General features: G+C 47.0%; 3 protein-coding genes and 1 pseudogene across 5 annotated transcripts; 2 read left to right on the top strand and 2 right to left on the bottom strand.

Annotated features, from left to right (window-relative positions):
- Positions 1 to 38587: 38587 nt before the first annotated feature.
- On the bottom strand, positions 38588 to 43221 carry LOC112983297 (BTB/POZ domain-containing protein KCTD12). Its single transcript, XM_026100315.2, has 2 exons — positions 43072 to 43221; positions 38588 to 40625 (listed from the first exon to the last, which is right to left on the bottom strand). Exon 2 carries the CDS (start codon positions 40599 to 40601, stop codon positions 39711 to 39713), a length of 891 nt encoding a protein of 296 aa, XP_025956100.2. The 5' UTR covers positions 40602 to 40625; positions 43072 to 43221; the 3' UTR covers positions 38588 to 39710.
- A 25415-nt stretch (positions 43222 to 68636) lies between these two features.
- Positions 68637 to 110685, top strand: LOC112982482 (exocyst complex component 1-like). Of its 2 annotated transcripts, XM_026098913.2 has the most exons (19): positions 68637 to 68702; positions 69207 to 69329; positions 72961 to 73167; positions 74573 to 74700; positions 80231 to 80390; positions 80817 to 81010; positions 86294 to 86521; positions 88351 to 88483; positions 90265 to 90374; positions 92994 to 93143; positions 93762 to 93855; positions 101245 to 101363; positions 101608 to 101718; positions 102133 to 102203; positions 103179 to 103419; positions 104120 to 104303; positions 105894 to 106093; positions 108776 to 108970; positions 109786 to 110685. In XM_026098913.2, the coding sequence occupies exons 3-19, from the start codon at positions 73044 to 73046 to the stop codon at positions 109939 to 109941; spliced, it is 2598 nt and encodes an 865-aa protein (XP_025954698.2). In that variant the 5' UTR covers positions 68637 to 68702; positions 69207 to 69329; positions 72961 to 73043; the 3' UTR covers positions 109942 to 110685. The 2 variants fall into 2 exon arrangements, with proteins under 2 accessions (XP_025954698.2, XP_025954706.2); XM_026098921.2 differs by lacking the exon at positions 69207 to 69329.
- Positions 110686 to 115252: 4567 nt separating this feature from the next.
- GLOD5 (glyoxalase domain containing 5) lies at positions 115253 to 121569 on the top strand. 2 transcript variants are annotated; one of them, XM_064518064.1, is made up of 5 exons: positions 115253 to 115308; positions 115511 to 116299; positions 117355 to 117626; positions 118639 to 118794; positions 119746 to 121569. In XM_064518064.1, exons 3-5 carry the CDS (start codon positions 117486 to 117488, stop codon positions 119905 to 119907), a joined length of 459 nt encoding a protein of 152 aa, XP_064374134.1. In that variant the 5' UTR covers positions 115253 to 115308; positions 115511 to 116299; positions 117355 to 117485; the 3' UTR covers positions 119908 to 121569. The 2 variants fall into 2 exon arrangements, with proteins under 2 accessions (XP_064374134.1, XP_064374133.1); XM_064518063.1 differs by having other exon boundaries at positions 115255 to 115308; positions 115511 to 115577.
- A 4787-nt stretch (positions 121570 to 126356) lies between these two features.
- Positions 126357 to 133409, bottom strand: LOC112983281 (cis-aconitate decarboxylase-like; annotated as a pseudogene).
- Between the last annotated feature and the right edge of the window lie 8795 nt (positions 133410 to 142204).

The raw sequence follows: 142204 nt of genomic DNA, 5'->3' as shown, positions 1-142204 counted from the left end.
AGCAGCACAGAGGAGAAACTATTCCCTCATGGCTGTGCCTCTGCCACCTCTGCCAAGGGAAAGGGAAAACGAAACACCCTTCCACATGTGCTGTGAGCTGGCAGACAGATCTGAGCTCTGGTCCATGTGCTCTGCTGGAAGAATGGCATTATTCCTCATTTTGCTGAAAATTGCAGCTGGGCATTGACTGGCGTTTCCATTTTTGCAAGAACTTTTTGAGATCTGAAGCCTGGATTTGTATTAGGGTGGAACAAATACAAAGAGTTTCAACATTCTCTATAAAGGAAGATGCTAATATCATAATTCATACCAGGATTAGTTCATGAGAATTTCAGCTTTTTTTTAATGCTGTATCTTTTCAAACAACAAAAAAAGAGCCATTTTGTCATTATGTGAACTGCTTCTATGCATGATTTCCTTCTGAATTTTAGCAAAACCAGACCAATTTCAGAATACATATTTCAGTTAAGATTTAATCTATGGCAAAAAAGCTTGTTTCACCCCAGTTTTTCTTTTCATCTCTACTTAATATTTCACTGTCTCTTTTCCCCCTTTAGTTTAATTAATTAATTAAGCTTGTGAAGCACTCAGATCACTTGATGTTGAAGGACAGCGTATAAATAGTTTTGCGTAACCGCTTGGAGGGAAAGGTGAGGTAGCAAACTCTATGCCTTCTTCACAAATAAGTTATTAATTTTAGAAGCTACTTGCATGGAGTCGGCACAGAGCCTACCTGGTTAACCCTCTGCCCAGCGTGCTGGAATCAGCCTCCTTGTCCTTCATGGGATTTCACTACTCTCTGCACCTTTCTCCTGACTTGCAGGATTTCCCGCATTTCTATGGTACACTGCATTCACCTGGAACTGCTACAACTGCTTGTGCAAAGGTGCAGGCACTCTAACAAGAGCGACCCAAGAGCACCCTTTGTATCAGTTCACCAGGGTGAAATTCATCACTATGTTGAACTGGATGGAGAGTTAGCGATGACAGAGCTGCCTGATTTGCAGCACTCAGAATTTCAGCTAGTGAACAGGGGGAAAATCCTAGTAACATGCCAATGGTCACACGGGGAGATGGAAGCAGGTTCAGAATTTAACTTAGATCTCCTCATTCAAAAAACCAAACTTCATAATGACCCCATCCAATTCAGTGTCCTGGGAGTTTTGTGCTGCAGAGTGCACTATGCATGTGAGGGATACCATGTGTTAAAAGCAATGATTTCAACACCATTAGCTCAGCTTTCTCCTTAATCCATGCCATACATGCAACATACAGGCAAGCTGTACATCACATCCAATTTATGGCTTGATTGGAAGTGGTGGCCTCCTATGCTTGGGACATTACAAGCGGCTGGTGCTGTTGAAGTTAGTTCTACGTTAAAGACTTCTTCAGTGATGGGTAAAGCAAGACTAGAGAGGAGAAGAGAGGGCAGGAGAGGAGAGGGAATGGGGAGGAAAGTCAAGAAATGAACTCTCCCTTAAAGTTACCCAGAACAGGGCTTATGGAAATCCAGAGCCTGCTTTGTCCATCTGGCAGGATCAAATCACAAGGGAAGCAGTTGTTAAAGAAATATAGATTTTTATTGGACCCTTGCCAATGTCCTTCCACAGGGAGGCAAAAGACGCTAGAAAATAAAACAGAAGTTCCCTCTATTTGCATTGACTTTGTGTGAGGAACGAGGCCACTAGAGCATGGCCTGCTGTGCCTGCTCTTGCCAAAAGCCTTAGGTGCGTCCATCCTGCAGTACTTATCAATGAGAGGGTCACGACATCTCCCTCCACCGCTGCACAAGCAGGGAAGCAGAGCTCAGGTTGCACCAAGACTCGTTCAGGGTAGAGGGGGAGCCCCTCCTCCAGAGCTAAAGCATTATGTCCTACTTTCCTGGGGTCACACATGACCATTCACTGGGCTGAGTTTTCCCTCATCATGGTACAGTCTCAGCAGCAAGACCTGAAAAGTCTGCTGCAGCGCTGAGGAAAAGGCATAAAGGACAACACCATCTTGGCTCAGCATTTCCAGCTATCTAGGCTCCTCGCTATCTCGGGGGAAAGTTGCTCTGTTTCTTTGGCCTTGTTATTTATTGTCTTCTGCCAACACTTGGCCATTCTTTGTGCTTTAGCATGAAAGAAGTTTCCCCACTACAGCACTTCTTGTTCTTTGGGCTACTTTCCACAGATTTATGGAATTCCATCCCATTCCTAGCCACAAACCCAGCGTGCAAATTGGAAGGTTTCTTCAAGAGCATCAAGGCAGCACTCAGATGGGAGTCAATGAGAAAAGGTTGGGAAGATGTTCCTCATGCCATAATTTCCAGGAGGACTGGGAACATGCTGTTCCCAGTGATCATTCCTTGGCAGTATCTGCTGCATAAAAACAGCTCCAGCTGTCATTCTTGACATGCAAATCTGTTTTTCTCTAAATTTTCCAGGAGTCACCTTTCAGAAAGCAGGCTGCCTGACAGTTTCCACACAGATGTAACTGTGCTCACTTCCTATCTATACATTTTGGCCAAGCAGAAATTCCACAATCTAAAGGCCTCACAGGGGAGATTCCAGCCAGGGTTAGGAGACTGCTCAGTTTGTGGGCCAAGCTGGGGGTGTTAGTGGCAGGAAGGTGAAAGGGAAAGGTGGGAATCATTGCAGCTCTTAGCATTTCTTCATGCCAAATCAAATGTTTTTCTCACTTCCAAAGTGAAGAGTTGCATTTTGCATTTGTTTGAGAAAAGAAAAGGGCTTGAATTCCTCAAAGCAAGGGGGAAACTCTCAGGTCCCCCGAAAGGGCACTGCCTGTCTGTACAGAGCATGGGATGAGAGTGCCGTTCTTCCACTCTGACAGAGTGTCCTGACCATACAGCATGGACTGGCACCCAAGTTTCCTTCATCCAGGCAATGTCTCAACTTCTGGGCTAGAAGAAAGGGGGAGATGCCCTCTCCTCTTTCTCCTCCTTCCAGAAATTCTTTTCTTATTTTGGAAAAACTCTGTGTCCATCTTGACCCAGGTCTTCAAGTACTTGGGGTCAGCCAACATAACAACGTGCCCTGGCATGCTCTGTGCATTGGTGCTCCTGGTGAGCCTCTTCCTCTTTAAGGCTTATACTAGAGTTTCTGGTTTTCCCTTTATTTTGGTGTTGATTTGGGGAGCTGAGGTCTGCAAAAGTCACAGCAATTACATCAGTTACATGAGCTAAAGTCTTCCCAGTACAACGAGATGCACCAGTAGACCCCCACATCCAGGTGAATACCCCATCCCTTATGTTAGTGGTCCAGCCCATGTCTGCAAACACTCCTTCTCCAGCTAGCAGACAGCAGAAGCATTATGTCTTGTTCCACAGATGTGCTATAGGGAGATGAAGAAATTCATGGAGAATCGAACCTGCCTCATGAACGAAGGAGACAAAGTCTACAACCTGGCAAGTCCTCCTCACTCATCACCTTTCTCTCATTCTTTGTGCCTTTTCCTACTCAAAGAGCAGTTAAAGCCAGGGTACCACTCCGTGGAAAATATGCCAGAGTCTAATCCAGCTCTGGAAAGCTTCCCTTCCATATTACATCTGAAATTTGCTCCCTTCCATTTCTATTTTGGAACTTCAGTCCTCTGGCAAATGGCTGTTTATATCCCTGGATCACAGCCTTTGCCGAAGTGCTGAGGAACGTGCAGAAGAAAAGCTCACTGTATAGTGACGGGAGCCAAGCATAAGCTAAGCCATGCAAGAGGGAGACTGTGCTTCCAAGTGAGAGACAAAGCTGCTCAAATCACCCTCTTGGCCAGCATTTCCAGATACTCCCTGGAACATCTTATTAAATGTCCCTGCTCATTTGTTAAAAGCCTTTTGTGACAGACATGTCTCTCCCTCATGCTTCCTCCCTAGCTAGCCTAGCCAGTGACCAGCAAACCCCAGCTCAGCCTGCCTCCTCGTTGACCTTGAAGAGCTTAGACGCTGATAAGCACAGGCCCAGCAGTGGACTCAGTCTCCTCATCCCCTCAACCCCCACAGAGAGACTCCATCGCCCACAGATCCTAGAGCCAGAGGATCCAGATCCGTTCACTACATTCAAAACACTTTGGGTTTGTCCCATCCATCTGGCAGTTTGCAATGATGCTATGTTGTGCACATCCATCGCAAGTTACTCCTTCCAGGAGTGGTGCAGGTTACCTGGGACCTAGCCTCCTCCTCCTCTAAGGGAATTAGTTTCTCACTCCACCTGCACAAGCCATACCTTACTGCATGTTTCTCCCCAGGAACTAACTTACCTTTGCTAAGCAGCCAGGTGAGAAGCAAACAAAACTTGGTGTTCTGTAATATTTTGTCCCTGAGACAAAATTCCTTCTGACCACCTTTCAAAGAAACTTCAGGGCTGGACCAAAACCCAGGATTTGGGAAGATTTCAAAGTCCCCATGGAAATGTGCTGGCTTAACTCCATTTTTGGTTAAACTGTCTCAAATCCAGTTTGTCTGAGAAAGAAAATTGATTAGATCGCATCCTACAGCTGGGTGAAGGGGTTGAAACCACAGGCCTGGTTCTTGTGGCTGGTGAGTTTTGAGAAGTTTTCTGAGACCAAGTGCTGCCACATGCCAGGACCGGCCTCCTTGGCATCAATAGCAAAGCTTTCTCTCATATTTCCTGGTAGATACATAAATAAAAAGGACCTCTGGTCGCACCAGATGGCTCTTATGTTAATGGTTTAATCCATTCATTAATCCTCAGATGAATAGATCTGGATCAGCAGCACTGAACAGCCTCTGTGTGTTGGTAGGAAAAGGTTTTGCCCAGAACAGTTCATGGGGATTTTTTTTTTACCCGTCAATAGGAGTTGCAGAATGAAGGCGGCGTTGTAGGAAGGAAGCTCTTTCAGTCCGCAGAGGGGCCAGGCTGACTTGCTAAAAAGCGTCCTTTTATCCAGTGGCAGCTAGGCCACTTGGTTGGGTCTCTGACCTCTGCAGACCGGGAAAGGTCTCTCCTGAAATGACTCTTCTTGCCTGTGCCCCTCCCTGACTGCAGACTAGAGAAAAGCTGGCGGGGATGTCTGTATTGAGACTCACAGGGCTGTACATGCTGTGGAAAAATGCCTGCAAGTTCTCCAGTTTTGGCACTTGAACCACAAAAAAATGCACGACTGAAGCCCAAATCCTTGAGCCCCTCTAAACACCCCCTCAAATCATGAACCCCCAGCTACACCTGCACCCTCACCCGCTCCGACGCTCTCTCTAGAAATCCTTTGCGGTGGTCTTTACCTGGAAGGCTGAGGTGTCTGGATATCTGCCTGGAGATTCGGCCTTGCACAGCAGGACCTAGAAACAAAGGAAAAGGTGTGGGTCTGGCTCTCCGTTCCACGGTGACAGCTTTCTGGTGACCTCTGCTTACACAAACACACCAGACTGGGAAGGGATACAAAGGAAGCACAGATCACAGTGATCCCATCCGGTGACAAATTATTCCTATGGAATTGCCCTTAGATGTGCAGTGTGAACCACGCGGGGTTTCCCATTGGACATTTATATCGAATTGCATCTGGTAGGCACCCTGTTGCACTGCTCCAGAGCATTTTCTGACATTTTGAAATGGAGAATAAAATGACACCCTTAACTCAAGACAAGTTCAGCAGCTCAGGCCCCTTTTACTACTTCTGTTAAAGAGAGGTCCTTGCGCTAGCGGAAACTGGCAATTTTCTGAAGGGAAGATTTTTGTCAAAGATGCTTATCTGTTGAAAACAAGCTTGTTCAGGAAAAAGACTGATTTTTCCTTATTTCCATTGTTGAAACATTGTTTGAAAAGTGTTTGGAAACTATGAAAGTGAGCTTGTCCAGTATTTCCCAAAACATAAAAGCAGGGCTTTGTGTGGGAAGAGATCTTCTTTCTGAAAACCTCTGTCCTGTAAACTGAAAAAGGTTGGGGGAGATGAGACTGGGCTTTAAAGCTCAAATCACAATGAAATGTTTGAGATTTTTCCCCCCCTTTTATTGTATCACTCCTTCGTTTAATTTTAGGACAGGATAAAAACATGAAATTGCTACTTCTCTGTTAAGTGGTGAAATCTATTCCTCATCCACCTTTCAGCCTTTCTGAGCCCAGATCTCCAAGGCTTTCAGTCTCTGGGGCTGTAGGTCCTGTGGCATATCTATCAGCCACTGTGTGTGACCGTTAAGTTCCTTGTGCTCCATTTATATACATATATATGGTATACATTATAGATATACATACATCCATATATATGCATATATATGTACACACACACATGCACACACACACACACACACATAGATATATAAACATCAGAAAGTGGAGGCTTACAGATAGTTCTGATCTGTTGAAAGGGTACCACTAAGAGAATTCAAAGCTGAAGAAATCCTTTCACTGTCTGCTTGTTTAGCCACTGCAGGCCATCCGGTTCCTAAGCCATGTGTTGCACTATGGTCATGATCCAGCTCTCCGAGCAACTGAGCTGGCCCAGACCAAGTCTCCATTGAGGTCAACAGACACTGCCCTGATCAAACTGAGGACATGGCCCTCTGATCACAAGCCTGTGTTTGACTTCCCTCATCATGTCTCCACAGAGACACCAGCATGTGCTATTTGTGCAGTGCGGTAGGCAGGTCCTGTAGGTGCAGGAACAAGGAAATGAGCTAGTGCATCCCTTCCCCAGAGGTGAGGAAGCTTTCTGAGCAGGCTGGCATGACTTCAGTTGAGTCCTCTAGGGCAAGGAGATCTCCCTTGGTACTCTTGAGGGGGTCACCAGCCTGGGCTTCTCAACATCCGTGACCCTGCTGATGTCTTTTGCACCCGGTATGCAGAGGAGCAAAGGAGCTGCACTCTTGCTCCTCTTGTGAGGTTGTGGAGTGGTTTGAGGTCTTCAGAGCAGGAGAAGACTGGAAATAAGCACTAAAATAGTTGGAATCAGCAGAGCCTGAGAGGCAAATTGACTGCTGGTCACTGCCACCAGGGCTGTGTGGCCAGGGAGCTGTGTGACAGCGTAAGTCACCGAGGAGCTACTCAGGAATACAGAGGTGTTCTCCAAAGATGTTACCCACTGCCTCCAGCAAGGAGCGGTGGGGGCTCTGAAGGATGTGGAGAAGTTTGTTCAAGGAAACAATGAAAGAGAATAAGGAAATTGTAGGGAAACAAAATCACTTTGTATCCCCAGCCAAAGGAAAGGGTAAGGGTGATACTTGAGGCAGCTTGACACAGTAATAAAATGAGACCCTGCCAAAAACCGAGATGGAAAAGAGAAAGCGCTGTAACAGTTGGATTGACTGTCTAGCAGCAAACCTCGCACTGCCCACGTTTTCCCCGGAGAGCCGAGGACAGGAGGGCAGGAAACGACAGAGCTCTTCTTACAAAAAAACACTTCCTCGACAAAACCAGCTGTGAGAATGGAGGCCTCCAGGCCAGCAGCCGCTTTTCATCCCTGAAGAGTTGCTAGGGCTGAACTTTAGAGAGGTATAAACAACTGGCTTCCTGCTTGCTGGGAGGAGGGAAGTGTTTCTGAGAGTGCCCCAAATGGCTGATTAATCCCTTCGGTTTCCTTATGGAAGAATGTTGGCGTGAAGCAAAGCATCTCCCTCTGACTGGTTCTAGCTGGTTGAATTGGAAAGAAATTTTACCCAGCAACATGTTAATGCAATGTGCAGGGGGAGGTTAAAATTAAACTTAAACTTGAAATATCATTCCAAAAGGAGAAATTGAAGTATTTCATTTAGAAACTGCAGAAGGAAACACATCCATTTTTTCACCTGCCAGAAAAGGGTTTTTCAGCACTGTTCCCTCTATATTTTAATGAACCTGCAGCTAGTCTTAATTAACTCCAAAACTGCATTTTTCACCCAATAAATGGTTCACCTGAGCATGTTTGCTATGATCCATTTAGGAATTGTAACTGCTTCTGTACATAGCAAGCGAGTTGAAATAATAATTAAAGGCAGTATTAAAAACCGCCTGCATATTCCTAATACACAGGGAAAAAACCATTCATCTTACATTAAGTCAACAAAATAGTGGATAATGGAGAACAGTTAATACATTTTCCTGAGTGCTTTTTGATAAAGGCCATCAAAGAGGCTTTTAAGGAAACTCAATAGCTGAAAGGGAATTGTCTATGTTCCACAGTGTATTAAAAGCTTGTTAAGACAGAGAAAAGAAGAAATGGAATAGAGAGTTCATTTTCAACATATAAATAATATAATAATAGGACATCCCTGGGAGTCCATCTTAGGATTAAAGTCTTTTTTAATGATGCAGGGCAAAGGGTGAAGAGTCAAGCGGAAAAAGTTTGCAGAGAATAGAAAATAATATCAGCTGTTTGAGTCTAGGAAAGCTGGAAGGGGATATCTGGGAGACCTGGCAAAGGTAAGCTAATGAAAAGCCTCCCAGCAGGTTGAATGAAATGCTGAGCAATGAAAAGCCATGCACATTAGAAGGCATCATTTGAACTTCTCTTACACCTTGGTGGGTTTTAATTAGCCATAGCCACTAAGGAAAGAAAAAAAGGGGGGAAAAAAAAAGAGAAGAAGATCCTGGCATAATTATGAGCAGATCAAGAAATGCTTGCTCAGCCCTTACCTGTGGCCTCAAACACAACACTGACAGTAGACCGCATTGGGCAGGGGGATAAGAAACAGTGCAGAAAATATAAAAATACATTAGGAAACACAGTACTGCTCTAAGTTCAGTGCTCACCACTTCACCTCAAGAGAGACAGAGCAGAATTAGAATCTGCCCAAAGCAGCTCAGCAGAATTATGAAAGGCACGAAGAGGTTTCAGAATGAAATGGGAAAGATCAGGAGAGTCAAGTTTAAAGCATAAAGAAATAAGAAAAAAACCTCGCAGGGGCTATATCGTAAACATAAAAACACATGGTGAAGGGAAGATAATTCATGATCACCTGCTTATCTTCTCTTGGTTCAGCAGGAAAGGGCCATGCAGTAAATGGAAAGACTCTGTATTTGAGAACAGATGACTTCCAGGCTCTGAGCATCTGTGGAACTCACTGCCACAGGGTGTTGGGCACTGAATCCAAACAGGCAGACGCATCCGTACGGATATACTTTTACTGGGAAAAATAATCATTAGGGGGTGTATTATCTCCATGGAACCATGTCAATTTACATCAGCTCGTGATGATGCCCCACTTGTAAAATTAGTTTAGATAAGATTGAACAAGATAAGAGACAGATGTTCAGGGTGCTGGACATCACTCACCAGCTAAGATTAAGAAGAAATTCTCCCAGAGCTGGGCTAATGCAAAACAGAAGGGTATTTCACAGAGGTTTCTTTCACCCTGGTCTGAAATATCTCCACCAGGCACTATCAAAGACAGGATACAGGGCTGGATATAGACTTTGCTCATTCCTGTCTGATAAATCCTATGCTTCTGATCTTGTTTTCTAATGTAATTGTTTGAGATTTTCAGCCTGCCCATGTATCATTTCTGGATGGGCCAGGGCACTTAATCCCCATTTGTTTATTCATTACTGGAAAGCTTTTCAGTTTATCTTTAATATCATTCAGATCTAATTTGATTACAGGATTTGTTTAGTGGTGAGTTCATACTCCGAGAAAGAAGCGTTAATTAGATCACGGCTGTGCAGCCTGGAGGGAGACTCACAGAAGGGGCTGTTTGGGAAAGAGAGAGGGCACGTGGTGTGCAGAAAGGCCACGCGCAGCCGTCGTTTCCAGATCCACGCACGTCAGCGTGTTTTACCCGACGCCGATTTGCGATCCCCCCAGGAGCTGGTGGGCCTGAAGAGTTCCCCGCCCTGCAGACGCACGCGTGTGCCAGGCCGGTGCCGAGGCTGAGGGAGACGCTCCGGCTGCTCCGCCGGTCCGGGCTGTGTGCAGGGGCAGCAAAGCCCCTCCTGTGCGCAGGGAGCTCTGAGCACCTGCAGTATGCAGCTGGGTAACGCAGAAAAGTTGTCTGTGGCTATGGGTGCTGCAATGCTCAGGTCATATGTATAAAAAAAGGATTACTAGGGCTTGCATGTGAGCAGCACGGTGAGCCTGGGGCCAAATGTGCTGTCAGCGGTAGAGCTGGCACAGAGGTGCAGGCTCTCGATAAGCCACTTCCAGGGATTGGGTGGCTCCCGTGAAAAAGCAGGAAACTGCATTAACACCACGTCCGGTGCACAGGGCTCCAGGGTAGTGACAGGCCTGGCATTAATCCAGAGGGCTACACCCATCCCCGGCCTAAAGCATCCTGCTTTCCCTCGCTTAGCAGGGAGGCACCGGCCGGGGAGCTGAGGCCTCATGGGCAGTACTCTCCGGAACAGACATCGTCAGGCGTTAGAGACCCTGAACTTGAACTGCCGTGTTCTTACTTCTCTTTAACTCCAGTGGCAGGATAGCTGTGCGTGGCTGAGTACCCAGGGCCAGCCTCTCCTGCCTCTGCCAGTCATTGCAGGCTCACTTGCTGCGACATGTTATTATCAAGAGCAGGGTCAAGGCCAGGATGTTTTTCCTCCATTGTTTGTGGAAGAATTAATCAGAAAATTGCACTCCCCCAGGCTTTAGAGTTGGAGCTAAATCCCTTCAAATTGGTGCCACCAAGCTCCCAGACACCGATTATTTAAATAATGGCTTTGGCTTTTTTTTATTGTATTTTATTCCACTCTTGCGGGGGGGGGGGGGGGGGGGGGAGGGGGAGAAGCCCCGGGATTTTGTTTCAGTTTAGATTTTAAATGATATAAACTGTAAAGCACAGCTTTGCTGGATTGTATCTCTGTGCCAGCTACACAGGTGGATGAGGGCAGGCAAAAAAGCTGACAGCCCTCACCCTGCACGCAGTGAGAGAGCCAGCCTGGGAAACGCGCCTGGGAAGTGACCAGAAGGCCAGGAAGGCAGGTGGCCAGGAGGAAAGGGAAGGGAGGAAGACAGGCCTGTCACTCTCTCTTCCCTGTGTTAAAATTCAGACCAAGGTTGATTTCAGTCTTGTCCCTGGCAATGTTATGCCCAGTGAAGCTGCTGGAGGTCAGGTCCTGCAGCTCATAACCCTGACTGACAGCTCGCATCCCAGGCAACCTCCTCAGGCTCCAGAATTGCTTTATGTTTCTTAGTCCATGCCAAATTAATCCCAGACCCAGGATGGAACAGTTTAAAATGGGACTGGTCTCACGGACCTGTGCTACAGGTGGATTTCTTCCTCACGTTGTCAGGGCTGTATTCTAGATGAGAGGACAAAAAGATGCTCTCAACCACAACAGCGAAAAGAAGGGAAACTGGCCTTCAAAGGTCTGTTTTTGGTGGGACGCAGAGCTTCTCCCTGTAGCTGTTTGTGGGACCCATAGCTTCTCCATAGAAAATGGGATCTAAGCAGAAAAAACTAATAGTGTCTTGTGAAGGCATGAACGAGAGAGAGCCCGGATCAGAACTGGGACTCAGCCTTCACTGCTCTTTCGAACTGCATCCCGTGCGCAGGAAAGGCTGTTGCTGCAAAATGGTTGGATTGTGGTGCATTCACAGAATACGCAGAGCAAAGGGGAGCTCAGTGCCGTGACACGCAGTTCAGCAATCACGGACCAGGCCACAGCTGTCAAAGGCTGGAAAGCCAGGATGATCTGGGGCTCTCTGAAGGCAGAGCTCATGAGGAGGGGCAGTCACACAACCTACTGTCAGCAACACATCAAAATCACAGAAGAAAGTTTATAAATAGTCACCAAGAGCCTCATTTGGGTGCTTCCAAATGCCTGCTAGAGTCTTCTGCCCCCGTTCTGTTACATGGGCAAGGTGTTTAAGTTTAAGTGTGGTTCACATGTCCCACCACTAACTACCTCACTTCCTGCAGGAATCCAAAGTAGATGTTAGATCAGACAGGACTGTGAGTGGAGGTGCGGGCTGGTGAGAAGACCTGCCCTAGGCAGGAGCAGCACAGAGGTGTCCAGGTGGTCACTGGCAGAGCAGAGGAAGGGAAGGGAATGTAAAACATTGAGGTCAGAGATAAGGCTGAGACAGAAACAAGAGAGCAGCATCGTCTCCTCAGTCACACTCACAGAGCTCCAAAAACAATCTAACCTGGCAAGGTGGCAGATGCATGGAAAGAAATGGGGTTTCACAGCTGTCACTACTGGCTCTGTGAGAGAATATTTACATTTAAATTGATGAACCTATTACTTCTCCTCTGGCAGGGCTTATGTGTGCAAGGACATTTATTGAGGCTAAGGTTGGATGCAATGGCATCCCATGTTAAAATATGGGGGATGCTTTCTCTGCCTTAGGACAGCAAAGATGAGCAGATCTGGCCCCTATTTTTACACTCAATATTTTCAGGGGCCTGTCTGGGGAATGGAAGCTGATGGACGTATTAATCTTCCTTATCTTAGATCATAGACTCTGTAGGGATCCTAGGGAATTGTCTCTGATTCATGTTTGTCTAACCTTAAATCTTCTAGAGGAGCTACCAGCACTGCCCCAGACGCCAGCACCACTGGTGTCGCACACCACTACTGTAGCTGATAGAAAGCTTTTAGTAATATCCAACCTAGACCTATACAATGAAGTAAGCTTCTCTCTTCTTGCTTTCTCCTCCATGGTCTTAGCATACAATTGATTGATTACCATTCTTTTTATAATCAAATTTTGCCTACTTAAGGACTCTTTTCATGTCTTCTCCTTTCTAGACTAAACAAAGCCCTTTTCTTTAACATTTCCTAATAAGTTATGGTTACTAAACCTCATTGTGTTATTCATACTTCTCCTCTGGACTTCCTCCAGTTTGTCAAAATCTTTCTTAACTCAGTGCCCAAAAGTGGACAGGGTGTTCCATTCCCAGGGTTAAGCTGAGAAGAATAATATATCCCACATCTTCTGTACTTCATTTTCTAAATGTAAGGCTCCAGCAAATACATCATCATCTGACAAGTGTCTTTTGCAAAGACTCCACCCTCCTGACTCATATTCCCCTGGAGACCCATATGAGCCCTCAGCCCTTTTCTCAGCTTGGCTGTCTACTCAGTTAGGCCCTATTTTGCACTTGGGTGTCTGGCTTCTCCTTCACAGCATCTTCAGTGACTGCCCATCCTGCTGCTTTTAGACTGATTTTTGAACTTGCTCTCTCCAGTGCTGGCAAGGCCTCCCAGCTTAGAGTCACCCATGTATTTTACATGGGCACTGTCTTTTCCATCAGCAGAGTTGTTAATGAAAATATTGATTACAGCCAGTCTGTGGACAGACTCCTGCAGTGTCCCAATTACTGTGTTTTCCTGCTTCCATAGTGAATTGGTGATAACTACTCTGAGAGCAATTGAAAAGCCGGTTGTGCATCTGCTTTCCTCTGAATTCAGCTAGACCATGTTTTCTCAGCTTACAGCTCCAAAATCCTGCTTAGGAGAAGATCAATGTGCTGTTCCTGTCCCATGGCAGGAAATTCTGCGTTGCTCTCAAAGCCCATATTAGCTACAACTAAACCAACCAGAGACTATTTCAAGCAGGTAAACTCTGAATGGCAGCGAGACTGCTGCTGGTAAGAAGCGAAACCTGAATGGTTAGAGAACATTTGTGTGAATAAAATTGCTGAGCTGGAGTCATAAGCTCATGTTATTTGTTTTGGTTGTTTCCAAGTATTTGCTGAAAGACATGAGACTCCTGAACTCTTCAGAGAACTTTTGCAACGCAGGCAATTACGCAGAGGACGCTTCATTTGCTGTCTGAGAGGCCAGTCTCTGCACTGTGGCAGTCGAGGGGAGAGGAGGAATAGCTCAGGGTGGTGATGATGTGGCCTGCAGGCCCCCCAGGGCCAGACTAACAAGGCCTGAGGGTCTCCAGCAGTGGCCGCGGAGCCTAGGCTTCCCCTTGCAGCATGTGCTCCCTTGCTCAGCAGGTTCCCAGCTCAGTGCTGGGATGTCTCGACTGAAATGGCAGCTATCTCGTTAGCCAGGGAGCAGCCTTGCCACACACCCACACTCCACGGGGACAGTTACGTGTCATCTGTGTCTGAAAAGGATGCATCCAGGCTGGTACACTCGGGAGGCTGACAACCACGGTGAGGAGGGGTAAGGAGCAGCGCAGGAACGAGGCAAAGCCTGTGCCCTGGGCTCACAGAGAGTGCAGCCTGCGCCTGCGCTGGGCATGGCTTGTTGCAACATCCCAGCACAGGACTTCTGCGGAAAAAATCACACTCACATCCAGCGAGAGGCTGAGCCCATGGTTACTTGCAGGGTGTTGCTCTCACCGGAGTTAAAGCAGAGGCCACTCAGGTCTGGTGAACAGGGGACACAACAGAGGACTCGGACAGCGCAGCTTTCAGGCTAGGCTGGTATTAACAAATGCCTTAATTTACTATGCGCTGTTTGTCCTAACTACGGCAGTGGAGGGTTTGATGCCGCATCAGCTGCAATTGGGGGTGGCAGGAGGAAGAAGCACTGGTCTAGGTGTTTACAAATAAAAAGTGCCCAAACTGTATGGCAAGCCATGTATTTAGCTAGTGGCCTCAAGTTTTAAAATACTTCTGCAAAATGGCTATGTGGGTGTCTGAACAGCTGCGAAACCACAGGCTCTGTTTGTTTTAATTTATATGTATAGGTCGGCTGGCTCCAGGCTGCAGGGGCAGGGAAGGCGGGGACGCAGGCGGAGGGGGACGGCGGAGGCTTCTGCCAGGGCTGCCCTGGGGAGCCGACCCTCTCTGACGAGTTCTTTGTGTCGTTTTGTATTTAATGTATAAATTTAGCTCTGCTTTACCGCTTGTGTTTTTCAATTTAGCTGTCAGCAGTCTGGCAGGATGCCCGGGCCTTGTGAACTGCCCGGGGAACACATATGATGTGATAAGAAACACCTTTGGCAGACGGCGAGCCTGGAGCAGTGGCTTGTCCCGGAGCAGCCTGCAGCCTGGCAGCTCCTTGTCGTTCATGGGGAAGAAGGAACTGGAAACGTGAGGGGTCTGCAAAGTTGTTTTTTAAGTGAAGCAAGCAGTGTGCTAGGCCAGGTCCCGAAGGCTGGCAAGGAAGATCACACACTGGGGACACGGGAGAGCAAGACCCTGCTCCTGAAGGGGTCCCAGAGATACTCCCTGTGCCCCCCCATGTCCTGCTGTGCAGGGGGAGGGACAGATGTGGGGACGTGTCCGTGAAGGAGGCTATCCCTGCCCTCTGCTCACCCTGCCCATGGAGGGAAAGCAGGAAAACATCTTCCTCCCAAAGAAAAAGGGCTTGAGAGAGCCTCCAGGTCAGGAGAGGGAAACCTGGGGCCTGACCTTGAGGTGTGCAGGGGTTTGGGCTGCTATGGGCACTGGAGGAGTCCTTCTGACTGGCAGCAAAGAAAACCGCTTCCCACCTCACTCTGGACGCTCGACAGCCTTGTTCCATAGGGTACCCCCAGCCCCAGGCCCAAGTTCCCAAGGGCCTTGTGGGCTGTGGAGGCTGGTCTTTCCTCCCTCTGGTTTGGAGGCTGGTCTTTCCTCTCTCTGGTTTGGAGGCTGGTCTTTCCTCCCTCTGGTTTGAGTACCGGGGCTGATGAGGGGCATGGAGGAAGATGGGGACACTTCTGCTTTCTTCACAACCAAAACTAGGTAAGAAAGCCATGAGGACACAGAAATCACAGATACTCATGTGTATGGGCTAGATCTGAACGCCAGTACTTAAATCCTTGCACACGCCCTGGCATGCAGCCCAGCCGACAGGAGCCCACTGAGGATCCAGCCCCTGGACACTACATGGCTCTAATCTGGGGCTAATCCAGTCCTGCCAGCCCAGACCTCAGCTCAAAAGTTTTAATGTCAATGCCAGTATTTAGAGTCACAGCTCCAGTTCCCCCCTCAGCTGTCTACAATCTTGAATCTAAAATCATTTCTTCTGGATTCTTTTTATTTTCCTTCACCCTCCCTCTCCCCACTCCAGGTCTGTGCTGTGGTTTCAAGGTTTGCTCCTCAGGCAACAAGTCTCAGACTCTTTACTTTTTAGAAGAGCGATTAGAAACAAGCTCCCTGAGCTCCAGTAACGGGGGGTAAGGAAGCAGGCAAAGCTGTCGGTCCCATGTTAAACTGTAAGCATGTGGAGGGGGCAGTGACTCTGGCTCACGATATCTTTCCTACACACTCTCGTGGGATCCACTGACATCACATCTTGCTTGTCTGGAACCAAGGCTGAGTGGGCCCAGAGCACTTCAGGGAGCCAGGACAGGTGCTGTCCAAGGGCCAGGGACCCTTTGGGAATGGGGACAGAGTCAGGAGAGAACAGGAGAGGCCCTAGCAGACCTTCGGATGCTAGAAGGACACTTCAGGTCACACTGCTGAAGTCCAAGAGATGTCTTTCGAACCAAGGGAGCCCAGAGCTTAGTGATTCCTCCAGCAGCAGCCCAAATGCCCAAGGTGTCGTATGAATGGGAATACTCCTTGCACCAGGGAGGCTGCAGTACCGCAGCCCCTTTTCCAGGGAAGGCACCAGCACAACACAGAGGGCAGATACAGGAGAGCTGAGGGCTCCTCCCTCAGCCTGAGAGGATCAGCTAGAGCTGGTCACCCGCTTCTACACTGATGAGATCGTCTCTGTACTGGGGAGGTGACGTTCCAAGCCTGGGAGAGCCAGGCAACCAGCAGGCCAGGGCGTAAGGGGACAGAGGAGATGCAGGAGGGGTCTGAAAGGTCTGCTGAGCCTGGGAGTCAGGACAACTGCATTTCTCGAGTGCCACAGGGATGTGTATCCCTCTGATCTCCATGTTTTTCTACCAGGAGAAGGAGATACTGCCGGGGCAGAAGAGGGCAACATGCATTGTTGCTAAAGGAATGGCCCCCAGCAACCCTCTTGTTTCAAATAGTCTGTTCCCAGAGTCCCCAGCTGTGATCTTTCAGGTCTTGACATCCCACAGCTGGCCTGGTCTTGTCTGTCTTCCCCTTCTTTCAATGCTCTCCCCATCTTTTCCTTTCTCTGTCCTTTCCTCCTAGAACCACCTTCCCTCTGCTGTGAAGGTTCTGATCCCTTCAAGTTTTGCTTTCTCAGCTCTCTTCCTGATAGCCTTCAAGAAGAAAATCTTTCACCTCCTGGATGGTATATGGCCCTGTTTCTCCCCATACTATTCCCCCAGGTTCTTCCTTTTGGTATACACAGTCTGTTTCTTAAATCCACCTGCTGCTTTGGCAGGAACTTCTGGCCCTTCACCTCTTTATCTGGGATCTAAACCATATGATGAGGAAAAGATGGAGCCAAGTGGCAAGAACTGGGGCCAGAGGAAGTGTGTGGTCTCCTCATCCCCCTCATTCTTCCTCACAGCTCTCCTCCCTCATCATGGCCTCTCCCCTGACTCCTTCCACAAGAGACAGATCTTTGCAACTGTGGAAAAGCTGTGGGAATACCACACTGCCAGCTCTTGCAATATGAGCTCAAACCTTGCAGCAAGCAATATTATCCCTCAAGTCCCAGCTGCTGCAGGCAAGTGAATAGAGGGAAGCCTCCCCTCTTATTTAAGTGGCATAGGAAAGCATGGGAAATAGAAGCTCGCAGCAATCCAGCAGCTTGAAACTGGAAGGTTAAAAAAACCCAGAAGCACCAATTAGTAATGAAACCTGGGATTTATAATACCTCCCACCCTCGAGTGTGTTGACTTGTTATTGCTCCAGCTTTGCAACACTGAATGCTGGGTTCATGATGCATGCCCTGCTGTGTTGCTCCACTCTTCTTGCTGCCTTGGTTCTGGCTTGGAAGGTGCTCTTCTCCTAGTTGCACCAAAGCCTGGCTGATCTGCTCAGTATCAATGATGCTGACAAGTGTATTTGGGCAGCTCCAAATTCCTTTTTTCTGTACCTGAACCAGAAGAACCAGTTATCCCTTGACCTGCTGTGCCACCTACTCAAGTCCCACCACACACACTGCTTTCCTGGTGCTATGCTCCCAGGAGAGCCCTTCCCTTGCTGATACCACAGCACTGCAAGGGATTATAGGGTGAAGAAGAGGCACTTAGGAGAGTCTCCTCTAAAAAATTTCCCCACTGAAAGAGACCCGCTGCTCAGATCATGGCATATAAGCCCTGCCCATCTTCCCCACCACAAAAGAGCCGGGAGCACACTTGCGAGGCATGCATGTCTCTGTCCTGCTCTGCAAGCACCTTCCCTAAAGCAGAAATGGCCAGCTGTACTGAAATACTGAGTTTGGAAGGCCTCAGCTTGGCAGCTGGGGGAGGCCCACAAATTCATTTCATAAGTGGTTCACCCTCTGACCTCAGGTTTTCAGATTATCAAGAGCTGAGCTAATGCCAAAAGCTGCCAGACAAGCAGCTTTCTCAGGAAGTGCTGTCCTGGAATATGCAGCTTGACAGAAAATAAACTTTTTAAAGCCACAGAAAATGATCCTAGCCTGTAATTTCTTCTTTGCTGTCTGGAAAAGAGAAGCCAGCAAGACTTGCATTGTGTTTTCCAAAGGTTAAAACACAGGGTAGGGATGTTATTTCAGTGAATGGTTGAGCCCATTCAAACCTCATGATAAATGGATACGTCCCTCAGTCCTGTTTGTGCAGATCCAGTGTCAGGCTGGGCTTCAGGCCACATTCCTCCCACCGCTAAGGACGTGACTGTCTGCCCCCACGGGAATGGCACTGGGCTTTGGAAAAGTTATGCAAAGGGGGAGTGAAAAAGGGGCTGTTTTGCAGATGGTCCTGAGTTATTCCAGACATGAAGTGCAAACACAATTACAAACAAATGAAATCCCCTCCTCCCTCCACAAAAGCTAGTCTGTGCCCATAATTAATCCTAGGGATTACTGGTGGGGGACCAGTGGTAAGGGAAGAGACTTGAAGGGGTTGAGGGTTCCATGTGCATAGCGTAATCTGAGAAACATGTTACAGAGGCCAGCTATGTCTAACCCTTCCATAGCCAAGCTTTGCTGAGGCAGAATAGAACTGCAGGTTTCAAGGTTTACCTCGGAGCTGATGGAGACTGAGAGCAGGAAGGAGACCATATGGCTGAGACGTTTATTCCAGCCATCCAGAGCTCTCATCATATGAGCAATGCAGCAACAGCACAAAGAGACTGCCCAGGGAAGGACAGTCGGAAGGAGCAGGAGCAGGAGCAGGAGCAGGCCCATCCAGCATCAGGCTGATGGAGCACAAGAGCAGCAGAGCAGTGCCCAGCCCTGCTCTGCAAATGTGAGAGCTCTGTCTGGCTGCAAGGGAGCTGGAGATGGTTGTGTGAGTGTCACAACTGGTGCGGGAACTTTGACACCGATTCAGAAGGCTGCTGGAGGTCTTTTGTGACTGTGGATTTTGGCTGAAGTGACAGTGTCATGTGATGGGATGCTCCGTGGCGGATGGTAGCCTCCATTACAGCGGGCAAATTCATGGTGAAGGAGCTGGGCCGAGCTGCCAAGCTTTGTGAAGCCTCAGAAGCTGATGCACAGAAACAAGCCTGCCTCCCCACAGGTCAGCAACGTGCTCAGGCCTCTCACTCTCATCCTGCATCACGTGGCTGCTGTGTGCTGGAACTCCCCATCAGCCTGGTGCTGGCATGGGGAGGTATTTCTGCTGGGGTGGGAAGAGGAAGCCTAGTTAGGGCAGCTGAGCCAGCTCATGCCAAACCCTGCTCACTGGGTGGAGGGGCAACTTGAGAGGAAGAAAGAGAAACGTGAAGTCTTTTGCATGTCTGATGGGATTTTGCTCATGACTGCTAGTGGGATGGCCTTAAAGAGCCCACTTCTCTGGCTTCTCTTGCCTGAGGCATCTTGATTTCATACATCTGGGGAGGCGAGGCAAAAGGAAAGGAAGGAGCAGAGTAGTCTGGGAGAGTCCCAGCTGAGTGCTATCCACAGCAATATACAGCATTTTTATCTGCACGCCTAGTCTGTCCAGGAAGCCATGGGGGGCTGCCCTCCAGAGAGACAAGCAGAGTGAAGAAGGACAGGCAGGGGACCTGCCTACCTCGTGGCAGAGCAGTGCTAGGCAGATTTCAGTTATTTTACAGACCTTGCAATTCAGTCTGAGTTATCAGGCCCTGGAAGGGTGCCCAGGGAGGGGGTCTCACCTGAGTTACTGGTCTTTGTGGCCATGGAGGAGGTTGTGCTGGATGCTAAGACTTTGGTCAGCATCAAACTTCTGCTTGCTGCATCCCATGGTCCTGACATTCATGCATTTTTGATAAAAGCTCTTTAAAAAAGACATCCATTGTGGCTATGGCTGAACTTGTTCTATCAGTCACAGGCCTGAGGGTACAACTAGTGGGTACCAGCCTGGGCTGCCAAAGAGGGAAGAAAGTCAGATTTGGAGATTCCCCCTGCAAATTATTAAATATGCTACTAAATGCTGTAAGCTCTAATTCCATTTCACATTTCTGTATTGGCCTTTCTGCCACGACCATACCCTGTGACTGAGCAACTCCCTTTGCAGGTCAAACACTGGTGGCATCCTCAGGATGCGCAGCTCCACCAAAGAAGGCACCTTGTTTTGAGGACCACAGTGTAGACACAGTCACAGTCACCAGGAACCAGGAGTGCTGTTGAGACTCGTGCTTCTCTAGAAATGTGCCATGATTAATTGCAAATGGCTCAGTCTTTTGAACAAAGGCTTTAAAAAATAAATAATTGCCTGCTCCAGGTCCTAAAGTAGGATAAGGAGATCTCACTGTCAGGCATAGTCATGAAGCATGAGGCACACAGCTTATCTTGTTCAGCTTCTGACAAAGGCATCAATCAGGTCATTAACTTGAATTTCCCAATTAGTTTTTCTACCAGAAAGACTATCTATTATTACTGTTACACAGTAAACCTTGCAAACAGGACACCCCAGCACACCATTCTTTATCATGTGTAATCAGGCCTCCCATCAGAGGCTTTGCTCTTTTGGTTTTGTGCCTCCTGTGTGTGTTTGTTTAATGCTCCTCTTTTGACACCGGATCACTTTTTCTATTGCTTATTCGTTGGCACAGCACTAATGATCAAGGCTTTGTAGTACGTTATTTGAGAGCTGAAGCTTTTCTGAGCAGCCTAGTGCTCCCCTGGTGAGGTGGGAATGTGTCTTTATTATTGAGCACAAGTGGGGAAACTGAGATACTCCACAAACAGCTTCCCCAACCTCACAGAGGAAACTGGTGGCAGCATCTCTAAGGGGACCCTGACTCTGAGCTGGACTGTCTTCCCAGATTCGCAGGTCCTTCCTCAATCAGACAGAGGAAAACCTCAGAGTGCTCTTATCACAGATTCACAGAATAGTTGGGGTTGGAAAAGACCTCTGTAGATCCAGTCCAACACCCTTGCTCAAGCAGGGTCACCTACAGCAGGTTCTCAAGGACCATGTCCAGTTGGGTTTTGAATATCTCCAAGGATGGAGACTCCACAATGTCTCTGGACAACCTGTTCCAGTATTCAACCACCTACACAGTGAAGAAACGTTCTCTCATTTCAGATGGAATTTCCTGTGTTTCAGTTTGTGCCCGTTGCCTCTCATCCTCTCACTGGGCATGGATGGGTAATGTCCAAGAAGACAGAGGTGCTGCAATACCCAGACTATTTCTTAGGCCCATATGAACTTTTTCCTCTGAGGAGACTTTTGGTGACTTTGCTCCAAAACACTTAGATCAATCTACTAGTCAGCTCAGAAAGGTCACAATCACTTCCTCAGAGGGACTATATTTGGATCCTCTTTTGGGCAGGAGCCCGTCTGGTTTCCCCTCATGAATCATGACAGCTCTCTGAAGTCATGTTTCTTTCTGTAGTGTTGGTAGTTTGCACGGAAACACACACAAGGAAGGAGATCCTTCTCCTTTCCTTGTAAAACTTAAGTAGCATGTGAGGGGAGGAGAGAAAAGAGGGAGAAAAAAGAAAAAACCTTCCTCCCTGGGGTTTGAACCTATATGCAGTGAAGTCAAGTCCATGGTTTGTAATCCATCCTGAGATCCCTTGAATCTCTTTGTGGCCACTGTGTGAAACGATCATGTTTGAACTATTTCCCTAGTGTGGCTGGTCTATATTCAAATGTTGTACGCTGACAGAGAGATCCCTTAGGCACAGAAGGGGAGATAACTACTCCAACTCCTTCTCCACTGCTCTGTGCTTCTCATCCACATGGCCACCACCTGACTCCATCACCACAAAAGAGTGGGCTGTTTTGCTGACCTGCACAGCTGATTCTCCAAATCCTTTCTGTTGCCAGCCAGCCTGATTGCCCAGTGACATCCTGTCTCCTGCTAGGCAGAAGAGCAGAAGTTTGTATCTAAAGATACGCAAACAGGACCTCCTCTGGACCCGGGCTGCAGATCTTGAGGGGCTTTGCCTGCAGTGCATAAGAAAGAGTTTGGTTGGGTTACCTGCTGCAGGATGCATGGTGTGTGGGAGGCCCCTTGCTTAGGAAAGAGAAGTGGGTCAGCTCAAGCCATACAGGAGGAGAAGAGAAGAGGCCATGGCATGAGGCTGCAGTACAGCCCTCCGATCAAGGGTCCTTTGGACTCAGAGCCCTTTAAACTGTTCATCATTTGCTAACGAGGCACAGGCTGCCACACTGTGGGCCTCAGCATGCACTGGAAGCCACCCAAGAAGAGGGAAAGGGGCCTGTAACATCTGAGAGTGATACACTCAGAGACTGCTGCAAGAAGTGGGAATATATAAGCACCACCTCCTCCCAGCCCCAAACTGAAAAACTCCCCTGACAGGACTCTGGCACACTTTGGAGCATGGTCACATCCCCTTCGTTGTCTCTCTAGTTCCTTGCACTTGTCTGTCTAGACCAGCCCTCCGTTAGCTGATGGGGACATCAGGACCTCCAGAGGTAACTCACTCCATCTGAAGCAAGTACCCATGACTATCTGGGGGGATATGTCCCCCATAGGTAGTGCCCCTCTCTTCAGCAGGGCTATATAATAAACCATGATTGATGTCTTTCACCTTGCTGAAGTTAAGGCCAGCCTTCATGTCTCTCACTGTGTCTCTTCTCCTTTAGCTTTGGGAGGGCTCAGAGCCAACATGGAGGCTGCGGCCCTCCTCCGGTCTCCCAGGCACCACGACAATACAGTGAATGACCTGTCCTATGGGGAATAATCAATATTGCTGGCTTGAGTATGGGCTTGACATGTCTCTCTCTCTAGATTTTCCCCTCTCCCCCTCCAGCTGGCTTGTCTCCCTGGACTGTCCTTGACTCTCCCTCTCTGCCAGCCCGATGGGGCGCTAATCCTCAGGTCATAAATGTTGCTATGAAAAGCCTCATGGCCTCTCTCATACCTGCGTCCTCATGTAGCTGGGACCAGCACCTTTCAAGAACAGCAGTTCACAGCTTTCCCAGAGGTGTGTTCCTTTCCGCAAATCAGGCTAAGAGAGGTGTTGCCTCTGAAAGAGGCAAAACATTGTAGGTCAGCTGATGTCTGGTAAATTTACCTGTGCATTCAGAGCTCAGGATGCCTGGCACCTGGGTGCTGCTGACTGTCACGCACCGCTCGTTCCCAGCTCTGCTGCCTGATGGCCAATATGGCCTTCATGCCATCTTCAGTATCTGTGCCCCCCACTGCTGACCCCCATCTGAGAAAAGTCACAGCAGACTTTGGTGTCCATGCCCCTCTTCTTTGGCTTTGATTCTCACTTGGTCCCAGCTGACCACCTCTAGCATTGAAAAAAACACTGTCTAAGGAGAACATTTTTCGAGTGAGCTCTAAAGAGAGGGCTGCTAGTGAAGTTTAACACCACCCTCACATCCTGGCTGTCACACGCAGACTCACAAGGAGGACTCATCGATCAGATTGCTCAGATAACAGATATAGAAGCCCAAAGTACAGTATCCAGGACAGTCGAGCAGAGAAGCTGTTGGTGGACTGTCAGAGTGTCTTATTGCACTGCCAGCACCCCTCATGTGGGGATGGGCAGTACAAACACACCAGCAAGCACAGACCGTCTGCAGGTATAACTTGGCTTTAGACCCCTAGAGCTTTGGTGTCTCTGAGGGCTCCTGTTGGAGTCTATGGAGAGAAATCTGCACCTCTAGTGCCAGCTAATCCTCCCTGTGTTGGGTGTCTAGATGTCCTCTCCAAACAGGCATCTGACCCTCCCTGCATGCTTCTTTTGCTTGACTGATAAAGCAGCTGGAGACAATCATCTCAGACTTTGATATCCAAATTTAAGATACTGAACTTAGAGCAGATCAGTCTACCTGATTACATGACCTGCCAGCTTCAGGGAAGTAAATAATCACTTTTCTCAACAGCTCCATTTTGAAGCTGCAACATCAGCTCTAACCAGCTCCCTGTTGATCCTGGCCTAGCATCAATATTCCTCAACCTGTTGGAGTGTTAATGTGCTGAGAAGGTGATTATCTAGCTCCTGGGGGACACTGTCTCCGATTGCCTGACCATCTATGAATCTCACAGCCTGTTGCTTTTCCACCTCTCCACGCCAGTTGTTTAGTTCCAAATAAGTGGTCCATGCTTTGGCACCATAGCACTAGAGTTCAGTCTTAATCAGTGGTTTGTTTTATATGTGTTAAATTACAGTTGTTCTTAGCCCCTTCCAACAGTTTTTCATCCAAGAGCTTGCTAATTATCTGACAGTACAGCAAGCTGCTGATCTTATCCTTGGCTGGATGTACATCTGCACAACAGGTCACAGTGACCACTGCTACCCGGGGGGTGTCATTCAGTGTGTCTGTAATTTCAGCCTTGGGCACATGTGGAAGCTTCCTTCGCCTTAGGTGGGCTGTGAAGCTGTGTGCACATTTCTCCTTTAGCTAGTCTGCAGCCCCTTCTCTGTGACTTGTACAAAAAAATTGCCTTCCATCACATTGTAATGCTCATTCCTGCCTGGCTGTTACACATGGCTGACTTCCCTTAATTTCCACAAGTATTCAATCTAACTACCACTGAGCTGCTAAAGAGAATGGATGAGATGACAAGGGCTTTTTCCCCATCCTTATTGTGCAAGCACGATGGCTGGAGACATTCCTTTCTTTGTGCTTCAACTGTTTGTGATCTACACAAAGACAAGACATGTCAAAGTGTGTGACAGGTGTGACTTATTACTATCCCCCATGGCTAACGCTCTTGAGTCCTTTAATAGTGTCCATCTACTCAGCACTGGGCCTGGGGGAAGAACATTTTGATGAAAAATTTCTGTGAAAAATAGTTTCTTATCAAAAGACATGTTGGGGAGAATTAATTACTTTTGGTGGAAGTATGCTGCATTTTTGATGAAGAATTGCACAATGAAAACCAAAGTTTTGGAATAAAAAAGTGCCTAGTGTTAGGTTTCAAGATCACAGGGGATTCAAAATCAAGAAAATGAATCTCTGATGTTCCTAACGAAATAACAACTTATTCAACCAAAAATAGTTTTTTTGAAAAACAAAAATGTCTCACTTTTTAACAGAGGGAAGGGAAGGAAAAGTAGGGGAAAAAGGGAAAGGAGAAAGGGAAAGGGGAAGGGGAAGAAAAGGACATGCCAGAGGAAATGCAGACACTCTAATTCCTGTAAGAAACAATTCCCAGTATCAATGACTTCTTGTTCCAGCCCATCAGAGAGGCTAGTCCAGATCAAGAGGAGTGGGTATAGGAGAGGGCATCATCAGTCAGAGATTTCTCCTGATACCTCTGTTCCCCAGTCCCTCTGCACCAAGCTGCCCCAAGGCAATTAGCTAAAGCTGCTGACAGGTACATCAAACCTGTGTTTTTCATGGAGACTTCACATGTTCCTGCCTCTTCTGCAGGCTTTGCCTATTTCCTCAGGTCACCTGAAGCCTCCTTGCAGTCTTACTTCTTCCCCTAGACCCAGGTTTACAGGAGGGAAGGAGTGGAGGCTTCTGGATCTTGTGCGTCAGCAGTACTGACTTGCTGTAATATCTAATCCGTGAAATGAGAGAGAAGCTGCTGGCCATAGTGTGCACGTCCATGCCCTACAGGGAGCCTTCTGGGAACCTCCTGAAGCGGCTGAAAGTGGAAGAAAATGCTGTTGCAGGATTCAGTGACCATGGGAACCTTACCAGGAAAAGCAGGTGAGGCTGCGGATCAGCACTTAGGGGCACTGGCAGACCTACACAGTGGGACGAGGAGAACCACAGCCAGAAAACAGGGCTCCCCCCCAGCAGGAACCAGCACCGCAGTGTTACGGCAGTGGCTGGAGTGACTTCCATCCACAGATCCGAGAACAAGGACAGTTGCATGACTGCTGCCAGCTCTCTACTTGACACAAAAAAGGGTGGTCTGTCTTTCATTTAGATAACGCTGAAGTCTGACCTCAGCTCCTGCAAAGGGAGGGATGAAGGAAAACTTGTACTATGAAATTCCCTGGTGCCAAGACCTCACCACTCATGGCAAACATATTATGTTCCATCATATGGAAAATCTTTGCTGTCTGGAGTTTGCAAAAACATAGTTTGCTGGAATGTGGAATTAGCAACAATACTAAATGGTGTGTGTGTGGGGGACATCAGAACAATTCCAGGGATTCTGGTTAAATGAGCCTGGAGGCATTTGACATAAAGCAACAGACTCTTATTGTAACACTGATGTATTTGGTATGTGTTCAGATTTCTGGCGTTTTGCGAAGTACTTTCATGGCCTGTTCTGCTAGTGTGACTTCTAGAAGACTGGGAACTCTTCCAAATTAGGAGTTGGGAACTTAAGCTCCACTGAGGAAAAAGTAATAATTAAAAGGCTGCAGCATGGAGTTTTGTTGATTTTTGTTCCCCTGTGCTTTTGTGTTAAATGCTATCCAGGCATGTAAAGAACAATAATATTTTGGGAACGCCCATTAGGAAACATTAGCCATACCCTCAGTTTCTTCAGGTTTGGAGCTGCTCCATTAAAGTGTCTGAAGTCAGACAAGATGTTTCCACTTACACAAATGAAGGATCAGCTCTGTTGGAGCTGGAACCCCAGCCGCATTGTAGGAAATTTAAAAATGCAAGTTCTACAGAAAAGTTATAAATGTCAGGGCAGTTCTGTCTCTCTGCTTGCTCCCAAATCACTGCTAAACCCAGGAGATCCTGGATCACATGGGAAGCCGTGGGTAGCTCCCCTTCCTGTTGCAGAATACTGGAGAGCAGGTTGACTCCCACTCTTCCCCGTGGCCGTCCCTGCGCGGTGAGTGGTGCGGTGCGCACAGCCTGGATGCCAGCAGAGATATGGTCCTTCCACAGAGCTTTGTGGTGCCACACTAGCTACTGTACTGTCCACGTGAACAGTACACGCAAAACAGATCAAGTTCAGTCTGAAACACAGCCCAGGAGCCAGCAAAAGACATCACATCTCTCGGGAGACTTTGAGGCAGGCAGCGCCCACAGAAGCAGCAGAAAGGCTGCAGTTAACTGAGCATGGAGCAGCTTGGCGACGGGAGCATTGCGAAATAGTTTCCTGTTTACCCGTCTCTTACTTTCTTCTCCATTAACTTCGGCCTCTACCTAGCATACTGTTGCTCTTAGCAGCAGCTGATGGGAAAGGGCCCAGTCCCCTACTGCTGTTACCCCCATCCCTCCCCCCCCTGCCACCAGGCCTGGGGGGGACAACTGCATATAACTGTCCACTTGCAGCTGGAAGAAAAGGGGAAGGGGTTGCTGCCCTCCTCCTGGGTCTTTAATGACACTTAATCCTTTGAGTTGATTAAAGTAATATATTAACCAGAAGACCTGGATGTAATGGGAATAATAGATGCCTGCCGACCCTAATTGCGTGGCAAGCCAGACTTTACTAAATGAGCTCTAATCCATTGTTCTGATGTAGAAGGGAAAGATTAAAGCATTATTCTTTTTTTGGTTGAAAGCCTCAGCTCTGAGGAAGTGATCCTCAGCTGGGGTAAAACAGTCTAACTCAGTGGGTTCCTTATTTATACTGTGGGCATTTGTGCCTATTTTAAAACAAGTTTGCTTACAAAGGAGAAGTGCCCTGTCTTCGCACGCTAGCTTCAGGTTCCTAGGTGAGGAGGAGATGCAAATAGGTCATGCCCTGTGTTGTGCTTGGCCTGACATTTCATGAAGGCTCAGAGATGAGGGAACTGCTCAGCTTTCAGTCTGCAGAGCCTCCACGTGAGGCTCTCCAAGCTTGTGGGACTTGTTTTCCCTATGCTGCAGGTGGAGGAAATGGAGGCAAGGTGAGCTGGGAAAGGCAGCAGTGATGCAGGTTAGGCCTGAACTTGGAGAGCCGGGGCCCAGGCCTGCCCCTGGCAGCATCCCTGTTCCACACTGGGATGAGACCAAGAACTTCCCATGCATCCTCTTCCTGCACTGGAAGGAAACTGAGGCCATGGGGGAGGAGGGAACCATTGCCACCCCAGCAAGGTCCTTAAAGCCCATAGCAGAAGAACCAGGGCCCAGGGGCATCCAGCAAAGCACAGATTCAGGCAAGGTAAGCCAGGGCCAGAGCCAGCAGCTTGGCTGCGTAAGGACATACGGAGAGGATCCTTGCTCCTTTCACTTGCTCCTGTAGCTTTTTCCTCTGCAATGCAGTGAAGAGTCAGCAGAGGCCCAGGCCTGGCCTAGACTCTATGTTTGTCTGGGTGCCTTAGGGTAGTGTAAGCCATCAGCTTTACTGGCTGCGATTATCGTGCTACTCTAGTACTGATAAACAGTGTTTGTCTGGCCAACCCCAAAGCACAAAGCTGGGTTAAAGAAAACTTGAGATCTTGAGAAAAAAAGTTTCCTTTATTTACTTTTTGATCTTTGAGCCTTAAACATTTGTGATTTTGTTTAGTTTTTGGTTCTGAGCCCTCTCAGTCATGGAAAAGGGCTCAGAACTAAAAGCCAAACAAACTGTAATGCTAAGAGTCTAATAAAAATTCAGATTCCAGCAAAGCCAGGCAGGGTTTTCAGTCACACAGCAACTAGAAAAGGCTTCATGAGCAAAACCTCAAGGTTGGGCAGCACTCAGTCTCTAGCACAGAAGTGCATATGTACATGAATGTGAAGTGCGTATGTACATGAGTGTGTGTGAGCGTGTAGGTGTCCAAAGTGTATTGGTGGCACTGTAAGTGTGTGTGCACATCTTCCTTACATGTTATATTGTGTATGACTGCAAGGGCTTGTGAACACAACAGATGTGCATGAGTGCGTCTCTCTGCCTCGTTTGCATTTGTGTGCACAGCCTGCTCAGGCATTCTGCGGTCAGTGGGAGGGGATCATATGCTCGTACCAGCGCAGATGAGTTCCTGAGCTGGTGTGTGCTGTTTGCTGGGAAATATTTTTCGCACACACTTGAAGGTATCGGTCTGTGCAGCTGTAGGTATGGACTAGGCTTTTATTTCTGTGTGTAAAACTCAGAAGCTTGCACAGGCACTTAGTGAGCCTATGTTGCTGAGAAATCATTTCCATGTTTCTGCATGCCTGCGCGCGTGTGTATGTGTGTGTGTTTGCGTGTGCATGCATGTAAGGGGAACAAGAACATGTCTAATTCTGGAGACAATGATGGCCTCCAACCAACCATGACTCTCTGGCCCAGAGTTTAAGTGTGAAAAATGACTTCTGAACTGGCACTTGCTGTACTTGAAGTATCCGAGGACATGCACAGCATGGCACTGTGGAAGTAATTAATGGGTCCTTTTTGCAAAGAGAGACTCTGGTACTGGAAGCAGGTAGGGTGGGGGTCACACAGAAAGCCCAAGTCAATAGAGAGGAAGGTGCTCAGCTGAGTGTGAACTCCCTGCCTCCCACATTTCCAGGGAGGCCTCAGACCTAGAAATAGCTGCAGAGGAGAAGGAAAAAGATCTTTCCATGTTGCAAAGGGAGAAGACAGCATAAAAAAGTGCTTTCCTTCTGTAGTCTGGCCCTGCAACACACACTCCAGTGCTTGGAAGAGCTGAGCCTGGGCACAGTAGGTACGATCACTTGCTGCCACAGAGGTACAGCCCATCTAGGATCAACTCTTGAGGCAAGAAGGCTCTGACCTGTGCTAAGCTGCCCCTTGCTGCCCTTGTCTCGGTGCAGGCCAGTGTTTTCACAGTGCAGGTGGCAGTCAGGTCTGGCCTCAGGAGTGGACTGGGGAAACGTGCCCAGCTGACTTTATGTTCCCACAGGGAAAGGGATGCATGGAGGGAAGCAAACAACAAGCACTCAGTGCCAGGGCCCCCCTCTTTGCCCTCTTGGACACAGCACTGCAAGGAGGGCTATACCAATCCCAGCACCACTTCCAAAGTGTCTGCTTGAGGGAATGGCCCATGCAGAGCACTCGTCACTTACAGATGTTTCTGTATCAACATCTCCTCGGGCTGCACACCCCAGATCCCATATGTCCAAGTGAGCTCACATTTGAGGGAAGGTCAGGTCATTGCGGTAGGTGCTGCCTCTCCATCAATTAAACTGCTCATTGCACACAACTGTGGTGCAGCTGAGCACTCTGTTAGCAAACATGTCTAGGAAGCACGTGCAAGGAATGAATTGCTCCAGAAAGACTCCTCCCTGAAGAGTAACCTACCACCCTCTCACTTGGATGCCGTATGAACCAGGCTCAGCTCCAGCTCAAGCAGGAACACAAAGCCTCTGTGCCCTCATTAGGAGAAGCAAGCCAAAGCCTCCCTTGCAGCTCAGATGCTCTGGTTAACCATCAGTCTTTTCAGGGCTGCTGGGATACTGGAGTTTCTATAAATGAGGCCCAGCCCCTCTCTGAATGTTAAAGAGGATCAGTCAAGATTGCTCAGTGGTTTGGGGAAAAAAATGATGCCCTGTGACATAGACTCTTAATTTTGAATGTCAGCTGGGGTTTCCTACAGTGAAGGAGGATCTGGAGCAGGAGAAATGAAGGTAAAGGCTGCATAGGTGAGGGAAAAACTAGTTGTGAGGGGCCTTTTTAAGAGCTACTAGTTCCCTTTGTCCTCCTGTGCTGGGATATAGGGCATAGCCAGAAGCTGACGCTGGGGAGTGTGGACGGAGAATAGCAAAGCCTCAAACCGGTTGTTTTTATTGCTTCTTTATATGGCAATGTTCCCTTGTCCTCCACTGGGAGCTGCCAGGCCTGCTCCTTCCCTTTTGTGCTTCGTGTCCCACCCTAGTAGGTCTGCAGAGATTTTTGAAACCTCATCCACAGACCACAGAGTACAACAGCCCCTCCAAAAGCCCATCCTGGAGAGTGACCCCAGCTCCCAGGCTCTTGCAGCCCTCACAGCCAGGCCAGGGTCTACATTGCCGCTCTTGTGATCTCCCTGGTGCTGGTGCCTTGCACGCAGCAGACAGACGCTGCTGTGGCGTTGATTCTTGGGAGGTCTGTGTATGAATGTCACAAGCAGAAATCCCCATGGTTGTCTGGGAAACTGCCATGTCCTTCCATTGAGCTTTACTCTGGATTTTATGTTTTCTTTCCTTAAATAAAGAACAAGCATTTGCTTATACAAACCTACTAGTTTGTCTCAGTAATTCTCCTCCTGCCTCTCCTCCCATTAGGGACTTCTTCTGTCAAAAGTATGCCCAGATTCAAGTGAAAGGCAGACAGTTGTTTAGAGTTTAGTGGATGAAGAAGCTCTTCTTGCAGATCCCTAGCTGGTTATTCTCTGTTAGCAACAAAATGCCATTCATGTCTGCGAAACTGTTGCTTGTCTCGAGGTGTCCCTCTGGCTCAGGTGCCTTGCCAGGCTCTGGGGATTACACTTAACCTCTAATCTCAGGGGCTATTTGACCGCAGATCTTGGACAAACTATGCTGGGACGAAGGAAGAGCTGGTACGGGCAAACCACCACTCAAGCAGAGATGTAATGGGTGCTCTAGAGGCTCAAAACTACCTCAGAGCTAAGCTCAAAGCTCATATTTTGTTTGAAACATGACATTACTTTGCAACTGAGAGGAAATCCAGGCCTTTACAAAACACCCAGCAACCTAAACTTACAGTTCTGCCGTCTCAGCTGCTTGATCAAAGGCCTCTGGACCGAGTTTAAAATAAGAAGCTTGTCTGTTGTCCAGGGGCAGAAAACTGCTGTCATTTGACCTAGTAACAGTAGGTCTAAATGTGCTTACAAATCTCTGCTGTTCAACACCTATGGCTCTGATGGGGCAAACCAGCATTACTTACACCAGGTGAAGTCTGGCCTTCCACCTGCAAAATGGTAGATAACTGCATCGTACTGCCTTTGCTTCCTCTCTCCACTTCTACTCCTTCTGAAGACAAACTCACTTCTCATGTACACACAGGGCCGAGCGTTTAGGGGTACGTATCCCCAAAGATGGGGCTTGCGTCCTCAGAGAAACAAACCCACACACTTTTGAGGCTCCACCTCAAGGTGCAAGCCCTAAGCATCTCAATATCATGCTTCCTTGATCTCCCAGCTCTGACTGGTACCTTGCATCCATGAGGAATCTGTGAATTAGACACTAACCCGACCCAGTGCACTCCAAGGCAAGCCCTGACCAGCTCGCCAGCTCCTGGCACACCACGCTGCTAGCCCAAGTTCTTTCCCCTGCTGCAGGCTCTGTAGCTTACAGATGGCTACTTAACAGGCCAAAAAAAAAAAAAAATCTGTTTTCTTGTGTGGTTTTGCTGCTTAAGGGTTGAGTTCGTGATTGGGGCGGGGGGAAGGGCGGGCAGGATTTGAGGAGGTGTACTACATCCCAGAGCCTACTTTCATGAAACTGGCAGGCTCCTAGTAATTTGAAACAGTGCCAGATTGGAGTGAAACTGGTCCACATGTTCAGGTACTTTAAGAAAAGGGAAGGAAAATGCTGTTACATCAGCCCTTCTCCCTAAGAAACAAAGCTAAAAGCACCTAAGCATTTGGGAGGGGCCCTTCCTGAACAATAAAGGCAGCTGAGCAGCCTACAAAATGGGCTCACTGAAGGCTGGAAAACTGAGGCTCTGCATCTTAATTCACATCTGAAACATTTGGCTTCCATTTGAAAAATGGACCTGAAACCTACACCACCCTTCTGAGTGTTTGCTGTGGGAGGAGGCTGTTCTTCTTGGCCACGTTCCCTGGGGGCAGGAAAGAAATGTCCCATATCAAGCTTTCCAAAAGACCCTGGGCAGAGGATCGAGCTGCGCTGCTGTGCCCCAGACAGGCTGTGCCAGTCTCTCTCCCCTACCCGTGGTGCATTTGATATGGTTCCTCCCCTCAGGCATTAACCCTGGATGGTTTTGGACTCGGACACCACATTAGCTTGGGATAATGTGCCAAAGACCGTCGGTCTGGAGAAAGAGGGTGCAATGTGCTCCTCTTGCCTGTCTTCTTGCAAAGATCCTCTAAGCTATCACGGGAGAGGACCACAGCACAGCCAAGCTCCATCTCACTAGTTCCACTGAGAAACATCGGATCATCTCTGCCTGCTAGCCCCTTGATCAGCTTTTGCCAGAGCTCCTAAATTAATCCAGGAAGGCTGGGGTTGTACATCTTCTCCAGTAACACCAACCAGGTGATTTGTGTTTCCATGCGAATGCTCTTCTTTACGCTGCTGGCAGGAGAGGCTTTTCGTGTCCCTGATTAGAATTGCAAGATCGGATGGCACTTGGCAGTATGCAGCAAAGAGCTGTGTTTATCCTGTATAATTGCTGCATGTTCCTGTGCCTCCTGCTGAACCACATCATCCAATTTCAGACTGAGTCTGGGAAACTGCAGGACTGAATTAAGGCTTCTATGCTCCAGACGAGTCTGTGAACATGCAGAAAATTAATTTCTGACTGCAGATTTGTCCTGATGCCCTGGGGCATTAGGGGTTAATGTGCCCTTTTGGCTCACTTTAAGGATATTGTTGGCTATGTGAACTCTGCAGCATGGTGTATCTAGCCTGGAAAAGGGTGAGGAGGGAGAGGGGACAGACATCAGGGATGGATAGGCTGTGATGTAGCCTCAAATAAGATTTAGAAGAAAATCTGAGTTAGACTATTTGCAAGAACATATTTCAGTCAGATACTCTACAGCTATCCCAGAAAGGGCGGGGGGATGACAATTCCCAGCCATTTGCCACCTAGAACCGAGCAAAACTTTTTAACTGCAAGAGCCTTTTAAGAAAACCATCTGCACATCACAAAGTCTAACCTGCTTTAGCTCAAAACAAGCTGTCAGCACAGGTTGAACAAGTTTGATTTGGCAAGTGCATCTGCAGCTGTCAGCTGCCGGAACAGCTTACCCAACACAGAGTGTCTTTCTGACTCTCATGACTAGCAGCAAACACAAACATTGACTTGCTCAGCTAGATTTCCTCTGCTGCTTCTTCTGTGGCCCAGGTCTGTGGCTGGTCGGAGCAAGGCAACACGGCTTAGCCCCAGAGCACATTCCCAAGGACCTGCCGAGGGCGAGGAGGAAGCCATGCCTGAGTGACCTCTGTGCGTGTGGCAGTCATATCCCCGCGAGACCAAAGCGTGCAAGGTCTTTGATGGGATGAGTACTCATGGGCTGAGCGGGGACTGGGATGTACCTGCCCTATCGCAGGTCCAGCAGTACCATTACCCACTCGCTGGAGTGCGTTCATGCCAGGACAGAGGGCCTGTAAAAAGCACCATGAACAAATCTGTATTCTTCTGCCAAAATTCATTTTGTCTCATTTATGAGACAAAACGTGATATGTATGTATAGGATATGCATATATATATATATTCATTTATACTTCCCATATATTGCAGCTGTCTGATGTCACCTGCTAAAATGAGCCTAAAAGCTTGTTTAGTTAAACCACTTCTTCTAAAAAGCATCCAGTCTGCATTTTAAGCACTGAGAGATGGAGAAGCCCCCTTTCTCCAATTGCTTTTCTCAATGGTGAATTACCCATGCTGTTAAAGGTAGTTTGTTTGTTTGTTTTTTCAGTTAATTCAAATTAGAAGAGGTTGGTTTCAGCTTCTAGCTACTGCTGCTTCTATCCTTCATATGCTTCTTGATTAGTAAGTGCTTTGCTATTTCCACATTGCAATCAAGTCACTCTCAATCTTTCTGATACACTGAGCGGCCCGGGCTTCTCAAGTCTCTTCCTGCAGGACAGGATTTCTGGGCTGCCGGGGGTAGTTTCTGTGTCTCTGCTCTAGCTTCTCTAATCTGCCATTTCTTGAAGCAAGGACGCCACAAGGACCCTGCTTATTCTCTTCCTGGCCCCTCAGCATTGATCTGCTTCACCCTTATTGACTCCTGACTACTGGCAGGTTGGCGAGAGCTCAGCTTTTGAAAGGCAGGGCAGGACCTTTTGGGAACAACCAGACATTTCTGCCTACTCTTACAGCATCCATGACCTTTTCTGAGAAAGCATCCTAGCAACCCTCCCAAGCTCCTGGGCGTTGGCTGACTGTCCGGGCACCCCATCTCTGTGCCTCACCACCAGTCAGCCCCTCTCCTGCCAAGGACTGCACTGTTTTCGTCCCCTGGAGCAGAGCCTGGCACCAGCCAGGGGCAGAAGAGGTAGCCAGGCTGGCAGGAGGAAGGATATTTCTCTTTCAAAATATGGGATCTCTGGCAGAAAGTCAGCTCACCAACGTCTCTGACTTCCTGTCCATTAACACCCTCTGGCTCGGTCTGTGAGTGGCAGGAACCTTCCCAGCAAATGTAGGAGCTTCTCTATGCAGTTTGATTTTCTGTGGGGTTAGGGGAAAAGCACTGCTTTTTGGTTTTGCTGCAGGTTATGTGCATGGTTTCCACAGCGTAGCAGTGTGTTGTCACAAGCAAAGCTGTTTGCTTTCCTCATGCTCGGCCAAGGAAGTGACACATCCTGTGAAGGGCTCGGCATGGACTTCTGTATGAGCCCTTCATGCGCTGCTTCAGTAAATTAAGGAGCCATGTGCAATGCTAACATGAACTATTACTATTTTCCTGCCTATCAGCTTTACACTGAATCACTCCTTTGATCTCGGCAGGGCGGGAAGCTGAAGCTTTGTGAGGGGATGACTTGTCTGTGTTCACCCAGGTGGAGGGGAGCAGAGCCCTGGTACAACACAAACATGTTTTTGGAAGGAAGTCCTTTTAAAAAGGGGCTGAGGACAGAGCTAGCAGATAAAAATGCTTTCAGATTTTCTGCACAGGTGGCAGAAGTGTCTAACGGAAACAGACAGGTTTCGGCTCTTTTTTATGGGTAAAGCAGTTCCTGGACTTCTTGCACAGAACAAGAACGAGCCACCCTGGAGTAAGGAGCAATCTTGAGGGCACCGTGCTTGCCTGACCGGGTTCATGTTCTGCCTGGTTTGAATGTGGGATGGACAGTTTTCTGGGGACCTCTAAATGAAAGGGTAAGTTACATTACCTCTCAGAGAGAAAACAAGCTTTGAAAGCTCAAAACCCCTTTATGAAAACAGAATCTTTGGTTTCTGGTGAGCTCAGCAACTGTAGCTGCAGTCCTGGAAAGCTCTACAGTGAAACTAGATGCCTTCCAAACGGACATGCTCACTCACTGTGGTCCGTGCTCTTCCTAAAAATCGTCTTCAAGGACAAGGAGGTAGGTGGTTTGGCATCTGGGGCTGGATCCAACCTGTAGGTATCTAGCTCATTCGGTGCAGGGCTTCCTTTGAGAAAAGCTGATGACCGCTTGGTACAGGTCAGATTAAAATTATCACAGGGATCCCTCCCAGCCCTGGGCTTTTGCAAACGCGTGATTAAACCCGCAGTGCACATGCAACCCATTCTGATTTACTCTGGGCGCACACTGCAGTCTCTGTCCAAGCACAGTACCTGTGCACTTCCTTCGAGGTGCCAGCCTGACTGTGCAGGGGCAAAGCCACCGAGAGCCGAGCTGGGAGCAGCTGGCCTGTTTCCAAAGCACTGGACCTGTTGTGCACGTGGAGTATCGTCGCTTACAGCCTAGATAAGAGCAAGCTGCTGCTGCCGCTGCCTGCGTTTCTAACAGGATCTAGTGCTATGCTTTAGTGCTAGCTGGGAGTCACAGGCAGCACATGCCTTAATCCAGTTCTGCCGTGGCAGAAATCAGAGCCTGAAAAAGAGGGCGATGCCAACTGCTTGGGAAGACAGAGTCACCTCCCAGTCTGACATCCAGGATGAGCTGGGGAGGAGGAAAAGACACTGAACAAGACTTGATTTTTTCACTTGAGCCCCTATGGACATCCTGGAAGGTGCTGAGGGGGGGATCATACAACCAGTAATACAACAACTGAATAGTTCCACATATTTTTGAAACAGCCCAGACCACAGAATATCCACTGTTGTCCAGTAGGCAGCTAGATATTTAGAAACACGCAGAAATGCAGGCACATGCCCTGGAAAAGGAGCAGCCAGTAAAACTAGCAACATCAGGAAAACACCTTCTGTACTCTCTCCTTTAAGGCCTTGAGACTGAGAAATCTTCCCAACTTCAGTCATTCCCTTTTTCTGCCCAGCTGAAGTGACTGAATGGCTTGCCATGACTGTCCAAAAGATGAGACCCTCAGTTACATTTTTTTTCTCTTTTTTCCATTACGGAGAGGAACCCTCATAATTTCTCTGCAGATTCTCTCTCCTAAGGATCAAGTTACCCATGTTCTCCTCCCAGCTATGGGCTGCAGCGAAATCAGTCTATTGTCAGATATGTGCAAAAAAGAAACAAACCCAAACTTGTCAGAACAGCCTTCCACTAGAGAGTGAGATCAACAAAAGTACTTTTTTTACACAAGGCATCAGTTTTGATGAAGACTGATGTATTCTGAAATGGCTCAAAGCAAAACTATTCTGCTCCGATAGTATTTCATTTTGGGTATTAGGTTTAACAGCCCAGATCACATAACCTGACAAGATCAAAACCACCTAAATGTTGACTTTGCCATTATGGTCTCTCCCAAGGGAAAAATGTTTCATCCTGTGAGATCAATTTTTCAGTCCAGCTCCAGAGGGGAAACGCAAACATTAGAACACCAGCATTTCTCACCAGGCAGCAATTTGTTTTTCCAATTAGTCCTAATTTCTAACAAACAGAAAAATCTTTAATTAAAAAAAAAAAAAAAGCACACACACAAGCAAGCAGAGTCCACCCCCCCCCCCTTTTTCTAAAGGATTTTAATTCTGTCCTTCAGCCTCTCTCCCTCCACGCACAGCTCAAGTTCCTTTTTCTTTTTCTTTTTTTTAATCTGGTTGTCATTTCCTCCTCAAAATACTGTTGCAATGAGGAACAGGCCCTTATAAAAATACCATTTCACCTTCCCCTTCCTCAGAGCAGAGGGACTGCCTTGCTGTAAAGCTTTTGCTTTCCTTACATAGCAGGAGACTTCAGCCCTCCCGCCTCTTCAGGAACCAGTTGTAAACCTTCCTCCCAAATCAGCCCCAAGCAGAAATCTCTCTGGCTGGCATCCAGCTGACCAGATGATCCTTAGCTTCCTGCAACAAGAGCTTCGCAGAGGCCGCTTGAGAAGCAGCCAGAGGTGGAGGAACAGGGGGGCTGAGGAGGCTGGGGGTGTAAAGGAGCCGAGAGGCGGCACAGCGGTGCGGAGGGACTGGGCAGCCAGGTGCAGCAGGCGGTAGGGAGCAGCGCGGCTGGCTGCGACCGCTGCTGCAGGCTGACAGCTCGCCAGCTCCTGCTTTAATGCCGAGGGCCTCATCCGGGGCTGACGTGCAGACTGGGGGTACTTTTGGACCAGCCCACTTGCATCCCTGCGGGGATAGGCTGGATTGCAGTTTGACCCAGCTTGAATGGAAGACAGGGTTCAAAGAGGAGCTACCGTCAGAGCAAAAGGGGGTCAGAGCAAGGCAGGAGGGTGCCAAAAAGTTTGTCCACCTTCCCCTTCCTCTTCATTTTAATGCAGATACATCACTGCCTGCCCAAATATCACTATTGCCCACTCAAGAAACACCTCTGTGTGCATGCAGCATAAAAAAGGCACTACCTCCTCTTCACCTCAGCACATGAACACAGAGGCAAGTCTTTTTTGTTCCTTTATTACACATTGCCCAGGCATGGTAAAGCAGCTGCCAGGCCCACAGGCAGACCATGGAGAGCTGTGATTAGAGAGACCTTAGCAAAAGAGTGCCAAAGTGGCAAAGATTTTCATTTTCGGTAAAGACTTCCTTTAATCTATGAAGTCATAGCTGTGGCTGGACCCAAAAGCCACCCACTGGAGCAGTCAAACCCCATCCCTCTGAAGCCCACATCGCTATCATACTCTGAAGGAAAGAGGAAGGTACTTTTTTGACAGACCTTGAACTAGTTTGAGAGATGTACAAGCATTTTACACCCTATAGCATGTAAAGCCTTCTCCCTCCCTGCCCACCCCACCTCCCTCCAAATACATATGAACAGAGTACCCGTCTCAGCCTCTGTCCAGCCCACCCCCGCCCCCCCAAAACCCCAAGGCATCCCAGAGCAGCAGCAATGCTTTAAATCAGAACTGCAAACACAGGGCGCATCTTTGTCTAACCTTCCCAAGCACTGACAGTCTAAATGCTAAGCTGCTTACATGGGCTAATGGCAATATATCTGTGCTGCAAGGCTTCATCTTACCTCCCCATCCCAACTCTCCTCTCTGCTTCCACCTTTCTCCATGTCCTTAAACCAGCATTTCCTCACTTGAACTCCTTGGCACATCAAATACAGTGTATACAGCATGTTCCCCAGGTAGCTGCACGACATAGCGCTCATGGGAGCTGGAGTTCAGTGTAACACAGACAAGTTTATCCGGCTGCCCGAATCCCAGACCCATACACAGTTTGGTGTATCCCCCACACCCTCTCCCTCCCACCCAAACATAGATACAGTAGTGTCCAAGTCCACAAATCCAGGGAGGGTTGGGAGCTACAGTTGGCTACTGCAGAAGTCGGAGAGAGGGAAGAAGGTTGGTGGTTGGTGTTCAGCAACTGCTACAAGGAAGAGCCCAATAGGTTCAACTTGGAAGATGGGGGGGGGGGGGGTGGAGAACAAACTCAAAAGGAGGCAAAGGGGGGGAAACTTGGGGTTCAGGGGTCTGACATCTACTGTCTAAAGGCAACAGCCAGCACAGGAGAGGAAAGGGAGAGTTGGTGTTCGGTGTTTTGGTTTTTTTTTTGGTGTCACTCACGATAGAAAACATATTCGGTGTAAGAGGTCCAGATCTTGTCATCTGTCTGGTCATGGGCGAAGGCACAGGTGCCTGTGGAGTTGCAGGCCACCATGTGGAAGCCAGCATCAGCGAGTTTGTCAAAGGCTTGCTCCAGGAAGGTGAACTTGAGGTAGTACCTGGAGGTGTACCTCTCTGGGGGCCTGTCTGGGTCCCTGCTCTCATTCAAGGTATCCCCAAAGACTTCCTTGGCCAGTGAGGTCTTGCCACAAACCATGATCCGTGCCACCCTGCGGAACTTGGCATCCGTCTGGCTGTCCCTGCCCAGGGTGTAGGAGCCCCGGTAGCCGATGGTGATGAAACCTGACCTGCGGATTTCGGTGCCGGCAGCACCTGTGCTGGCAGTGACTGAGCCCCCAGGGGCACCAGCTCCAGCACTAGTGAGTGTGGCACTGGCAGAAGCTAGGTTGCGAGTGCCATCAGCATTGGGGGACAGCTCCTCCGGGTCACTTTGGCATGGATCGTCTCCAATAGAGTTCTGTTTGCTGAGTTTGGGGGCCAACATCTTCACAAGCTCTGGCAACATGAAGTACTCGGCTTCTCGCTGCAGACGGCTCCTCTCTGGGAAGTGGTCGGGCAGCACTAGCTGCTGGTCCCTCATATAATCCAAGATGTAACGGAAGAGGAAGCCATCCCGATCCACGAAGAACCGTCCCTTGCTGTCACGGGCCAAGGAGCGGATATTCTTCTGTGTGAACATTTCCCAGAGCAGTGAGCCAGGCACACTGACCAGTGTAGGATGGCGAGTGATGTAGACTTGTCCACCCACATTGAGTTCAATGATCTCAGGGAAAGGGAAGTCTTCGTTGGCTTTGGCACAGCTTGCACTGTCTGCCAGAGCCATAGTGATCTACCACTTCCTTCTAACCTGGGGGGGAAAAAAAAGAAAAAAAAAAAAAAGCGGCAATGTGCTGATGTTAAGCCTGCCAGAGAATGCAGCCCATCATCCTACCGATCCCAAGCCCTTTCCGCAAGCAAGCACTGTAGAATCAGGCCCGTGCCTTTCTGCTGTCTCTGGGAATCTGGCAGGCAGCTCTCTTCCCTCCTAATCCCTAGCTGCTGGAGGGGCAGCTGGAACAAACAGCATTATCTAAAGCAGCCTACACTTCCCCGCTCCAAGAAGGGAAAAATACTGCCTGCCAGAGGTGGCTCTTTGGACACAACATCTCCTCCATCTGCAGCCCTCGTGACAGTCTGCTCCAAGGGCTGGGGGTTCACCACGTTTGCCAGTGAAGGACAGATGATGCTGTATTGCTGTTAATAACAGGAAACTAAGGACTGTGATACCTTGGGTCTGAGCAGTGACCTGCCTAACCCAGCGTCCTGCTGGTCAGGATCAGCTGGCCCTGAAGGCTGAGTACTCCAAGGGAGACCTGCACTGTGGTGCAGTCTTTCTGCTGCGCCAGTGAGCAGGAGGGGAGTTTAGAGCCCACGCAGGGAGCACCCACGAGTTTGCCAGAAAAGGAACACTAGATATAGCCATGAAGGACAGAGTGACAGTACTTCTGGCACTCCTACTCCAACCTTCCTCCTGGAAAGTACTCAATAGAGACTCGGGGCCAAGCTGAGACTGGGTAAAAGATGACAGAATATCTCCGAGGGTCCGGGGCCAAGTCAAGTAGTGATATAGCCTTGGGCCAGATGCCATGTATTTATACATTTCCAAAGCCAAGCCAATTGACTCCTAGACATCTCTTGATACCACCAAACACTTATATAAACCTGGCTCAGCAGACTGACTGATGATCCATCCTGGCCAAGCCATGCTCTGTGCAAGTATTTCTTTGGGAGACCACAGGGAGCAGGGGTTTCCCTCCTACATCCCTAACTATCTGGCAGAGTTGGCCTGGAGCTCTGCCCTGTATAGTGCTAGTGCAGCCCTGAGACTGCTCTTGAGCAGAGCTAGCTGCCTGTGCTCCCCATGGGCTGGTCCAGTAGCCAAGGAGTAACAGAAGCCTAACACTGCGCTTATCTCCAGCCACACTGTTTCATAGGAGCAGCATAAAAGGATCCTAATGCAAGATGCAGAGAAACGAAAGAGCAAAGACAAAACTCCCACTCTGTGGGCACTCTTGGGGGGTGAGCCAAGTTTGCGGTTCGTGACCACATGGCTACTCCTAGCTCTTAGGAGGGGGATGTTTAGAGAGAGCAAGTAGCAAGTCAGTCACTGGCTCACCCCCAGTCACACAAGCTAAGTGCTTTGCATGCTTTGACACGCAAGCCCCTGCAAAGGAAGAGAGTGCAAAGATCGGAAAGAGGATCAGTGAGGTCCACCTAACTTCCAGCTTCCCAAATCTGCTTCCTCCATGACTTTTAGTCCCAGGTGCCTTTCTTCAACAATATGCACATACTGCTGCTTCTCTTTGCCCTGGGGAGGCTGTGCAGTTACAGAAGCCCAAGGAGTCTGCCTGTGCCTTGAGCTCTTTTGGGAAGAGCTGGCAGCCAAGCACCACTTACAACCCTTTGTCACGGGTGGCAGTGCCAGAAATTGAAGGACTGCAGCTGTATTTCCCACAGCAGGGCGGGAGTTTGCAGGGTGGCACAAAGAAAGCCAAGTAACTTGCCATTTCATGCACAGAGCATATTTGCTTGCAGACTGCAATCCTTCCCCAGATCAAGCATAGAGGGAGTGGGACACCAGCGAAGGAAGACTATTTTTATATGGCCCCGACTCAGTGCAGAACCTGGCTCAACGTAAGGAAACTACTATCGCGGCTTGAGCCAAAGCCCCTCAAGGAGCTGGAGAGACTACCCTAGCCATCTTCCTGGGCTGAGAGCTGGCACTGCTGTTCCCGTTATCTACACCAGCTAAGAGACCATCCTCCCCCACACCCTGCCCCAGCCCAGCGGACTCTGGAGCGTCCTGGGCGGGGGGAGATGGAAGAGAGTCTGCGTTTGTCTCACAGCAGCGTTTCCAGCCCGGAGGATCCCAGCCGTGCCCTGATGTCCGGAGTGTCGATCCCCAGCTTTCACCGGCTGCGCGCAGCGGCGGCGGGGGCCCTGCTCCCCGCTCCGGGCAGAGGGGACCCCGAGCCACGTGCGGGTGGCAGGGCCGCCGCCAAGGGACCAAGCCCTCCCGCAGGCTGCTGTCACCCAGCGGCGGGGGGGCGGGTGGCGGAACCGCCCCGTGATGCCGCCGCCGCCGCCCGCCCGCAGGGGACCGGGACCGGCCCCCGCCCCCGCCCCGACGGCCGCCGCCGCCCCCGCTCCGAGGCGCCGGGCGGGGGCTGCCCCGACGCCCCGGGCGAGCAGCACCGAGCGCCGCTCCGCTCCCCGCTCCGCCCCGGCCTCCCCGGCAAGCGGCGCCCCGTTACCTCCGCTCCGCTCCCCGCCGCGCCGCGCTGGACGGGCTGGGCAGCCGTGCCGTGCCGTGCCGGTCCGTGCCGTGCCGTGCCGTGCCGTGCCGTGCCGTGCCGTGCCGGGCCGTGCCGTGCCGGGCCGTGCCGCGCCACCGCGCCGATCCGCGCCGCTCCGCTCTGCCCGCCCGGCGCTGGCCGCCCCGTTTTATGGCCGGGAAGGCGGTGAGCGCCTTCCCCCGCCGGCCCGGGCCCGCCTCGCCTCCGCCCTCCCTCCCCGCCTCCCCCCTCTCCCCTCCCTCCTGCCCGCCGTGACGGTCCCCCCCGCCCGCAGGGCTCCGTGCCGGGGCCAGGCGAGGCCAGGGCATTCCGGCGGCCCCCCCCGCCCTCCCCGGCAAAGCAGGATTTGGCTCTAATGCCATTAGCGAGCAGGGGAAAGCATCGCTGCACCTCGTCCTGCCCCCCAGGACGCAGCGGGGAGCGGGGAGCGGGGCGGCTGCCTCCTGACAAACCCCCAGCCCGAGGCTGGGCACGAGAAGGGGAAGGAAGTGAGGGGCTGAGGGAGGTGGCAGCTTTTCCGTTACTGTGTCACGGTGCATTCAATGCTTTGCACACTCGTGGTGACGTGCCGCTTTCACCTGACTGCAGACAGCAGTGGGTTTTTGGCGGGGGAGCATGGCCGGGCGGCAGCCCCAGCCCGGCTGACCTTGCCCAGCAGTGCTGCACCGTGCAGGGCCCGGTGCTGAGCCGCGTTTCAGTTGTTCTGGCCACCAGCTACAGTGCTCAGCACCAAAGGCAGCTGCGCAGGCCACAGGCACCCAAGGCCTTCAGGGCACTGGGAGAACAAAATGCCTGTTGTACAGCTGGAGGAACCGAGCCACGTAGCCCAGCATCACACGTGTCGGATCTCCCACCCTGCCGCAGTGGGGACACTGTAGCAGTGTAAGGCATGGGGTGAGAGAGAGAGCGGTCCCCGAAAGCAGCCCACGGCCAGGGTGCCCCCCTTCTCCGCAGCCTGGCAGTAGCCATGCTCCTGCTGCCTGAGCCCATGCCCCAAATCCCACATCCCCGCTGCCGTGGGGAGAGGCATCTCTGTAGTGCTCAGAGGGGTGAGTGCAGCTCGAAGGAGTGCATGTCAGCTCTCATTTGCCTCGCCCAGGCTGTATTTACTCAGGGCAGGATACACAAACCTGTCTAGGGCTGCAGAATCTTGTCCAAAGGTATGTGTCTTACTGGAGGCCCTTCTTGCTGTGTCTTCACCAACACTGGCACCCAAGCTGGCTATGTCAGGGCCAGCTCAGGCACCCTTTGAGTTCCAGAAGTGCAATGCATGGCCACAGAGCCGTGCAGCTAGCCACGGCTGGCAGAGACAGAGGCAGAAGTGGAAATGGAAACAAGGTCCCTTTTCTGCTCTGGAGAACTCACTCTGGGACTGTTGAGAACTTCCACTTTCCTTATTTGGTCCATGTTGCTGTTACTGGATAATTTTGTTTTCTTGAGTTGTTGGGGCTTGAGTCCAGGTACAAATTACACCTGGTGGGATCATAAAGAGTTTGACCTATTGCAATAGCCTGTTTTGTAGTGCTGGTAAAGCCAGGCATAAAAAGGCATTGCAAAGAAAGACTCCCTCTCTTTTGTTTGTTTGTTCAGAAAGTCCAGGTTTCTGTAAAGACAGGAAAGAATAATAATTTATAGCAACATCATCAATATTTGCCCATGTTTCCTAGAAGTCCTCTGAAGGCAACCCAAAATCTAACCATCTGGGACAGATCAGCTGTCCAGAGCTTATCTATGAGTTTGTTTATTTATGTATATCTGCCAAATTTTGTAAGGGCAGAATATCTATTTCCTCCTCCATCTAAAGATCAGATTCTTCACTGAGTTCAGGAACTCAGGTCCAAGGATTTTTTGTTTGTTTGTTTGGTTTTGTTGCTGTTTTCTTGTATCCCAGCAGCATCTTTACACAGATGTGCAGTCAGGTCACCGAAAGCACAGTTAGAACCAGGATGTCTCTGTGTGTGTGTCTGAATAAACAAGCTGGGATGCTGTTCCCTGGGTCCATCAGCATTTTGAGAAAAGTAAATCAGTACACCATATGAACAGTATTGGTCTTGCTATAGCAAGTCACAGGCTGCTTCTTGCTACCTGAAGAATGTCCTGACATGGAAGAGCAAACACAGCATTTCTATGCAAAGAGCACCCAGCGGAGAGGACAGCATTTGCATGAAAACGAGCTCATGGACTGGCTTTTGCATATATCCTGTCAGCCCTGCTTGCTCCCTTTCTACAAATGGCAGGGATGTCAGTCAGCAGCCTGTCAGCCAGCAGTTTGCAGGTAAACAGGTGAGAGCAGTCCGAGAAAAATCCCACATTAGCAGAAGTTTCTTCAGTTCAGCAGCTACCTCTGAATTTAGGACTGGTCGTTATCCGCTGTGTCAATGAGGGTTTTGAAGGATAAATTTTCACACATTAGCTCTTCAAACAGGAAGGTCTGGATTTGTGCCAAGCCCTTCCCATGTGTATATTTTGTGTAAGACATTTATAGATGGGGGAAGGTTGAAGTGTTTTCAGAGAATAGAAATGAACAGCAGAAAAATGACCCAAACTGAAAAAAAAAGGGGAAGGGGTAATGGGGATTATTTTAAGATGGTAACTATTTGTTAACCTCAAACTTGTGTTCTGTCTGGGAATGCTAAAACTTTAAAGAAAATTATAGTGAGGACTTGGATAGCTGAATTCCTCCCCACCGGATTGTTGTGTAATTTGCTGCTGGATAACAGTAATCTCACGGATATTCAACCTGACGAAAATGCTGTCTGGGATAGATGGTTGGATGGAAGATTGCTTTGCTTGACAGGCAGCTGAAGCATCCTGTATATAAATGGGTAGTAGGCAAATATAATTACCATGAGCCTGTATGATCAGTAGGAGTGGGCTAGAATGAAATCCAGTGTATTTTTGTCTCAGTTTTCTGGAGGCCTGGTCCAATACAACTGCAGGTTCATTGAATGATCCCCAATGATGTTTCAACTCTATCAGGCTACATCTCTACATCTCCAGAAGAGACTGTGACCTCAACCAAATTCATAATTAATGGCTCAGCACTTCAGACCATCCTTTTGGCCATCCTGACCCACTGGGGACTTGCAGAGAAGCAAAGGACACAGAAGAGCTCTCTGTACCAATTTATGTGCTTCCCCTTGACCAAAATCCTGGTGGCAGTCTCACAAAACCTCACCTGATGCCAGCACGGTCAGATGTGGGATAAGGAGTCCTATTAAAGGGGCCTTTGTACCTGTGCAAATGCGAGCAGTGAGATGCAAATAACAGGCAGGCTGTGTGGGGGTACTTTGCATTAAAACTCCATCATGGGCTGTAACTCCATAAGGCACCCTAGTGCTCTAAGAAGAGAGGAAAAGTCTATATCCCTGCAGAAAACGGATGGCAACAAACACAGATGGCCAACTGGCAGTGTGTGGCAGCCATGGCTGTGTGTGTAGGGTATCGAGGCCAGACCAGGCTGTGGACTGGGGGGAATAGTGGGAGGTGTTGCCAACTCAGCATCCCCCAAGACACACGGACTTGAAGCAGTGGGTTTAGGTCAAAGGAGCCCCCATGGTTTGCGTTTCGCTCCTGGCATTGGTGCCATAGGGAACAGTTCAACATGGGCAAAGGCTTTGAACCACATGGGAGTGGAAAGTTGGAGAGAATAGATCTGGCTGTGGGGATGAGGGATGTGACCACTTATGGCAGTGAGGTGGGGAATTTTTCAGTGGAAGAACATATGTGCAATTATATTTTTGGACAGTCTTTCCCACAAATATTGGCAGACAACCACAAGGCCATAGGTCATCCCTGTGTAAGCCCCTGCATCACGACTGTGCCTTACTGAGCAAATGGGTAACTCAGTGAGCAAGAAAATTAATGAAGATGAATTTTCTCTCTCTCTCTCTCTCTCTGTGTGTGTGTGTGTGTGTGTATTGTCTAATGTAGGGTGAGTGTATTAGCCTTTGTTTGCTGGGAATGGTAAATTAAGTCTCTTCTCTGTCTGGTCCACTATTTTTCCTAACTCTGTAAAAAACGGAGCTCTTTGAGATCTTATACTGTTCTATCAAACTTAGTGAAAATTACCCAAATAATTCAAAAAATATGGGGGAGGGCAGATGCAGAGGCACACTATCTCACACGCACGCACGCATGCGTGCATGCACTGTGATCAAACTAATCTTGTTTCCTTAGGAAACGAGCCTAAAAATAACCTGAATTTGGTAGTGCATTTGAAAGGCTACAAAAGCAAGGCTGCCCAGGATGAATTACTTGGAGACTCCTCATGGAAAATGCTCCGCCCAATACCCCCTGGCAAGGTGGCATCCCTGCCCAGAGCTGGAGCAGTGAGCTGGAGAGGAGGACCTTGCATTGGGGTCAACAGAGTTATCCTGGAGGAGAGGGGCAGGCTGTGCACCATCGTACTGACAGAGCTGGGGTGTGAGCCCAGGACAGGCATGGGGAGTCGAGGAGAGCAGGGAAGATGCTGGTACTGAAGTCTGAGTACCTTGAAAAGCCACAGAGAAACTGTACTTTGGACTAACTACGCAGTGCAGGGCTGCAGGCATGTAGCAAACATGTCAAGATGTGCATTTGCCTCGTGGTCAGGCCAGCACTGTGTCTGTGCCAATACATCCTGAAAGATAAAGTTCAATCCCTCTACCTCAGCCTCCCTTTGGACTGGAGCTGAAGATGAATAATAGAAGGCACTTTCCTCTCCTGTTGGTGTTCAGATGAATTAGCCTCATTCTGCCCTCAAGAACCTGTCTGCCTTCATCTTAGTAAAAGTTCTGCCCTCTGCAATCCTCGTGCCAAACTCCACTCTCATCTCCTGCGATGTAGTGGCAGAGTAACTCTGCTGCCTTCATCAGACTTTCCTGTGTGAGTGAAAAAGCAGTTTGGCACTGTAGCGCTTCAATCCCCTCATTACTGAAGCTCAAATTGGTGCAAATATTTCAATGACCTGAAATGGAAAACATCCAGGCCACTGCTGACATGTCTTGAAGCACCTCGAAGTACGATCTCCTGCAAAGAGGAAGATGACTGTGACCCTAGAAACCATGGGGGGGGGGGGGGGGCTGGAAACTTGGAGAAAGTTGCCAAGAGGTTTTATAAACCAGCCTTTACAAGTTCTTCCGAAAATGAACAAAACAAGAATGTGGGTCCCTGTCTGACTTCTGAAGACTCCATCAACCACAACAGTGGAACGTGATTCCTCCAGGTCCCAAGAGAAGGACGGAATGGGCTTAATTTGTGTTTGTCTGTGTCCACTCTGTTATTTGCTGAGAATGTGGTCTGGTGATTTCAAGGAAGACACTGGCATAGTTTTTTGGTTGCTATTTCTAGCTCACCGTGTTTTCTGTGCTTAGACACAATTCACTTCACCTCGCTGTGTCTCAGCCTCCTCATCTGCAGAATGGAGGTACTGCCCGTCTGCAGTCTCCATGAACACCAATAATATCCCTATTCTGCTACTCCGAAAGTCTTTGAAAGATCCTTAAATATATATTTTTAATGGCTGAAAAGACTATAAACTGAAAATAAGACACACATGTTTCCATTCCCTGAATTTTTTCTCAGCTAAAAAGATCAGAAAAAAATCAGTTTTGCACCCAGCTGTGATGGTGATCTTCTGATGCATCACATTGCAAGGATGTTGTCACAGAGAAGCAGTGTTGCAACACCTACTTGATTAGTTTCTTATCTAGGGATAACAAAGAGAAATACATGTTAAGGAAAGAATATTAAAGGAAGAATCCCATATTTAATGTACATCAGAATTGTCTGGCTCATTGCATACAGAAGTTCAAATTCCACTATTCCACTGTTGTAATTCATGAATTAGGGCTAACTGCAGGAATCCTTCTTCCTTAAACAAAGTGGAGCTACTCCTAAAAATGCAGCAGAGGCCCGAAACGAAAGGCCAGTGGTAAAACTGACTCCTATGCGGCACTGCATTATTTTTAATATGTTCAGGGTCTAATTGCTCTCTTCCTATCAGTGAGTTCCTCCCCCACACTTCCAGCTCTGCTCTTTTCCCTTTTCCCCATCTGTATTTCTGCTCTTTTCTTGCTCTGTGCAGTGTTCCTTTGGGCTTTCCTCTCACCATTCCCATTCTACATGCTAACGGGCTTAGCAAAGAAATAGTTAGTGCTGACATTAAAATACCACCATGGAGTTTCCAAGTATCGTTGAGAATAGTGGAGGGTCAAACGAGCACTCACCCTGAGTCACTTCATCCTGTGCACCCAGGAGGAGGATTCAGTGCCTGCCTGACTCCTAGATACCTATAAATCAGGAATGTCCCCCCTGCCCAGTGGCATCACTGAGACAGAGCTTTGGCTCTCTTCTTTCACCTCTCTTCTCCTTTTTATGTGCAGGATGTCTAGGAAGCTGCATGGGTCTGCTGACAGGCACAGATCACATGCACACAGGAGGTTAAATAGAAGTGATGATCCTTTCATTGCTCTGTCTGCAACACTTCTCTGCTCTCCCTATTAAGGACTTGCTGTGTCTGAATGAGTAGCCTGGAAACTTCAGCCATTGCCAGCTTCTATAAAAAGTGGTTAATCTGCTTCTGCTTGGTTAGGAGCTCAGGTGGCTTTGCAGCTCTGGGAACAGAAGGGGGTAAGCAGATGCATACATCTGACCCTAGCTGTCATGGTCCCATTTGCCATGCCCATACTGAAAGCAAGACAAGACTTTAAGTCTGCACTTCAATAATTTACTTACACATCTTATCTTTCCCATTTTTAGTAGCATCTGCCAACTTGCACTACAGTTGTTGTGTCCTTTCCGAGACAGATAGGTTTGGACAAGGAAGGAAAAAGGCTGCACTTAATGGTGAGCTTTAATTGGCTTTTCATCATCAAAGCTCAGATGTCTCTGCAATGAAGTGCCATTAGAAATCAGTAGCAGATGGGGACCAGGCTGCAAACTCCTCCTAAAATGTGGGAGTTGCTGAGGTTCAAGGCTTTGGTTCAGTGTCATCACTACAGGAGGATTTTCTAGGATTCTCACCGGCAATGATGAAACTGATATTATCATTACTGACTCCACTGATGATGGAAATGCTGTATTGGAGATCCGTTTCCATCCTGTTACAACATTTGTTAACAGGAACAAGAACATGCGTATCCACTGATCTCATCTCACCATCTGGTGTCAGGAACTGGATGGCCACTTTGAAAGTATTCAGCCCTAAAGTAGAGATGTCGCATGCAGTCTTTTCTTCATGACCTCTTCCATGCTGTCAAATTAAAATCATGACGTAGGAAACCAAACGCCACTGCATTTCAGGCAGGCACTGTCAGAACAAAACCCAGTGGGGAAGGATGTTTGATCAAGTTTGGAAGCATTTCACCATGTTTTTATTACTTGGAGAGGGCTGGCCAAGGAAAGGGGGAAGTAGGAATGGCCTGGCCATAGCCTAAGCATGTTCCGGAAAGCAGCAGAGCAGCTGTAAGCAAATAGGATGCCTTTTTCCACTGAGTAAATTCTGAAGACCAACTCCTGCCTCTAACACAAACTGGCAACCCAACCAGTTCGACCTTTTGCTGAACCACCTACCATTTGCCTAATCAAGATGCCATGTTCATGTTAGGACTTGGGTACTCTGCAAAAGCAAACATCTTACCCAGTGTGTTTCCAGGATGCAGGTAATTTAGACAGTGAGCTGGAAACTATCTGGGCTATAAAACTATCCATATGTACTTGGCTTTTCATACACGGGATATATTTAGGAGCTATCCAATAAGACCCAAGCTTGCATCCTACAACAGAAAGATGTGGTAAGAAAAAAAGGGCCTAAAGTCTAAGCACAGGTAGGTGGCAACCAAGTTGTAGGACGAACCTGTGCAAGCCTTGCTTCAGAGAGTCTGTTCCGTGGGCTCTGCCAACACTGTGCCCCAGGGCGAAGATGCCATCTGGCTTGGCATTCAGCCTGCCAGGCTGAGGGCACTGCTAGTGCATGCAGAGTGGAGGATCTGCTTCAGCACATGCCCCTTTTAAAGCCAACTTTTCTGCAAACCTGTCTGGCAGAATTCTCATTGCATCCCAGCTTGGGGTTGGGACTAGGTCAGGATGGGGGAGCATGGGGGCAAAGCAGCAAACAAGGGATACCAGCCTCTGCCCCCTGAAACCTTTGATCTGAAAATACCCAGGTGTTGCCCTTGAAGAGAGTGAGCTGTTGTGAATCTCTCTGGACCTTCGGAGAAGCCTCTGACCCTGACACTCACCCAGTCACACCAAGAAATCCAGGGTACCTCGAAGCAGTCTCATCTCTGCCCTCCCTATTCCACATATCCTTCTGCAAACGGGAGAGCCCAGGAGCAAAAATCCTTTATGTTAAACACAGTATGTGGACACCCTGCAAATCACAAGAAGACGAGAGAAACAGACAGGCTTATGTTAGCTGCATCATTGTAAAGAGATGGTTATGATCACAAATGCATGATCACATTGGTCAGGTTCATGATCAATGTGAAGCTGGACTTCAACTGTTCTTCCTCTTTTGATGTGCGTCTTTACATTTTCTTTTTGCATGTCCTGACAGTGGCTTCTTCATATTGAATGAACAGATCAACAGATACTTGATTATGAAGAGGAACAAAGTTTGCAGCAGACACAGCAATGTGAAACCAGATTCTCAGCAGGTCTATGTCAGCCCTTTCCCTGACATTTTTCTTTTCAGCCCTGCTGAAGGCAGTAGGGCACGCTGGTTTTTGCTCCATTTCTCAGCGGCAGCAGCAGTTTTCAGAATCAAGAGAATTTCTGAAAAAATCTCATCTGACTTTTGCACCTTGGTCTGTGGCTTATGTCCTATGAGAAAGCGAGAGCTTTCAGGCATGAAACAATGTCAGACATGCAGAGGGTGCAAAGGGACAAAACAGTAGTTGCTAAACTTGCTGGGAGTTCCCCGGTGTGGACTGCCTTGCATCCGAGATTAGACATCAGCAATGCCACTGGACATTGGTAAGCAGTGGCACTTACTATGGACAACTCCCAAAGCAGTAATCAAGGAGGAGAGCTGGTAAATAACCCATGGGCTGACATGCCTTGAGTGGAAAAGAAACCATTTCATCCCCAGAGCAGGAGTGAAGTAGACAAAGTCCTAATCATTTTTTTCCAGAGTAATTTCTCTTTTCTATCCAAGTGCAGCAAACCTGTAAAAGATTTCCTCACATTTAAGGCAGACTGCATTCACATGGAGTCATGCTTCCCATTACTCAGAAACAACAAATGGAATCAGATTTTCAAAAGAACTTGTCTCCTGCTTAAGTACCAAGATAGGAGCCTTGTTCCCAAAGGCTTCAATAAATCATCATCTCCTGTAATGGTGCAGCCAGCCAATTAAAGAGCTCCACACTTAATGAGAACCCAGATCTCAGGATGCTGGGCCTTTTACACTCTGGTTATTTGTAGGTGATAATACATGTTCCTTCTGATTTATAAATCTGCTGTCTAAGTCTCTACACACACTGTGTCTGTGTTTGCAGGTGTAGTGGAAGCTGCGCTCTGGCATAGGCAGCTTCACATCAGTCTCAGCCCTTCGTGGTGACAGCCTCACCACGCTTCACCAAGGAGATCAGAAGCATAACCTCCATTTCTTAAGCGGGAAGCTGAGGCGTGCGACAGTGGCAGGTCTCGTAACTGGAACAGAGCACACAACAGAACAGGTTGCTGGTAGTGTGTGTTACCCATTAGACCACACAACCTTAAATATGAGAGGGAGAAAAGGCTATAATAAAGCACCTTTTTACCAGTATGGATTACAGCGGGGTGTGTCTTGTGCTCACAAAAGTAGTTTGATGTTTAAAGAAGGTAGTCAGAATGGCACAAAAATCAGGTATTCTCTAAAGACTGCTCTGTTTCCAGAAGCTTTTACTATGTCAGATGCTGGATTTACAGGAGGAGGCTCTCCTGACCATGAAATACAGATCACCGATCTTCCAGTTTGTCTGATCCAACTATTTCTGGATGTATCTGTCCAAGTGGCAGCTGAGCTCTTCGGTGTTATTTGCAGCTGATGAAGGCTTTGAAAAATTCTAGCCCTTGATTTCGTAGAGTGGCTTGTTTTGAGCAAGAGTTATATGAAATGCGCGTTTCAGGAAGACATCCACCAGCTTCTCTCAAGCTGGTCCAAGATTTGCTTACCACTGCCCTAGTTACCCCTGGATTTCCAGGAGGATGTATAGGATATTGGAGGGGTGGTTCATGTTCCTGGAGACTGAGTCTCCTAGAACAGTCACATCGGTTTATACAGTGAAGGGATCAGAAATAGCTGAATGTAAGTAGGCCAGTTCTGCTTTCTGTTGTTCTGTGTGGTTGCCAGTTGATAGTAAAACCCAATTCTTGTATTCTTTGTTTAGCCTATGTGGCAAATCTCCCTCTCTCACCCTTTCTTTCTCCTCCTAAATATAATTTATTCTAATTAATCTAATTATCTGTCTAATCTATCAGAAAAAAATCTTCATAGCTAGCTGAGTATGCTACATTAATAGCTATTTATTAGTATTCATTATATTGATCACCATCTTGCTGATTCTCACTGTACTGGAACCATGAAAATATAAGGAAAAAATCACAAACCATTTCCCAGTTTACAGCTAGCGTTGTATCAACCCTCTGTTTCATCTCTGCATGTACTTTATAAAGCTCAAACCACGATGAAATCTAGCCACTATGAAATCCACACAGAAGACCATATCCTATATTTCCACTACCGTCTTCCCTCAAAGGCTTGAGGGAATGTCTCAGACCGGCACTCTGCGGTGCCCCGGGTGGGACCATCTGTGCCCAGGCTGTTTGTATTGGGCAGTTTCACCACCAGAAAGGAAAAGTTCTTACAGAGGTGTTTCGTTGCTGTGTTTGGCTTTTTAATTTGAAAGGGTTCCTATATCTGAAATTCTTTGTTATCCACTAATCATTGAGTTGCAGGCCAAGGTACACTAAATGGGAATCTGGTTCTGTTTTTTTTTTTTAATCTTCTTCCTTATTTTTTATTCTCACAATGCTGTACAGCCAAACGTTAAAAAAAAAAAAAAAAAAAAAAACCACACCAGATCTCCCAACTCTTCCACTCTTGTGCTTCAACCACTGGACAATGCTTCCTCCTATAGGCTGATTTGTTCATTTTCAGCATTAAAGGTATGATCTTGCTTGCAGCACAATATAGGAGAGGCCTGCCACAATGGAAGCCCATTTATATATTGTCCTTAAGGTCAATGAAAAGGGTAAACTTAATCCAACTTTGACAACACAATCCATCATAGTACAGTTACACTAGTGAAGTGTTTATGAGGACATAAATGATGATTGGCAGATCATCACTAAATAAACCCTAACGTGGCCTCCAAAATGGGTAAGCCCTGTTCTTTGGGCTTCTGGCCCAGTCCTAAAGGTAACTGTATTGCCCAGGAATGGCTTCTGCTCATGTAGCATTTTTGCCCTAGGCAGCTCATCCCTTTAGGATCTGGGGGTGAGTGGGGGACGACGTCTGAGCTGTGATGGGGACCTTTCATTCCCTGTCCTCTCTGGGAATCTTTTTTGTCTCTGAAGTGACTATCTTCTGAAACATCCAAAGGAGTGAGTTGGGCATTATTATCTTTTTTAATCTAGTGTCACCTTTTTTAATTAACAGATGTCTTTTTAATTGAGACAGGTGTCCAAGAAGGCAGGGGACTCACCAACAGAAGACTCCTGTGCAGATGTCTCATCCATCAGCTCGTGCACACCAGCACTGCTGTCAGCGAGACATACAGCCACCTGTGAATACGCCACGTGTGCAGTTCACCACTGAGAAAGCTCTGAAGAGCGTCAGGATGGGGCTGAAACATCAGCTTCCCTCCCCTGTAGTCAGAGCAGCAGAGCAGAGCTGTGGAGGAGCCCAGCTCCAGTCCTCCTGCCCTGAAAGCAAGCAGAGAACAAAGTGAGATGTGAAGTCACAGGTCTGTCCCAAAGGTGGTTCCCACCCTGGAACCTCATAGCTCACTTCTTTGGATGAATCCAGGTTTCTTATTTTCCGTCATGCAGATCCTCTTTGCAAACCTGGCTGAAGAAGATATTAAAAAACATGCTACCTCACACCACCCAAGTCTGAGCTCTGTTTTAATTCACCCTTTACCTACCCAAACTAAAGTGAGCCCTTAAACCCCCTTAATAAAATGCCATTTAAAAGCTGTTTTAAAAGTGGATTTAACTAAGAACTAAAAAAACCCAAATTTATCCATTGATAATATGAAAACATTTATTCCCTGGCATCTCATGACTATTTGCCATTGTGTTACCATAGAGAGCACAGCGACAGCAATGGTCATACTACTGCTAGAATAGGTGACTCAGACTTTGCCCTCACATTATCTGCTTGAAATGTTCAGCTGTCAGGCCTGCCATGTGTTTAGCTTAAATTATTACCAGAAATGATGCCATGGTAATGCTAGGCAACATGCACACTAGCGCTGTTGGGAAAATCTGCTACAAATAATGATAATGTTTAACATTTTCCATGAAAAAAATCAAAGCATTTTCCAAACACAGGTCAGCAACCTCCTCTCCAGTTGTCAAGAAGAAAGCAGGATCACTGCTTACAGACCAAGCAACTTCTGAAAAAACACATGGAAGTTAGAAGAACAGCTGAGACAGGACACAGGAGCTGGACACCCAACCTATTGCCATCTCTCCTGCATCTGAAATAGGCATACTCCACAGTTCTGACCAGAAATTATATTTTGCCTTTTTCTTATTCCTTCCTTCCTTGTGAGCGTTAAAAGCATTTTTCAGGCAGAAACAAGTTCATATTCTCCATACATAAGGGAGTTTGAGAAGAAACATGATGGGTTGCTTCCCCCTCCAAAGGAATCCATCAGGCCCTGAGCCAAAAACACAACAGCTGTTAAAGCCACAAAACTATGGCTATGGGAGCGTGAAAAATGCTGAATTGACATAAAATTGGAGGCAGGGATTGAAAGAAGCTCGCTGCCCTTACCCTACTGCACATCTGGCTGGAACATCTGTATTTAATCTCCACCATCATTTTGGTAGTAATCTAATTCCTGACATACCCTTGCTCTGTCCCTGTTCTGTGAACTCTTGTCTCCTATCCCTTGTCTCATAGTGCTGTTCAGCTACTTCATAATCAGTATAGTCTAAATTGACAATCAGGATTACTATCCTTATTCTACAAACAGTGACCCAAACTACATAGAGGTGAGTGACTTCCCCAGGTCAGACAAGGAGTGGCAATGACTAGATAGGGAATGTCCTGCAAAAGAAGTAATGTTACTGCTCGGCACTGAGCAGGAGCCAAGACTTTTCGGATTTTTTTCCATGCACAAAAGGTAAGACCTCCCCAGCCTGAATGTTTCAGTCTTTGATGTGAGTCAGGCCTGGTAAGGATCTGTACCTGATTCTTCTACAAGTATGTAGGTACTTGTCATGTCCAAACTGTCAAGAAACCAGTTGTTGCAGGACAGGAGGTGCTGCTTTTGAGTGGTTATTCCATTCTGAGCCCAACAGCTTCACCACTGAGATGTCTCTCAAAACTGCTGCTCTGACAAAAAAGATAAATGAATATTTCCATTTTCTTGGAGATTTTCCAGCCGTCTGTGTCAGTGGCCTAATCACGGACCTGGAGTACTACCTGAGCCACAATACTCTCTTTCCCCCTCATCCTTTACAGTTCGTTACCTCTTTCCATGAGGCTTACCTCTTGCTGCCAGTAGAGCCTTGGCATCACCTCTTACCCACAGCAGTGCCAATGACAGCAACTGGATTTAGAAATCAAGGACAGAGCAGCTGTCTTGCCACAAATTGACATAGTTAATTGTCCTCTGGCACTTCATGGGCCAACTGTCAGGACATGGCAAGTCAGCTTTTGTTGAAGTTTAACATAGGCTTAATGAGCAGAAGAAAAACTTAATGGTTGAAATGTTGAATATTTCATGCAAATGGTAAGTGATAAAACTCATTTTCCTGTTAAGCAGTTTTAAGGGAAGTGTTATCTTTTTGTGCAGCCACTGTTCAGAGGGAGTGAAGCGGATATTGCTTAGCTGGGAAACTCCATGGGGCATGAATGGTGTATTTGCATTGGCCCTTGCACATCCGTTCTCTAACACTGGGGCTACTGCAATGGGAAGAAGAGAAACGGACTTCTCTAAAATGCATCAGGAAAATGAAGGGGTTTCTGCAAAAAGGAACCAGAAGTGAAGCAAATGTGTTAGAAGTATGTTCTGCATGTTCAGAATAGTCCCTAGGATTACAACTCGCCCCTGTGCCGTTATTATCATTAATGTGGTGTCAGCCTCCAGCACACAGCTCTCATGGTGGCTTAGCTCCTGCGTCACTAGGATATAGTTGGAGCACTGCCTATCAGATCCTGTAAGTTATGAAGCTTCACTTTCCTCTTAAAAGCCTAAGCAGCAGTTGTCCACCCTCTTCAGGCCTTCAGCAGTAGAACAGTGTTTCTGGCCCACAGTCAGAGTATCTCTTAAATTCAGTAACATTTAGGTCAGAGGGGAGAGACAAGAGGAAGTCCCTAGGCAGTAATAAAGGAGCCAATATGAGGCACAAATGGAAAAGTGTTGATCTAGTATCTGATTCCAACCAGGCTAGCAAAGTCAAGGACAGCTGAGTGTAGGCTCTGCCTTGTATATTCTACAAGCATCCAATTAGAAATTGCCAGTAACCAGCAACCAAGCTCAGTGCTTACTCTGGTGGCAAATACCTGGGAAAGGAGAGCCATTACAATGTGGCAAAGAAGGGAATGGTACAACTCCACATGGGAGGGCTGTCCGTGTGGAGTCAGGAAGCTGTAATGTCGGTGATGCTGGCGTCCTCCACCGTGCAGAGGTGGTCTTGAAGGCGCCACTGATCTGAAGTCACTGCAGAATGCTTGACCAGCATGGATTAGAAGTGTGCTTTTAAGTGAAGGAAAGCACTCAGATGGTCCCTTAAAACACTGTTATGTTATGGAGCAGAGATCAGCAGCATTGCCTCCTGGCACAGCCTTGCTGTCATCCGAGGCTCCAGAGAAGCCTGGACAAAAGGGATTACATATTTAGAGCAGGTCTTTAAACTGTGGAACCCTTGATAAGGGCTAATGTGGAGGCTGAAAATGCATTTTGTTTCAGAGAGCAATATGAGCGGTTTCTGGGAGAAAGATCCATCACAGCTGCGATACAGGAAGAGGCTGTTTTCTGTTCAGGAAATCCTTTAACTTCAGCCCTCTTGTGGGTTTTTGGGGGGTATATAGGAGAATCATTACATGTTTGCCCTGTTCTTATATCTTTCCTTAGGCATATGGCTCTGGACAGTATTGGAGACAGGCTATTTATTGGCCTGGATTTTTTGTGCTTCCTTCAGAGCTCAGGCCTCTGCCTTTGAGGGAAAGAGGGACCACTTTGCTGGGATGATGGAGACTGACCTCTATGAGCCATTCTGATTCCAGTTTACAGCAGTAACGCACACACACAGATGCAACTACTTCGGTGCACAGTGTAGCCACAACTGTTTTGGCAGTAGCTGACATATGTGTTCTTGCTGCTCTCCTAATTCATCCCAGGGCTGAATAAAATGCTCCACGTTGGTATGGCCTCTGAGCACCCAGGCAGCTTGTGTCTTAGTTGCAAGAGATACTAGCTTCCAGGAGAAGTGGAGAAAGGAGTTGTTGAGAATCAATAAAATCTGTATATAGCTTGTACTGGTTCTCAGAAGTGTATCTGACTCCGTTAGTGTGACATTAATGATGGTTAAGAACTGGATGATTGCTCCTTGGATAAGATGAAGCGTGCTTGCATACCACTGACAAAAGCATCCCTGAAGCAGAAGCTGCCTGGAGGAATAGAAAGTTCAGCTTTAAATCCAGCTTGTTTGTAAAGGCATCTTGAAAGGGCATTCCTGTCAACAAACTAGTATATATGTTTTACTCTTTGTTGCTGCAAGTTTGTGGATGTGAATTTAATGCTGATGCACAGACACTGGCATGCAGTTTATCTTCCAAAAAGATGTCGGCATCCTGCTCTGCCTGCAGCCTTGGACTCCGGCCTGCTGTGCATGCAGGGTCTTTAACGCTGTCATCTGCCGTAAAGGACGCCAGGTACTGTCTCAGAAATGAAAGGAAAGTGCTATGGGTCAGGAGGAAGGTACACATGAGGCAGGCTCCTCGCAGTCTTTCCTTCAGGCAACCAAGGACAAGCAAGAACAGGGCCATTGGGAAATCAGAGATGATATTTCTTTCCTGAGCACACTTTTTCCTTGCCGGCATCCTAACTCCCTTCTCCCCACCAGCTTCCTCCTCCACACTGTGCATCGGGTTTTCACAGGCTCACTTGCTCCATCCACATTCAAAAGTCCAGGGGGCAAAGCCTGACTCATTTTAAAAACCTAATCCTGTATTACTGAAGGGGCCAAAAGTAACCTTGCTCTTTATATTTGATCCTTGGGGGTCATCCATGTGCACCGGCCTTTCTGTCGCTAACACAGCTCTAGGAAAACTGTCTTTCACTGCAGGACAGTAAGTAGTGCCCGCTGAGCATATCCATGCAGGTCTTGCTCATTGCATGAGCAATGTTTAGGACCTAGGAGTCTGGTTTTCAAGATGGTCCACATATAGGTTAACCTCTCTGTAACATGTTCCTGTTGCATTTGATACTGTTACAGATGAGGGTCACTAAGACAGGGAAAAAATCTTCAACTGCGAGATGCTCTACAAGCTCTCATTTGCTAGATGCAAAATGAGTTGAGTGCATGGATGCCTTGTGTTCTGCATTCCCAGCTCGGAATGACTTGGTTTATTGTTTATGTTGACTCGAGGAGGGGAAAGAAAAGTAGGGCCATAAAATAAAGACAGGCATATTTCTACTGCTGCCACCTGCAATCCAGAGCAGAGATACAGTGTTCGCTGGGCTGGAGATAAATCAGGAGGAAAGGGAAGACAGTAAAGTCTTGCAAGGAAATAAGGCACCAAGTGTTAATAGAGCCATTTGGAAGCAGAGGAGCAGGCAGAGCCTTTCGGCATTTCCCGGCAGAGTTGGGCAGCACCCTCTAGTGGGACCTCCGCCGTGGCTGGCTCTCTGCAAGCATCCCCTTGGCACACACCCTCAGGGAAGACGAGGCTGTGCAGCCCTTTCTCCTGCTGACTGCTGGAGGCCCTACTGAAATCACCAACATCTGCTCATGCAGTAAGACGCAGACTCCTTCAGCATCAGGACCTTGTCCGGATGGGTGAGAGAGAGTGGTGGAGATGCCAGACGGGCTGCTCTAAGGCCAGGGAGCTGCCTTGAAACACAGAGCAAAAATCAGTTCCCTGCACTGCCCCAGATAGCCCTGGCTGAGTCCCTCAGCCCTGCTGTGCCCCTGCTGTCCTTGAGATGTGAGATGGAGCCGTTGCTCTGTCCTGCCTGCACAGCGTGTGCTGTGGGTAAGTATGCGAAGGAATGCAGAGCACACATAGCTTTTGTTCATGGCTGCAGCTGAGTTTCCCAAGCTGGGCCCTTATCCTTTCTGCTACACAGGCAATAGTTAAACTCTTGATGCTCTCTTATGAATACTCAGAGAAGAGACAGCCAAAAAGCCCCCATTTCTTCACATCTGTTTACTTTAAATCCCATTTCCTTTTCTTGGTAAATTGAAGGGAAGATTTTCCAGCTCCCAGCTGGATCAGAGAGGGACCCTTGAGCTCTCTCTTGTCACTTTGAATGGGACTTGGCCAGAGCCAGTGATCAGAGCAGAGCAGCACAAGGGCCAGGAGCAGCACAAGGACTCCTCTGGGGGGGAAGAGCCCCCACAGGTGCCAGGATGGGGTCAGTGCTAATCCCCAGGGCAGGGAGTGGCATTTGCTTCATTGCCTTCAAAATGGACACAGCCAAATTCTGCAACTTCTCCTGCTTACAGGAGCCTCCTGGTTCACTAAAGGTGCCTGGTGTTTGATGATCAGATTTCAAAGCACTGAGGTAGGGATCCAGTGTACATCCTGCATTTCTTGGAGAAGCTTTTGAGATCAAGAGAAGCCTATGTGCGTCTTCTTTCAGACTACTTGTGTCTGCAGCACCCAGAGGCCAAAAGCACTGCAGGCACTGCAAACTGTAACGTGGGGGGAAGGGACTGGCACCTCAGACAGAGCAGATGTGCTCAGGAAGAGACCACAGTAAAGCAGAAGCAGCAGTGACAAAACCCATGACTCAGGCAAGCAAGAAACCTGGAGGAATCAAAAATCATCCTACAGGAATTTGCTATTAAAGAACATTTTGAAACAGCATTAACCCCTTTCAGCGCAATACCGAGCCATGAAGCAGAGATTGTAGGAAACCTGCATCGTCAGGCGCCGGGGTGTGCTCGGTACTGCCTGAATGGGTCTGTTGCTACTGGAAGGCCAGTGACCATAGTTAAACATGTGCTTCAGTTCACGTCTGGATCACTGCCACATCAATTTCTGTCTTCCTGTGCTTTAGATATACTTGGTTCAATTTTTGTAAATTATGAAGCCATTTGTCTGACTCAGATCCTGAGGCAGTGAGTTCCGCGGGGCAATAACATGTTGCCTAAAAAGACTTTTCTTTGTTTCTTTTAATGCTTTGTCTCTTCATTGACAGGGTGCCCTTTTGTTCCTGAGCTGCAGTTCTGAACATCACCGACACATCAACCAACAAATGACTTCTGAAGATTTTATGGGATATATAGCAGAACAAATGGCCTCTTCTAAAATACTTTCTTTCATAAATCTTGATTATGTTGCTGTATCCTGTTCTTCTTTCCAGACTTATGAAACTGCTCTAAACCCAGCTAAGAAAGCTGCATTTTTTTTTCTTTAACCCCACTGTGGGAAAGATCACAGCACAAAACTATACCAGCCACATAACATGTTCACAGGGCCAAGCTTAGCGACGAGAGAAGCAGCTGCCTGCTTAGGGATCCACTTTCCTGGGTCTGGACACCCACATCTCACTGAGACTCAGCTGCCTGCAGCCAACTCCATCATCTCAAGCAGCACAGCCAGAAAAGGAAGGAGACATCAACATACTACATTCCTCACCTCTTCTGATGCTGGACTGAGAGGAGAGCTGGTTCATGACCTGATTTCCTATTTCTAGCAGGCTGCAGGCTATTATTCCACAGTGTGTTGCAGTCTGCAAGAAAGCTACCGTGAATATGGGCCTCCTTACAATCTTGGTCCTAATCCAGTGTCTAGTGAGATCACCAGAAAGATGTGGAGAAGATACAAAGATCTTAAATGTGACAACATCAGATGATACTAACGGGAGCTTTTGTACTGACCCCAGCTTGGGCTCTTGGATTAACATTAAATCTAAGAGCTTTCTGTACTGTGGTTTCACCCAACAGAGCCTGGGATAGGTCATCTCAGTCTTTTGATATGTTTTACCAGTTTTGTTCCAGAAAAAGGAGATGGATCATTCTTAGATCCCCAATGCAGCTTATTCCCAGCTGTGTACAACTGTGAAGTGTGGGGGGAAAGGGGAGAAGAGGAAGGAAATCAGCTTTCTACTTGATCTAGCTCCAGCACAGTGCATAGATTTTTCTTTATGTTCAAGAAAGCAAATAGAGACCTAAAGACAAACAGCCACCTTGATTTACCAGTGAGTTTAAGAGCATGCTAGCAGAGCAAAAATGAGTCTTTATAAAAAATGAAAGAAGAGCAGGCGGGTGGAAAGAGCAGTGAAGATGAAACTCAGTGAGTTATCTAGGGCATGTAAGAAAACCATCAGCCCAGCAAAAATGTGAGAAGAGAGCACAGGAGGTGAAAACACCCAGGAAAAAGAAGGCATTATGTTTTATTAATTATACTATTTTGCATTTAGATAGCATCTTCTTACTAAGAAGATGGATAGACACACACATGCCTGTCTGTACCGTGCGGTCACTGAAGACACTCCCAGGCCAGCAGGTCAGGAGTGGAGGCTGGCAGCCAGGTGACAAACAGCTCAGTGGGGGTGGTGTTACTCATCTCAGGCTATTGAGATTGCAGTGTGCTAGGTCTTGTCCATACACTTAAAAACTGTATCCACATACACATGCACGTACATGTACACACACACACACACCCTCCTCCCCATCCCTAGCAGCTCACAGCTTGGTGCACAAGGCAGACAATGAAAAAGCCTGTCTAAATTTGCCTGGGAGGTCCAAAGCACATTTAGGATTCAGACTTCACCCCGCTGTGTGGCATGGCAGGCTCCACCACCTTGTTAAGTATTGAAGCAAGTATTTGCTCTTGTGAGAGCAAGGGACCCTTCAATTTGTTCCTCCCTTTGTTCCTCCCCTGTCTTCTCCCTCTCACTTCTGAGTCTGGGGAGAAGCAAGACAGTTACCAGCTTTGCAAAGTAGAGCTTTGCAAAACTAAAAAAAAATCCAGCTTTACAACTGCCTCTGCAATTTCAGTTCCTCCTACACAATGTATACATGCTTTGACTGAGGCTTTGAGAATACCTTCGTTCTGTGCTTTGCCATTGACATCCTGTACCTCGCAATGCCTCAGCCAGACGTTGCTTCAGGCATATTCACTGTGCTCTCCAGCACTGATCTTATGCAGAAGCAATACTGAGAGCCTTCCATCATTAGACTGGGCAGTGCTGGCCAGCTAACAAGAAACTTTTACTGATCATCTGTGACTGCAAAAGTCTTGTTGGAGAAATTAAGGATGTAAATCTCTTGAAATGTTATGATTTGGTCCTGGATGGAGGAAAAGAGAAAAAGGGGAAAGTCATCAAGTAAATTGTTTGCTCAGCTCTCATCTTTCATCTTTGACCTCAAAGATCATGTTATATAGCACACTGTGCTTCCAATTGATTTCCCTGAGAAGGAGGAAGATAAGTCAAACCAGCTGGGATTTGAATCTGTGGCTGGTGAGACTCTAGGTACTCCTACTGGGTGCTTAAACTGCCGAGCAAGACTAGTAAAAGAGTGAGGGCAGAGTGCATGAAATAGGGAAGGTCATGCTGCTGAAGGGCTTTGGAAAACTGAAGCCAAAGAGCTGTTGAGGGTATGAGAGTAGCCGAGAAGCTGAGTAAGGAATCCTGAGAGGAACCCTCAGAGGGACAAAGTAAGAATCTGCCTGTGCTGGTAGCATCGCTAGGGCAAAAGTCCACGTTCTCAGCCAGATTGCCACAAAAAGGCAGGTTTCAGCAGAGCTCTGTGACTTGGCATGGTTAGCAGTTCAGCCTGTCTGACACAGGGCATATGCTGCATCATATATTCCAGTTTTATACCATTAGTACTGGTGGTACTGATCAGTACACCAGCCTAAAAATGGAGCCACTCTGTGCAGTAATGGAGGCACCTGCCTGGCAAAACTGAAACACAGTTGTGGACAAATGACTTTGTCTGTATGACTGGTGCCCATAATAGTAAGGGAACTGAGAAAGTGTTTTACATCTTCTCTGGAGGACATATTCGTATTCAGATCACTGCATCATACTTCCTCATCTCTGAGGAAGTTTAAGAAGTGGCATCAAAAACAGATTAGATGATGTGAGGCATAGGTAAAGAGGAAGAATTACTTTGGCCTCATGCCCATGATTTATCTTGTTTAATTTCAGGATGTGGTTGCTGCTCTTGATGAAAGCCACAACAGAGCACATGCCAGTATTGGGCCACTATGCTTAGGATCACATTTGCTTCAGAGAGTTGCTCAGCCCACTGCTTTTTGACTTGATAAGAAGAAGAAGGCGTGAGGCAGAAATTCTGCTGCAACTGGGCTAACTTTTGTCCCTGAGACTAGAGACTTTCCAGGCACAGACGTATGAAACAGGATGAAAAGCCATGCCTGAAAAGTGGAAACCAGGAGAGTTTTACCAGAAGTAAATCATGCCAATCCAGTCCATCCTAATCTCCTTTTATGTATGAAGAGGTTGGGAAAGCAATTATAAAGGAAATCTATGCAAAAAAGTCTAGACTCTTGACTTTTGCAAAGCTTTTGAGAAATTATTGTGTGACCGCTGGGCTCCATCTGCTTTGCAGCACTTCATCATTGCAAAACTGCTGGGAGGCCATAAAAAGGGAGAGATGTCTCTAGACATTAAACAAGGGGAATCACAATACTGCAAATCACTATCTTTATCTGTCACTATCTCAGTCTTGATGTACTGGGAAAATTCCCACTTTGCCCGTGCTAAGCCATTCCCTGTTCTTCTGCAGCGTGACAGAGCTCCAGCCACCCCTCCTGGCGTCAGACGACAGGCACTGTGGCACAGGGACCAGCAGCCTTGTGCTGTATTCACACAGTGTGGAGAGGGCATGTCCAACACTGTTGCTGGTGTGAGGCAAAGAGAATCTCTGTCTGCCAGCTCTTTGCATTCACCAAGGAGGCTGAAGAACATTCACAGTCAGAGCAGAGAAGAATAGGGACCATGTGTCTACTTTCGGCGTGAGAAGCATGCTGCCCATGCACACATGAAGCTCAGCACAAGTAAAGCAGAGCAAGAAGGCTGACCTCGGCCTTGGCACTTCCAGGTCCTACGGTCGGTGTCTCAGTGCAGAAGTATTTTGTTTGGTGAGATATGAGCTTAGGTGGTGGTGGAGGGACATGCCTGGTGCCTTCTCTGACTCTCCACTAGCCTGCAATACAACCCTCTCTTCCGTTGCTGGAGACACTCCTGTGAAGCTAAATGCCCAGAACACACTTTGCTAGAAAACATCAAGGATTTGCCGTGAGCAAACCAAGCTGTGGGTGGCAGGATTTCCATGCCTGGCAGACATACTACAGCAAGAGGAGCACCAGGGAAAAACCAGTGGTGCTGGACAAAGCTGTCAAAACTGCAGATCCTTCTGAGGGAGCCTGTGCTGGTCACCTGGAATCACTATGACCCTTTTTAGCTTCTGGAGAACTTCTAACGGGAGCAGAGAGAGATGTGGAAAGACAGATGCACACTCTGTGCCGTGATGATGTGGCTCATTTGGACTACGAGGCCGGTCTACTAGCTAAGGCCACAGTCTTGATACTGGTTCACGTTTCTTCTGGTGACAGTCTAAGGGTCCACAGCAAGTCCTTCCACAGAAGTCCTGATTGCTACCTGTCAAAGGAAGATAGCACTTCCTCTTTTCCAGGCACAGTTGCGGGAGCTATGCATTAAACATTGAATTGCTTGGTACTCTGGGAATGCGGACTGTGTAAGTACTAAAAATAAGATTTGACATCAAATAGCAATCAGATCCCCACAGCGAAAAAATAAATAGTTTAAATTCTTTGCTGTGCCCTGCAGCAAAAACATCTTTCTGTTCCCTCTTTTGGGAAGGAAGAGAAAAGGAAATTACTGCAGATTGCTAATCTCAGCCAGAGTATCTCAATCAGACACTCCAAATTATGAATGCTTCTGAATTTTTGAGTCTGAATGTTCAAATAATCAAGTTATTACTGCTTTTGGAATTGCTTCGAAAAATTAATGCAGGGCACACTGTATTTCCACACTTGTATTTCCCTTTATTGGCTTATTTGTACATGAAATTTCCCAATTTATCTTTGTACCTAAATTATTTTTAAAATGCTTTTTAAAGAGTAATTCATTAGGATTAAGAGTTTGCAGCAATTGAGATTAATTGGCAGTTCACATCACTCTTACAGCTGTTTCATCCTCTTTGCAGATGCAGCAGGGAAATGTATGCCATAATGGTTGATGTTTTCAAGGTTTGTTTGCTTTTTCTTCCACAGCCTTCATAAGGCCAGACATACTCTCTGCTCAAAATAAAAGCTCTGATTCCTCAGTGTCTATATCAGCCATGAGACTCAAGGGAAATAATCCAGGGGAACAGATCTGTCTGGGAGCTGGTGCCTGAGACTGCAGTGCTAAAGAGCAGCTTTCTGTTAGCTCCTGGGACTACCTGAGTAAAGCCAGAAATCCTGTGCTACCTCCTTCTTTCCTGTATTATTTCCACATTTTTCTTTTAGCACCTGCCAAGCAAGAGGGTCTTAAAAAACCTCACTGCTCCCTGTGGAATCAGGGCTTGTGTGCCAGGCTGGCATTCGGATGATCAACTGCGTGTGTGCAAGGGAGGCATTCGCACGTTGTTCTCTATATATAACGCTCATGAATGGTAATGCAGTTGTGTGCAGCAGGCTGGAAGAGAACAGAATCCACTCTGTGAATGAGAAAAGGTTAAGAAGATCCAGTTTATTGAAATAATATGAAATCATGGATGGAAACCCTGGCATAGCATCTTCACAGTCTTGCAGTAAATGATACTATGTTAATACAGTCCTGCTGTGCAGTGTGATCATGTTTTTCCCTGTTCCATAATGCTTGTCCCATCTAATTTACCCTCCACAGTGCCTATAATATCCTTGAAGCTGGTAAACTAAATATATTGTTTTTCCAAAGCACCCAATACACCAGTAGTATAGATACAGCTTTACTCAGTCATGTCTGGCACCCAGATATGACACCAGAGGATTACAGCACAGACACCTTCAAGTTTACACAACCTCAAGTACCTAACAAAAGTTCAGCCACAGTCCCACCTTAACATGTTGGAGAAGGAGACGTGAACATAGTGGGCTGGGACTCAGAGCATCCCCTAAACTTGTCAATACCTGGTAAATGAATAGTTCAATTAAACCATTGCTGCTCTTCCATGACTGTTGCTTTTTTTAGCCCTTGTTCTACCAGTTTAGTTTCATGCTGAGCTCTCTTGGAGGCAAAGAAGGTTTTGCCCATGGCGTGGGTTATGTCAATGATATGAAAACACATAAGCTAGTGCAGAGGCTTGGAACAGAGCTTCTATCAGTGGCTGATCAGGACCATTTACCTGGAGCGAGGCTGCCTGTTTTCCTCCTGTGTGGCATCAGCAGTGGGGCAGATGCAGGAGTCCCCAAAACCTTTGCAGTGGGAGTTAGTTTCCTGCAGCGTCTGTGGGTGTCATACCAATGGAGGACTTGAAGGCGGGTACACCAAAGGGATTTAGGTACCTCTCACTGAACTCGTTTGGAACATTGTGGGACTGAAGCTAAATGTGAAGGCAATATTCAGGCTGCTCCAGACATGGGTCTATGTGCCTTCTTCTTGGCTAAGGTCACTTTGTGCAATTCCATCCCAGGCACACGGTCAGAGACAGTTCATAGTGCCAGGTGAAAGCCTTTATGTTCCTCTTCAAAGGCACCAATGGTTCAAATCCCAGACACAGCCAAGAATTCTGCATTGGCAAAGGAACAGTGTAGTTCTTGAAGCCAAGCATGAAGACTATGTGAGCTGGGACCAGAGCATTTCCTCCACAGGCTGTGGCCATGAAACACTTCCAGAGGGGAAAGAATGGGGAGACAACATCAAACTGCAAGTTAAACCAGCTTTTCTCCATTCAGAACTTCAACTCTCTTCAGAGAAGCAAACAAAAATGGAGGGAACTATTTACCTTATTTTGCTTTTAGCAAAAACAATTTTGCCTCCTGCTCCTCTGACGCTTTGCTCGCTCGGAGCTGCACCTGCTTTCTGCAGCTCTTGATGTCTGCGTGAGTGATTTCCTGTCCTGACCTCAAGCCTGTTCACCCAGGTTCTTCAGACTTCCTGTTTTTCTCTTAAAGCTTTCATTTTATGAACAAACTGTTTCCTGTTCTCAGACTTCTTGTGACTGAAATCCTGCAATTTACCCTCAGCAAGATGTAGCTGGTAAAGTCCTTGAATGATCCTCCTTTCACTAACACTATCTTCCTTTCTGTCAGCTTTCTGGATGGATGATGTGAACTTCTGCAAAAATTTCAAGAATGTTTCACTGAGATCTTTATATCTTACAGGTTCTCTCTAGAAAACAAGGGGTTAAGTGGCTCTGATACAGACAGCTTTTCAATTATATTCATGGAAAGTATTGTGCTTTCTTCATTAACTTACCAGGGAGCAGTGAGCCCTCTATTACTTTGGCTTTCAATCATTTTTCTTTAGTTGCTGCTCAAGTGATGTTATAAATGTATTCGTGAGTTCAAAAGCAATAGCGGGTGTAGACAGTCTGATCTCAAGTCTGCCATCCTGTGCACTGCTGTAGGTGAACGCCGTCAGGGAGAGTGAAAAGCTGACAGGAATGGAGAAACTGAGATAACCTAGTGAGGGATTGCATTCAAAGAGATGCTGTGGTAACAGAATGGTTTTAGCAGAAAACTTCTTTCTCTTTTGTCACAGCTATGGAAGGAAAATAGTTAAAATGATTGTGGATGTGATTCCAACTTTCTCAACTACGTGGCTGTGCTGAAAGCTCCATTGCTGTCTAAGGAAAAGAATTTTTGAAGGTTTCATTTGCTTCAGGTATTTGCAAAGCAACCATGTCGGGTAACAGTAAATTTCTCATAGAAAACTTTTGGTCAGTGTTCTAAAACTTACTGTTTTTCTCTAGTATATATTTTTATTTATCCCTAATTCTTATTAAAATATTTGCATTAAATGCAGCTGTTCAGTCGTAGCCACTTTGCTTATTCACTCACCACCTAGATCAAAGACCATGATATAACTGCTGGTTGTTGCTGAGTGTTTATATAGGCATTAACTGACATCTTCTCCCTGCTACTGTTGAGTTTGATTTACAGTGAAAATACAGGTCCAGGAGCCTTGCGTCTGATTAGGAAGTTGTGTGGGAACTTTCCCTTGAGAGTATTTTGGTTAAAAAAAATGTAGTTGTGAACAATCAATGCATTCTTACTGAAAACGTTGCTTCTGCTAAGATAATCTAAATAAATAATTTCCTTCTTGTGTTGGGCTGACCCAGATCAGAACATTTTAATACATCATACTGAATCAAGTCATTTTTTTCCAGCCTGGCATGGAGCTGAGTTTGCCTGAGCTTTCAGGAGGTTGTAATTGGCCATCTTCCTTGCCCTCTCTGGGTTGGACGTGGAGGCTAGGCTGTGTTCCCTCTCCCATGAGTCCTGTATCCGAGACCCCGCGGTACTTTTACTTCGAGTATTGCTTTTAAGGAAGCAGTGAGATTTTCTGCTTTGGGCTCACATGGTTTGCCTGAGCCCCTTGGTTGGACAAATCCTCCTGATTCAATCACTTCCTTACCACACCTTAGTTTCCTAATCTGTAAAATGGTGGTAACGTTACTCTTCTCTTGCAAAATGTCTTGAGGTCCTGGAATGGTTTAAAGCTGGACATTGTGATTTCCTCAGGTAGTTTTTAGTCATGTACCTCATAGCCATTCTTGGTCTGTTGAGAACTAAGTTCAGCTACATAAGCAACGTGAGGGGGAGAAGTTGTTTCTCCTCTTCCTAGACTGCAAAACCAACGACTTTGCACTTTTAACTGGGGAGAACTTTCACGTGCATGCACACACATTTCAATGAAATGCTTGCTAATAACACATAGGAAGGGAATACAAACACGGCAGTCTGGAGGAGCAGCTCCAGCTCAGTGACTGAAGCTGCACCTGGGCTTCTCATTCCCTCTATATTACCTCCTTCTAATTTCATATTTATTAGCCAATTAGTTTGGCCACAGAGAAGCTTAAAAGAGCAAGAGAGTAGGGCTTTCCCTGAGAGTTTAGGAGCTGCTGGCTCATAATATTAATTTGCTAAAGAATCAGAAAGTGGGTCAAACTTGCAAGGCATCGCCTCAGTTCTGAATCCGTGCCCTTTCCACAGCTGTCTGTTGGCTTTCCAGTTTCACACTCCGCATAGGGCATTTTCTGAGCAAACCTTTCCACCTGGGAGCAGCTCTGGGAAGCCAAGGAGGCTAAGAAAGCTGAGGCCAGTCTTTCCGGGGAAATATGTGCCCTCATCTGCATGATTGTAGGAGACCAGATGAGAACCCTTGGGACACTATGGGGAACTGAAGATGGAAGAAGCGGGGAAGCTGTGGCTGCCTGAGGCCCCTTTCCTTATGCTATTTCACTATTAAAGGGTCCTTTAGGGAACTGAAGAGGGGCTGGGGAATCCCAGAGTAGTCATCCAAGGAGGAAGGAAGAACAGCTGGAGGCTGAGCAGAGGTGAAAGGTGCTGAGCAGAGAACAGCCCAGGGGTGGAGGAGGAGAGATCTAGGGAGCACAAGGGCACAGGAAGGTGAGTGCAGGCTGTTGAGACAGGATGAGGCCAGGGTGGTCACTGAGGCTGTGTTTCAAGCCCCACAGTCTTTGCATGGGAGAGGCAGCATGATGTCTCTTGCTAGGCACATGGCTGAGGCAGTGAAAGCAGCCCTGGGCAGGAGGGCTTGCAGCCTGTCCCTCCATGCCTGGACTGCCTCTGCAACCCTGTGAGCCCGTCTGAGCCAGGGTCACCCAGGCAGGGAGGCCTGGTGAGGCTCACCTGGAACAGCCAGGGCTCCGCTTTCACGCCTGCAAAGCTCTGGGTCCAGCATCAGCCACTGTTTGGTGAGTGCTGAGTCACAGGATCACAGAATCACAGAATGGTCGAGGTTGGAAGGGACCTCTGGAGATCATCTAGTCCAACCCCCCTGCTCAAGCAGGGTCACCTAGAACATGTTTCCAAGGATTGTGTCCAGACAGCTTTTGAACATCTCCAAGGAAGGAGACTCCACAACCTCTCTGGGCAACCTGTTCCAGTGCTGTGTTACCCTCACAGTAAAGAAGTTTTTTCTCGTGTTCAGATGGAAGAGACATGCTTGAGCAGCTTGAACAGCATGGCAAGTTGCTTAGCTCAATTCAAGCTGCAGGCAGCTAGGCTGGCAAGCTAGTTTGACCTCAGAGGATTACTGTGTATTTCTGCTGAGTTAGAGCCCCTGGAGTCCTCTGAGATGCTGGACACCCCACAGCCCTGCTTCCAAACTGGTGCTGTGCTTATTTTCTGTAGCCCAGCCCCAGCCTTCCCTGCTGTACTGACTTACTCTGCAATGGTATGCCCAGCACGTGCTGATTGCAGGGCACACGGGCTTGGTTTGAGCATTGTGCTATTTAACCCAGTAGGGTGATTTCTTGGGCTGTAAGTGCTGACGTGATGTGTGCCAACAAAAATAATCAAGTAATGACTTGCTTGTAGCTGCTAACCTGTTTGGCCTGCTGATGGACCTGATCCTGTTTCTCAAGGTACTACACTGAGTTGGAACCAAATATTCTGATTAAAACTTTTTTTTTCCTGGAAAAAGCAACTGTCTTCTTAAAGAAATAAGGTTATATGTCAGCTTTCTAATGTAAAGTCCATTAAAGATAATAGCTGCTGTTTGCTCTGGAGCTTTGCAGCTTATTTTTTTTAAATGCCTTTTTCTATCACCAGTTTTGATTGTCTTCAGTCATTGGAAATGTTGGTGTCTCCAAGTTCCAATGTGCTGTGCAGCTATTCCCAAACCAGAGTAATTCAGGCTCCCTCCATCACTCAGTGCCATACCCAGGAGTAGCTGGGCCTGGCGTACATGTTAGGAACCCATTGACCTCTTTCCTGCTCAAGTTTGATAGCGATGTAATTGCACTGGTCGGAATAGCTTCATTGCTGATATACAGTCACATAAATGCCACTGCACATGCCACATAATGCAATGCATAGTCACATAACAGATGCCTGTGCCATTCACTTTTGTCAGTGAACTGGTATGTCAGGCAAGGGTTTGGAGCATGTTAAAATGTGGACCATGTATCTTGAACAGGAGGCATGTCTCTTCAGCAAGTTGAACTTTGAGGTCATTTCCTTCAGAGTGAATTGAATGGAAAATTCTCCAGGACCTCTAAGTGATTATTTGAATTGTGGCACAGTTTCAGTCTTACTTCAGGCTTTACTGGGCTGGTTGCACAGGAGTGTCCTGCTTGCACTAGGCAGGAATTCAGACCAGCTGATTTAGGCAGGAATTCTGACCAGGCCCTTTGGTCTTAAGTCTATGAGAATTACTTAGCACTCACCTTGGCTGCAAGACCGCATGGGAGTGGGAGTAATATATTTTACCAATGTGCCATGAACTTGTGTGTGGATCAGTTCTCCAGCATGTTTCTGTTTCTCAGGAGCTGCAACACAGTCTGTGGTGCCTGACAAGCATCAGCGTGAGGCACATAACTCCAGCTTGCTGTTGCATGCATACATCACCATGACTTCTCTTTGGACATCACTGGAAAAAGATGTGTTCAACCCTCAGAACAAGAGGCTGCTGGAAACGGTTCGTGTCTGGAAGACAGGGAAGAAGAAAAAGATGTCCATTCTCTGTATAGTAGGTAAGAAACCCAGGGGTGGCTGGGAGACAGGTTGAGTTGCAGATCCATGGAGGTTTCTTGCAGCTGTATTCAGAGACTTTGATCTCTGATGGGCCTTTTCCTAATTTTGGAGAAGATGTTTGACTTCTATTTGGAATGCTGTATTTTAAGATTTAATTAAGGAAACCTGAATCCAAAGATAGGAACTTGTGTCACGTCAGTATAGTGTGTCAAGAACTGGTAACAAGAGCACAAATTTCCTTTTGGACACATTATGATCTTTATCTGCCTAGAGAGAGTTAGAATCTGTAGGATAGCCCCATCTACCATTGAAAGATTATTTTTATTTCCATTTGTATTAAATCTGTCTTTAGAGGTCAGGAACAAACCTCTTCTAACATAATATATAATTACAGCTTCATTCTGTCGCTCCGTAGTTTTGCTGGAAGCTTCAAAAGGACCCAAATGTCTCAGGAATACATATTTATTTGATCAGGATCCAAAGCGGAAAGTGCTTTGGGAAATTTTACGTCTCCTTTGGTCTATATATTTGTAGTTGCTTCATCACGCTGCAGCACCTGAGAAGTTCTTGGTGTAGCTTTTTGTGACTAACTTATAGGGGAGAGGCTTTCCTGCCAATGAACTTCTGGATAGCATAGTCACCTACTGTAGGATTCATTTCAGATAATCTTAGCCATAGTGTTTGACCTAAGTGACTTGCCTCAACTCCCTCTGTAGTCAATAGAGGACAGGAGGAGTATCTCTAAGAAGTGATACAACTACCTTATGAGCAGCATCTAACATACCTGAATCACCTCTGGAATTGCTGGTGTCTCTCCACTGAAGATATCTAGATCAGAAGGGATATCAGAATTAGGAGCAGGGAATCTTTCCCAGATGAACCAAGAGGTGACTGTGAGCTAATTGGCACTGATACTGAATTTTTACCAGTCAGCTCTACCAGGAGGGCAGGCTTCATTGATGGTATAAATCCATAAGTGTGGGTGTCAGTCAAACAATGCAGTGACAATGCAGAGAATGTGGTATGCAACTATCATAAATTCTATTGCTAGGACTCTCTTTTCCAGTCACCTTTGGACCTGGCTGAAATACGTGCCTTGCATGTAGCACAATGGCTTGATGTAAAACTCATTGAAATTATTGGGAATCCCTCCATTGACTTCAGCGTACTCTGGGTTAGACCCCAGAGAGCACTTCCCATATGGAAACATCAACAAATAGAAAAGTTAGCAGAATTCTTGTGTCATCTCTCAATACAGTGGTCATTGCCCATCTGTCAGTCACAATGCAAAATGAGTGTCCATGTTTCTGTCTGTACCTATCCAGTCACAGAGAACAGCTGTGTAGTGGGCTAACAACAATACCACGTTCTTGTTTTGTTTTGTTTTTCTATCCTCATCCTCAGTGGATGCCTTTAGGCCGATGAAGCCATTTCTGGTGAAGGTCAAGGTAGACCGAGGAGAGCAGTACAAGACAGCCAACAGGTGGCCTTTAGCAGAGCTGAAGCTGGTAGATGGCAAGACTCTCAATCAGGTAGGATTTACCATTTGTGTCAAGGGCAGAGCTGGTCATGGGGGGGGGGGGGGGAAAGGAATATGAAGCTAGAGAGACAAAGGCCCAGATCCATAAGGTGTTCTGGGTGCTCAAGTCCCCTGGAGGTCAGCCCGTGTGTTTGGATGGAGGGAAGAGGGCCAAGGGGGTCCAACATTTAATCTAGTAATGAACCAGACTGAATGACACTAATCTTGAGGAAATAATCACCAATGCAAAAATTTAAAAGCCCTCTGCCTTTCCTCAGAGCTGCTTCCTAGAGTATCATGAACAGAGGTACCTCCATCCCTGGACAGTTCCTCAATCCTACTGCAGTGCTCCTTTCCCGCATCTCCTCCAGGGAGAGATATGTGCCCAAGAGGCTGGAATGACTTCTTCCCTCCCAATTCATCCCTCTCTTTCTCTAAGTTAGGAAATGTCATGCTGGCCAGATGCCAGAGTAGGGAGAGCAGTGAGTGGGTGACTGTTGCATTGACACAGCTTCCATTAAAATCAATGGGCAGACTCCCCTTATCTTCAGGGACAGCTGTCTCAGGCAGGGATCTTCCAAAGTTCTTTGCAGCAATCCTCATTTAGAGGCTGGAGAGATGGGCTCTGTACAGCACTGTTCTTGTCAGGTCTCCAGCATTTGCAGAACACATTGTCAGGCCCATCTGTCGATCCATGTTGACAAAGCTTCCTGAGAGACATTTGCATAGGGTATTTAAAGATTAAATGAAAGCATTTAGTGAAAGAAGGATTATAGAGCTGGAGTGAGAGGCTGCTATGAGTTTGTACTTTTAGGGTGACATTAAGTTGTTTGGGAAAGAAAGCATGGACAAGATATCCCCTTTCTCCTGCTGGGGCTGGCAGAGTGTCATTAAAGTTGTTATAATAAGTTTTTTTATTAGTGTGAATGTTCCAGGGCCTTGGCAAGGTGCCTGGGGTTTCACACGTATAGAAATAAATGAGAAAAAGAATAGCTTTCCAGCTCTACATCCAGGACAAATAAAGTACATCTGCACAGCATGCCTGAAAGGAAAATCACTCTTGCAGGTTTACAGGGCATCTTGATCCTACAGGTAGAACTCAACTGATATTCCATTGTCTTATGTCTTTCCATGCACAAAGAAATAGATACCTTAATCCTGCCTGAGCTTTCTTTCAGCAGATAAGCCTGACTCCACCAAGTCTTCTAAACTAACTGGGCTCCTGCAGAGTTTGCAATAGATACCTCCAGGTCTTTCAGTCCTCTCCCCCTTATTTGCAAGCCCAATAACATAAAGTGATCATTTTCTATCTTGAAGTGTTTTATATTTCTGAAATCCCTCCTACTGGGAGGCAAATGGATGACTTTGATGTCTTGCTGGCTAAAGCCTTCTTACAACTTCCAGCCTGTATTCCTAGCTACATCATCCCTGTTTGTTCTTGTGCCAGGGCTGTCTTTTAGATTAGACAGCTCTTCTCCCTTGCAGATGTATTTTTAGATTGCAATCACCTCCCCTATTAACCTTCGTTCTGGTAGGCTAAGCAGACCAACCTCTTAGTCTCCTCTTCTGTGTTAACTTCTTTGTTTCCTTCATCAGGACAGGAGCCCTCTTCTTTGCCTCTTCTAGGCTAAATTCCTCTTTCTTGAACAGAGGTGATCAGAATGATCCCTGTTATTCCTAAAATGAGATCTGCTCTCCAGCTGCAACAACTGCACAAGATCCCCAGGCTGACGAGAGGCTGGAGCTGTAGGCTGCAGCCAGGACATGTTGACATCTCTCAGGGCCCCAGCGCAGAGACTCCAGTACAAGGCAAAACCCCCAAGTTAGCACAGTCCCTCCCGGTTGCGTGGCTTGACAACTCCATTAAATGAAAGAAGGGCCCTCCACTGTTGCAATGCACACAGTAAGGACTACAACCAATTGCCAGCTTATGGGTCAATATTCAATACACACATCTAGGGCTCAGTCATCAGGCCTGCTTTGGTGCACTGGGAGCCCTCTGTCCCCTGGGATCAACAAAGGCCTGATACTGCAAGTCCAGAACTGTTTAAAGTTGCGGTTCCCATGACTAAAACAGTATTAATATTTATGAAGCGATTAATGGATGCCTCCCTGCTTTAATAGCTCCTCATGAGGCATGCTATAAACCACACTCACTGTAAATTCCTCCCCCAGACATCACAGCTCCACGCTGTTCCAGGGGCTGCTACCAAGCCTGCAAAGCAGTGTGGGGGTGAGATGTATTGCTTTAAGGTGTTTAGAAAGCAAGCTGTGAAGCACTGTAGGATTGCACAAATCCTCATAAAGTCTGTGTCTGTTATTATGATTAGTATCAATAGTAATAAGAAGTGCAGCTTCCAAGTTCTTTAGAAGATGAGATCAGGCTATGCCGCATTGCTAATGAGATGGTGCAGGAAGGCATTTCTTTCTGTGGGATGTTCCTTGTTCAGCAGCCTCCCTTATTCTCTCTACACACACATACCAGCTAGTGGCAAATACTAGGTCTCCCATGGCTGGAGTTCCCTTCCATGGGGCCACATCCTTTGGGCAAAGATATATAGATACTGACACATAAAAATGTGAATGTAAGTGTAAAACAGTGTGGGGAAAATGCCAAAGGCACTCTTTTTCCAGGCCACGCTCCTGTTCTTTCAGGTGACCTTCTGTAGAAGCCAGCGCTGGGGTGCAGCTGCTGCAGCACAGGGAACAGGGCAATTTCCATTGCAGCAACTTCAAGGGCACAGAACTTCAGGAGCTCCTGGGCAGTGTGGTCTAGGTGACCCTGCTTGAGCAGAGGGGTTGGATTAGATGATCTCCAGAGGTCCCTTCCAACCCCAACCATTCTGTGACTTCCCACATCCCAGAAAAAACTCTGGATGAAAGAGCATCCCTGAAATTTGTGTTAGGACTGAAGGGAGAAGCTGTACTCTCCCCTACTTCTTTGTCAGGCTAGGCCACTGGTTCCCTTGCCTTGCACAGAATGAACTCACGTTGTCCTTGTGATAGGGTGGCAAGACTGGAGAGGAGGACATAGTCCTGTCAGTGATGTCAGGTTACAGAGGCTTCATGAGCCTGGAGTTTTGCAGAGATTAACATCACTTTCTCTGAGCTCCTGGATATCCTGAGCCATTGCATTTCATTGTGGTAACCTGAAATTCTCAGGAAATCAAACTCAGGGGATATCCACACTCTTGGCTGTGCTGGGAGATAAAAATGCTCACAAGGCCAGTACGACCTGGGGAACATTGCCTCCCGGCCATAAATCTGTCTGTGTTAACAAGGAGGAATCATCAACGAAGAGTCAGACTAAAAGAGTGTATGGCCCGTGCCAGAGCTCCAGCTCCTTCTGCTTTTTTCCCGTTTTTAACTCCATCCAGCCCCAATGGTTCACAGGAAGGTGAAAGTAAGCCCCTAAATCCAGGCAGCAGCTGGGGAAAAACCCCTGTCTGGGGTCAGGCTGGTGCTTGATGGGGCCAAGCCATGTGTGACAGCCTGAGGGATGGAGACCCCGGTAGGCAACACGAAATCATCCTGTCCTGTCTGCTCTGCACTGAGATGAGGGCTCAGAAACTATTGGAAAAGCATCTGAGGCACCAGCTCCTGTGTAGGACTGTGTTGGCACACTTGAGTTGTTGTGTCAGAAGAGGGCACCTGGCATCCTTTTTTCCTTCCTTATGGTTCCCAGAAATTTTCTTTTCCAGGCTTCTAGATAAGCTGCAGTCAGCTCTCTAAAACCTGTATTTAGAGCAGCTACTGCTTTGGACCAAGTGACTGAAATAGGGTATTTTGAGGGGCTGACTTGCTTTTTCCTCCTCTCCCTCTACTTCATTGAGGCCCATGCCAGACAAATGCCTCCAGAGTAACTCTGCCACTGTAGAAAGCAAACACTTTCCTATAAAAATGCCCTTCCACTTGTAGAAATGGGACCACTGGGAGATATCATGTGAAGCATACCTGTGAAGCCCCACAGTGCTGTGGGGCAATGTCAGGACAGAGCTTGTGGAGAACTGTTTCTGGTTTTTCTCTGGATGTTCTCAATGCTTGGGTGAAGAAAGGTTTGAGATTCCAGGTTGGATGAGGGTTGCAGAAGGGAATTTCTGCAGTGGCAGGCAAGGTGGGTGTTGGGCTTACTCTGCATGCTTAACTCTAAATGCTTTGAGCTTTCTCATTCAGCACATCATTAAACTGCAGAGCTTATTGCCACAAGATGCTGTAGATGCCAACAGTACGTATAAGTTCAAAAAACCATTAGATGAAATCAGGGACAGTAGGTCCTTCAAGGGTTGTTGAACAGAGTACTGTAGATATAACCTCTGGTTCAGCAAGCTGCTAGGTCACAGGCTGCTGGAAGCTGGCAGGGAATCCTGAGGGCAACATAAGTGTGGATTTGCCCTTTGAATGCTCTTCTCCCAAGCATCTGCCACTGTCAAAATTCATCAGTGTTCATTCACCAAAACCTGCAGTAAAAGGTGAGAGATTTATATAATCTGAAAAGAATCCAGCATACTGGAACAGGATTTTGAGACTGGTTAAATGCTCGGTCTGACCCACTATGGGTGTTTCACTGTCCACTTCTAGTGTCAAAACTCCTGTGCATCTTTTTAGCTTCAGTGCTTTTATCATCCCTATCATTATAGGTAAAGTCCCATGAACACACTTCTCAAATCTTATTCGGTTGCCCTGAGATAGCAGTCCAGGGAAAGAGGTCTTTACCTGCAGGAAAGAAACACAGGAAAACTGCAGCTGTTAACTGCTGTTAACCAGAGAAATCATCTGCTCTCAGCTTGGAAGTACAAAGCGTGTCAGGGAATTCATTATCTGAAAGAAATCAGATCAAATGTTTGCCATCAGTTACACTGGGCATAGTACAGCTGGTGTCCCTTGTATCCGGTGTTGCCGGGGATGCTGAGGACAACAGCTCATTCCAGCCCACCAGCAGATCTGAGCCTGACTACACCTGTGCCGCTCCACCAGAACCAGTCCAGTCATTGGCATGATGTGGCCAGGCAAATGAGAGGAGGAAAAGGAGTGACGTGAGAAGGAAAATCTGAGTTGTCAGGGTCTTAACTTCAGCATCTTTGCTGGCAGGGCATCCCTTTCTTGTGGCTAGAAATGCCAGCCCTGCTTCTAGCACCGGATCTCCCCGTAGGCACTGTTCTAACGCTTGCGGGCCGGGCTCCCTGCTGCGTAGCCTCTGGGAGGGCTCAGGATCGTCTCCCTCGCCGAAGGGGTCAGAGCACCACCGAGCTGCCGTTGGGCTGGGCAGGCAGCGGACTCTGCTGTAGCAGCTAAACCCTGGCCCGGTCTCCGTTTGCAACGCGGCCTCCCAGGGCCACTGAAAACCCCAAAGCTTGAAACTGTAGCGTCGGGCTGTTGCTCACCCCCTCCCACCTCCTTCAACCTACAGGTGCATTTCCTCCCAGTACGCAAGTTGTTTTCACAGTATTTGGTGTCTGATATTAAAATGGGCTGCAAAGCTGTTAAGTGTATGTGGTATGGCAAGTGCCTTCTAACTGCAGAGGTGATTAACTGTTGACATCTAGGCAAGCCTGGATTTTGATCTGCAGTTTGATAAGGTTTACAAGTGGACTGCTAGCAGCTTTGATGAGAAGAAAGCCTTTATCAGATGCTTGTGCAAGCTGAACCATCGATTCCTCTCCAGTTGTATCACATTTGTGAATGTCCCTGCCTGTACAGTAGAAGGTAATTATGTTTCCTTGTCACTCTCACCCAGAGTAGGCTTTTTTACATCATCACTTTATCCCTCTGTCCTATCAGTATATTTGATTGGAATTGGATTTGATCACTCATCTCTGAAATTCGTCTCAGCTTTGTTTGACAAACAAGTAAACGTGCCCCTGCACACTCTCCCAGAGAGGTCAACAAGTGAAAACACAGCCAGAACTCAAATTAAATGTCCATTTTGTCCCCCCTTTATCCCATCCACATCTTTGCCTTGCTTGCTGCATGCTGCAATTTTATTCTAACTGATCAGCAGATTGAGACCACTGAACTCATGTCACTTGTGACCCCAAAATGAACTTGATGAGACCTCTAGGATAGCAGGGCTAATAAAATGATGTAAGCAGAAGTCTGTGGTCATCTCTGTCTCTCGCCCTGTCCATGCAGGGAGACAAAGGCACCAAGAAGACAGGAAGGACACTGCGGAGACTGAAAGTCAGGAAGAGCTCAGTGCGTACCAGGAGATGACCCCAAAGGAAGCAGCTGACATGTTGAGGCTGATGGAAGAGTATGAGCCCATTGTGAACAACTCTGTGGCCTTTGCAGAGCAGCTAAGCAATGATCTCCATGTGCTGGATGAGGTAAGGGGGTCGAGTCCTTGACTATGATTCAACAGAAAAAAAATTGTCTGGCATAAAGGGGATCTGGATTGAGTCACTGGCTGTCAGCAGCTCTTGTGTTTAAGCATTTGATCTGAGAGAAAGTCATCCTGGTGATGTAAAATTTCAGCTCAAAAGGCATCTCACACTGAAGTCGGGAGGACACCACTACTCACTTCTCGAGGGTCACTGTTGGTCCCACTGTGCACTGTACTGTCTCTTGCAGAGGCTAAGCCACTAACTTTTTAGGGACCTGCTCTCAGAGTCCCACAGGCCTGCAGCAGAAGCCATTCTTTTTGACTAAGGATTTCAAAGGCACGTCTGCTGCAGCATGCAGCTCCCAGCCGGAAGATGCTGAATCCCAGTCTGACCTCAGCATCTGTATTGCAGAGAACGAGTGCAGTTGCTATAGGGTATCAGACTGACATTGGCGAGCTTCTGTTATATCCAGCAGTCGGATTTTGGGGAGATACTTCCCAGGCACAGCCATCCAGAGAAGTGTGGGGGGCTCAGGAAGGCCTGAGTGCACTCTCTAGGAGGAAGCCAGGTGATACGCTGGGGCCAACAAATACTGCAGCCTGGCAGCCAAACGCCAGTATGTCCCTCCCTGCTGAGCTTACCCGTCCTTGGACACTAGCTTGAGTGGCCTCTTTCCAATGACTGCAGAGGGAATACAGAGACTGACTGACTCAGCTGTAGACATCTAAGGCAGATGAAACCCACTGTGAGATTTGCAAAGAAGGAAAACAAAAATAGTGGCACAGACCCAGCTACAGGGCAGGATACGGATGGCAGCCTGAACACAAACATGTGCTTGAGGACATCAGAGTCTTTGTTATGGGAGATGACAGAGAAATGATCTATCACTGGAAAGAGAGGAAGAGAGAGGAGTAGGCTTTTGCTCAGCAGCAGTTTCTCCCATTTAAGAGTCTGAACAGAGGAAGCCCAAGAGGTAAAATCCATGAGATAAGGAACTGTGTAGAATTATAATTTCTGAGGGCTGTGCAGGGATGGGTTAAGGACTAACAGTGGAGAAAAATGAAGTGGAGCTTTCTGGGGCTGGCTGAAGAAGGTAGAGGAAATTGAGGAGCTCTAAGATCTCATTCTTATAGCAAAGAAGGTCTAGGTGGCCCACTCAGGCAGCGTGAATTAACCATCAATTCTGTAGTCACCAGTGCAAAAGGAAGTTGTCCTGGGGCACTGCCTCTGGCCCTTACTGCTGTATCTACAAGTTGCACCTCCAGCAAGGTCAGTGTTCAGCAGGAACCTGGAGCAATCGCACAGTCTTAACCACATCTAGAAATACACACAGAAACTGTCCTGCAGTGAAAATGCAGTGACTGTGTCCACGCTGTGTGTATTCCCCTTCCTGCCTGCAAAGCTGCAGTCCAGCCCACAGGCCAGGGTGTCCGCTGGGAAAGGCTGGCTTGCCGGCACATCTGGGCACTGAGGGCTCCCTGGGCTCCTGCCAAAGCCATGGCCAGGTCTGCAGCTCGTGGTGCGCACGGTCCAGTGTGGCCCTCAGCAAGCAGGACGCGCAGAAGCAATGGGTACAGGTCTCCCGCTTTGCTGCCAGGGAAAAGAAGCGAGGGCTACCACAGATACACCAAAAATTCCTGTCCTGTCTGTGCTCTGCTTGAGCTTGTTAACATTAGTTACCTTGGGAAGCTGAGGACAGAGACTAGCTGGGTAGGAAGGACAAAGCCTGCAGAGTAGGGAGGAAGGGCATGAAAGTGCACGTAAAAAAATTGGGGGTGATGAAGAGCAGAAAGGCTGGTCTGACAGGCGGGAATTCCTGGGAAAAGAGGAAAGGAGCAATGATGATCCCTGCTGAGAGAAAGTCAGCAGCTGGAGAGGAAGAAAACAGGAAAAATGAAACGGAACCAGAAGAAGATAAAAAAGTAACAGATAAACTGTAACAGAAAGGGACAATGGAGAAAGAATACATTATTTTCAGACTAGTGAGCTCTCTTACCTTTACTGGAGTTGCCGTATTTATTGCATTTTTCTGGAAGATAACTTGTATCTTTGAGTGATGGAGCAAAATAATGAGAAAGCTGCTTTGAGGACTTATGTTATGTTAGTAAAACTGGTTCTAGGATTTTATAGTTAGACCACTGAAGAACTAAGGGCAAAAATAAGCCGGAGGAAATACCCTAAAATGTACTAGATGTCGTAAACCCTAAATTCTACATCCTTCAGCACCAGTATTTGATCTATTCCCAAAATATATTTCTACATACATTTGAAAATGTAGTAGCTAATCTGAAAAGCAGAACTCCTGACATCTGTTCTGAGACGGAGTTACTGCTTGCTCTCAGCAAGTCATACAGGCACTTTGCAACTTGGTTTCCAAGTTGTAAAATACCCCACAGGGGTAAATAATAAATCTCTTTTAAGTTCTTTGAGATGAAAGGTGCTGTCAGATACATTGTTTTAATGCTCTCTAATGAATAAATGTCACTCACTGTTAATACAAATTAATTAATGAGACATTTCTATTTCTGAAGATTAATCTAGGATATTAAGTGTTATTAATGCTAATACATTAGATTAGGACATACATATATTTAAGTATTTTTCACCACATCACAGCTATAACACCTCACCCTTCTTTTACAATACTAATAAGCCTCTGCTAACTGATCTCTTCTGGGGATTGCGAAACATTTTGCAAACAGTAAGGAAGTACTTATTTGCTTTGCAGTGAATAAAAGCATGGCCTTTGCACCTGGGAGGCCTGGAGCTCTGATTTTTACATTGGTATTCCTACGGACTTACAAGTTCCCAGCACCCGCTGAAATGCACGCAGATTTCTGCAACTTTGCACCGTGTCCAGCGGGAGAGTTATTACCATCACCTGAGCTGTAATTCTCTGGAGAGCACTTTCTGCCAGCAGTTGCCCTGCCAATTTCATCGGTGCTACTTTGCTATAGGCAAACCCCTGTGGGTCTGTAAAGCCCTAATAAGACAATCTGAAGGCACAGCAGTGACAGGTTTGTGGGAGGTTTATGGCTATAATTTACGAGCACTTAATAAAACATGGAGATCCAGGCTGAACCTGTGGTCATGGGTTGGAGTCCCTGGCATGAGGCTGGAAGGCAGCAGTGAGGGAACAGGCTGTTTGCACCCTGGCAGGTCGCTCGTGATGGCCTTCCTAGGAGCTGGTTGAGCTCTGGGCAAAAGGAACATTTACTTAATGTTGTTGTTGCTTTTTGAAATAAATAGCTGTATGGATCAGCAAGTCCAGCTTCAAACCCGACTACTGATCCTGCTGGCAAGTGAAAAGTCTGCCTGCCCTCCATGCTCCCTGTAGAAAACCTGTATCTCCTCGTATGTACCTTTTCAAAGCAATCAAAGTGTTTGCTAGACTTCAGGCTTTTCTTTTCTACAGGATTCCTCTGACCTTTCCAGATCTCTCGTGCATCTGTCAGTCTATGGCTGAAGCCATTCCCTAGGGCTGAAGCCACTTGCCCCAGTCCTTTCTCCCACGCTTTCAGCTGTGCCTTTGCTAAAATGGCACCACATTTATCATGGTGAAGTGTAATCCACACTTTGGCAGAAAGACTGGAGTGGCCAGGTCCAGTTCCGGGCTGCAGAGTGGCTCTCACATGCTCCAGTAGCACCTCTCCTGGGGCCAGCCCTCCCCCAGGCATGCCACTTAAGAGCCAGCTGGAGATCTTGTCTTGTGAGGCTGTCTTTGTACCACCGTTAGATCAGGGGCTACCAGCACAGTAGCAATGCAGGTGGTGCCTGAAGAAGAGAAGCTTGTTACCACAGGGGTTATAGATACCCAGCATCTATCATGCAGAAATCCTGACTGCAGAGATGGAGATATATGCTTAACTCAGAGCACAGGTCTAGGTCCAAGACGCATTAACCAGGCAGTCATGAATGATTCTTGTGAATCACCAGATCATCATGTCAGTTATGACAGCAAATAACCAGGTAGCCACCTCAGTGTGTAGTGCTTACTTGCCACGTAAGCAGGAGCCTGTTTCAGAGAATGGCAGCTCATCTGGTCAATAAGCCCTCTTTTTTCCTTTGGAGGTGATGAACTGTGTCTTTGCCAGCATAAGACACCTACGCAGCACTTGGAAAGAGAGGCCTGACTTGGATTGACAGGACTTTACTTTCCTTCCAAGCATTCTCCATCGGAGAGCTGAGCGTGGGATTTACTGAGGGATACAGATGCTTCTGTTGTTGTTGTCTTTCATTTAATGAAAAAGTTATTGGCTAATGGAAACATCCGCAAAGACAAACTTGTTTAAAAGCTCTGTTAACAGAGAGAAAAATAGCAGACTGGAAGCTTTAAGCCTCCCAGGCCCATGTCTATTGATTACTTTCTTTGATATCCCGCATGGTACTTAGGCTCTGAAAATGATACAATTAACGTTTGGAAGTCTCTAGTGGAGCTTGTCAGCAATGATTAACATGCAGTTATGTCTCTACCACAGGTCAAAACAAATGCCTGAGACCTCCCTAGGCAAACAGCACCTTCAGTTTTCTTATTTGAGACATGTATATGTGTATGGTTCATGCATGATTTAACTGTTAATTAATTTCACTGCCAGAATAGCTCAGTAGCAAACCGGCAGCAGTCTCAATGCCCGTGTTGACTGTTCAGTGTGCTGTGACAAGCATTTCTATGGCCTTTGGCACGGCTCTGGCCCTGGTCTTGGTAAAAGGATTTCATTATATATGTCTTGTGATTGACACACAAGTATTAGAAGACTCTCTGGATTCCTTATGGGACTTCACCACTTGTGGGGATTAAGGGCCAGAAACTCCATCCAGTGTCCTCATGGCACCTCTCCAATGCACAGAAGGAAAGATGGGGGTGCAGAAGCCAGTGGGACCTGGTACCCTTTCCAAACCCGCAAAAACTGTTTTCTGCTCACGGTGGGATTCGTCTGGGGACTCAGCAGTAACCTTTCTGGCATGTCAATCAAAAGTCCTCTGAGAATACGTTTTACTCTCAGGGAAGGTCTTGTTCTGACCTGGCACTTGACTTGCAGACCTTTGCCAATGTAGAGTTTAGCTGAGTGCAAAGGTAAGACATCGATCTTTTGCAGGTAGCAATGCAGAACACATGCGCTTGTAATAGCTTCTTGAGCGTTACAATGACAGGAACTCAGATTTGACTTGGGAGGCTGAGTGTCAAGATCTTTGGCTCTGTTCTACATAACTATGAAAGTCCTGTGGGAGACGGCAGTGATCAAACCATGGTACAGTGCTGAAGCCCTCTTCTTCTCCATTTTACAGGCCAACCTTAGGGCCATTATCTCTTCTGAGAATCAGGTGACACAGCTGATGCACTCCATTGATGAGGCCCTGGAAGAGGTGGCCAGAGTGGAGGACACCTTGCAGGTCTACGATGAGCTACTGGGAAGCGTGAAGCAGCAGATGGACCACATCTACCAGGAGAACTCCTTACTACATCATATCATCTCCAACAAGACGAGGCTGATGGATGAGATCCTCTTCCTCACGGTATGTGGATTTGCAAAGGCACAAATCTTCTGTTGAGCCTGATGAACCTATTAGGAGAGCTTTCAGTGAACTTCGAACACCCTGTATGTTATTGTCTTTCTGCAAAGGGTGTAGAGCTCCTCTGGCCTAGAAATGAGGGTCTTTGATGTCTTGACACTATAATGATGGCCACACAGGTGGGAATGGGCTACAGAAAGAGTGCTTTTATCCTTGCATCCAAAGTGCTGATACCCTCATGGCCTTGTACCTGCCAATTCCCAGACATTGCTATGCCTGGTTTCTGGGGTTTCTGGTGGAAAGCAATAGCCACTGATGGTAACTGCTTTCTTCGTCTCTTTGCTTGGTAGCCTTCAGTTTATAACTTTGTACTAGGGAAAAACAGCTTAGTAGATGTCATTAGCAGACAACAGTCATTTCAATAGCCAATAAGCATTACCCAGTAATATGATGTACAGAACTTACTGGGCAATTAGAGCTAGAGCATGCAACACCTCTCCCTGACCAAAGGGTGCTCCAAACAGAGCTGCATAATAAAGTGCATCATAAGCAGGAACAACTACTGGGGAGTCTGAGTGGGTCCTGATGAAAACTATACAGTTATTACGAGTAAAGCATTCTAGGGACTCCTTGCTGCACTGGAGAGGAGCCCAGGAGAGGTTATTTGTCTAGGGACCCCGTTGCTTCTCTTCTTCTTCTTGCTTCTCCCACTGGTGAAAGTTTTCCCTTTCCTTTTCTCTCTTTTACTTTCTTCTCCCTGCTCTTTAAAAGTAACTTTACTGTTAAGCCAATATCTGCCATTGGCTATAGACCCTGAAAATAAATCTTTGTGCATGTCAGCCTGTCTCAGCATCCTTCATGGTGCTTTTCTTTGCAGCACCTTATAGCCACAGAGACACTGGCCCAGGGACCAGCATAGTCAGTAGAAAGACTTTTGATGAGCCCTGGGAAGGTGGGAAGGCAAATTACTTTTAAAAGAAATGTGCCATAGATGCAAAAACTGTGTTATAATATTACAGCTAATCCTCACTTCCCCTTGGTATGGTGACTGCTATCCTATTAACCTTTTCATTTCTGAGTAGCACAAGCTGCATTTCCCTTAACTTTTTCTTCGAGCATTTTTCTTATTTTTAATGGTCAAAGCTTATCTTTCCTCATCCTTATGGAATGCTACCGCCTTGCTGACCTTGTACCATACCCAGAGTTGTGGGGTTATAGCATATGGATGGGACCCTGGAGATGAAATAGTAAAGAGTCCTCATGAGCTAGGGTGCACCAGTAGGCTGGTATGGGTGCGGAGTTACAGTGTGGGTTACCGCCTCTGTGGGGTGCAAGCAAGATGTTGGCTTCACACAGGACACCCCTGCCCAGGTCACCACATGCCTGTTTACGGCTGAGTTTTGGTGGAGGTTGTGTATGAAATGAGACTCAACAGTCCTCTTTAAGAGCCACATCAGCACACTCCACATGCTCCACCTCTGAATCCTTTCTCCTCCCCCGCACCTTGCTTCCAGCTATGATACCAGAAATGCCAGCCCTTTGGGAACTCATGCTGAGGCTCATCATGACTTCCCCTAGGACCCCTGTTGTTGTTACTGTGCAGACCTTTGTTTTTGATGGGAAAGGAGCACCCCAGTGTTCTTGATGGACAAATGCAAACCAGCAACTTAAGGTAGCACTTGGCTGTTTCAGGCTGGGACGGTGTCTGGATACCCTGGCACTCTTCCCTTGCATACCTGCATTCTCACAATGTGGGACATCCCACAGAAAGCTGGAGGGAGGGGTGAGAAGCTGGATATGCTATGTCTGCTCTCTTATGGCTTTGTTGTTAGACTCACCTCGATCTCAGCAAGGAACACTGTGAGGCCCTGAGCCAAGGAGATCTTTCCAGCCCCAGCAGAATAAAGGCCTGTATTGCTGCAGCAGAAGCTTTATCGGGCTGCATGAACATTCAGATACAGCCTGGTAAGTAGAGGGCAGATATTTATGTCTGCAACCAGCAGAGCCACAGGCTCGTCAGCCAGCAGTGCTGCACACACAGCACCAGTACTGCCCAGCCCTTGCAGGTACTCACTGAATCACTGCAATAGGAGGTCTTTGTGGAGGTGGTGTTTCCAGGGATTACCTCACACACTTTCTAGGCAGCCCTGAAGGTTGCCTGAGGCAAAGTAGAAAAGAAATGGAAGGCGTGCATCTAGGAATTTAAGCAGTGGCTGTGATGCCAAGCATGAGTTGCTCCCTCCCTTGCATTTCAGTCTTCTCTGATGGAAACTGGCTGCAGGGAAGGACCCTGCATCTCAGCTGGAGCTTCTGGCTGCTCCAGACTTCCCTGACCTGCTATTTCTCTCCTGACCCCATATGAAATGCTGTTCATTGTTCTGCTCACTTTCTTTCCTGAAGACAATGATGCAGGTTTGTCTAGGCCCTGAAAGCACTAATAGGCCTTACTGTCCCTGACCAATCTCACATGGGACTCCCACTCCCACCACCTGCCTATTTCAGCTCAGCCCTGGGCCTTTTGTTCCTGCCTGAGCTTCTTCATAAGTGTACGTGCCCACAGCCCTTTCTCTGGTCCTGTCCCCTTTTGATCCTGACTGGGCTCCCCGGTTGTCCCCTGGACCTGGTTCATCACCTGCCTTGTCTGGGGCTGTCAATAGACCCTGTTACCTGGCTCTGTGTGCTGTGTTCAGACTCTGCGGGACTGTGCTTGGTGTGGGCATGGCCTGTGTTGGGGTCACTCTCAGCTCCCTGCTCACCTTCTCTTACGGAGCAGCCGGCTCTCGCTGCTCTCCGAGAGTGCTTTGCTTTCCCACCTAGCAAGGCTTGAGCAATGGCACTGACCTGGGGGTACCTGGGGCATATGCAGTGGACATACAAACACTGTTCTCTTGCTATGCACCTGGGGGTGCTCACAACTCCTGTTAGCAGGGACAGTTCTTTTCTGAAAATCTTGCTGAAGCTTTCAAAGTCTTAAGCAGCTACACCTAGAAGCACATTCAAGTAGGACTGGGAAAGCAAGTGTAAGACTACCTCTGTACATCCATGCAAAAAAATAGCTGTGGGGGACTGGCTTCATTGCCAGAAAAATCCAATTTATCCTGCAAATGACCAAGCTGGTGCATTCACACTCTATCAGCAGTTTGTAGGCACCTCCCTCTGGGCTGATATACTGGCTGGTCTAGTTATTCTTAAAGATGAGGCAAGTTTATGGCAAGCCTCTAAACTCTTCCTCTAAATATCTGGATTTAAGGCATGGTTGTGAGCCATTTCTGTACAACAGTTCACCTACTCTTACAGTTAGGGAAGGAATTGGTGGAAGGATGTGGAAACTGTGGTCTCTTGGGGCATCACAGTTGTATGTATTCAAATGTGGAAAAAATACCATTCTTTGTAGCAGTATCCACCGTGGATATAACACTGTGGGTGTTGTTGGAGAGCTGCCTGGGTACAGGGACTTGATTTGGGCATGAAATTCCAAGCTTTTCTTATGCAGCAACTGGGCATTTGGACTTGACCATGGCTGATGAATGTTTTGCTATTCTTTTTAATTTTAACTCCCTCCCAGTCTCTCTAAGTATAGTTCTACAGCAAGTATTTTTCCCTTCATTGGCTTTTAAGTCACAGTATTTCTTCTAGAACTCACGCCTTGAAGAGCTGTCCTATTTGTCAGTGTGCTGACTGACGTTTGCCTTTGAGCACAACCATCTGCCATGCCATACAGTGATACCCTCTTCTTCACTCTCCAGGTTACCGGAAGCTACAGTCTGTAGCTGAGCAGTTGATCATGTTTGAAACGCTGAAGCAGAACTTCGAAAACAGTTTCATCAGTCATGTTACAAACATCTTTGAGCTGCAGGTAGGTTTCACGCTTCACATGCCAAGCCAAAAATCTGGAAGATTTGAATATTCTGGTAACATAATACCAACGGTATAGGAAATGCTAACATAGAAGTACTCCCCCAAAAGCCAAAGAGACTTTTTCACGTACCTTCACTGTGCAATCCCCCTCAGCCTTCTGGTTGGTTTTGCAGGCACGCAGAAGAAAACCTATTTTAGACCGGTTCTTTCACTTCAGCATACTTCTGCATATAGTAGGCTGATCTGAAAGGCTTCCTTCTCATGGCAGTTATTAATCCTCTGGTTATGCTGAAAGGAAAAATGTTTAGGCCTAAAGATTTTTGGGTTAGATTTTCTTGTTTCGCTTTGGGAGTGGTGGTCGTTGTTTGTCCACTTGTAACATAAAAAAACAGGCTAAAAACCAGTTCCTTGAACCTTTGATTAAAATTTTCAAGTCTTCACCTTGAGATTTAAAAAAATATGGTGGACAATATCTCTATGAAGAATGATTTGAAAGGAAAATGTTACACTTCTAGATTTCATTTCATGAACTGAAAAGGACCCCCTCCCAAATGCTTGGTATTATATGCTTACATCTTCAGCTTTTGCTTTCAAACATTGAACATTAAATCTGGGAGGAGATAAGACTGACAGAGAACTGCCAAGCACTTGTCTTTGTGAAAAGAGAGTGGTATCTTACAGAAGAGCACAGAAAATAATTCATGCTTTATTTTTTTGTCTTTGAGGCTATATTCAGATTCTGCTCCAAGGCCTTAGTGATACAGTTCATGTTTTCTCCAGTCCCATTCCTGAAAAACTGAAAGCAGCTTTGACATGCCTGCAGTTGTGTTAGTGAATGATGTTTGTTTGGACTGGACACATAGTTTAGGTTCTTCTCTCATATGGGTTTTATGTGGCTTGCCTCTGTTAACTTTGATGGAGTTACTCCTGATGGGATTGAGAAGCAATTAGATGCCAGCTGGATATGAGTGTCTGCTATGAGGGGGTTTGCATACTCTTTCAGACTGTTGGAAAGAGCTATCCTGTGGCTCATTTCTTAATGCCAGTATCTGGTGTCCTCGCTTTGTGTTGCAACTGGTCGCATATGCAATGTAGGAACTTCAGTCTGGACACAGCAGTTAAGTTTGCTATTAAATGAGTTCTTGGTTTGCCACCAAGTGGTTCTGCCACCATCTCTCTCTAATGTATCTAACAGATCACAGCAAATTGCCTCTCAAGAAACCTCACCATAGTATTCTGGGCTACGATTCTCTTATTTCAGATAAGCGGCCTATGACAACAGCACAGAGCTGATTGCTTGGCCTGTGTCCCCTTATGCACCTTGTATGCATGGACTGAATTTCTGCCTCTCCTTCAGCAATCCCTTCAAAGATGAGATGAGTGGCTTTGTGGATAAGGGGAAAGCAGTGGATGCTGTACACTTTGAATTTAGCAAGGCCTTTGACATAGTCTCCCACTGTACCCTTATAGCCAGACTGGTGAGACATAAAGTCTATCTAAGTGGACAATAAGGTGAAAGGAAAACTAGCTGGACTGCTGGGCTCAGAGGGTTGGGATGCAAAGTCCAGCTGGTGACTGACTACCAGGGGCATTCTCCAGGAATAAATACTGGGGACTGTACTGTTCAATGTCTTTATTAACAGCCTCAACACAGGAGAGTTCTGCATTCACCAATGAATTTGCAGGTGATGCCAAACCGGAGGGAGTGCTCAACATGCTGGGAATGACCTAGATAGACTGGGAAAATGGACTGACAGGAAGTGTAAGGAGTTCAACAAAGGCAAATGCAAAGCACAGGAAGTATGAGGAGAAGCCAAAGGCATTGGGTCTGTTCAGTTTGGAGAAAAGAAAGCACTTAGTGCTGCCTGCAGCTGCCGAATGGGAGGGCGGAGATGGGATGGAGCCTAAGCTTTCCCAGAAGTGCCTGGGGACAGGATGCAGGGGCAATGGCACAAGTTGGAAGACGGAAAATTCTGACCCGATGTAAGAGCAAAAAAACCCTCCTCCCATGGTGGTGATCAAGTATTGAAACACGGGCCAGAGAGGCTGTGGGATCTCCAGGCTCAGCTGGGTATGGCTGCAGGCGCCTTGCTCTAACCAGGCCTGATGTGAGCAGATGATTGGACTCCAACCTACAGAGTTCCCTTCCCACCTACATGACTCTGCTTCTGTGAATGCTGTGTCCCAGCACAGCCAGGCCCTGACAGATGCATTGCATCAGGCTATTTTTTCTGTGACTGCTCAGCATCCTTCCCCCACTCCATTGCATCCCCATCTAGAGACACACTCACTTCCCAGTGTTTGGGGGAACTTTTTTCCAGTACGATCCTGAACAATGACTTTTTCTCCTGTGTCTTCCCCTAACCACTCTAGTTAGCCAGAGTATGCCACACATGACTAGTGAGCCGGTTTATTCCTTTGGTCTCTGAAACGTTCCCACAAAATGGGATTAAACTTGGAGTTCAAAATGAACATGTGTGTTCCTCTTTGCCCTTTAAATTTGCTTCTCAAGTGTTTTCAGAACTGGAAATTCACAGGTGATTATGGGACAATTATTTTTCAGAGCTTTTCATGACTATGGTTTGTTTAACTCTTTCTGCTGTTTTTGTTGCTTTAGGGAAATACTCAAGTCCCAGCTCTCGTGCATCATGTTGACAAGCTAGTTGCACCAAGCCATAGACTCCACCATGAGGAACTGGTGCACTACATCCCGCTCATGGCCTGGCTGAGGAATGCCAACCCAGTTCTGTTCTGTGATCTCCCCAAGGTATGACCGAAACCCTTCAGCGAACCACCACCAGAAACAGATTAGTCAAACTGGCGGTGAGTGCTTGATTTCATGAAACCCAAACTGCCTGCAAAATTCCAACTTTGGGAACTTCTAAGAGAGAGTCAGGCCAGCTTGGCCACCTGATGCTGGGCCTCTGTGCTTGGTAGAAATCACCAAGAAATGGGACTCAGGGCAGACATTGTTTTGGATAAAAAATCCTGAAATTCTAAAGTTTGGTCTTTTAGTACAGAAATGCCCAGATGAAAACAAAATGAGAGACATAAATATGAAATGAATGTGGTTAATCTTGTATTTTATTCAACACTGCTTTATTTAAATGGTTCTGGGGAAGCGCTATCTTAATGTTCTTGTCTTCTGTTGATAGGGGCTTGTTAAGTAATTGAGATTGTTCTTCGTGTTTCAGTGAGGTTTGGTTTCTATTTTTCATGCTGTTTTTTGCCTTTCCAAAGGTCTCACACACAAAGACCAGCAGGTCTGTTTCAGTTGCCTTCTGCTAACTCTTGTTGTAAGTGGGAGGGTGAAGAAAAAGCTATGAAAGCAGTTGAGGTGGGAGGTGTTCAGGCATAGATTATGATGTCTTCCTTGTCTTTCCAGGTCTATACCCAGAACCTCGGCAGACTGTATGACAGGGAAATCAAAGCCTTTTTTGAACAAGCCAAAATCCTCTTGTTAGGAAGAAGAAAGACCAGTAAGTAATTCTGCAAATATGACCTTTGTGCTGCTGAGCAGTGATTTATTTGTAAGTAGGCAACACAGCAATAGTCCCCCACACACTTGTTTTCCCTAGATTTTGTGCCATGAATTTACTTTCTCCTCTGTGGATCAGGTCTCCAGCTGGCAGCAAGTGACAAAGTGACTCTGATTTACACCAGGCAGTGTGTGTGTGTGAGTCTTGGCTCCATGCATTATTCAGCATACTTTATGTGCTTCTCAGAGTTGTAGCTTTTGTGTGACTTCCCCTTTTAGGACTCACGAAATGTGCATGGGTAGCTGAGATCATGTCTTGAGGAGCCATAAGAGATAGGGCATGTGACTACCAGTTTAATGTCTGGTCCTTATTTCATGCAAACAGAGCTGGTCACAGCCTCCTTAGACACTCTTTTTTCCCTGTAAGGAGATGGCACCAAGCCTGTCCCTAAAGACACAAGTGTATTCATAGCAGTATTCGTGAGAGCAGAATGATTTCATAGCGAGTGGACTGTGGGACCGTGTTGTCCCAAGCTGATCATTTCAACAGTAATCTCTGCATCTGACTCAAAATATTCCAGTCAGGTTTTTCTGAAGATGAGAAGAGAAACTGATCTGTTCCCTCTGGAAGTCTTTGATTTTGCAAAAATCACACTTTCCTTTAGTAAAACAAAGTACTGTAATGCAAAATTCCCTGCCAGCTTGGCCCAAGTTGAATGTCAAAACACACTTTGCTTCGTGTGTTTAGTCTAACAGAGTGCTATCATTGCTTCTTCCAGCTCTTCCTCTGTTTTAACACTGTGTCTATATCCCAGGAAACACTGTATGTACTGGCTGAAGCTGAAGGACTAAGCCTAGGGAAGGAAACAGGACTTATGCCTAATGGCTGAAGGATCCAAGCAAAAGCCTCTACCTCGCTGTAGTTGCTGGGCTGATCACATGGCAGTGATTTTACCACTGGCCCCTGTCCAGCTGACACACAGTTGTCATGATATTTGCTCATCTTTTTTCTTCCGGGGTGAAAGACATGCCATTCCTGTGGGGTAAAAAAGATGGTTAGTGAGCCTGGATCATGGGCAGCTGGATCAAGATAGCCTGAAGGCCACCTGGCTTCAGGATCAGACCATTGTAGATTACTTCCACTTCTATAGGCCTCCCAGGGCCTTTTTCCTCCGTTTCTGAACTGGCTTTAAAGGACAATGCTAACATCTGGGTGCCTTGCTGTAATTTCCTTTCTGCTCTGTGGACCTATGAGGAACTTAGTGAGTCTCAAGCAAGGACAGTGAGAGCCTGTGCTAGGAGCAACTTGCACAAGAAAGGATACAGGACAGAGCTGCTGCCCACAGCTTTCCCACTTTGGGGACTACAGCAGGAAGCCTCCGTTGTGTCCCAGGTTTTGCTGCTGTGAACTGGTGCCGTGTTCCTCCAGATGGAAGCACTCACACCATTTTGTTCTGCACCATGGCTGCAGCAGCTCATCCTCACAGTGATGAAGGGACAGAGCACTGAGAAGCATGACTCAGACTGAGTGCTGTGTCTGCTCAACCCCCTTGCTACATTCCCAGTACTTCCCTGTGGGTCCCAGCCCAGGGGTGGGCCCACAGTTTCAGGCTGCAAACCACCACTAGGCAACGATGGTCCAGCCAGCAGACTGGAAAGTCCCGTTTAAATTCCCTAGAGCTTCTTGAGGCCTCTCCAGTCTTTGGAGCAGAGGCGATCTGGCTCATCTCTGAGGGCTGGTGTCACTTTTCCATCCCCAGGATTAGCAGTGCTGTCTGGTGTCTTTCTGCAGAGCAGCACAGACCTGCCAGCCCAGCTGGGAGAGGCTGTACGTGAAGTGGGGGACACGGGAGCACCTCTCAGCTCCCATCCCTGGGTGTGCATCATAGCCGTATCTCAAATCTGTGCCAGAATGACCAGTACACCCACCTCAAGCTCCCCCTATTCGCTGCCCATTGCCCAGTTCCCCAGGAAGGAAAGACAACCACACATACCAGAAAAGCAGGCAACTTCAAGACCAGGGGACCAAATGATGATGTTCAGTAGTAATTTAGGACTGCAATTTAGACACAGCTTGTAGTTTAACAAGTGACCAGCAAAGCCGAGACATGAAGAACTTTGATACCAGAGTAATTGCTTGCTGATGAGGTATTCTCTCTACAGTTGCCTAAATGCATTTTGAGAGGAGGGATTACATCACTATGGTATGCTTTGTTTGAAATATAATCCCTTTAACAATTCACTAAACTTTAAGTAATATGTAAAAAACCTGCTGACATAGTTCTAGTTGGAGCACATGGTCTCGCTGACTATGAAAGGTGGTTTTATATAGGAAACTAGCCCAGCTCCTGCCATGGAGTACACACCAGCTGTTTTATGTTTGGTCTCGGAGCTGCACTACCATTCACAGTAGCATTCAGTGCTAGCAGCGTACATGTACCTGCAACAGAGCACACGTGTCCTGAAGCCTTTTTGTTTCATTCTGCTATGAAAGAAAAAAAACCTCACTAAAAAATCTTTTTCCACTGGAAAGAGAAGGGAGGGTGGAAGGAAGATAAGTTGGGCTTTCTCTCCCTTGTTCTTTCCATTTTCAAAAATTTAACCGCTTTAGGGGAAAAAAGAGGGAAGTGGAAAAGAAGAGAAAGAGTAGAATTTTACCACATGCTCAGATACTAATTCTTAATTAAAATTTTTCATTTTGCTAGAAATAGAGAAAATGAACAACCCCAGGAAAACTCTTTATAGTCACCAGAAACCTATTTTTCCAGGCCAGAATGGTTTGCCAAACTAGGGAGACAAGCAAGGGACAATTATCATGAGACTGAAAAACAGGGATCAACGACTCTGCTATTTCTAGCAGAAAAGGGGTGGTATGATAAAAAGCACTAAAAAAATGAGTTATATAGGAAAAGTGAATGGGGCATTTTTATTCCCCCTTGTAATTTAAAAACAAAGTTATAAAAGGCAATAATGGAGGTGATAATAAAGGGCAATAATAAGGCAACAGAATCAAAGGGACGCTCTGAAAACTGCTGTTAGGAAATTCTTTCTGTGTAATGCTGTTTTGTATTGTACCAATTTATTTGTTGCTATGAGTTGTTGCTGAAGCTGGAGGACTCAGGAAAGACTGTAGTAAGAAGATAACAAAAATAAAATCAGGCTGTAATAATTATTCTAGGATAATGCTGGGATAATGAACTATCTGACAAAGAATAGTATTTCATAAGAACTATAAAGGAAGATACTTCTCCCATGGGCCTGTTAACAGACTGTCAAAACAGACAGTGATGGGCTCCTGTTGGGTTGTCACACCTCGCAAAGATTTATTGGCCAAGATTGAGGGCCCAGAGGAGAACCGAGCGCTGTCTATGTGCTTTCTTTCCAGCTTTTCAAAGATGCAGTGCCTGGCAAAAGGCAGCTCTGGGAGGCATGCCCTTCCTCTTCCCCAGGTCTCCCCAGGTCAGTTGTGTGAGCTGGCAATAACACGTCAGGGCAGGACCCAACAGACAGCAGACAATTGCCAGTGTCTAGAATCCCGACCCTGCCATCACGCACCAAATGCGTGCCTGACCATTACCTTCATTCCCCGTCACTCAGTCCCGCAGACAATTTGTAGGTGGTAAACTAATGTGCCTCTCCAGTACTCACCTGCTTTTGCCCTGCCTGTGCTGACGCTCAGCGGTGGGTACACCGTTGGCACTGATAGCTTGTGTAGATGAGCTCCACCTTCCCACGCACTTTAGCATCCTTTCTCTTATGGAGCCGCCCTATCTGGAAGAGGGGATCTGTGTACGAATAAAGCAGTCACCGTAACAAGCAGAAGAAGAGGTAGAACCACGGACTCACCTTTGCAGTGCTCAGATGAACCCATGAGAGGTGGATAAGAACGGACAGATCCTAGTTTCCTGGAGCTTGTGCTCTGACTGTTCTGATAAGCACTCCACTACCTAGCTTGTCCTTTGCGGAGATAGCTTTTTGGGAAAGCTGGGCCCGCAGCTGATACATCTAATATCGTGCTGGCAGCCTGTGGCAAAGCTGGGGTTACAAGCAAGGACTCCAAAGCCCTAGCCTGCTTTTATCACCGTAATCAGTACTCCGTCATCCTGCCAGGCTGCACGGCTCCTTGCCCCGTCTGCCCGCAGGATAGTGTTCCCTCAGTGTCCCCCAGAAAGTGTCGAGGAGATATTCTAGTCAGAACCAATTTGCTTCCAGCAGGTTGCATAACTCGATGCAAGCTGTTTTGCGCCTCACCAGTAAGGAGACAGATTCACAGTGTGGTTTCTGCACTCGGCCCAGCAGAGATGGGCATCTGGTTTGGCTCACCTGTCACATTGAGTAAACCAAGTAGATAAAAAAGGTAATGTTCCTCTCAGGACCCCCTGATGCCTGGACACAGCATTTCCTGGGGAAATGTGCTCTTTCTTGCTTAAAAATAGGAATTCCTGATATGCACTAATAACCATACTGGCAGCAAGCAAGCCCCGGGAATTGGCAGTGGGGAAGCAAACTGTGATCCATGGTTTATAAAATAATGTGATCAGGTTCCATTTCCTGAGGAAGGGTACATGCTTTTATTTAAATAAAAGGAAATAACAAAGACTGTATATAGGATAAAGAGGCCCTCGTTCCTAGCCAGCAAAGTAATTGATGGACTCTGAGCAAGGGACTTTAATTCTGCTGGGCAATAGAACCCCCCCCCCCACACACACAAAATTTGTCTCTACGCCAAAGCACAGCTGGGTTTGCTCAGAAAGCTATTAAAATGGAGGAACATTGCAGGTGCAGAGATGGCTTGGCTATCAAAGAGTCCCATTATGAAAACAGGCTTGTTAAAAATAAAAAAGATAGTGAAAGACATGTGTTGAAGCAAGTCTGTCTAATACTTTTTTGGTAAATGTTAAACCAGTGATTTCGTTTTAGTGCTTTGTCTATTTTTCTTTCATGTCTATGTGAGTCCCATAAAAAAGGGAGTAATTAAAATCTTGGGATTAAATTCAGTCTCTGGGAAACCAACTGCAGTGATGGAAGGCCATTTCAGTGGCTCTGAACCTGTTATTACGCAGTTATAAATTACCCAAAAGCAGGAAGTCAATTCCCTGCTCTGCCATCTCCCTACTGGCGCTTTGTGGGCTGACCAAAGGTGTAAGTCTTAAGTTCAACTGCTGACCTAGCTGATGCAGGGGGCCTGTTGCAGCACCTCGGAGTATTGCTCTGTCTCCACATGCTCAGAAGCACTGCACTAGATTTGCTGCAGGCATTAACAAGAGGACTAATTGTAGTGGTGCTGGAGCACGCGGGACTTACTGGCTGAGGGAGCTTAGCGCCAAAGCAGAGGCCTGGAAAGTCTCCTGGGACAGGGATGGAGCTGGGCTTTTGGGGCAAGGTCTGGTCTCGATGGGTCTTTCTGGGCTACACTTGGGCTCGCAGATCTTCCTGGCTGGGGCGATCACTGGAGCTTACATGGCCTCTTGAGCAGACATGAAAGCTGAGACCAGCTACCTGTCCGGGAAATCACTCAGGGACCCTTAGGGCTTTTCAGGCTAGGGGTAGGGTTTGGGGCTTCAGGGTTCACACTACAGGGTGCAAGGCTGAGGCTGGTGTTGCTCCCACAGTCAGGATGAGTGTGCAGTAGGATTCCCTTCATTAGCGTCGGGCTGGGCAGGTAGGGCTAGTGAGGCCATGGGCCTGCGTGGGGCCTTGAGGTAGGGCTAACATTGATTAGTGGGTGTGCGAGCAGCATCCTTTGCTCCCTGGTGTAAGAAGAGGTCTGAGACAGGGAGGAAGCTCACCAGATACTGAGTTTTTGTCAAACTGATTACATTTTCCTGCAAATGAACTGCTCCCCTAAGCAATGCAGTTAGCTCTGCTCAGATGAATTTTTCTGTGTTTCAGGTGCTGGAGTCTGGTCTGGGTGTACGGTGGTTTGCTTTGCCCGTCAGTAAAGCTATCAAAGGCCAGCTCCTTCCTCGTCTCTGTTAGGATCTGTCTTAGGTTTATTTTGCAGGAAAAGACAATTTATCCACCTAAGTGCTCTCTTTCACTTGTCTTCTCCAGGGTGAACTGCCTAATGAACGAAAACCCAGGCCACAAGGACACATGCCTCATATGACAGGCTAATAACATTTCTCATCCTTCTTTTAAAAACACAGGCTCACTCTAGTTCTCAAGGCCTGTTTCTTTCTACTCTTTACTGTGGCAGTGAATTTTTTAGGGTTGCTTCTGTCCCTCGTAAAGTATTGTTAATGCTGATCAGTTCTAAATATACTACCTGTAGCTTTGAGAGTTTGCTTGTTTATTTATTATGGGAGAGTTTAGAATGCAAACCCCAAACCATTTACAATTAATTGCAAGTCAATAAATTTTTCTCTTCATTTTCTCATTCCCTTTTCCAAGCTGAAATTTACAGCCTTGAAAAATTCATTCCTGTTTGCTACAGGGAGATAATTTTTCCTGTTTTTCCCACTTCCCAACAAGAAAAATATCGCTTATTCATCTCTAATTGCAAAGTGTGCAAAGAAGATTATGAAGCAGATCATTAATTTTCTTGGTGTTTTTTTGCAAGACTGAGGTGATGAGCAAAGTTGTCTGTCATCTCTCATCCCTGTTCACCATGTAGAATGTCCCACAAAACCTTTCCAAAGGTAAAATCCCTGAAGGTAGTAACTCTAATAGGGATGTTTCAGATGTTACAGGACATGGAAAGCTGGCTTGAGTCACCAAGGTCCTCTGGGGTTAGTGGAATGATACAAATTTTTAAAATTGATCAGGAAATGATAGAGATATTTCTCCACTGAACTTTCCAGTGATATAATGGTATTTTTAATGCAAATTTCAAAGAATGTTTTCAACTTTTCAGCTGAAGCCAGCCAGCCAGTGAAAATGCTGTGGTAAAAACTCCTAATGTTTGAAAAGTGTATTAATTTCCAAATGAGCATTTATCAGTTAAAAGAGCAAGTTTTTTGAGAAGAGACAAACCTCCCTTTCAGAGATTTTGTTTAATATCAATTTACCGTAAAAAACAAAGCAACAAGCATTTTTTCCTGAAACTCACTTACGCTCTTATCAGCATAGATTTTTATCATTCACTGGTTCTTGAGATTTTGTATTAAGCACTGAATAGGAAAGGGTAAGTGTCACAATCAGGGAAAATAATTAAAAAGGTAACAAGAGAAAGAATGAAAACAAGATGAGAAAGTAGATTTAAAAATGAGAACAAAGCCTCCATCCCCTACATATCTGAACCTGATGAAAATCTGACATGAAAAGGCCAACTCACACATGAGATCAGGAATAAAAAACAGGTAGATCCATTAACATTATCAGAGCATCTGGAGAGGCCAAGAGGAACAGAGATGTCCAGATGCCTACCAAAGCACTATGCCTGTTCCAGGTCTACAGGAAGTCTTAGACAAGCCGATGGTGACTGGGAGCAAACAGCAATCTCGATTAAGCCTCCCTGAGAGCAGAGATGGCCAGGAGGACATACCGAACAGAGGCAATGTCATCAAAGTAAGGAGCTGAGATTTAATAAATGGTTCACATGTCCCACGGAGGCTGTGCACAATGTTGCAAGCCACCCCACAGTCCTTTCTTTAGCGCTTCATATCTGGAGCAGAAGCATGTATGTTTTGTACTGCTGGCATCTTTCCTCACAGTGGCTTAGACTTCATTTCAGGTGGACACGGACATTTACTCCAGTGTCCTCGATGTGTATTTTAAGGGGTTTCTAATGTGCCCAATGGTTTCTGAGCAGATACTGGAGCAGGTGCTGAAAGAACTGCAACCCCTTTGCACTGCAGAACAGCAGTTCATTGAGAAATTCTTCCTGCTAAGCCAGGATGCTGCAGACCCAGAGGTGCTGGAGGTGAGTATGAGGATTGTGTCCTCTCCAGTCCCATTAGACAGTCCTCCCACCCAAACGATACAAAACTCAGCAGGCACAACGTGGGGGCTGCTTACCAGTATCAGATATATGAGATGATCTGGGCTCTTGTCTTCTAGCAATGGTCGGTGTTAAGTGTCAGGAGTCAGTAAGGGGGAAGGATAAGAAAACACAGCTTCCTGATGGTAAAGGGGAATTGCACTGGACTTAATCGATGGCTCCAGCAAAACCACAAGCTGTCTGTCAGTGGGTACCAAAGCACTGAACATGGGCCTGCAATATGAGGCAGTATTATTTCTGCTGAAATGAAATCTAGATCTAAAGTTCTTTCTGGGGGAGGGCACAGATGAGATCTTGGCAAATGAATCATATTTTCCATCCCATTCTTTCTTTCAGGCATCTGCCGCTAAGGGAGGAGAAAGCATGCCGTCTCCAGAAGACTCTCCTTGCACCAAGCCTCGGAGCCAGTATGTGGAGAATCAGAGAGAGCTTGCTGCTCTAACAAGGGCATGGCCTGGAGTGTCCTATAGGGACTGGCTGAGGCACTGATGGAGGGACTTCGCCCCCCGCCCCCCGCCCACTTTCCACCATTCAGATTTCAGTTACATGGTCCCAAATTTTGCACCCTGGACAGCAATAACCAGGAGACATCTTAGCTGGGCATGCAGAGAGGCTGAGCAGAACCTCCTGGTTCTGCCTCTTGTCAGTACAGTGGCTCTGCTTCAGAGTGGATCAGCAAGTGAGATTTACATCTCATGAGAAAGTCCTGTGTTTGATCAGTTTTAATTCCTTATTAGCAATGTGATAAAGTGAAAATATTTTATGGAACAGAACCTTAAAAAAAACCTCAGCATAAAAACACTGAAATGTCATTTGGGTGTCAAAACAGGAAAAGTTTGATAATAACAGCTACATATGGAATAGTACAGACAGGATAGCATCTATACTATACATTTCATATACTCATGAATACTATATGATATATATTCTATTGACTGTTCACAGAAAATCAAAACAAAACATTTGCAATATATTGAAATGAAAAGTTTCACCAGTTTTGAAGTGAAACAAGGACTTTTATTTGTACTTTACTTTTCTTTTGGTGAAAATGTCACCAAAACCAGTTCAACCCTGTGAAGCATTTCAGTGTTGGTAAAACCGCTTTTACCAGCAGACTACTCTTCCAGCAAAAAAAGTAGATGAAGTGAGCTTACGTTGGAGGGAGCTGAGCAGCCTGACTCCATAGCTAACCTGCCCTCCCGCTGGAGGCTGAGTCCACAATCACCCAAGTAGAGACAGTGAAGAGCAAAAAGATGACCCAAGTGTAAACAGGCTATACTGTGATAGAGAAGGCTTTGATTCTCCCTTTAAATTTACCTGTGTTCACTCCAGCTGGCCATGGTGCCAATACTCCTCCTCATTTAACTGACTCCTTTTTTTAGACTAGATGAACCTACAACTCGACTGCTAAGTGAGATCTTCAGTTCCCTGGAACCAGACCTGCGAGGCTTTCTAGATATTTGCAATAAAGTCCACCCATTCAGCTGCTTGCAGGTCTTGGTTACCCTGAATGACTCCGTCTTCAAGATGTGGGGCTCTTCCCCATCTCTCCCCTCATCCTTCCTCAACACTGTCCTGGGCAACATGCTACTCCTGGCCAAGAGCAGCTTCAACAAATGCATTGTGAGTGTCCCATTATCAGTAGGAATAAGTCCAAGTACTCTGGAGTAATGTTTGTCGTCTTCTAGGATCTTCTAAACTCCTAACGTAAGCTCTGCTGAAGGTGGTTGAAGGTGTTGAGCTGCAGGGAGCGGAGCGAGTGAGGACTGAGATCCCACCAGAAGTGGCAGAGGACCCTGGCCTCAAGTCCATTGAGGACGAGGGAAGTCACGAGTTGACAGCAAGGGGATTTGAGTCAAGACTCGGAGTAGCAAGTCCGTTCGTAAACCTGTCTGAGGAGTGCTGGAAGTGGCAGCAGTGAATACCTAGGGGCTGTGGGTGTTTGTGTGGGGAGACTGCAGCACTGTATCTGAGCAAAGACCCAAACAGCCTGGGAGACCAGGAGAGCAGCTAGCGTTGCTTCATGTCCAGCCTCAAGCCAGGAAGCTCACATATCTTCCTGTAGCCCTGCATGAAAAGTGAGGCTGTTTCTCTAGGCCTGCAGCTGTAAATGGGAGAAGTAGTACTCAGCTGATTATTTCAACTTGCAGTACCAATTTGTCCCCAAGCGCCACAAACACTGCCTTTCTGAAAATCAGAAGTTAGGGTCAGCAGTGTTGTTATACAGGGTCTAATTGCTTTCTGGCATGCGTCTCACCATGCTGCAAAATGAGGCTGGGGCTGCAGCAGGCCTGAGAGTGTCGTTTTTGTGTATCACTGCCAGGCGGCCTTGTGCAAAGAGATCGAGGAGGCAAAGGTGACCAGCAAGACGAAAGGCGGGATTCTGCCGTTCGTGAGCCGCTTCGAGGAGTTTGTTAATTTCTCAGAGGACGTGTTCCGGTCAGCGCAGCGGAGGGGCGAGCTGGACAAGGCCCAGCTCAGGCTGGCCGGCAGCGTCTTCAGCAGCAGTGAGTACAAGACTGAAGTCTGGACATACGAGTCCGGTCAGGCAGCAGTGTTGCTGCAACTTGCGGCGTTACCGCTAATGAGCTGAGCCACAGGGCAGGGCATGTGCCGGCTGCCTGGCTCCTGATCACTGCCTGAAGCTTAAATTGCCTTCACTGAGCAGGGGTCGAGGAATATCAGACAAGTACCACAGCGTGCTGGGTGCACGGTGTCTGCCTACACTGGGATGATTCCAGTTGCAGCAGAGGGCTGAGATAGATGTGCTTTGCTTTGAATCTGATTTCAGTCTCTCCTTTCCCAGATGGGCTGGGCAAATCAAGGATTTGTCTTCTTCTGTTATGTATACGCACTGAAAGACAGGTCTAGGTCTGAACTGAACTGCTGCAATGAGAGTCATATGAAATAGAGAACTTTGTTTTGTCAAGAAAATCCTGATATTTTAAAACTACGATATAACATCTCTCCCCAGGTATTCATTCATGACCACATCTGTCTGAGCACCTGTATACAAACACAGTCACAGACAAGAGCTCTTCTTGTTCCCGTAGAGTAGTATCACACAGATACCCTTTCCTCCTCCTCTTCTCTGAAACAAACGCAACACAGAGCTGCATGTAACTGACTCCAGTTGGGGTGTTCTGGAGAATACGGCTCCCGACAACAGATGAGTCACTTCTTGTTACAAGCACAGACACCTCAGAAGCGATAACAGCAGTAGAGCAATTCCCCTGAAAACTCCAAGGCCTGCTGGGAGAAAGGGAGGGCTTGGGAGAGCAAGGCAGGTAGATTTCAGCAGACTTCTGTGTTGTCACATAGTTCCATGGGGTTCATAGCTGATTTCCAGTGCAGGGGCCCTGGTTTCCAGCCTGGAGTGGACCTGAGGTGCTGTAGAAGTAACAGCTCCAAGCCTCTGAACTGCAGATCACTAGGTGGTGCAGAAAGCCAGCTCCCATCTGCCAATGAGCTTGGGGTGACCTCCTGAGTAGCAGCTCAAAAATTAATATATACAGGCCCCTCTAGGCTCCAGGAATGTTTACAGCAAAGCAGGTGAGATAGGAAATCAAGCTAATGAATGGGGATTAGTATTTGCGTAATGGATAGTTACTCCCTCCGGTATTGGAGGAACTCAGACAGTTCAAATAAGACAGTCTAATGACATGTTTACAGTGATGGGGGAGAACGGCTCTCCCTGTTCTGCATGCACAATGAGCTACTCAGGCTCTAGCCCTCTCCAGACCAGCTGGCGTGTAGCTGGCAGTGTGGTGAGCTGTGTCTGTGCTAGTAAGGCTGCGTGAGCACCACACTGACATGCTTCTCTGGCTTTCAGTTCAGAAACAGATTTGGACAGGGCTGGAGTGAACTTGGATGTCTCTGCACCCTTTCGCGTAAGCAGGCATTAAGTGTCATGAATCTAAAACCTGTATCTTCCTTTGCAAGGGAAGGTGGTTAGAGAGCTGAACAATGTGTGATGAGGGTCACCTGATAAAGATTTCTACTGTCAGCCAATGCCTGACAGTCTCTTCATCTCATGTCTCTCCTGACCCAGCCTGGAGTTTCTTCTCTCCCCACTTGATTTGTTCCTCTTTTTTAAGTTAATAGTCTGTCTTCAGCAAACCTCAAGGCCAATACAGATATGATCATGATGGAAAATTTCCACCACATTCACTGTTTCCTGTGCCAAAAGAAGATACGCTGCCTGGAGGGCAAAAAAAGAGAAGCCAAGCAAAGGTATAGTCAGCACCTGGAGAAATATGTCATGAAGTACCTGGGCCAGCCGCTGGAGAAACTCAATGTGAGTATGGTATAAACTGACCTTGTCCAGCACCTTGTCTTGGGACTCAAAGGGCATGCACTTCAAGAAATTATGAACCCACTGAGCAAAGTTCAGAGTGGAGAAATTATCATCTAAAGGTTCCTGTAGAAGAAATTTAGAAAACATAACCTAAGAAGGAGTGGAGGTGGTCTCCAACAGAGATCAGCAAAAGGTGATAGGATAATTTTAAAATATATAACAGACTGTTGCAAGATTAAGGGAGCAAATCCTTTTCTGTGACCGTGATGGACAGGACAAGAACCCACATGATCAAGTAATGTCAAGGGAGATTTTGTTAGACATCAAGAAAAACTGTTCATGGTAAGCCTGTGTAAGGACAGACTACCTGGAGAACTGTGAAACTGTGGAATCCCCATTGTTGTAGCTTTTTAGGAACAAGGTAGGCACATATCTGCCAGGAGTATTTAAGGTAGAGTTTGTCTTGCCCTGGGGTCCCCTCAAACACTCTTTCAGCCCTGCTGACTACAATCCTGTATACAGTGGCTCCAACATAGCTTTACATGTTCAAAGTTTTCCACAAACTCTGGCTGAATGAAGCAGTCTTTTCCTGTGCAGAATCACTGCACCTCAGCCTGAGAACAGGAGAGCTTCTGGCCTTTAGCAGTGAAAACAACACCCCAGGATGAAGTTGGGACAAACTGCAAATAACACTATTGTGCTAGATTCAGACACTTCATGGCGCAGACCCGCCTCCCTGTGTAAGAACAGTGCTATGTTGCCTTAGATGTTGTTACAAGCTCAGATCTACCTGTGTGACTCAGCCTCAGTGTGGAGTTTTGAGGACCTGTTCAGACCCCTTTCCCTTCTGGTTGCTTGTCTCTGTCAGACGCTAGTTCTTTTTGCATGGCTGCTTGGGCTAATAAATCTAACACAGCTCCAGGCTTTCCAAGTGGCTGCTTTGTTAACTGAGTTCAAAGCACCTGCCTTTGCCAGCTCAAACAGGCATTCACATTCCTCCCAGGTTGATGGCTGCTCTGGAGACCCCTTCTAGTTCTGCTCCTTGCCTACGTGCTCACTGCCAAAAAACATCTAATACAATCTGAGTTCAGCTTGAATCCTGTACAGGGCCTACCACTTTTGATTTGCTTCCAGCCTTTGCTGTCAAACATCTTGCAGGTTTGACTGGAAGAGCAGTTCAGTGTCTTATGCTGCCTTCAGCCCTGCCTGTATTAACAGCTTCAAATCCTTCCTATGCGAGGGAAAATTTAATTTTATTGCTGACAACAAAACAAAGTGACTAACGTATGAGGGCACTTTCGTTGTACTCTGCTCAAAGATTTCTGGAGTCCTGACATGGCTTTGTCTTGTATCCCGTGTAGCTCTTCAAGTTTGAGCTCAATTCACTAATGTGAAGAAAAATTGCGAAAGTGCCCAAGTAATGTAGGAGCCCACTTCATATTTTAAAAAGAGCTCATACATTTAGGAACCCATTTTTCCCTGAAAAACTTTGAGATTTAGGATATTTCTCCAATGTAAATTGCAGTAGAGATACTCAGGACAACACACAATTTACTGTGCTGTATGAACAGGATGGTGGCCAGTAGGTCCCTCTTTATTCAGTCTGCATTAGACCACATCTGCAATATTGTGCCCAGCTGTGACATGAAAGATGTTGATAAACCGGAGCAAGTTCAGCAGAGGTCCACCAAAATAGTCGGGGGCTGGAGCATTTGTCCTGTGAGGAGAGGCTCAAGAAGCTGGGCTTGTTCAGCCTGGAGAAGAAACAGCTATGGGGGCGATTTAACAGCAGCCCTCCCCATGCCTAGGAGGAGATTACCAGGAGGACAGAGCCAGGCCCGTTACTGAGGTGCATGACAGGATAAGGGAGCACAACAGCTGTAAATTGAAACAAGGAAGGTTCCAACTAGATATAAGGAAAAGTAATCACTATGAGGATAACAAAGCTTTAGAACAGGCTGCCACTTGGAAGTTTTAAAGACCTATCTGAACAAAAGCCCTGAGCAACCTGGTCTGAATCCAGTATTGATCCTGCTTTGAGCAGGAGGTTGGATGAGAGACCTCCCAAGGTCCCTTCCAGTCTGACAGATTCTGCAATTCTGTGCCTGGAAAAGCTCATGCAGAAAAAACTGTATTGTGTCAGCATTGAGCTTTTTGTGGAGCTTCACTGCTGCTGGTACTTCTTTCCTGAAAACTAGCTCAGACACATTGCCATGCTTGAGGTGGGATAAATGTTACTTTTGAAATTCCTCCCTATGGACTAGCCTTTTCTGCTTTCTTACAATATCCTGGAAGAACGGAGAAAACTTGGGTTCTGCTTTGCACTTTTGCAGATTCTGGGATTCCCCTGGCACTTGCTCCAAACCCTCTCTAATGAGTGAAGCTATAAAAAGCAACAAGGAGCATGAGTGGTTTTTCAGCAGTCACACTGCTCCATGATACTACAACCCTTAGAGATCCTTCTTGCCAAGCAGAGAGGGAAAAGAACTGAGGAAGTTCTCTACAGCATGCTAAGACTGTATAGTGTCCCTGGTTTCCTACAGAATAATGAGGAGTCCCTAATACATGATTTTTGCTCAATTAGACATAGGAAGGGAACTGAGTAAAGGGGTCAGGTTTCAACCCTTGCACAGGAGTCCACTTTAGCACAGCTCGTTAGTGAGTGTCTCTTTGCCTTTCTAGCACTTCTTTGAAGGTGTGAAAGCCCGTGTGGCTCAGGGGGTGAAAGAAGAGGAAGTCAGCTTTCATCTGGCCTACAGCAAGCAAGAGCTGAGGAAAGTCATTGAAAAATACCCTGGCAAAGAAGTAAAAAGAGCCCTCGAGACCCTCTACAGGAAGATCCACAAGTATCTCTCCCCCGAGGAAAATCTTTTGCCGGTAATTGTGATGTGGGCCTTACATCTGGGTGCAGTGCTATGATGTTTTGGGGGGTTCAGGGCTGCAAAGCAATAAATATGGAAGAGGTCTCCTACCCATTGTTTCTGTCCACCTTTCCAAACGTTTCTTCTTCTTCTTCCTGTCAATATTCTCTCATCCCATTCCTCAGTGACTTCTCTGCTACCTTCCCAAAGACTTGAACCACTCTCCCTTCAGGCAGCAGAAGCTGAGATTAGCACCAAAGCATGGTCTAATACTGCCCTGTATAGCACACAGCTGAGGTTTTACTAGGATCCAATTATTACTTTTTGTGGTGATGGAGTTCAAAGTGCCTGAAAGAACACAGATCTTCTTCATGGCCCATCAGGGTGAGTGAGAAACAAGAGTATGTGTTAGTGTGCAGGTGGACGGTATGTGAGAGGGTCTTGGCACACTCATGCCCAGTGGAATAGTGCTGGAGGCAACAAACATGGCTTGGCCTTGTCTGCTGTCTCATACGACCTACAGAAACAGTGCCTAGGGCAGGCCAAACCACTTCACGATTTCACCTCAGGGAGAACTGGTTGGTCCAGCTCAAAAAAGGGGCCGGGAATGAACTATCATCCATGCAGTGTGGATGACCATGGAGCCAGCCAGGGAGTTCAGCTATTTCACAGTATATCTTCTCCTGCTGATGCACAAAGGTGTTCCTTCTGGCCTGCCTTACTTTAGTGTGGCAGAGTATGCTGGACCTGCTTTTCTCTGCAATAAGTATCTGCGTATAGCTGTCACGGACTGATGAGGAGACAGCTAATGGTCTGTGTGTTTTTCCCCAGGTGGTGTGGCATGCTATGGAACAGGAGTTCATACGACAGTACCAGGAGTTTGAGGATCTCATCCAGCGTTGTTATGCAGGGTCAGGGATCACCATGGACTTCACCATGGAAGACTTACTGAGCTACTTCAACTCCATCACTCTGTCCAGCATATAAAAGCAGCCCTGTCTGAATGTATGCCTGTTGAGTGTAGCTTGGGAACCCCCTGCAGCTACACCTTTAAGGAGCAAAACTCAAATGCAAACGCCTTCCCAGGCTAATATTTGATATCTGGGATCTCATCCTGAACTTAATGCCAAATTGCCTTTGCCTTGCCAGTCTTAGACTAGATCCCCTTTGGGGAAATGGAATTTCCAGACCTAAGCCATAGCTTTCTCCTTCCAAGGAACCTTTGTGTAGCTAGTAATAACCCCCCAAACCTTGAATTTCTGCCAAAGTGCATGCCAATACTGTGCCTCTTCAGGAGACCACTTCCCAGTGTCCTGTGCAGCTGAACAGTGAAAGCCATCTTCTTTCCAAGAATTTTCTCCCTTTTTAACTGTTTCCAGATTTTACAGTGAGTCTGTGCTAAGACAAGAAGGTGCTTTGCACTAAGTCACCTAAATGTGTTTCTAGTGTTATTATATCTGGGTATCAGAACATACATGGCTACTCCACCAGCACTTCGATGCAGGGAGCTGAAAGTTCAGAGTTACTTTAGGTCACAGGGTTTATTGCTTTTAGCTGAGGAAAGTTTTACTTGAAGGAAAACTGGAGTAGAACAAGCTCTACTGTTCTAGGGGTCCAAAATAATTTCCCAGGGAATTTCCTGTTCTTACACCATTTTCTCAAGAAGCATCCCAGAGCCATGTCAAAACTTGTTAATGTCTTTTTGTTGTTGAAAATACAGCCTTTGTGTAATTCTTGTGTCTTGTGATGTTGTCTTGGGTCAGATTTACTACCCAGTATAGCTATGCCTTTAAAAAATGAAGACCCTGAACTCCTTGTTTCAATACAAGTAAAAATTAATGCAAATGAAAGCACTCATCAAATTTTTGTCAGATTTGATATTGCGGAACCCCCTAAAACCTCAAAGCAGGCTAGGGCCGATCTCTAGACTGGAGGCCAGTCTCCTTTTCCAAGTGGCTTTTTCCTGTGAGGCTAATCTCTCTTACCCCCAGAATAGGGTACTGCTGCTTGGCAATAGTCCTTGTCTCCCAAACCGTGCTAGCTCACACGGGCCTAACGGGGCCAGGAAGAATACTAGCCATTAAGCGGTCTGGACAATCACAGGCCAAGGTCTAAGTCCAGGTCCAACTTACTTTATTAGTGTAGCTGTAGTGGGAAAGGAGAGGCAGAGAGCCTGCGAAGGCCAGAGGTAAAACCCAGGATGCTGGAAACAGACTGCCTTTCAACATAGCTCTTTGGGAACACCATGACAGGCCTTGCTAGGGAACAGTGAGGGCCAGCTGCTCCCTAAGGGACAGGGAGCCGTGAGGCGAGCACGATGACACAGCCAGCCAGGCAGGGGACTCACCAGTCACGGCCCTGTGTCACAGTGCTTGCACAGGCTGAGCAGGGCAGGCCCAGGGGTGGTGGTCCAAGAGTCCAGATCATCAGGCACATTCATGGTGATGAACCAGGTCCAAGATCAAGCTGAGAACTCAAAATCTGCAGATCAGGGTCAGAATCAGGCCTGGTGAGGGCAACACAGTCGAGTGACCACTGAGTAAGTCCATAGTAATGAGACAGGTCTGAAGTCCAGGAAGTCAGTCTGCAGATCACAGTCCAGATCAAGGGGGTCCATAGCCAGAGAGGGGCATGGCTGTGGCTGAGCTGGAGATCATCACTCCTCCAATGTAGCTCAGGCAGGTTCAGGCCCAGGGCTGAGCTGAAATGGGGCTCCTGGCCTATGGGCAGGGGGTATGGGTCGATGCCCCAGATGAGGCTGGTCAGGGCTATTAAGGCTTGTCACTGCCATCAGGGCTCTGACGGGCCTCAATGACCTTGTTCTTTCACCCAAAGTTTTGGCTGAAGTTTTGTTTTCCACCTCAGATGAGCACTGAAATGGAATCAAGCTTTGCACTAGAACCTCAATGCAAATTAACACAAGATATTCAGCTATTGCTCAGCCTCAATACAGCAAGGCCCAGACTTCTTGTCTTTCAGTGCATGCAGTCTGGATAACCAATTTTCTGCTGAGGATACATTTTCTCTGGTTGTAGGTGCATAAATGGGCTGAAGGAAGACACTTTTGTGGTGAGAGGGAAAAAGTTCATTCTGGATATTGGTCCAAGGTGATACTCTGCGTATATGTCAAAAATACGCAAGTCAAAAATACGCAAATCAAAAATTCAAATGTTGCTAAGGGAGAAAGGGCTATCAAACTCCCTCACTATACCCCTTTCCTTGAAGTTAGCTGTTATACATACTGCTTTGTCCCTGTGCTCAAAGCACAGGCAGACTAAAGGGAGAACAAGGTCTGAGTAGTTTCCAGTATTAATATAATTATCTCTTGCAGGCAGAGTTGAAAGTCTAAGCAAACACATTTTCATCCTTGACACAACAAGCTGGCACAGTCTTTGCCCCTGAGTTTATAAAGCAACTTTCTTAGATATCAGATGCTGGAAAAAGAAGGCATATAAAAAGCTGGCTAATGCAGGAGCTGCCAGGAGAAAATGCAGTCTTTCGAGTTTGACCTTCATAAATAAAGGTGGAGGGTGCACTGGAGCTTGCACTCAAACAGAGGAGAAGCTAGAGAGTTGATGGACTGCCAGAGACCTTGGAAAAGAACATGGCTTTCCATTTGACAAGATGGGTTATTCTCCTGAAATCGTTGTCATTTCACAAGCATAGGACTGGATTTGTGTTGCTGAGAGAGATGCCTGACTATCTTGCTGGAATATTTGCTTGGATCCAATTTCAGAGCTCAGGAGAGCAGGCCAGGGAGTGGTCTGGAGTCCAGTTGAGAAATACTCCAAAGATATCTTGAGCTGAAAAGATAATCATCCTGAATGCCTGGCTGGGAAGAAAAGGGCAAAAGAAACAGAGTGAAAGCTACCACTCCTCACAGAATTATTCCTCAGCAGTATTTGCACAGATTGTGTCAAAGCCATAAAAACTGTGCAGAAGTCCTGCTGTCTGGCTGGAGTCCTGTGACTGACATCTGTGAAAAGAACTTCGAGAGTTTCAGTAAAGAAAAGATATCAGTATTTTTCACAAGAGAGTGAGGCTTCAGCCATCCATCTGCTTGTTTAGCCATATGTCTGCCAGGCCCACTATGCAGCTATTGCAGCCCTTGATCATGTCATCTAGACTGAACAGGAGAGCAGAAATCATGGAGGCAGGCAGTTCCCACAAGTCTTGTGAAAACCAGAGGCCGACAGAAGGAAGAGACACCAACAGACTCCTCCAAATGAGGCTGCAGCATGAGCCAAACAGCCTTCTGCCCTGTTTGCCCTGAATTGGGCCAGCTGGCAGAGAGGAACTGCAGGAGTGGGCTGTCTGTTACTCAGGTTTCAAAAGTAAATGTAGTCCGTTTTCTGTAATTGCCCTCAGGGCAGATTTACATGTTTCTCCATCCAGAGAGTTTGGAGCCTCTTTCTTCTGTTGCTTCACATATGGAAACTAGTGTAACCCCCCCACTGGAGACAGAGAGTCGCTAAGGGACAGCACAAAGTACTGTGATACCTGTGATTAAAACCTGGGAGTCTGGCCGATCTGCCAGTCTGTGCTGTGCCCTGTGTAAGAGCCAGTCAGTAAATGCAGAGGGAGATTGGATAGCTGTGCAGTGTCAGTGCGGCGAGGGGAGAGCAAAGGACGCAGGCTGAGTCCTAGGAGCAGAAAGCGGAAGGGGGTGGAGTGCCGCAGAGCCTGGAGGGGGTCTGGGTCCCTTCACAGGGGTGCAGAAATCTGATGTTGTGCGTGTGCAGCCTGGAGGAAGAATCGCTTCATCCCCCTGTGCCTGTCAAGCCAGTGTGTGTCCTGCCAGCCTGCCCTCTGGGTAGGCAGCTTGCCGGAGGAGAAGCTCAGGACGTGAGGTGTCCTCAGCACAGGAGCACTGGGGAAAAAACAGGCTTTACTCACACTAGTACTGCGAGACGGGCAGCAGGGCAAGAAGGCGAATGTTAACTGCCTGGGCAGGCGTGCGAGTGCTACACAACTGCCCTGGGAGGTGAATCTAACTGAGGCTCTCACCAAGCTGTGACCTGAAGAGTGTGATATCATCCTGCCCTGTTCCTGGGGTTTGGGAAGGGCTAGAAGGGGAGCAACAGTCTTTAACTCAGCTCTGCCTATGCACTGCCCACCTACCAGCCCGCTCAGCACTTCCTGGGGATTTTCCTCTCAGCTGTGCCTTGGCCAGTGTAGACAAACCCACGGTGATCTTGAAGCACAAGGGAGCTATTACATGTCCCAGGATTAGTTTATCTAACCTACTCACTGTCACCATCACCAGCTGACAGCAGATGGTTGGAGACAGGAAATAACACATGAGGTAGGGCTGGGGGAAATAGGGATTCTGCGGGCTGACCTGGAAAATTTGATGGGGAATCAATTTGTACTGCACAAAACAGGCTTTTTGACAATTCCCAAGATGTCATTTTTGTGTACTTCAAATAGACGCTTGAATTTCAGATATTGGAAATATTCATTTTATTTGAAGTATTGCTATACCATGTGAAGTGTGGGCAGTTTGGGTGGAGAAGGTTTATGCAGAATGTTTCTGGCACAGCGTGTCCTGAGCCTTGAACTACTTCCTCCAGCAGCTTTTCCTCAGCCTGAACTAGTCATTGCCTTGGAGCTGAGTGCCTGGAGAGCTTCAGAGCTTTCAAAACTCCATTCTATTTTTTTCAGATTTACTTTCTGTAGAAGAAAATCTCAAACTGTGCCCCAGGTCACAGACAACCTCCTTGGACATGCCACCTTGTCCCTCCACTCCCTTTCTGATGTCCAGAAATGCGAACACCACTCTGAGACTCTTTTGCTGTTGCTCCTTGCTACACGCTTGGTTTGTTAGTGTGATGCCCGTAGCTCATTCATTTTTTGCAGAATGGGAGCACTGGCTTACAGTGCTCCCAGGGGCATCAAGTGTCTTGTGGGGCAAGAACACCCTGGCATGTTGCATGGTAAAAAATGGTCCTGGGGGCAATGAGGAGAAAAGGCCCGCTTGCCAGTTGCTGGGGGAGGGAACCTGTTGCAGCTGGCTGGCTCAGGTCCTCTTCTCTAGAGACATCCTTGCTGTCTTCTGACCAGTAAGCCACCCTAGAATAAGCAGCAACCTCAACAGTGTGCTTTAATATAGCACATTAATACAGCTTTCCCTTGTGAGGGAAAGATACATGGCTAAACTGTCCCTGGTCTTTATCCCAGATGAAATGCTCAGAGCTCTTGTTTCTAATCTTGTGGGGTTTTTTTTTTCCTTTATGTCTACGACGCTGCTCCCAGCACAGCTCAGCCCTGGGCACCAGGAAGTGGATAATCACAGGGCCTGGCACGCTCTTCCGACAGCAGGTTTCCCAGCTGCTCTGCCTCTCCTGCTTGCAGGTACTCAGTTTCCTTTCGTGATCTGATCTCCCTGCGGTTGTTTGCTGAGGGGCTGCAAAGCTTACACATCCCCACGGGCAGTGAGGGTTGGGCTGGGAAGTTTATTAGGCAGGGAGTGGGAGTTGCAGGCTGTGAAATGAGGGCCCCGCAACTAGAGAGCACTCAGTAAAACTTCCTGGATGAGTGTTTCCTTGTTTTTCAGATGAGACAAACCCCTATGGAAGAGCAGTAGGGTTTTGCAGAGGGACGGAGGCCCGGGCTGCGCGAAGGTGAAGTTGTTAAACACCAAACACCATCTGCAACAAGGAGGAGGGGCGCTTGCATTGGGTTCTTGCTGCCTTTTCTTTGCCTCTATTAACAGATTCTCTCCCTATCTAGTGCAAACAATAACAGGGGATATTTGGGGGCATGCTGTACATCAGCTCTGGCTTGGTGACAGCAGGGTCCTGCTCCAAGCAAGTGCCTCTGACTTCAGGGAAGAGGTGAATGTTTTGCCCTGGCGAAACTGTGCCTGCTTTTACACTGACCTCGCTCTTGGGTCAGCAGAGCTTTGAAATCTCTCCTTGGCAGCCGTTTCCCATGCACCCTGTTGCAGCAGGGCAATGCCAGAGGATAAGAACCCAAATGTGAGAAAACACCAGGAGACACACTGTAAACCAAGGCTAGTGAGTCCTACACACCGTGGTGCTGGATACAAGCGCCAAGAATCTCTGGCATCAGCCTCACCCTCTGCTTGCTATTGAGTCAGGAGTATGAAGGCGAATGGCAAGGGCAAAAAGGGGTTGGTTTTGTGGGCTGTGTTTTCTGATTGGTGTCACTTAATGCTGGGTTAAAAGGTTTGCTTTCCATCTGCTTGTTTTCCCTGAGAGCCAGCAGGAGTGTTGTGTGTCTTTTATACGGGGGGTCATTGGAGAACTTGTTGAAGATCTCAGAATAGTGATACATCATTTACCCCAGAATTTGGGGCTTTTTAACAGAGAAGTAAATATATGTAAGTACAGAGCGGTTAGTGATTTGAAGGAAACTTGACTCCATTTGTGAGGGGCTTGTCACAGCCTTCCTGGTTAGAGGCCCACAGTTTCCAGAGTCTGGTTTTCTAAAGGTAAAATAAACCAAGACAAAAATAAAATGAAGACTTCTCAGTCTCCCAACAAACTAACCAGGCCACCAGGGCCAAATCCATTTGCTTTTCACAGCTTGATTCAAAGGTGCTCCCAGACTCTGGAGAACAACAGGAAGGTCTGCTGCCGCTGAATGAAGTAACCTAAACCTATTTTAAACCTGTGTTGATGGGGAATAAAAGTCTTCTGGGTTTTTTTTCATCCTCCCTTCCCCTGCACCCCCAGTGAAACTGGGATATTACAGTCAGACCATTAAAATATTTACAGCACGCTTAATAAAACTGACTATGCCTGGGCCTGAGAACTTATAAAACAAACCTGAAAAATCAGCTGTCTTCCAGCATCCTCAGGCTGCTCTCACACTGCTGTTGCCCTGCCGCTACACTGAGTTACCATATCACAGTCCCAGAGCTACAACTCTCAGCCATTTGCCCTGTGCAGAGCTTGGGCTCAGTTCCACAGTAGGGTCACATCAGAGATGAGATTCCCATCCTCTCGATCAGGGCCATAATCCTTACCTTACAGTCTGTATTTTACAGCTACATTATATTGGCACAGGCAGAGATTCTGTTCCCTGCCTGTGAGATCCAGATGCAGCCCTTTTCCAAGGGGATGCTAAACTGTTGCTTCAGTCCTGATGCCCTCTTCTGGCCCTTCATTTGGAGGTGAAGGAGGATGGGAGCAGACCAAAGAAGGCTGGAGGGATGGGTCAGATACACCATCCATTCTTAGTGCATAGATTTTTATTCATTGTGAGCTCAGCATCTCAGTGACCTCAGTCCTCAGCTCAGCCCCCCAGCTGGTGCTCCAGGGCTTGCCCCAGCCGCTGGGCTCTGGCATGCTCAGGTCCCACCAGAGCTGAGCTGGAGTCTGAGGCCCTTCCGGGGAGGAGAATATATTGATTCTGTGCTTGTGCCACCTGCAGGGCAGAAGAAAACCGGTTTGATCTCCATTCACAGTTCAGTTCACAGCTGCCTGGACTGGCTCCGTGAGGGTTTGGTTGCTCTTAAACTTCATCTTCTGTAGTTTCATGGTCTTGTTCCTGTCCCTGAGATAATGTCCTGGAAGGAGGAGCACATGAGTCCACCCCCTTGTTTCATCCAGCGACTGGACCACCTTGTGTTGACTGTGAAGAGCATTGAGGACACTGTGGCCTTTTATTCCAAAGTCCTTGGCATGGAGGTGGTCACTTTCAAGGTAACATGGGTACAGGTGAGGCTTAGGCCTAGGACACCTGAAAATACAGTCCTGGACTGGTAGCCAGACACTGTGGACCTCTGACAGCACTTCTTGGGGCATCCCTTTGGAGTGGGGATGGCAGGACCATCACAAACTGTAGGCCATCAAGGTCTGAGTTTCAAGAGAGTCAAGCTGAGTCAAGGAAAGGTTCAAACCACACTGCAGAAGGAGTCAAAGTGAGAAAGAAGGAGAGGTTCCTTGGAAAAAATAGTTGTGAGGACTAAAGGAGGAGAACTCGCAAACCCATAAATCCTCTAAACACGCTCTTGTTTTGATATTGCCACTGACAGAGGAAAAGATGAGTAGTCTGTTCAGGACAGCCCCAACCCATGCTGCGCCCAAGTTTCAGATCACTTTACCTGCTTTGAATATCTGCACTGCACCTTTATAACTCTCAAGCTTATTTCCTTCCCCCCTGCCCTGCCAGGTTTATGTAAAGCAGTTGCACTCACATCCCAGGGCTACAGTGAGCACCTCTTTGTTCTTCAGGTGGGCACATATGACAGGTTGCTGTATTGCATTTTGATGGGGCTCAGCCCTCAGCTGCCATATGTGCCTGCAGAAATCTCCCTGAGGGTCTGTAAAGAAAAGAGGTGCCAAAACCTTCTTCCTCACTCTCTTCCTGCTGTTTCATATTTGTTCTCTCTGTAGCGTCAGTTGGTGCATTATTTTTGTGGCTGCCCACAGACAGGTTGGAGGGTGTCCAGGACTGAACACTGGCATTGTTATGGGCTGGAAGAGTAACTGCACGCGGTTACAGGTCTCACGCTACCTTTCTTGGGTCACTCCACATCTCCAGAGATGTAGTGGAAATGTGGGGGTCAGTTCCTATCTTGAGTTGCCACAGTGAGAGCCCAGAGAAGATAGGAAAGTCAAGTCCCCAGGTTTTAGGACTACACAGGTGAATGGATACTGAAGACTTCAAGGTGAATAAGTCTTACAGGACATTGATTCTTCTCTTTGGGGACAGGAAAACCGCAAAGCTTTATGTTTTGGCTGCCAGAAGTTTAACCTTCATGAGGCTGGGAAGGAATTTGAACCCAAGGCTCTATGTCCGGTCCCCGGTTCTGCAGATTTTTGCCTTATCACGCAGACCCCCCTGGACCAGCTGCTTGAACACCTGAAGGTGAGGAAGGTGGAGAGTATGCATATGGTGGTGTGGGCTGGGGCTGTAATGAGAGAGCTGAGGGGCCAGTCTGGAAACAGAGCTAATGAATTTGCCTTCAACTGCAACTTCAGTTGCAATTGTACTTTTATGGGCACCAATCAAGCTCTATTGAAATGCCTGCAACTGAACAGTGTAAGAGAGAGGACTCTGAGTTAAATATGAGAAGTGCATTGAAAGGAATCTCTTAGATTTTATTTTGCAACATCTGGAAAAATAAGCACTAGTTCTGGCATACTTGCAAGCCAATGTGTGCTGGGCAGAAGGCTGGTATAAAAGAGCAAGACCTCCCTGCAAGATTTAGCAGTATGGCAGAGGTGCTGTGCATTGTGCTTCCACCAGGACCCAAGGCCGAGTATCAGGGCCCTGTGAGGTGATGATGAGAGGTATCAGCTGAGTTGTTTCCAGGAGGACAAGATGTAACAGTCCAGGAGAAATATGCTGAGCCTTACAGACCTTTCATTAGAGGTGTAGCAGTGCTCAGTACCTGCCAAAATCTTCTGTGCTCAATACAGATGTTCATGCCTAAAGGTGTCAGGACAGGCCATTAGTGCTGGCCCTCCGTATTACATTTTTTTCAGCCTCATCTCTCTCCCCAAAGATCTCACAGTCCAGTCTAGCCTGATTGTGTGTTTCTGAGCTGGACACTTTTTCAGTGCTGTGGGATAGGATGACCCAAGGTCAGAGGACTGACAGAAGCACAGCTTGGTTGGCCTTGCCATTGAAGACCCTGTCAGTGGTCTGAAGAGACCTGGCCAGAGCCTCTCAAGTAACATTTTCAGGGCCTGTGCCTTGGGGATGTCAGAATTTTGTTATCTAAAAGCTCATGTTTTCAGGGCTGGGGGAAGAGTGCACAACTCTCTGATAAGACTCCCTTAAGCTTGAAATGCTGGCTTTTATGTCTCCTCTCAGGCCTGCGGGGTGAAGGTTGAAGAAGGTCCTGTGGCCAGAACTGGTGCTATGGGTCCAATAACATCCATCTATTTCCGAGACCCTGATGAGAACCTGATCGAGGTTTCTAGGTACAGCACAGACATGACAGATGTGACTGCAGTTAGTGGAGGGGAACACTAACCATAACCTATACTCTGCCTGAGTCACAGAAAACAGAGGCCAGGATTTTAATGGCCAGTTTACATTTGTTTTACAAACCTAGAACAAGACTCGGCTTTCAGACCCACAGAGCAATGAAAAATAGGTCTGCGTGAACTTTGAGAGCTATCCCTCAATCCTGCTTTTATAAATCTCTGATGATGGAGACTTCATGCCCTCCCTGGAAGATCTGTCCTGCTGCTGCACTACTCTTGCTGAGACAACATTGTTCCTAATGTCTGAAGCCTCTTTTTCTGCATATGAAACATGTGATTTTTGCCCTGTTCACCATGAACCCAGAGAACTTGTTCCTTTCCTCTTAATAGCCAGTTTTTTACACACCGGAAGATTTCTATATCTCCCTTCCTCTCAGCCTGCTTATAGCATGACCCAGACTAACTGGCACTGGTGGCTCTAACACTAAGTCACTGGTTTAAATCCAGCTGTGGCTATTGAAACTCACCTCCTGCCTGGGAAGGGGGAACTGCACCTCAGCATTTGACACATGAAGCACTTGTGAGGCTCTGTGCCTCATATTCAGCACTGCATACATACTTGAATAGTTACGGCCCTTCTGTCACCCAGGCAAGGGGCAAAGTAGAGACAAGGTGGCTGCGTGGAGGGGATGCCCGTTATCAAGTCCTACTCACAACCCCTGAGTTCCTCATAGGATGGTGAACATGTGCTGGACTTGAACATGCCCTTTTGACCCATGTAGGAGAAGACAGGGATCACAGTCTCTATCCTGCCTCAGCCAAGAACAAGCAGAATTCACTTGCCCCTTGCCTCCTAATCTGGGTGTCTGGAGAAGCTGCATGTAGGTGCGTTCTGGGATCTTGATGAACTCCTACTCCAGGTGCCTTCAGCACATGCACTTCACAGAGCTCTTCTCCTTCCTTCTATTGCTTTCACACAGAGCAATTTGCACTCATTCAGCATTCAGATAAACCTTAACATTTCTAATGCGTTCGCAAGGAGATCAGAGAACCATTCATTGATACTGTGAGCATCAGACCCTCCTTAGCAGGTATTCCAGCAGAGTCAGAGATGTCTTGAATCCCTCTGCCCACCGCTCTTAACAGGCCTGGATATACACGCAGAGAGATCTTGTCTGTAGACCCTAACTTGACCTTCCCAAAGGCATAAGCAGGATGGAGTCATGAACAAGATTAGCTCTAGTGTTTGGCATTCTTGCTTTGTGTGTCTATGGGTGAAAGTGGAAAGCTGGTCCTGCAACAGTCTGGTCATATGCAGGCAGTGATGAGTACTAGGTTTCTTACTCGGTCACTTTTCTGGAATAATACAGATAGATATCATTTGTGGTGGTTCCTCCACACAGTGTTGCTCTGATCAACTCTGATTTCCCCTTCCTCTGGTGTCAAGTACTATATACCTTTTACACACATGCCTCTAGGTCATGGAGACCTTCCTTGGGGAAGCAGGTTCCCTGTACACTCTCCAGGAGCTGAACAGAGAATCTCGGTGTTTTGTATTGCCACCTTACTTGCAAAATAATACATTTAGCATATTTCCAGACAGCAGCATGAGCATCAGACAGAACCACTGAAGTTACGAAGTTCACTAAAGTCATGGATTAGTTTTCCTAAATTTATTTCTTAGTTAGTTAAAGGGATCTAATTTTTGGAAATTATTTTGAGTTAAAGAGGCCTGAATTTTACCCATCAGGCTTATTGCCATGTGGGTGCTTCAAGTAGGGTACAAGAGTAGCATACAGAAAACAAACCATTCACTCCCCTAACACCACCTCTCCATCCAATGGGTGAACGAACTTCCATAATGACCTGGGAAGAAGCAGCAGAAGAAATCAGAGAGAAGAGCACAGATCTACATTTGAAATAACTGCCTTCCCACCACCCTGGCTGCTGTATGATACAAGGGAGAGTCACACACCAAGATGGGGTTTGGGGGGGGGGGGGGTTGGATCACACACTGAGGTGTGTGGTCCCACAGAGCCAAGGGGCTTGGAGACTGGACCCTGGGGAGGGAAGCCGGTGGGACCGAGCCCATGGGGAGCCACTGGGAGGGGGGCGCTCCTGGACTCTCCGGGCCCTGATTTTGCTCTCCAGGATGCTGAAGGTCTGAGTCTGTGGGGAGGGGAGCCTGTGGGCCTGAGCCCGTCGGGAGAGGATCTCGTGGGCCCGGGCTGATGGGGAGGGGGGATCGTGGTGATGGGCACCCGTGGGCCCCAACAAGCAGGGAGGCGAGCATTGGGGAGGGGAGCCCGTGGGGAGGGGAGCCCATGGGTCTGAGCCCCTGGGGGCGGAGCGCCCCCCGAGGCCGTGGGCCCCGCGCCTGAGGCTGCTCTCCAGGGTGCTGAAGGCGCGAGCCGCGGGCGGGCCGGCGCCGTGCCCGCAGGGATGGCAGGGAGGGCGCTGCCCACGGGAGAAGGCTGATCACAGCATCCTGCTCCGGCCAGACCAGCCCAGGCTCCCCGGACCGGTCAGGATCTGTCTCCTTCCAAAATCCTCTTCTGGCCAGGGCTTCTCCATAGCCGGGAGCATTCCAGCAGAGCCCCATTCATTTCTGGGCTGGGATTGCAGTTACTGATTGATTGCTAACATGCACGCTGCCTAGTTCTGCACTAAGTGTTCTTTCATTCACTGAACTTGCTACCATAAACATTGCCTTTCTTAAGAAAGGTTTCCTTTTCTTAATTTTATTTTAAGGCTCATTTATCTTGGAACAGCAGCAGAGAAAAGGACAAGGTCTCTTTTCTTATTCAGCCTGAGAGAAGTTAAGGACTTTGGTGGCACCACATTAATGACTGAATTACCCTCAGCGTCACACAAGGTGGCCTGTGGTTTTCACAGGCCATTTTTTTCCTTCACTCTCAAAAGGCCTCACTTTACTTGCCAAGTGTTTGGATCTCCTATTTTGTTAGGGATGTTAAACATTCACTGTTTGAAGCTAGAAATAACACATGAGACCTTTTCCTGGACTGGGAGACTGAAGGTAGTGTCAGAGTCCCAAATTTTTAGAGAAAAATATCATGAATGAAAAACTCTCATATATGCTTTAGGCTACTGGATGCTTGGGAAAAGCCACTTACTGCTTCAGCTGATGAGGGGCCTGATAAAATGAAAGTTATACACCTCCGGGCTTCCTGAACCTTCCCTCACTTATTTTACACGTTTTCTGCTGAAAGGTGTCAGAATCACACCCAGTGGGAGAGTTGAGACAACAGGCTGAGACACCGGGAGCAGTTTGCTATTGTGATCTTGTCAGCAACATCAGATCATCAGGCCCTTGTTTTGGGCAAGCATCACTCTCAGAATGAAGACTGATGATAATCAAAGTCAAGCACTACAAGCTGGCAGCAGCTTCCTCCCTTTTTGAGGGGAGATGGTGCCTAGGAGAGCTACACTCAGTGAAATCTATGAAGTTTGGTTTCCTGCTGCTCTCCCCTGTGGTTTGCTTGGTGTCAAATAACAATGCTGAGCACATGGTGCACTCTTTTCCCCAAAGGGCTATGAATTTGGGCTTATCTTAGCCATTTGCTATTAAATTTCCCCCAAATGTACAAGAAATTTAGTACCTTTCAGTTCTCTACCTCTCCTGCTGGGAAAGGCATTGATCACACAGCAAAGACAGGCACAACAGTCCATATATACCTAGCATCATGGACACACTGAAAACACCTTTAGGCTGGGGTGTGTAGTCCTTTAGCCATGACAGGGATGAGGTCAGCCCAGGCAGCATGATTTATCCAAGAATCTGAGCATATACTTAGGCAATTTGGTTGGGCTGTGTTCTCAGCCTCTGCACCCTGAATCTAAACTACTGAGTGTGATGCTCCCTTGGGCACAGCAAGTTATGCTACAGATGCAGGATTTATCCTTGGCTTTCACTGATACTGACATACACAGAGCCCTGTCTGCCTGCCGTGTATTACCCACATCCCCTGCCATCCTTCTCACTGACCTAAGTCATCGTGTATTATTTCCCTAGTCATTGTATATTTGATCTGCTCTATAACTCAGTGTATGAGGGACTTCCGAAGACATTCAAAGACAACAGTTATTTGATGGAGCTACAGTGAATATGTGGTCAGAGTGGGTTTGACCATCCATATAGTTTTCTCCTTGTGTCCTAGACTAGCAAGGATAACATTCTCCCTTTCCAAAAGAATGAATTTGTAGCAGATACTGTTAAAGACCTTGACACAAACTGGCAGTGTTAGGAGGCACACAGGATGTATCAGGTTTGGAAGGGTTTCTGGATCTTAGGCATAAAATGTAGCCTGAAACCCAGCCAGAAAAGTCACTTCTTTGTGCTCCAGCATCAATAGGTTAAAGGTTTTTGCTCCTTCCTCACCTGCTTAGCTTCACTGCTACATGGCCTTAGTGTGTCATGGTGCAGAAGGCATGGAGGTGAGAACATTGGCATGAATTTTAGGATGCTGAAACTGCTGATAATCTTCCAAGGCACATTTTTTCCTCCACTGAATGCCATGTCAGTTCTGGCACACATATTGATCCCCTTGGATAAACGGCGAGTTACTGACTGACTTGGAAGGCACTGGCTCTGTGAGTTTCCAGCTCACTGAGCTGTGATACATGGTTGTCTACCTTGACTTCGGCAAGGCTTTTGACACTATCTCCCGTAACACCCTCATAGGTAAGCTCAGGAAGTGTGGGCTAGATGAGTGGACAGTGAGGTGGATTGAGAACTGGCTGAATGGCAGCACTCAGAGGGTTGTGATCAGTGGTGCAGAGTCTAGTTGGAGGCCTGTAGCTAGTGGTGTCCCCCAGGGGTCAATACTGGCTCCAGTATTGTTCAGCTTATTCATCCATGACCTGGATAAAGGGACAGAGTGCCTCCTCAGCAAGTTTGCTGATGATACAAAACTGGAAGGAGTGGCTGATACACCAGAGGGCTGTGCCCGGACAGGCTGGAGAGTTGGGTGGAGAGGAACCTCATGAAGTTCAACAAAGGCAAGTGCCGGGTCCTGCACCTAGGGAGGAATAACCCCCTGCACCAGTGCAGGCTGGGGGCTGACCTGCTGGAAAGCAGCTCTGCAGAGAAGGACCTGGGAATCCTGGTGGACAAGTTAACCATGAGCCAGGAATGTGCCCTTGTGGCCAAGAAGGACAATGGTATGCTGGGCTGCATTAGGAAGAGTGTTGCCAGCAAGTAGAGGGAGGTGATCCTCCCCCTCTACTCAGCCCCAGTGAGGCCACATCTGGAGTGCCGTGTCCAATTCTGGGCTCGTCAGTAGAAGAGAGACATGGCACTATTGGAGAGAGTCCAGCGGAGGGCTACAAAGATGATTAGGGGACTGCAGCATCTCTCCTATGAGGAAGGGTTGAGAGAGCTCGGCCTGTTTAGCCTAAGAAGAGCGGAGAAGAGAAGACTGAGAGGGGATCTTATCAATGTCTACAAATATCTTAAGGGAGGGTGTCAAGAGGATGGGGCCAGACTATTTTCAGTGGTGCTCAGTGACAGTACAAGAGGCAACGGGCACAAACTGAAACACAGGAAGTTCCATCTGAATATGAGGAAAAACTTCTTTACTGTGAGGGTGACAGAGCATTGGAACAGGCTGCCCAGAGAGGTTGTGGAGTCTCCTTCTCTGGAGATATTCAAAACCTGCCTGGACGTGATCCTGTTCAATGTGCTCTAGGTGACCCTGCTTGAGCAAGGAGGTTGGACTAGATGATCTCCAGAGGTCCCTTCCAACCTCGACCATTCTGTGATTCTGTGAATAACCTTCTTGGTGATCCTACATCTGACGTAGAACCAAATGGAAGTGGAAGCGTGCCATGGAAACTTAACAATTATACGAAATCTGTTGATTAATGGGAAATGCTGAGTAACTTATCATTCTTTGCTGAGAGACTGTTTAATCACGCCTAGGCTTTACTGGCTAATAGGTAATTGTTCTCACCAGTAAAAACATTCCCCAGGGCTCAGTATAAACATATGATTCTGAAGAAATCCTTGGCCACAGGTGCAGCTTCCGAAAATACCAACCTTCTAGCTGATCTTGTCCTTACCTCTGTTGTGTTCCCCAGGCAATTATCTACTGCAAAAGCCATTGTGTTGTATATGTTTGGATTAAAGATGCAAACCTCATGGTCTACACAGTGTAGCATTAAAACTTTATGCAAAAAAGAATTTATTTCATTTGTTTATTTAGAAGGTTTCAGTGTAATTATGTTAGACATTATGACAAGATGGATTAACAGGTGAGCAAACATTTTTGCTCTGTCTAGGAAGTTCTTTGCACAGACCACTAGCAGCAAGCTAAGCAGGAACCAGCCCACATTCTTTCTTGCTTGTCTAGTTCCATCTCGGTCCCCCCAAAAGAAAGCTTCCTGACTTTCCCTAGAAATTCTACACCTATAGCAAAACCATATTGGAAACAGTACCTTTGGATCAACTATCACAGCTATTTGTTTAACATGAAGAGGAACATTGCATAGTTCTCCATTTTGTTGTTCAGAAAGGACTCTCAGAAAGAAAGCCTTTCGGTGAACGGTCACTTAGGAGCACAGGTATTGATTTCATCCCAGCTAGGTAGATGAGTTAAAGGCTACATTTGATTAAGCTTTCCCTCCTGTGAGGGGAATGTCCCAACGGGAGTCACAGCATGTATGTGCCCAAATCACCATCCAGAGGGCCCATCTCTACTAAAGTACCAATGAAGAAAGGAAACAGACTTTCACCTGGCTATGTTCCTTACCCAAACCCCACTTTTCCTGCCCTCACAAGGTGCAGGCCAGTTGGGAACTATCTGACAGATTTTCCAGGTTGTCCACTGTAGTGATGATGGTTTCTATTTTTTCTTCTGAAAGCACATGAGAGGCATTGGATCGAAATTTCTTCAGAAGTGATTCTCTGCTCAGAGGCTTCCTCCAGTGCCCATAGAAAGTGTCACATTTGCCTGTCAGGACATCCCCACTGTGCAGGAGCAGTGCTACTTCTCCATACATCTTGTCAAAGTTGGCCACATTATCTTCAGGATGTTCCACCACCACTTTGTCCAGCAGCTCCCTCAGTTCCTGCCGGTGGATGCTGTTTTCTGTGAAGGAGCTAAGGCCCACTTCACCATCCAGCAAGGCAGTACAGGCATTGAACTGGAAGGAGTGTCTGGCCTGGTGTTCAGAGCTTGGAAAAGGCCTATTAATGTATTTTGATACTGGGATCTTCAGCACAATGGTGCGGATCAAAGAGGGAGAGAAAGACCCTGCATAGTTGATGAAAAGGTTCCGGACAGACAAGGCAGCATCAACCACCCAGTGCATCCCCAGGTGGGCTGGGAATCGCTTGAAAGCAATGTCCTGCTTCTCCAAGAGGAATTCATGATGGTCATTTGGTACAGAAAGTGGTTTGGGTTGATAGACACTGTAGAACGCACTAAATCCAGAGCAACCAGGGATATCATCCAGAATGAAAGGGTTAGCCTCCATCCCTCGGGCAGCCAGCAGTGCTGCTTCAAAGCCTAGGCGAGTAGCATTTCCCATATGCAGTGGCTTGGCTTGGGTGGCAGCATTTGCCATCGGTGCCCCTGCAAGCGAAGCAGCAATGCCCAAGGCGTGTGTGCACTGGGCTATGCTGAGAGAGAGCAGTTTTGCTGTGGCAGCTGCACTGCCCATGGTACCAACCACAGAAGGAGGATGGAACCTAAAGAGGAAATTGCAGATATGAGCACCCCTGCCTGCTTGGCAGCACATAGCACAGGGAGTGCCAAAGCACCTTGCTTAACAAACTTGCCCATTGGACTGGAAATGAACTGCCACGTCAGCTAGTGAAAATCCACCATGAGTTCATTGCAGATAGGATTCACCCGACTCAGAATTTAACCACCTAAAAACTAAGCACCTGCTTGAAACTTCTGAGTCAACAGAGTGAGATCTGCATCTCCAGAAAGAAATTTTTATTTTTCCCTGAGAGCAGGTGGCATGGCACAGTTTGTGTCCATACAGCTAAACTTTCCCCCTCCCAGACAAAAAAGATGGCCTCATTCCACCTGTCTAAGGATAACAGTTCCTAGTCCATGCTATCCCTTAGATCATGCCAGAGCACTGCCTGGTGAGTAGCAGTTGGCACAGGCAGGAATTGTGCCAGGAGATGCCCACAGTTAATCTGTCTGCATGCTTCTGGCCACTGTCTGACCTGTGCCCTTGCTCTGGTTAGTTTAGATCAATACACTGCAGTCTCCAGTCTTAGTCCTCTTGATGGTTATTTCTGAGGCAAGAGGAGGAGGTCACCAAGGTGAAAATGGTGAGAAGTGGTGCCTCATCAGCTAATGGCAGAACTGGCATTTGGCTCTCAGTAGGGCTTTCTTCTGATTCTGAGTTCAACTGGGCTTAGACTGTCATTTTAAAATCTTGAGGAGGCCTGTTAACGTATTTGCCAACCCTCTCCCATTCTTGCTCTTTCTAGCCATGATGAGCCTTCAGTGAAATAAGATTGGCTTCTAATTTTGTGTAGTCTGAGATGTGCACAGTTGCCTAAAGGACTTGGTACAGTGACCATGAGTCTGCAGAGCTATGTGAGTTACCAAGAGGGGACATATTGCATTCTTATGCTTGTTTTTCTCATGAGAATTGCTGCATCATGCTCTAGTCCTGCTTACTCAGGCCCACTTGGTAGAGAAAGGGAGATTTACCTTTTGGGAATGTTGTGAGCCTCACTGGAGAAATGCATGAGCCTTCCTTGCACTTCCAGACCCACATTAAAGGCCAGCAGGAAATCCAGGCCATTGGGTTTGGTGCTTGGAGGTAGCATCTGGGAAGCTGCCAGAAGTGCTGGCAGAACAGCTCCTGAAGGGTGGGTAGCAGGGTGCCAGGTATCATCAAAGTCCATGGAGTGAGTCTGCCAGGGAAATGGAGACAAGGACATGCTAGCGTGAGGTCAGTAACAACATCCACCCAGCCGTTCAGTGGCACCCACGTTACTGCTCTAAAAGCACTATGTGCAACACTGCAGAGCAGCCCATGGCTCTTTGGCCCCATTATCCTTCCAGGTCCCTGACTGCTTCCAGTAACATTAGCCAGTGTCTTGAAAGGACCGCAGAGCTCCTTCTGGAAAAGCCTGCCTTACCGCAACTCCATTGGTGAATGCAGCCAGTGTTGGGGAGAGCTTTATGCCTGGCTTGCCATAGACAGAGCTCACGGCAGCTGAAGAAAACAGTTCCTGTGAATGAGAGGGAAATCCAGGTGAGGACCTTGAGAGAAGCAGCGATTGTGTGAAGCCAGAAAGTCCCCTTCTGGGAGGCAAAAGTCCTGCTTCAGCCGCGAAGTAAGGCTTTGCTTGTGGTGATGTGTCAGAATGGGGACCACATAAATGCATGGTAATATGGGGGTTGCACCTACCCGGCAGTACTGCAGAGCAATATTGAACACGTGCGTCGTGCTGCCCACAAGGCCAACCCCAATGCTGTCGAGGATCATCCTCTTGCTTCTGTGACAGACTGCTTTGGACAAGTGCTCAGGTTGAACTGCGTGGATGAAGGAGGCAAAGCTGCTGGTCACGGTCTCCTCCGGAGCGCTCCTGGCCACCACTGCAGCACCAAGGGAGAGAGGAGGGGTAAGATTTATGTGGGCCATGTGCTAACAGCTCACAAGTCTTCATCCTTTGGTCCCAGTGAATTTACTCAAGGGTAAGGAGAGCTGGAGAGCACAGGACTTGGCCAGCACCTCCCATGGGTCAGAAGGTTGGGTACAGCCCGAAGGATTTGGGAGGTGTGGTACAGCTTCCCTGTGCTTTCCAGGCTGTGAGCCTCTCCTTGAACACGCCATTTAGGCCCAGAGTCACATCTCTTTATGCACTTGACTAAATCTAGGAAAGAACTGTCATTGCTTCAGGCTCCTTCTATAATCAGTGGAGAGATGCTCCTGGAGAGGGGGATTGCCATCTTGTCCAGCTGAGGTGCCATTTCTCCCTCTAAGCCAGCACAGGGAACCCCAAGATGAGCAGGCTGGTGTGACTCCTGCCCCTCTCCACAAGTTTCTCAGGGTGACACGGGTAACAGCATGCCTTCGCTCTTAATGTTCTGTAAGGACTGCACTGTGCTATGGTCTTCAGCTAAGGACAGTCACAGAAAAATCTTGAAAGCTGTAGCGAGGAAGAAAGAAATCATACAGTGCCCTAAATTTACCTCCTCAGGGGGTTTTGCAAGGCTGCAAGTGAAGCAGTTTCAGGGCTCAGCCACATATCCCTGCATTGGGTTTCAAGCAACCACATTTTTTGGGGGGGGTGTCAATACAAATTATGTCCCTGTATCTGGAGAAAAGTCAGAACAGGTGCCCTGCTACATTGCCTATGGTGTGCTGTGGGGAGCGAATTATACAAAAAGAAAACTAGGCTTAATCCCAGTTACGTCAGGCAAAGTTTCCATTATTTTAGGCAAGTAGGACTAGACCCAATACCTGGATTTATCTCTAAGTTTTGTCCTACAAGGTGCTGAGGTGTATAGACTCAGCCAGCAAAACTCTTAAGCCCTATATACTCAAAAGTATGTTAGTGCTTAAAAAAGAGGCCTTCATGGGTTCTTTCATAGTTCAGCTCAGCATATCAGAGGATCTAGCCTGTGCTTCAGAAACAGATTAAAGCAGATCTTCTGTACTTGGTGTTTGAAGGAAGGTTTCCTGCCTCTGAAATCACCTTTGCTATTAGACAAGAAGCAACATATCCACCTTCCCAAGGCAAAGTCAGTGTCTGTATTCATGTCATGTCAGGTAGAGCTGGACAGATAGCAGAAAATCCTAGCATTTTTGTGTCTGGGAGTTACCACTTCCAAATTTTTGGAGGTATTATAATTCTGTGGAAAATATCTAGTTTGGGATCACTGAACTGTTTTATTTCAATGACAAATTGCTTTGTTTTGATTAAGTACAAACAATATTTCAAAAAGGCACGTAGTAAGAGTAGGGAAACTATAAAATTCAATGTAGTTAATATGTGAATGATTGCAAATCTTTCTATATATACATACACACATGCACATACACCAGTAAGACCCAGCATGTATGTCTAAATGAAACTAATTCCATGGAAAAAAAAAAGATGAATCAAGGAAGAAAGTAAAAATATTTTGTTCCAACATCTTACAGGAAACCTCATCAACATCAGCAGGTACATGTGAGACTATTTTTTTATCAGAAAATGTTCCAAATAAAAAATGACCATTCCTAATTTCAGTAGGAAGTATTCATTTGCAAATGTTATGGCTACTGACTCACAGTTTGCTTGGAACTGTATTTGGACTCACCTAAAGTCTAGGAGTCTAAAAACCACTTGTAAACACAGCTGAGAATCTCATTGTTGCTGTGACTCACTGAAATAAAATTCACACCTTGCAGCAGCACCATGAAATATATTGCTACAGGAATCTGTAACACTCAGCAGTTTGGACACCTTCTGCTGACAAAATCTGTGTTCTCTCTGTGTGCTCTGAAAGTATTTTCTGTATACCAGAAACGAAAGCACCAACGCCCTCAAAGAGAGGGAAACAGTGAAGTCAAACTAGATTGCAGGAATGGAAAGAAAATCAGTCTGAATCACACTGCGCCCGTAAGATTCTGGCTGTTTCCTTCCTTCACATCATGAAATGCTCTTTGTCACTTCAGTAAACAGTGACATTTTAAACCCTTCTGTTAAAGATGCTTCTTGACACCGGTGTTTTCATCCTGGTATGACAGCTGTGCAATAAACTAACTAACTAAATAAAAATGATCTTGTATAATAAGGTTATCCAAGAGCTACTAGACTTGCATGAATTATTATTATTTCTGTTGCTCTCAGTTGTTCATTAAGTTCTCTGAATTGCGTTAGTTTTGTTAATAATACACACAAAAGAAGTTAATATACAAATTTATAAAAGATCAAATGGCTACACAGTAAAATTCTGCTTAATTTGATTTCATAGAGAAACTTCATCTGTGCAATACTGCAGAAGACAGTACACTGACTATGAGATATTACAAGAAGAATCATTGATGAATTACTCTAAGAAATGTTAACAACAAGATGAAATGTAATAAAGAAGCAAAGACAAATAGAGGAGTTAAGAATCATGTCTGAGCAATCCAGTAACAGCTACAATTAAAACATTTTAAGATTATGGTCAAAATGTAAGAATTTGGAAAATCTGTTTCAAAATCAGATAAATAGCCTATTTTAGCACAGGGCTAGTTAGCAACATTTTTACCCCATGTTACTTTTTCCCTTGCTCTTTGGCAACCAAGGACAATAATTAACATAAGAGGACCCTCAAGCATGCTTTCTCTTCCAAGAATTTGAGAAGTTTTTCTCTGTATGCTTAACCCAGCTCCTGTTTTTTATAAGCAATGATACAATTATTTTGAGATGTTCTTTAAAAAAGAAGAGAGAATGCTGTTCTGCTGAGAGATACAAACCATGAGCAGCAGTTTTATGTACTTGTCGGGAGCTTGCCAAGATCTTCTGGGATTTCTAGAGTAAAGACAGAGAAAGATCATTTGTCATCTAAGCTGCCTGAACTTTCTCAGAGCCATTTTACCATTTCTGCCTCTAACATGGCATAGTAAGGCACTCACAGACCAAGTAAGTGGATAAAACTAAATTTCAGAGCCTACACGCTTAAGGAGAAAAATTGTTTTCCAAAGCCCAGTCCGGCAGGGGTGCCAAGAATAGCCAGAAGAGAAAGCAGTGCAGTAGAAGGGGCAGCATAGTCTTTTAAGATCTACCATGCAGCCCTCTTACAGCTGTGAGGAGGAACCAGCTCAGAGTGGACATGAGGAGTAAGAAACCTGCAGTATTTCCCAACAACAACAAAACCTCCATATGGCATTGTGCAAAACATATTTGGGATACACAAAAGGAGTAGGCACAGGAGGAACAGGTTAGTAACCACGAAAAGTGCCTGTGAAAGCCATCTGATTTTGTTAATATTAGTGCAGGTTCCCATTTAATGTCATGACAGTTTTGACTACTCGAGGAACTGCTCCAATAGAAACTATCTCTTTAAAGCAAAAAGGAAAAGATCAGAGATGGACAGATTTTGTACATTAAGTAGTATTTACCTGCAAAGTTAAGTAGACCATTCTGATGGCTGTTAACACTGCTTAATCTCCAGCTCTGAACTGCTCTATTCGAGTGATGGGAGAGGTGTCTGTCTGAAAGGTGCTTTGGTGTCAGGGTTTATATATGCTTCTGAAAGGCAATTTGCTTTTTGTTTTTTTTTTTTTTTTTTTTTTTTGCAACCGAATTTCAAGTGTGATGACATCAGCCTCTGGGGACTGAGAGGGTGGGGGGAATATATGAGGGGGGTTGTTTTTTCTGTGCTGAACAGAAGGGAAACCCCTTTGGTTTCAGGAAATAAAAAAGATTTAGGACAATAACTGACAAAGTTCAAGGAACTTCTTGTTTCCAAAAAACCACAGGTGCCAATGTGTGAAGCAACTGGCCCTAGGCTCCTCCTACAGAGGAGGACTATAAAAATGGTACTTACCAGGAAATGAGAGGGACAAGACCATCCTCCCATTGAGCTGAGGTGTCACCAAAACAGGTAATCCAAGCTGCAGAGATAGGAGTGTGGTATTGGTGTTTTTATTTGATGCTTATTTTAAATACATTCACTGTTTTATCATTTGGCTGAATCTTTTCATAAGTCTCCTTCTTCTAAATAGTCAGCTCTGCAATGTTGCCTTCCATGTGTTGCAGGGTCATTGAAACGTTAATATAGAAGTGAAATCTATGATGTAGGTTCCAGGAGACACTGGGACACTTCATTCATCCCTAGGTGAATGACTGGACTTTGGGGAAATGCTCGGGGGGCATTTAATATTATGCGTATTATTGTGTACAAAATATCAGTTTAAAGTGATATATTTTGCAGGCAGCCATATAAAAACAGCTTGAATTTTCTACTAAATATTAGCCAGACCCTTGATCACTGTGAATGTAGCAATGCATCTTAGGCAACTTCGTGCTGATTTTCACCAGATGAGATTCAGGGTTGTGATATGTATTTCTGCTGCATAGAGTTGTTGTGTATGGTCAGTCTTGCAGTGTGCTTATCCAAAAGGGATTGCATTTCATTCTTTTACATGTTTATCTTCTGAGACACATTATTTTCTGAGAGCTATGTAAACAATTGTTATCATTAAGATGGGATGGAAAACTAATAGCAAAATGCCACTGGGGAATAAATGTCTGAAAATTTAGTTTTGTTGGAGTCTATACATATACACAATGGCATTCAAAGCCTTGCTCCAGCCTCCCATGGAGACAACGCCCATACACCAGCATATTCCCATTTTCTTCACTGATGCTATTAAACAAGGTAAAGAAACACAGGCAGCAGACGCTACTGTTGAGTAGTTGCACATGGTGATGTCTGCAGTGTTGGATCATAGTTTTCACTGAGTTCACTGGAGCTGCCAAGATGTAACAGTAGGGTGTATGTGGAAGGGGACTTCTCTGGAAAGGGTGAAGGGAAGTTACTGTGAGCAAGGTGGCAAGTAAAGTGAAAGGGGCTTAGATGCTCCAGTCAGGCTGCCACACTGACCACACGGCTCTTGCTCAAAGGCCATGCTAAGTGGAGAAGAGTCAGAGCAGAGGGGGGATCAGTGTACTCAGAAGCCATTTCTGCAAGCCCCAAGCTGTCAGAGGCAAGTGGGAAAGGGAAAGAAGACGGAGGAGGCTACGCATGTGAGGGAATGGCTTTTGTTCTGTCCTCACTGAGTGGCTCATGTGCGGGAAGGATCACCCTGGGCTGCCCCATCCTTTGGTAGGACCAGCCCTCTCTTGTGGCTGTGAGGCCTGGCAGTGCCCCAGGGCACCGGGTGCCTCCCCACCTTGGGAAGGCCTCCTTCCTTGCGGTTTCCTGGACAGTAGCCGTGCTGGTTGGTAACCTGTGTGTATAGAGAGCTGGTAGCCCCCACACAGTGGAAAGCAGGTCCTCATTTGCTCCTCTGCCTCTGCACTGTTCAGTGTTGCCTGCACAGTCTCTACCTGAAAACCTCCCTTGCATCAGTCCCAGCTGAGGAGACACAGCTTGCAGACCTCAGTGCAAAGGAGGGACGTGGCAGGAGCGCCTTCTTTGCTGTGTTGCGTTGAATAGGGAGCAGAGGGGCTGTCAGTCTTCCACAGAGCATGCAGAGAAACAGGTCCTTACAAAGTGCCAGAGGCAGCAGCTGTCCTAAATGGATAGTGACAGCAGTGATGAGCGAACTTATCCAGGGACAAACAAGACCTAGGAATACTTTGAACAGAAAATGCCTCTTCCATGCAGACCCTTGTTTCACTGCGTCCTGGAGCAGCCCAGGGCATCACTGGTGCTGTTATCCCTGAGAGAATGACAGGAGGGGATTCATTATTTGAAGTGTCCTTATATTGCATGAAATGGAGGGGGGAGGCAAGGGACTCCACCTTCCAAATGCTGAAATGGCCATAGGAGAGGGAGCACAAGTCTCTGTCCACAATGTGAGAGTAGAGCGCTACAGGTATGTGCGCAGCAGAGCACAGGTTGCAGCTGTGGAGAGATTATTCCATTTTGTATGACCCTGTCCCTCGCAAGAGAAGCTCCTTCATCTTCCTCCTTTCCCATGCCTTGGTCTAAATCCTCTCACTTTCTTTCCCTTTACACCTCCACAGCCCGATATGGCACATTCTGGTGCCTTTTCCCCCCTTCTCAGATGCCCTACAAAAGACTCTCCAAGCCTTTACTGCAAGCGGAGGGAAACAGTCCTGTTAATGTCATTATGTCTTTTACAAAACCAAGCTGTCTGTCATAGGGTCTAAAACTGCTAGCATGGCTAATTATGCAGGAACTGCAAACCAAGTGAGTCTTGGCAAACTGAAAATCACTTCTGCAAGCAGTCCCCTGGCCAGCCCATCTTCCACCAGAAAACCCGTCTCATCCTTCTCCAGAGAAAGACTCAAAACAGGTGCTTGTTGCAGCATGCCTAGAAAGTCACTGTCGGAGCTATTTCAGAGCAAAACATCTGGAGGAACTTAATATTGTGGCCCTACTCCAAGTATAACCATTTAAACTAAGCTGCTTATTTATATCTGGATGTCATAAAAAATGTCAACATCTTAGACTCCACAGGTAGCTGCTTAGCTATTTCTAAGGATGCAACGCATCATTTCTTAGGGCCTAATCCAGATTAGTACTTCATATAGAGGGAGAGCTCTTCCTGCAGAACTGTGATTTGGTGAAGCTCTTTCTGAACATAAAAATCTAAACTTTAGCACAATTAAATAATTGAATGAATTAAGTGATCCCCAGATATAGGACAGGTTCAGTTTAAAATTGTTACTTGTTCCGAATGTCATGAAAGTTCAAGTTGTTGAATCAGCTCAGAGCTGTTAAGAGTCAGTATTGCCCATTTATCCTTCATTCTTGATTTCTGTGAAAATTTTATTGTTTAGAATAAACAGGTTTCAGAGAAAAGAGGTATGAGAAAACAATGAAACAGAGGAATCCAGAGGCCATCAGTGTTTGCAAAACAGTATATGTCTCCCCAGGAACACTCTGTGTTTAAAAGTAGGCACTGGAGTTTAAGTTGGATATCAGCTAATCAACACATAAAACTACTCCTTGCCTGGTAGAAGCAGACACTGTTTCTTTGCTCTCCTTTATTTCCCATATCAATAATAGCTCTGCATTCTTTCCTCTCTTCCTGAGAGGCTTTTTGGAATGGCTAAGAACAGAATACATCACTTTCTCCTTTTCCAGCTCCTTTAGGTCATAAATTGTTCTAGAAATAACAAAATAACAAGAACATTGCCATTTTATTTTTGTCTTTGTTTCCTAACAAAAATCTCCAGAGAGTAAACTCCAGCTCATGGTACCCAGGAGTGCAGAGGAATGGAAATGTGGGGGCTGCTTGCAAATAGACTAGTTAATGGTAGAAATATGAAGGGTTTCAAAATAGATTATTTAGTCACTAGGATTTCAAGAAAGGGATGGAGCTGGAAAATTCCATCTGGAAGGGAGACTGTGTATGTGAGTGCAATGCCTGTCTGTTTGTCTGTAATAGTGGATAAGAAATGTCCTGGAATGGCTCAAAATACCTTGTGGGTTTCATCTGAATGTTTGCTCATTTGTGTTAGACGATTCATTCCTCTCCATCTACAGCAGCCTCGAGAAGAGGAGGCAGGAACCATCACCACCACCTGCAGCGCTTTGGGGCACCTAAACATGTTTTTGCCAGAAATCCATGCAGCCTAAATAGGTTGTGTGTGTTTTTTCTGGATAAGCCTCTGGAAAGTAGGCACCTAAAGTCCTGCTTTGAATTGGGCCTTTGTTCAGAGCTATGAGCAGGGAGGCACTATGGAAATACCTGAGTCCGTCACCCGTTTCTCCCCCTTGGAGCAGGGGCAAGGCTTTGAACGCTGGCTAAGTGCCTGTGCCAAAGCAGCACCCGTCTAGACACAGACACAGGGGGAGAGACAGTGAGGCTGTGGGGGGGTGACCACTCACACTGTTGTTTTGTCTGGAAGGGAGAGGGCCATGGCGAGCACGGCGGGCTTTGCGGCCGTGTTTTACAGCGAGCCATCGGTGCTGGGGCTCCTCGCTAACGTCGTCAGTGCCTTCCTCCTCTGCCTGCAGAACTTTGCCACGGCTCACACCGGCGTCAGGCCCACGGGAGCAGAGGACATCCTCGCAGGTGGGTGAGGGTGAGGCACCACCTTCCATGGAAGGCATCGTGGATGTTGGTTGGAGGCTCTAGGTGAACTCTTTCCCTTGAGAGCACCAGTCAGGATAAAGCCTTTACAGAGTCATCCCTGTGGGCCAATACACGGAAGTGGTGGGACAGGTGAAGAAATGTGAGCATTTTCCCATGTACAGAAACTGTGTGTGATCCCTTGGACAGCTGTTCCTCCTTCCCTAGCAAGTCTGCCATGAATCTGGTCCAAACCCTTCATATGCTTTTCCCCTTCCACTTACCTTCATAGATCTAAACCAGACTGGAGCTCTGGCAGATCCACTTGCTATACTGAGCGTACCAAGGGGCTCATTTGCCCTGCACCAAGGCTCAGCATAGAAATTAGTCATAAAGGTAGGAAGAGAGGGAAAGACAGAGGGCACAGAGCCACTCGCAAGAAGGCTGTAGGACCTGCAGTGGGATGTCCCCCAGCGTATGGCAATATAGCACTGCTTCCTGCAACTCAGGTCTCTGTGTGGCTTGCTTCCCTCATGGCACTGTATTCCTGTGTCTCTCAGGTGTCCACCTCGTCCTGATTGGAGGCTTTGTCCAGCTCCTGGCAGGATTCCTTGCCTTCCGGAAGTATGATCACCTTGGAGGCACGGCCTTTCTCACCTTTTCTGCTCTGTGGAGTAGCTATGGGGCTACACGCATCATTTCAGCTGCATATCTCCCTTGGCAGAACTTAACTCTGGCCTCAGAGAATGCCAGTCACCTCCTACCTGCTGCCATGGCCCACCCCTCTGCCAGTCAAAGCGCTGTGGCTGGGCTGGTGGCCTACATTTCCATTTCCTTTATCCTCTCCTTCTGCTCAGCCACAGTGAACTACGTCATGCCCTTCATATTTGGGGCCATCGGGCTTGCCCTGGTGTTCGAAGCAGTTGCACTCTTTGGCCAGTGGGCTCTGGTAGTGTCAGGTGTCATTGAGTTTGTCATTGTCATGTGCGGGTTGTACGGAGCGGTGGCTCTCCTGCTTAAGGGCATTACACAACGGTACATTCTTCCAGGCTTCGGGCATCCACTGTTCAATGTCTTGCTACTGGGGTCAGCACAGAAGAGCTCTTCCAAGGCCATTGGGGAAGAGAAGAAGAAGAATACGAAGTATGCTGAACCAATGGCCCTAGGCAACATCTGTGACACTGTCTCTCCCTTTATATTTACTTTCTACTTCTTTGGATACATGAAGACCTTCTGTGCTGGAGCAGCATGGATATCCATCATCTCCAGCTGTCAGTTGCTGTCCAGCTTCTACAGCTACCTGAGAGATGATGCCTATTACACTACCAAGTTTGGCGTTCATAGCCTGTACTGGCTGGTGATGTCTTGGGAAGAGTTTATACTAACCACCTTCATAGAGCCAGAGGAGACTCAGGAAAGCAGGCTGGGAATGTTTGGAGGCTGGTTCTTCCTGGCCATTGCCTGCCTGCTGTTTCTGATGTCATTCCACAAAGATACCCTAGAGATGCTGCAAAATGCTTCTTTCATTGTCCTCACAACTGCCACCATCCATCAGATCCCAGCACCAGGTGCTTACCCATTCCTTGGGGCTGCCTGCAGCCTTTGCACTGCCCTCTCAATGTATGCCACTTTTGCCAGCCTTATCAACTCCATTGGGGAGAAGGCTTTGATACCAGTTGGTGTCCAGGCTATGTCCAGCTCAGCTCTTCAAGCCACGCTCATGTTTGCCAAAGCCTGCTTCACAGGATCCAAGAATTTCCAAAGCAGCACCAATGCTGAAGTGCCAGATGCCTTGTTCTACATCTGTAATGGCCTGGCTGCAGTCTCTGCCATCCAGGGTACTCTCAATGACCCCATCAGACAGCAACTCTCTATACCATCTGTGCTCATCCCAGGAGCCGTAATGCAGCTGTATGTGTGTAGGATCCAGGTTCAACGAGGGAGAAGATTTGGTTGCATTCTTCCATTCTGTTATGCTGCCTTTTGGGGAGCATGGACCTGGCTTCGACTTGCAGGTAATGCAAGAGTGTACTTACTGTTTTGCTTATTCGAAACAAATGAATGTTTTCGGAAATTTTGGACTGCTTTCTCCAACAGAGTTCATTCTCACAGGCGATTCACTGATACTGGGTTTATCGATATTTCTCTTTGTGAAAAGATGCAACAAGTGATAATGACCAAACATCCTGGTTTGTGTTCATGTGATTGATGTCCATTGATGCAGTCACTTGGTGCTCTGACAGCTACAGGAGTCTAGGCTGTCTCTTTGTGACACAGTCTTGTGACTTGTAACTCTGATGGAAGTCAAAATTTCACTGCTAAACTGTTGTGAAACAGCACTGTCTCAGGATGGTTATTTTAGAATAATAGCTTAGGAGACACTTCCCAGGTGGCAGAAGACTCTGAGTTCTGTACATATGCTTCAGAAGCTTGCTGTTATTGTCCTAACTGGTTGTAGCCATGAAAGGAGATCTCAGAATGGTGAGGGTGGGCAGTAAAGATGCCTTATTTAGTCCCTAGTTAGCAGCATGCTGCTCATGCTGCCTCCATGCCAGTTCCTATTAGAACCAGCACCTTCTGGGAAAGTTAGAGCTGTTACCTAAGAGGTACGGCAGGAAGCTATTAATCTTTTCAGCCAAACCCTGAAAGATACCTTGTTGTCTATTGCAAGCTGAAGGCAAAATCAAATGACATACTCAGCTTTTTTGGATAATCATCATAGGTTCTTCAGTTAATATCTCATGTGTTTTGCACTGCAGATATGTTTCGTTGCAATGGGTTTCTTTATAGTGGTCACCATCAATTAATTTGAACTGCAGTCAATCCAACTGCAGATATGTCATTCTTTCATTACACTGCACTTAATGATCTACTGGTTCTATTTCAGGCCACTTGACGAACATTGGTGCAGGAAGCAGTGAAGGATTCACTGCTGGTTCTGTTGCCTTTTTGGTACTCAATACCTTTTTAATTATTCTAGGTAAGTCTCAGTACCAAATGTAATTGATTATTGAGGGGCATTTGGGGCCGTATCCTTAACCTAACTGGTGGCTGCTCTGTGGTGGAGACACGCAAGCTCACAGTGAGAGAGTCTCAGCTTTCTCTCTGTCCCTCTCTTTAGGCCAGAATAGAAATGTTTTGCCCACAGGCAATAACAGAAGCTGAGTTGGGCTTAGAAGAACCAGTCAGAAGGGAGTGGAAGAACATTTCAAAGAAAATAAAAGGTTCAAATAAGGTGAAAGTGTTAGACGGACTGGGCCACTGGCGTATATTCACAGTCGTTCTGCAGCTCAGCTGCTGTAAATCAGAACGTTCTGGCTGCTCTAGAAGTGTTTTCCATGTGAGCACAGCATGCTGGCAGGTTAAGGGTTTGGCAGCTTTTCTCTTAAAAGCTGAGGGCTAGCTAAACAGCAGCCATACCTATGTGCTCCCCCCTCACACCACCAAGAACAGGGAAGTCAGATCATATATTGCTCAGTATAATCAAATCAGATTAATTTGATTTTGGGACTCCTGTTTCACAAACATTTTTGCCACATATACCCCATTCTCTGATGTCAGTCCCTTTTGTTTCTCTTTCTTTCCACAGCTTCCTCTTTTAATGTGGTCCTTCTCTGCATGACCCTTGCAATGGAGCTCTTGATCATTTGTTTTCTACTCTTTACGATGGAGAACCTCCCTTGGCCATTTGAAAGTGAGTTGTAGGTGAACTTGGTCCTCAGACCTTCACTCAGAGAGTGCAGTGAGTGGGTCCCTGGTTGAGGAACAATTTTCTGCACAAGCTCAGTTAAAAAAAAAAAAAAAAAAAGCAGGAGAATATATCATCTGTTCCTAGAAGACTGTGTGTGCAAGCTACAGATGCTGAGCATTTCAGCTACATAACTGGACGAGGAAACTTTCCCTCATATCATCCCCAGCTCCCTGAGCTTCCTAATACACATTATGGGTATGGCTGATCCTTCTGAATCAAGAGAACTTCCTGAGGTTCTGTACAGTCCTGCTTTCTATTAGCCATTCAGAGGGCCAAGACTTGGGGTGAACAAGAATTTGGGGTGAACTAGATGTGCCACTGGTGTGAACAGCAGTAGTTCTTTTAAAGTCATGACTTCACAGCAATTGAGAATTTGCTTTGTTATTATACAGAGTGCTCTAACAAGATGCTTTGTAGAAGCTGTTTCACCAGAATAAGAGAGTCATATAGCAAAACACACAGGCAGGCAAGTCTGGAAATGCCTTGAACTTTCAGTCCCACAAATGTGCTGAACTACAAGTGTTGCATGAGAGGAAAGACTGAAGTGAGTTTGTAATTTCTGGAAGTCATAAGACACAATGAAAACAAACCTTGTCATCACCCTTCCTTCCTTTGACCCTTTGGGGTTTTTTGCAGTCGTGATGCTAAGCACCTTCAGCATCATCTGTTTCTACGGAGCAACAGCATCGCTTGCAAACAACATGTTTGGGAAGGATCTCATAATGATGGGACCCCCTTTGTTCATGGTAAGAGATTCTTTTCATGATGGTGTAGATTTGCTGTTCAGGAGGGATATCGTAGGGCTTTCAACCTCACCTAGGGGAGTTCAAACTTCCATTGAATTTCCCCTCTTTTGACTCCTTTAGTGGTATTTGAAATGCAGACCACAACATTGCTATGGGGA

This window comes from Dromaius novaehollandiae, chromosome 11 (genome assembly GCF_036370855.1).
Source record: "Dromaius novaehollandiae isolate bDroNov1 chromosome 11, bDroNov1.hap1, whole genome shotgun sequence".
NCBI classification, from domain to species: Eukaryota; Metazoa; Chordata; class Aves; order Casuariiformes; family Dromaiidae; genus Dromaius; species Dromaius novaehollandiae.
The sequence above is the reverse complement of the archived record's forward strand: the minus strand, read 5'-3'. Positions and strand labels throughout refer to the sequence as shown.

Bases quoted from the DNA above. Each gene is read 5' to 3' on its own strand.
- LOC112983297 (XM_026100315.2), bottom strand. From the start codon at position 40,601: ATGGCTCTGGCAGACAGTGCAAGCTGTGCCAAAGCCAACGAAGACTTC.
- LOC112982482 (XM_026098921.2), top strand. From the start codon at position 73,044: ATGACTTCTCTTTGGACATCACTGGAAAAAGATGTGTTCAACCCTCAG. The intron at 93,144-93,761 runs GTATGACCGAAA...TTGTCTTTCCAG, and splicing joins TGTTCTGTGATCTCCCCAAG to GTCTATACCCAGAACCTCGG. The intron at 104,304-105,893 runs GTGAGTACAAGA...CTCTTTTTTAAG, and splicing joins CGGCAGCGTCTTCAGCAGCA to TTAATAGTCTGTCTTCAGCA.
- GLOD5 (XM_064518064.1), top strand. From the start codon at position 117,486: ATGTCCTGGAAGGAGGAGCACATGAGTCCACCCCCTTGTTTCATCCAG. The intron at 117,627-118,638 runs GTAACATGGGTA...CTTTGGGGACAG, and splicing joins TGGAGGTGGTCACTTTCAAG to GAAAACCGCAAAGCTTTATG. The intron at 118,795-119,745 runs GTGAGGAAGGTG...GTCTCCTCTCAG, and splicing joins AGCTGCTTGAACACCTGAAG to GCCTGCGGGGTGAAGGTTGA.